A 130,171-nucleotide genomic window follows, 5' to 3' on the forward strand; every position below is an offset into this window, starting at 1 on the left:
ACTTGGACTTTCACTTTTGGAACTTTATATGGCTACTTCTTTCCCTGTTTCTTTGTTCCTGTACTGGATATAATGTACTCCCTCTAGAGGTCTAAAAAAGAGACTGCTGTACTGAGGCAGAAATAGTGGGATTTTCCACTTGTAACTGTTCCTGTGGGAACGACCTTGAGATATGAGCGGTCCACTGGATGAAATATCAACAAGATCCAAAGCAAAGCAGGCTCAAAAGAAAAGAGGCTCCTTGTCAGGAGCATCAGCTGCACAGGAAAGAACAACAACAGTATCAATGGATTCCATGACACAGGCTTTACTCAGGATAAATGAATCTTTAGAAGCACTTACCAAGCAGTCTACAGAGAACTCTAAGAAACTGACAGAATTGACAACAAGACTGGATTTGAACACAACGACAATATCGTCTAATACAGATTCTATAAATCGTTTAATTCAGGAAAGTACAGAAACAAGGAGAATAGCCGAGAGCGCTAGGAGCACGGCCGAGGAAACTAAAGGGAAATTTGTTCCTATTGCAAAGAAAGTATATGAACATGATGCAGCCTTGGCCCTTATGGAACTGGAGAGGAAAGGCAAGAATTTGAAATTGAGACTGGTACCTGAAGAGGAAGAGGACAAGCTTGGGGAATTTCTTACAGATAAGTTCCAAGAATTTTGGAGTGATGAGTTAGAGGGAGAGGAAGAGGATTTTGCAATAACTACAGCCTTCCGGATTGGCAGAAAGCAAGGCAAGAAACCAAGGGACTGCTTAATTACCCTCAGATCCAAGGAAGAAAGAGACAAAATACTGAATTTACACTTCCAGAAGGCATTGGTTATTAAAAACTCCCAAATACAGATTTTTAAAGATATTCCCAGATACTTTTTGGAGGTGAGAACACAATTTAAAGACTTAGTTGACCTACTGAAACAAAACAACATTCAATTCAGGTGGGAATTCCCACAAGGGCTGTCTTTCAACTTCAAAGGGAAGAAAATCAAAATAAAAACAATTCAAGACAAAGAATACTTTTTGGAGAGAAACTTTGAGGACTTTCAGAAAGGAACCGTGAGAGAGAGGGAAATACCGGACATTGCAAACCTATCGTTTGGATTGAACCCAGCACCGACTGACGAGGAACAAGAACTTGGAGCAGTGGGTGGGAAAAATACCCAATAATAAAAATGTCCCTGCAACTTCTGAGTTGGAACTGCAATGGTCTAAACCATCCCCGAAAAAGAGATCAAGTCTTTCATATATTAAAGAAAGAACAGTTAGACATAATCTGTTTGCAAGAAACCCATATTGCCAGGATACACAGGAAACTTCTGATAAATAAGAGATTAGGACTGGAATTTGTTTCCTCAGACAAAGTTAAGAAAAGAGGGGTGGTGATTTATGCCAAGGAAAAATGGGAACCAAAAATGATTTTCAAAGATGATGAAGGAAGATACCTGGCAATAGAAATTCAAATTCAAGGAGAAAAGATTTTAATTGTTGGAGTTTATGCACCTAATGAGGGGAAGGCAGAGTTCTTCAAGAAGTTGCATGAGACTTTAATGGACTTTATGGACTTTAAAATTATATTGATGGGCGACTTGAACGGAGTTGTCTCCACAAATATGGACAAAGCTCAAAGACAAGTAATATCCAAGGATGGGAGACTACCAAAGACTTTCTTTGAACTCACTGACACCATGGACTTGATTGATATTTGGAGAACAAGGAACCCTCTGGAAAGAGAGGGAACCTTCTTCTCTGAAGCAAAAATGACCTGGACTAGAATTGATCAAATTTGGATTTCTAGCAATCTGGCACCAAGAGTGAAAAAAACAGAAATCTGCACAAAAACCTGTTCCGACCATAATGCAGTTAAGATGGAAATGAAATTAACAACGGCTGGAACCTTTAGATGGAGAATGAATGACACCCTATTTAGAGATGAAGAAACTTATCAAAAGGCCCAAAAAATAGTGAAGGACTATTTTGAGATAAATTTGAGAACGGAGGTGGAAAAAAGAATAGTATGGGACGCAAGTAAGGCCGTGATGCGTGGTTTCCTAATCCAGCAGAATTCTATAAAGAGGAAAAAACAAAAGATTTTGAAACAGATAAAAGAAGGAGAGAAGAAATTGAGATCTAAACCAAAGTCTCAGGAGATTTTAAGAGAAATAAAATATTACCAGACGCAATACATGGAATTGATGAATCAAGAAATAGAATGGAAGATAAAGCAAATGAGGCAAAAGACATTTGAATCAGCAGATAAATGTGGAAAACTGCTGTCATGGCAACTGAAAAAGAGACAAAAGTTAAATACTGTGACATCCTTGGAAATAGATGGGAAACTTGTTAACAAACCGAATGAGATAAGTAATTGTTTTCAAAGTTTCTTTAAAAAACTGTATGCACAAGGGCCTGTAAATGAACAAGAAATGGAGGAATTTGTTAAAGAGTACGGACTATCAAAAATTACAGAACAAAATAAAAGGATTTTGAATGGAAAAATTACAGAACAGGAAATAGAGGGTGCCATTCAGAACATGAAATTGGGGAAATCACCAGGACCAGACGGCTTGACTGCGAAATATTATAAAGCCCTTAAGGAATGGTTAATACAACCATTGAAGGAAGTATGCAACCAGATACTAGAGGGGAAAAAGGCTCCCGAATCGTGGAAAGAAGCATTCATCTCACTTATACCGAAGACAGAAACTGAGAAACATCAAGTTAAGAACTACCGCCCTATATCACTCTTGAACGTGGATTATAAAATTTTTGCAGACGTTCTAGCGAAAAGATTTAAGAGAGTACTGGCAGAGGAGATTCATAAGAATCAAACAGGCTTCCTCCCAGGGAGACACATGTCAGATAATGTGAGGAATATTATAGACATTTTGGAGTTGTTAGAGGTGGACATCAACAGAAAGGTAGTTTTGATTTTTGTGGACGCGGAGAAAGCCTTTGACAACATTTCTTGGAAATTCATGAAGAAGAATCTCCACGGGATGGGGGTAGGCCAGGGGTTTGAAAACGGTATAGGTGCAATATACTCTGAACAAAGAGCTAAGCTAATTGTGAACAATGTGGTAATGGACGAAATACCAATAGAGAAAGGCACACGACAGGGATGTCCTATATCCCCTTTACTTTTTATATCGGTCCTGGAGGTTTTACTAAATATGATTAGAAAGGACCAGCTGGTAAAAGGAATACAGTTCGGAACCAAACAATATAAGTTAAGGGCATTTGCAGATGATTTAGTGCTAACTTTGCAACAGCCAGAAGCTAGCACCAAAAGAGTTTTAGAATTAATGGAGATATTCGGCCAGGTCGCAGGATTTAAACTAAACAAACAGAAAACAAAGGTGCTGGAAAAAAATCTAACAAATGAGGAGAAAGATAGGTTTCAGAGTGAAACTGGGTTGGAAATAGCAAAAAAGGTTAAGTACCTGGGGGTAAATTTAACATCTAAAAATGTGAATTTATTTAAAGATAACTACGAAAAATGCTGGTCAGAAGTAAAAAAAGATCTAGATATATGGTCTAGGCTGAAACTTTCCTTGTTAGGCCGAATTGCTGTTATCAAGATGAATGTATTGCCAAGAATGTTGTTTTTATTTCAGACGTTGCAGATTCTAGACAAAATGGACTGCTTCAAGAAGTGGCAGAAAGATATATCTAAATTTGTCTGGCAGGGCAAAAAGCCCAGAATAAAATTTAAGATTTTAACTGATGTAAAAGATAGAGGGGGCTTCGCCCTGCCAGACTTAAGACTTTATTATGAATCAGCAGCATTTTGCTGGTTGAAGCAATGGCTACTTCTGGAAGATACAGACATTCTCGATCTGGAAGGATATGACAATAGTTTTGGTTGGCATGCATATCTGTGGTATGACAAGGTAAAGGTCTATAAAAGCTTTAAAAACCATATTGTCAGGAAAGCATTGTATAATGTTTGGAATAGATATAAGGATCTACTGGAAAGTAAAACCCCTAGGTGGTTGTCACCAATGGAAGCGAAAGCAGTGAAAAAACTTAACATGGACTCCAATTGGCCTAAATATTGTGAAATTTTAGAATACGATGGTGAAAAACTGAAGCTTCAAAGTTTTGAGAAGCTAAAGCACAAAGTTCGAGATTGGCTACATTATCGTCAGATAAATGAGACATTTAAGCAGGACAGGAAACTTGGTTTTCAGAAGGAGAGGTCAAAGTTAGAAACAGAATTGTTAGAATCCAATACTAAGAATTTATCTAAAATGTATAATTTGCTGCTGAAATGGAACACACAGGATGAAATGGTGAAATCAGCTATGATTAAATGGGCACAGGACATCGGTCATGATATTATGTTTGTTGACTGGGAACAGTTATGGACCACCGGTATCAAATTTACGGCATGTAGTGCCTTGAAAGAGAACATAATGAAAATGATCTATAGGTGGTACATGACCCCAGTCAAACTTGCAAAGATCTACCATTTGCCCAATAACAAATGTTGGAAATGTAATGAGGCTGAAGGTACTTTTTATCATCTTTGGTGGACCTGCCCAAAGATTAAGGCCTACTGGGAAATGATCTATAATGAAATTAAGAAAGTCCTTAAGTGGACATTTGTAAAGAAACCGGAGGCTTTTCTCTTGGGCATGGTCGGCCAATTGGTACCAAAGAAGGATAAGACATTTTTTATGTACGCAACCACAGCAGCAAGAATTCTGTTGGCAAAGTATTGGAAGATGCAAGAATTACCTACTCTGGAAGAATGGCAGACGAAGGTGACGGAATATATGGGACTGGCAGAGATGACCGGCAGAATCCGTGACCAGAGGAAAGAGACAGTGGAAGAGGACTGGAGGAAATTTAAAATATATCTTAAAAATTATTGTAAAATTGCGGACTGATAAGATGTCAAGGGGTAAGAAACAAAGAATTACAGCTGTAAATCCTAAACTTTAAGTAAATTTAAAAGGGACTTGATTAAAAACTGACTGATGAGTTGCTTGAAAAAATGGCAAAATAAGGATGTGGCGAAGGGAAGGTATGGGGAAGTCAAATTTTTGTTGTATGTTTTTGATGTTTGTGTTTTGTTTTGTATTGTCTTTAATATGTGTAAAAACCAATAAAAATATTATAAAAAAAAAATGAGGCTGTATTTTAAACTGTATTTTAACCCGTATTTTAAATTGTGTTCTTTTCCCTTCCCCTCCCCTTTTATGTTTTTAGTGTGATTTTCCTGGTGTTAGCCGCCCTGAGCCCGGCTCTGGTCAGGGAGGGCGGGGTATAAATAAATTATTATTATTATTATTATTATTATTATTATTATTATTATTATTATTATTATTATTATTATTTATTGCCACAATGGAGTGCCCCCAAATTCCATAATACAATGAGGGACAGGACGGCACGTTTCTCCTCCCTGATAGAGCTGGGAGCTGGGCTGTCCCTTTGTAATGGTCAGAGGATCAAATTAGGATCTGAGAGACCACAGTTCGAATCCCTGACTGGCCATGAAGCTCACAGGGTGAGACTTTGGTAGAGTCACTCTCTGTCTCCCCCCCCCCCCCTCAGCCTAGCCTAAATCCTTAAATGGGGGGGGGGAATGGGGCATACAGTTGTACCTTGCTTCTCGAACAGAATCCGTTCCGGAAGTCCGTTTGACTTCCAAAAACGTTCAAAAACCTGCGCTCAATTGGAAGCCGTGTCAGAATTTTGGGTTCCAAAGAGCATTCGCAAACCGAATGTTCACTTCTGGGTTTGCGGCATTTGGGAGCCAAAAAGGATGAGTACCAAGATATGACTAAATGCAACCAATCAATCAATTTTCTTTTTCTGTATGGTGTGTTAATGTGAACGGTAACAATAAAATTTAATAAAAGAAGAAAAAGAAAGTAAGTGACTATAAAGAGAGAAAGAAGAGAAGGATTACAAATGTAATTTATTTCTGAGAACCTGGCGTATAGAATATTCAAATTGCTGTTTGTATCCTTTGAACAATTTTGTGTACTTGACTCTTTTTCATTTTTTCCCCTTTCCCTCCTTTTTATTTCCTTTTTATATTTTTCCTTTTTTGCGTTTTTCTCTTCTTTTCAAATATTTGGATGCAATGTTTAATTCATGCTTTCTCTGCAATTTTTAAAAATGCAACAACAACAACACAACAGAAGCATCGCTGTCTCTGACTCTCCTATGATTCTATGACGGTTTAGGTCCAGTCTCCAGGGCTGGATCCCGAATATCCCCACAGGAGGACTCACCTTGCGAGATGAAGCTGGCGATCAGGAGCCCCAGGAGGAAGAGATGGAGGCTGGAGGCTGGACCCATCTGGGAGAAAGAGATAAAACAGGGAAGGGCAGGAACAGCATGGGGGGGGGGGGCGAGGTGATTTTGCTGAAGGTCCCTCGAAAACAACTTGCAATATGCGCCCAAATGTCAAATCCAGAAACATTTGCTTTTCCTTCTCCAAATGAGTTCATCCATCGCCCCCTTTTCAACTGCTGTGTCACCGACAGCGACTGAGCGCCTCTTAAGTCATGGGCAGAATGAAACCACGATACTCACTTCTTTGCCCGTGTCTGTTTGAAATGACGGCAACTTCCCTTCCTTAGAGAACTCAATCTTTCGGGCAGGGGTTCGAGGCGAAGGTGGGTGCTGTTTCTTTGCTCTGGTGCAAATGCTGGAAGTGACATCTGTGTTTCAACGCTACATCAAACTCAGATAATGTGCATTTTCATGCTCTCATGGTTGAGCAGTGATCTAGGTACCAGGAAGGACAGAGAAATGGGACTTGGCAGCTGGAATCGATCAATGGCTTTATGTTTTCAAGACAGCAAGTTATTTCAGTCCCCTGCAACTGGGGGAGGGGAGAGACTCAGCTCAGTTGGTGGTGGGCTGTTGTGGAGCAATCACTGATCCTGAATGGGGTAACTGTGCCCCTGAAGGACCAGTTGCGCAGCCTGGGAGTCATTTTGGACTCACCGCTGTCCATGGAGACACAGGTCAATTCTGTGTCCAGGGCAGCTGCCTACCAGCTCCATCTGGTACGCAGGATGAGACCCTACCTGCCCGAGGACTGTCTGGCCAGAGTGGTGCATGCTCTGGTTATCTCCTGCTTGAACTCCTGCAATGCGCTCTATGTGGGGCTACCTTTGAAGGTGACTCGGAAACTGCAATTAATCCAGAATGCAGCAACCAGGCTGGTGACTGGGAGTGGCCACCGAGACCATATAACACAGGTCTTGAAGGACCTACATTGGCTCCCAGTAGGTTTCCGAGCACAATTCAAAGTGTTGGTGCTGCTCCCCCCCCCCCCACAGAAAGACTCAAAGTAAGGAGAGGAGCACTAAGGCGGAAAAGACTTTGGTGTTTAAATAAATAGCTCTCATGAATTGGATTACAAAGTTATTGTGCTGGAGTGGAAAAGAGTAGAATCTCGGAAAATTTTCTTTTTCTTGGCAATCCCCCCCCCCCTGGACCCGGGAGTGCCCTGCATGTGAGCCCGAGGAAAAAGAATCAAGAGTTTGACAGCTGTCAAAAGAGCTGTCAAACGAGCGGCAAAGCGGAACTGTGTTGTCAGTATTTCTTTGGATTAAAAGAGCTACATTAAAATTGAACTTTTAGAAACAAAGTGATTGGGAATAACAAAGTGGCTGGAAACAACAGTAACGAATTGTTGGAATAGGACTATGATGGAAATCCCCCTGGAGGGAATTAAAGATATTGCAATGGCTGCAGAAGAGAAACTATGGGCAGAGATTGAAAGGATGTTTTTTCTCGTGGGAACTTTACAAAAGCAAAGTACCACAATGAGTAAACAATTGGAGACTTTCGGTTTGGAACTGAGCAACTCTGCTAATGATACAAAGTTGATGGAAAAAAACTCTGCAGCTGCAGAGGATGAGATAACTTTGAAATTGGGGGAAAAGGAAGAAGAAGAAGGAGAGGAATCTCTGATGGAAAAAACCAATCAAAAGCCGACAACCTTTGGGAATAAAGGAAACAAAGAAAATGACAAGTGGACCACAAATCTGCAAAAGGAGGGAAAGAGAAAAGAAGAAGTCCCTGGAATAACTGGAATATTGGACTATATAAGAGTAAACAAATATGATAGGGACTTCTTCATTTGGCTGGAGCATGGGAGAATGAGTGGTCCCGAACAGAAACTGATATTGATTGACTCAGAAGGAGAAAAACATGAGGGGCTGATGACAAAACCTCCCCAAGAAGAGAGGGCCAACAAAATGGACTATCAACAAAACTGGTGGAGAAAGACTAACTGGGGCTTAAGAGCCTCTGACGTAAGAAACCCGGGCTAAAGCAGCCAATCTATTGGGACATCGGTTTGGGAAGGGACAGAAACCGGGGCAGGGGGGGAGGGGAGAGTAGAATAGTTAATATCTGAGATTTTAGAATTGTTATAATATGATTTTTGGTGTAATATGGGAAGGGAGGAATTCATGGGAGAAAACCTAGGCCGTCCTTAGGGAAATGATTTATTGTGTAAAATTGGTCAGGTTAAACTGGGTTAAGTAAAGGAGACAAATATTAAGAAAAGATAAGAAATATTTAAGGGATGAGAGGAAATAACTTGCTGAGATAATTTATGAAATTGGAATGTGGGAGGGAGGGTGCGGGGAAGTCAATGAAAGAAGGTAATGAAAATAAGGTTATGAAATCATGCATGTTTTGTTTTGTCTTTATATGTTTGTCTGTCTGTTAAAAAAGTTAAAAACCCAATAAAAATTTTATTAAAAAAAAACAAAGTGTTGGTGCTGACCTTTAAAGCCCTAAATGGCCTCGGCCCAGTAGACCTGAAGGAGCGTCTCCACTCCAATTGTTCTGCCCGGACACTGAGGTCCAGCTCTGAGTGCTTTCTGGCGGTTCCCTCCCTGCAAGAAGCGAATCTACAGGGAAGCAGGCAGAGGGCCTTCTCAGTGGTGGCGCCCTTCCCGTGGAACGCCCTTCCAAGCAACTCTGATCCAGTGCAAGCAACTCTGATCCTTACAGAGAGATGCCAATCTGTGTTCACAGCATGATACTGTCATAAAAAGACTGTAAATCTACCAGATGCTGCTCATTAATTCTTGAGCTACCATGAGGGAGAGGGCGGACTCCCATACTTGACAAGTAGGCAGAGTGGGCTGAATCCACTTCTCAGTGCAAACCAACCTACTTTCCATTTCCTGAATGGATACCAGGGCCGTCTTAAGCATAGGCACCAGGGGTGCAGGGCACCAGGGCGCTAGGCTCTCAGGAGCACCAGGCCAAGAGTCCAGGGCCCGAGAGTTGGAGTCCAGGAAAGAGCCCGCCTGCCATTGTTTATCTTATATTTTGGAAATATACATCCAGTTTCCCCCCTCCTTTAAATTTTTTTTTGGGCCCCCCCAAGAGAGTGGGGTCTTAAGCTATAGCTTGTTCAGCTTATACATAAATCCGGCACTGGCTGGACTCCTTCATTGGTGGTTTTGAAACAGATGGTCACCTCTCAGGGGTTCTTTAGCTGTGATTCCTGCATTGCAGGGGGTTGGACTAGATGAGCGCTGGGGGTCCCTTTCAACTCTACAGCTCCATGATTCTATGAGTCCGCGAGGAGAGCTTCCGTGCAGAGCAGATAAAGGGTTGCTCAAGGGAAAGGAAATGCCCGTGGAGGTCAAAAACATATAGAACCACAACAAAGAGAAAAAAGAAAAAACACATACACAAAGATAAAGTTACAAAATACAAAAAATACAAACATTTAACTTATAGAAAAAGTAGAAAAAAGCAGAAAAAAGAAAAAAAAACACACTAAAAGAAAACACAAAAATCCCTCTTTTTGGTTTCTCCTCTTTGATTCACTTATTTTCCTGACTTCCTCACATCTCCCTTTTTTGTATCCCTTTTAAAAATTATTTCAGCAAATTCATATCCAATTAATTTATCTATTATCAATCCAATCCTATTTTTAACCTTGTTGCTAGAACCCCTTCAGTTCATTTCAATGTCATCAACATTCAAAAATTTTACAATGTTTCTGTAGATAGATTTTAAATTTCCTCCAGTCTTCTTCCACCAACTCTTCTCCCTGGTCTCGGATTCTGCCAGTCATTTCCGCCATTTCCATGTAGTCCATTACTTGCATCTGCCATTCTTCCAGAGTGGGTAGGGGAAAAAAAACACATATAGAACCAGCTCCAACATCTGCTGGAAATGCAAAGAGACTGAGGGCACCATGTATCATATGTGGTGGAATTGCAAAAAGATAAAGGGATTTGGGGAAATTATTTACGATGAATTAAAGAAAAAGAAAAAGTTTAAATTTAGCTTTTGTCAAAAGACCTGAAGCCTTTCTCTTAGGTATACAGTGGTACCTCGGATTAAGTACTTAATTCGTTCTGGAGGTCTGTTCTTAACCTGAAACTGTTCTTAATCTGAAGCACCACTTTAGCTAATGGGGCCTCCCGCTGCTGCCATGCCACCGCTGCGCGAATTTTCTTAACCCGAGGTACTATTTCTGGGTTAGCAGAGTGTGTAACCTGAAACGTGTGTAACCTGAAGCGTATGTAACCCAAGGTACCACTGTAATGAGTATACTGAGAGATCTGAGAAGGGTTTTCATGTATGCAGACACCACTGTGAGAACACTAATAGCCAAAGGATGGAAGAGAGAGAATATACCCACGAAACTGGAATGGTAGGTGACATTATTGGATTATGTAGAATTGGCAAAAATGACATGGAGAATCAGGAACCGATCCGATCAGAGGTTCAGAAGAGATAAATGCAGATTATATTTAAAAGAACATTGTAATCATATCTTTGGCAGACTTGGAATGACTCCTGCAACGTTATACAAATTGTGGATATTGTGGATAAACATAAGGTAGATATCAAATAATATGCAGTTGATAAAGAAAACTTGGAACCTGTGATGAGGAGAGTGGAAGTCAATATAGGTGGAATGAATTTTTTTTATGTCTAGAAATGTTTTTTTAATCTATGTTAATTGCTTTGTTATGCTGTTGACTGGTGATATTAAAATCAATAATTTATTATTATTATTATTTAAAGGAAATGCCCGTGGAGGAGATTTCTAAGCAATTTGAGGATGTCTTACCAGCAGTAGAGCATATGCCCACACTGCCCAGGGTGGGCGCGCTCCTAGGGGGCACAGGGCACGGAGGGTGCCCTCCCAGGCCCGGGATATCCGCTCGGGTGCACGGAGCTGTGTGCGTGTTCTGCAGCTGGGGGCGGAGTGAGCCGCTGATGGCGGATGTTCAGCGCACCACCCACCTGTGACTCCCAAGCCTCCCCCAGCTGTCAAAATGAAGGGGGGGGGATGCCGCTGGCAAAACAGCGCAGCTCCCCCCTTCCCCTGGGGCACGCTTGGGAGTCATGGGCAGGTGGCGCGCCAAATTGTTGGGATATTCCGTTCCACCTTAAGTACAGGCATGACTGCTGTGTGTCACATGCTGTTTACACTCCAGCACAGCTTGCTGGGAACTTCCATTTTGTGTGTAGCTATTGCTTAAGCTGCTTGCTTGGATATGAAGGGGAGAAGACATGTTTTTCCTTTTGTCCTGATCTATGCTGAATAAACTGCTTGTAAATATGCTCATCACAGCCTCTTCCTACCACTTCTGTTGCGTAGTGTTTACTCTACTGAATAGAGCATGCTCCATCTTCTGAAACTGGGGTCGCTGAAGCTGCTCCAAGGACTGGAGATTGCCCAGCACATTGGCCAATGGGCTTGGGAGTCATGGGCAGGTGTGTTGTGGACAGTTAAGGGTTAACACTCCAGGAAGCATTCTGATTCGCTGGGTGCACTGCCCACATGACCCGGGCATTTTCCTTTGATCTGTGCTCTGTGGGGGCTGAGCTCTCTCTGGGAGCAGTCTGTCTGAGAATGTGAGCAAGGTAGTGTCGTTTTGTTAGACACAGAAAGCTGCGAACATGCAGCTAGATTCTGTAGGTCTTTCTTTTCTGTTTTTGTAAGCTTCTAAATGTATGGAAGTATGATGTATGGAAGTGAGAGCTGGACCATAAAGAAGGCTGATCGCTGAAGAATTGATGCTTTTGAATTATGGTGCTGGAGGAGACTCTTGAGAGTCCCATGGACTGCAAGAAGACCAAACCTCTCCATTCTGAAGGAAACCAGCCCTGAGTGCTCACTGGAAGGACAGATCCTGAAGCTGAGGTTCCAAGACTTTGGCCACCTCATGAGAAGAGAAGACTCCCTGGAAAAGACCCTGATGTTGGGAAAGATGGAGGGCACAAGGAGAAGGGGACGACAGAGTATGAGATGGTGGGACAGTGTTCTTGAAGCTACAAACATGAGTCTGACCAAACTGCGGGAGGCAGTGGAAGACAGGAATGCCTGGCGTGCTCTGGTTCAGGGGGTCACGAAGAGTCGGACACCACTAAACGACTAAACAACAACAACAAACTTCTAAATAAAGAGTGATAGATTAGAAGCACTGGTGTCAAGCTGAGTTATTAAAGATGCCACGTTGACACAGACAAAGCCATTCTACGCTGCGTGTGCTCCGACAACTGAGAAGAGTGGCAGTATGTGACATTTGTTGGAGTGGCAATAAATCAAATTTATTGCAGTGCCGTTGCAGCAGTCTCCATGGGTCAAAGGATTTACGACCAACAAACTGTAACAAGGTGGCACGTTGAATGCCACTCCTCTCAGCGAAGACACCCCGGGGTGGTCCGTCCCCACCGCAACACCCTTCCCCTGTGTCTCCCCAGCTCCAGTTTGTCTGCAGGACAGAAAGGACTCAGCAGTTGAATGACCAAAACATGGTTTATTGGGTTCAGCAGGAGCCAGTTTGCCTCACCATAACCCCCATGATGATAGGAGAGGGGCCTGGTGTGCTGGAGTTGGGAAGAGGCCATTCTTTGCCAGTTTTCTTGTCCAAGGATTCTCCAAATGTTGCTTTTCTGCTGCCAGGGGTCCTTTGCAGACACAGTCAGACAGCTGCTTTCACCTGAACGTCATCTTGCACATGTACCTCATCTTTTCTGAGCATGGTGCAATGTGAAATTTTGCAAAATCTGGAAGATATGAGCAAAGGTACATTTATGCACATGTGGTGGGAGTGTAAAGAATAAGAGGATTTTGGGATGCCATATATAATGAACTTAAGAAGATTCTTAAATTTTCATTCCCCCCCAAAAACTTCCTGTTAGGGATAATGCCCACTGAAATAAAGTAAAATCTGATACCCCTTTTCATGTACGTAACCACAGCGACTAGGATTCTAATAGCTAAGAACCGGAAAAGTGACAACATCCCCGCCGAAACGGACTGGCGAGGGAAAATGATTGGATGTTTACAACTCGCAAAGATGACAGGGAGAATAAGAAGAAACTCAATATAAAAAGTTAATAAAGATTGGATAATTTTAAAAAGAATACATTAGAAATTACTGTGATAATGCTAACCTCCTGGCAGACATAGAATGAACCATAAAATATAAAGAAAGTATGTAATAAAATCAGTTGGAAGAAATGGAAACTAAAATAATGATAATGAAATGTGTATAGATTAACAAAACGTAAAATAGCACAATGAAAGGAATCGGAAGTTAGTGTCAATGGTGTGTGTGGCGTGTTTATGTTGTAATATGTGTAGTGTATTGTTTGTACTGTCTAGGTTGAATGTTATTACTAATATGTAAACTTAAACCACAGAGCCTAGGGCTTGCTGATCGGAAGGTCAGCGGTTCGAATCCCCGCAACGGGGTGAGCTCCTGTTGCTCGGTCCCTGCTCCTGCCAACCTAGCAGTTCGAAAGCACGTCCAAGTGCAAGTAGATAAATAGGTACCACTCCGGTGGGAAGGTAAACGCCGTTTCCGTGCGCTGCTCTGGTTTGCCAGAAGCGGCTTAGTCATGCTGGCCACATGACCCAGAAGCTGCACACCGGCTCCCTCGGCCAGTAAAACGAGTTGAGTGCCACAACCCCAGAGTCGTCTGCAACTGGACCTAATGGTCAGGGGTCCCTTTACCTTTACCTAAACTGATTTTAATTGATGTATAATAAAGTTCATTTTTTAAAAAGAAGAAGATATGAGCAAAGTAAGGCAGACACTGTCTCTACCTACACTGCCCTTGACAGTGAATGCATATTTCGGTTGAGATTCCTGCATTGCAGGGGCTTGGACTAGATGAAACTTGGGGTCCCACCCAATTCTACGATTCTACGATTCACCCAGAGGACAATAATAATAATAATAATTTATTATTTATATCCCGCAAATCTGGCTGGGTTTCCCCAGCCACTCTGGGCGACTTCCAACAGAACACTAAAATACAATAACCTATTAAACATTAAAAACTTCCCTAAACAGGGCTGCCTTCAGATGTCTTCTAAAATCTGGTAGTTGTTTTCCTCTTTGACATCTGGTGGGAGGGCGTTCCACAGGGCGGGTGCCACCACTGAGAAGGCCCTGTGCCTGGTTCCCTGTAACTTGGCTTCTCACAGCGAACGAACCGCCAGAAGGCCCTCGGAGCTGGACCTCAGTGTCCAGGCTGAACGATGGGGTGGAGATGCTCCTTCAGGTATACAGGACTGAGGCCATTTAGGGCTTTCAAGGTCAGCACCAACACTTTGAATTGTGATCGGAAACGTAGAGGAGAAGTTCCCCTCCTTCCAAGCACTGATGTGCCCTGAGGAACAGAGTTTTGCCGGTGCTTATAGACAGGGATGAGGGAGAAATTCGATCCAGCTCACGTTTAAAAGCGAAACCATCACTTTCCAACGCTATACGAGAACCAAAACACAGCTATCCTTCGGAAATCACATTCAATCTGAAGCTGGCAATCCGGAAATTTCACAAAAATGCACAAGTGCGCATAAAAGCCAACGCATTGGTGCAAAGGATAAGTGCATTATATTAGGGGAGGTTGCTTGTGTGTGGGGGGGGAATATTGCCTTAGTCAAAACTTGCAGCCCAAGATGTGTTTATTGGGGGAAGTGTGCAGTGAAACACTAGCAGATTTTAACGAGGATTTTTTTTTTTTAAAAAGGTCATTGCAAATTGCTGTAGAAATGTGGGGACGGAGGTGAATTTGGGGGAATCCAGACAATGGACTAGATAGTCCCACTTTGGCCTGATTCACACACAGAGCCACGGGGGTCGTAGTTTAGTTCCCCCCTTTGCCAGCAGAAAATGATGAGACTGGCCAGAGTTGGTACACTTGACTTTTGATTAAGAAAGGAGTGAAGGGGGCTTGTGGGACACCTGCTCCCCACTTGTCCCTGGGGTGAGATCCTTGACTCCCAGTTGCCTGAGGACCTCCTCACCTGTTCTGGCAGACAGGTAGACGCAGCCTCCTTTTGTCGGAGTACCAGGTTCAGGCAAAACCACCTCTTTACTCCAAGGTGAATAGTTCAGTATCGAAAGATCTGCCCATTTCCAATATCCCTTCTGCAAAGATGATGACGGATATTATTGTTGTTGTTGTTGTTGTTGTTATTATTATTATTGTTGTTATTACTGGTATTTAATACGTATGCCACCATTCCTCCAAGAAGCTGAGGGATGCTTATATAATTCTCATCCCCCTTTAATCCTCACAGCAAGGATCTGGGGGTCTTGGTGGACCACAAGCTTAACATGAGCCCACAGCGTAATGCAGCAGCAAAAAAAGCTAATGCTATTCTAGGCTGCAACTGCAGAAGTCTGGTGTCCAGAGCAGAACAAGGGAAGTCATAGTCCTGCTCTATTCTGCCTTGGTCAGACCACACCTGGAATACTGTGTCCACCACAATTTAAGAAGGATACTGACAAGCTGGAAGGTGTGAGGAGGAGGGTGAAAAAGTTGATCAAGGGCTTGGAAACTAAGCCTGATGAGGAACGGTTGAAGGAGCTGGGTATGTTTTGCCTGGAAAAGAGGCAGAGGGCCTTCTCGGTGGTGGCATCCACCCCGTGGAACTCCCTCCTGTCAGATGTCAAGGAAATAAACAACTATGTAGAAGACATCTGAAGGCAGCCCTGTTTAGGGAAGTTTTTAATGTTTAACAGACCACTGTATTTTAATACTTTGTTGGAAGCCGCCCAGAGGGGCTGGGGAAACCTAGCCAGATGGGCGGGGTATAAATAATAAATGATGAGGGTGATGATGATGATGATGATTATCCCTGGTGCCCCTCTTTGGCTCTCTCACACCTCCCTGCTCCTGCCTTCTCTGACCCACGCCTTCTACCCTGTGGGGCTTTGGCAGAGAGGGGTCTGCAGGTATGGGATTGGACGTTCACCTTGTTGGGGTCGTGCATTCCAATCCAGATACCGCTCGGAAAATCCTCTTCGTCCTCCAGGGTCTGGAGGTGGCTGCTGATCATCGCACCCTGGGACGAGGAGAGGATGGAGGCCAGGTGTCCTCGCTTGCTGTAAGCCATGCAGTCCTCCTGAATTGGTCCGAGAAAAAGCAGGGCTCATTATTATTGGATTTGTAGCTCACTGTTGCATGCTTGACGAAGCCACGAATGGCACACGCTGCTCTTTTTTTTAAGTAGGTCTGGCATATGTCTCAGATTTCCCAGACATATTCAGGATCCGTCTGCCGGAAATAGCGCCGGGGAAGAATTTCCGAACATCATTTAAAAGGTCGGGGGAAACCAGGGCCTAGGGCAACCAGTGTAGATTTTTTTGGTGATTTTCCTTAAAAAAAACTTTGCCAAAACAAAAGCTCAACAGGCTAAATATACCCAACCTACTTATCTCTTTGGCTCGGGTGTGTGTGTGTGTCACATAACTCCATACCCTCCAACATTTCTCCGGCGAAAATAAGGATGTCCTAAGGAAAAGGGGACGTGGGTGGCACTGTGGGTTAAACCACAGAGCCTAGGACTTGCCGATCAGAAGGTTGGCGGTTCAAATCCCGGTGACGGGGTGAGCTCCCATTGCTCGGTCCCTGCTCCTGCCAGCCTAGCAGTTCGAAAGCACGTCAAAGTGCAAGTAGATAAATAGGTACCGCTCCAGCAGGAAGGTAAACAGCGCTTCTGTGCGCTGCTCTGGTTTGCCAGAAGCGGCTCAGTCATGCTGGCCACATGACTCGGAAGCTGTACACCGGCTCCCTTGGCCAGTAAAGCGAGATGAGCACCGTAACACCAGAGTCAGCCACGACCGGACCTAATGGTCAGGGGTCCCTTTACCTTTTAGGACAGGGGTCAGCAAACTTTCCCAGCAGAAGGCCGCTCCACTGTCGCTCAGACCCTGTGGGGGCCTGAACTATATTTGGGGCGGGGGAAATGATGCGAGAGCACCATGAGCCCCAGTGGCTGCTTACCTGTGTCTTGTGAGTGGCAGGGGCTGGCGGAGGTGGCGGAGGGACGTTGAGCAGCGCACAAAAGGGCTCCGGAGAGGGGCTGCTTAAAATGGCGGCTGCCTGAGGGCTGCTGCTGGCAGCAGCAAAGCCCAGCCCCCTTCCTCCTCTAGGCAGGGCGGGGAGAAGCCGGGGGGGGGGAGGAGGAGGCGCCGCCGCCATCATGGGAGAGGGAGGGAGAGGGAATGAACGCATGCGCTGGTGATCCACGTGGCAATTCCCAGACCGTCCACAGGCCAGATTCAGAAGGCAATTGTTCCTGATCCGGCGCATGGCCCTTAGTTTACCAACCCATGTTCTAGGAGGAAGGGACGGAGCTTCGGTGTTTAATGGGAAGCTGCCAAGTGGATTTCACCTGGTCATCTGCTAGTCTCAACCCTGCCCTGCCCTAACTTAACCTGAAACTGTTCTTAACTTGAGGTACCACTTTAGCTAATGGGGCCTCCTGCTGCCGCCGCACGATTTCTGTTCTCATCCTGAAGCAAAGTTCTTAACCCGACGTAATATTTCTGGGTTAGCAGAGTCTGTAACCTGAATCATCTGTAACTCGAGGTACCACTGTAGTTGTTTATTTTTTTGACATCTGATACGAGGGCATTCCACAGGGTGGGCGCCACCACCGAGAAGGCCCTCTGCCTGGTTCCCTGTAATCTCACAGTGAGGGAACCGCCAGAAGGCCCTCGGAGCTGGACCTCAGTGTCTGGGCAAAGATCCCTCCGGTGCCTCTCCTCCATTTCCCAGAGTTGTCGACCTTTTCCCAAGCCTCTGCCAAAATCGCTCTCCTCCCACGGAGACTTGGGAAGGAAGTTGCATGCCTGCCAGCCATATGTTTGACAGAGAGCTGCTGGCGGGTGTTCAGGGAAAGGGGAGGCCACCGGCAAAGCCACGCAGCTCCCCTACTCGCTGGGGCACTCTTGAGAGGCCATCGCCCTGGTGCAACGAACCACTAAGCTGTATGGGAAAGACGGCACTGGTTGTGAGGACGAAATAGGGCAGGGAGGACTGTGGACTCTGCCTTGGAGCAAACCATTGACCATATGGCCATCATAAGGCCGCTGTGTTTCTAACAAAGGCCTTTGCTTGACGCAGCTCCTCCTGCCTGACCCTTTTCTGCTCGCAAGCATCTCTCGAGACGAGTTTCGGTGCCTTCCAAGCAACAATAACATCCCTCTTACATCAGCCTCTTTCCAGGATAATTTAGTGCCGAAGACTCCATAGCAGTAGGCTCCATGCAGCAGCCAGCCGTTGGGACACTCAACCGCCTGGGTGCCTGTATGTGGGGCACAGAAACATAGTCAGGGACACAATACTGGAACGAGAGGGGTGGAAATAGTTTCCTCGAACTGAAGAATGGCAGACGAAAACAATGGACTATGCAGAATTGGACAAAAGGACAGGAAGGATTCGAAACCTGTGGGACCAGAAGATTGGAAGAAGTAGATGAACTATTTGAAAAGCAATTGTAGCCAACAAATTACAGTAGTAGGACCACAAGAAGTTTTGTAAGGAGGAATATATGAAGTGCTGCAAAGCAGATAAAGAATAGAGATATTGGTTATGAGTTTTAAACGCATAAGAAATGTATACTAAGAGATTAGATTGGAAAGTTTTCAGACAGGACTGATGGAAGTCAAAAATATTGAGTAAGATGTAAAAATATGTTTAATTACTGTTGAAAATGGTATGTTTAAATAAACCTATACACACACACACACACGAGTCAAGAATGACAGAATCGTGGCCTTGGAAGGGACCCCCCAAAGGTCACCTAGCCCAACCCCGGGCAGTGCAGGGATCTCAGGAGAAGCCGTGCTAGTCCTGGACCAGTAAATGGAACTTGAATCCTGGGGTGACTGATGGTTCCCATGTCTGGATAGCCTTCTCTCAGAGATTATTTAGCTGCGGTTCCTGTATTTCAGGGGGGTTGGGCTAGATGACCGCTGGGGGTTCCCTCTGAGCTCTTCAAATTTGTGATTTGTTTGCTTTGTGTAGATTCTGAGGGCTTTAGAAAGGGGGACTCACCTCGCGGGAAGAAGCCGGTGGCCAGGAGACCCAGGAGGACACAGTGGAAACAGGAGATCGGAGACATCAGGATCGGGACCTTGGGTGGTGGAGAGAGGAAGGAAGGAACAAGAGGAACAAAAGCTGAGATGAGCGCCTTCTGCAGAACGTCTATCCAAACCAGCTTGTCCTTCCAGCAACCTTTGTTTCCCTTTTCCCCGTGGGGAGCACCTGTTCTTTCAAAGTGCTTCCCCTGAGGATGCAAAAAGGGTGCGAAGGGGTTTCACTTGCCTGTTGCACGTCTCTCTCCATTGCAAAATGCCGTCCTTTTTAGGGAAAATGAAGCCACACAGGTGAATGAGCAAATGTTCCCCGGGTTGCAGACGTCAGGCACAACCGCTGTGGCTCAACCCCCAGCCAAGCTCAGGTAGTTTTTTTTATTTCAGGGCTTGCATGGTTGAGCAGTGCCCCCGGAGCGGAGGAAGGAAATGGGCACAGTGAGAACGCAGGAAATTGGATCCCTTCGTCCTTGCAGGTTAGACGACCAAACTAAGCGTGCCCAAGCTTAAGAAGTTCTTATAGCTTCTCCGATAACCTTTAGAAATCCAGGACATCTGACGAAGCTGAATGTTGGCAGACAGAGGACAGAAAGTCCTTCTTCACATGGCACAGAGTTAACCTGCAGAACTCCCTCCATCAGGAGGCAGGTTTGCCCGCCACTTGGATAGCTTTGAAAGAGGATTGGACCAATTTCCAGAGAAGGAGAGTGTGCTGGGTCTGTGGGTAACTCGAGTAACGCAGTCCAGGTCTGGCCCCGAATCTAAGGGTTCCACATGGAGTCAGTCCGACAGGGTCAAGGCAGGAAACCAGACAAGGTCAGGCACAGAATCACAGGCAGGTTCTGGCAAACAGCAACGTTGCTCCCACAACCTGGGGCAGGGTCCAGCAGCATTTTATCTCTGTCGGGGTAACGGCCGGTCATGGTCCCCCGGCGACTCACCTCCCTGTCTTGCCCAAAGGTGAGCACTCCTCCTGTGAGTACTCAGGTCTCTCCTTCTCTCAGACCTCAGTCTCTGCAGCTTGGGAGACATTGGTGGGTTACTAGACCCAGAGGCCGCCTCAGCCTCTCCTGACCCAACTGGTAGTGGAGCAGCTGTAAGTGATGGCCCAGCTGGAGGTAACAAGGTCATCCCCACATCTGGAGCCAGCTGGTGTTTGTTGCCGGGTGACCTGTGCAGACTGGGACTCTTCAGGATCAGGCCCCAGATTTGGTTCAGCTGCCGCCTGAGGCACAGGATCCGGTGCAGACTGAGACTCCTCTGGTTCCGAGTCTGAGCCCGAGTCCCAGGCCATCACAGAGAGGGCTCTCGGTGGCTCCTAGCCAGGATGCCTCCATGATCAGAAGTAGCAATGATTGCGAGTATCAGTTTCTGGAAACCGCAAGAGGGGAGAGTTGATCGCTTCTGCCTACGCAACTGATGGCAGTAGTTGGCACCGGGTTGTTGGCACCGGGTTGGCGAAGGCTGAGTTAATATGAGCTTGATGGTTTGCTCCATGACACACAGCAGCGGTGGAGAGCCTCTGCTGTCGCTGGAATACAACTCCTATCATCCCCAGTGCCGGATTTACGTATAAGTTAAACAAGCTATAGCTTAGGGCCCCTCTCTCTTGGGGGGCCCCCAAAAAAATCTAAAGGGAAAAAACCCCTGGATGTACATTTCCAAAATATAAGGTAAAAAACAAATAAAATAAAACCTACCTACAGCAACCGTGTTTTGTGTTGTGTAGGCTCCTATGATGTAAGTCAGGAATAGGCAACCTTTGGCCCTCCAGAAGCTTTGGCCTACAACTCCCATGATCCCTAGCTAACAGGACCAATGGTCAGGGATGATGGGAATTGTAGTCCAAAACATCCGGAGGACCGAAGGTTGTCTATGCCTGATGTAAGTCATGGGCCCCGCCTGCTAGCCTGCTCCCTAAAATATCAGTGGTTTCCTCCTTTCTATATATAGGGTGCCTGCATTCTGCATGGACTGGTTGCATGACAACATGTGCAAATGGCTTTAGATACCTATTAGGTTCATAAATTACCATATAGTATATATTCAACACAAAAAAACGACCGTTTGTTGTTGACAAAGGACAGCTGGACATATAAAGGGCCCCATTACCTTCAGGAGCTTAAAGGTAAAGGGGCCCCTGACCATTAGGTCCAGTCATGGCTGACTCTGGGGTTGCGGCACTCATCCTGCTCCAGTCTTGCTACCTGCAGCGACGAGACTCGTTTCGGTGACCCCTGTTTTTGCTTCTATGACGCTAGGAACCTAAATCCAGCCCTGATCATCCCCGACCATTCACTGTGTGAGTTGCCAGGGCTAATGGGAGTTTTCAGGTCCAACCCCACTTGGAAGATACTAGCTTCCCCCATACTTGCCCTAGATGGCAAAACTCACTGAATGTCCCCTAATGTCAGGCCCCCCTCCTTCTCCTGAACCTTCCCAAGAACAGGAGAACAGTATAGATTTAAAACAGTGGTTTGCAGATGGGCACAGTTCAGAAGCTGCACAGGGGAGAACCTGAGAAATATTGGAAGATGAACAGCAGGAAGAAGCAGCAGGGGGGAGACAGCTGACAGACTCAGTGTCTCTAGAAAGCATTCCTGATCCCCTCTCTCCCAGGACCAGGCATGCATTGAGAGTAGGAGAACAGAAAGCTCCGAGGCAGAAAGCTCTGATTTGCGGGCGCAGGGGTGACGTAGAATAAGGATGACGTAGAGGGGTTGGCCTTGGAGCAACACCATCATGGCTTAGAGACTACATTCCTTTGTCTCTCTGTGTGAACACTGAATAAATTACGTGGTAAGGCCTCTTCGTGTTATCTGCTTTTTCGGCTGCCACCGGGGGAGGGAGCCTTGACACTGTGGAGTTTGGAGTTTATAGGGTTAAAACTCCTTGGTGTCCTGTATCTGGGGAGGGAGGGGCCTGACGCAGGGCCACACGTCAGACGCTTTGTCCATCTGTGTCTGTGAAAAGCTACTTTCACTTTAGACACAGACCTTCATCTGACCTTGCTGACCTTCTCAGCATGAACTCTGGAACTGTGCCTGATTCACTTGAGCCAGCCACACCATCCCCTATGACCTCCTCCCCCTCTGACCTGCTACGCCTTTTAGGCCTCACAGCTGGTTCTGCAGGCGAGGATGGCTCACTCCTGGGCTCAGACTTGACAGAGATCAGGGACTGGATCACAGTGGCAGAGCTGCGTTTCTCCGCCAGGGTGGTGAGATTGAAGGAAACCACCCTTGCGGAGAAACGCAGCTCTACCGCTGTGATCCAATCCCTGATCAGTGCAGCCACCTCCCACTTGTGTTTAAGTGTAAAGACACCACCCCTACCAAAAATATGTCGGAACTGTTGGGATACTGCCAGGGAGACATAGGCCACCACTGCCTCCACGTCGTCTCCGGACGTCCATCGACCTCCCGTAGATACAGTATCAGCAATTAGCGACATGAGCTCCAGAAAATAGCCTTCCACATTCCAGAACTGATGCACGCTCTATCAGCAGATAATGCACAGCGAAAGTTGCACTCAGGAGAGCATTATTTACAAAGTTTATTCAGCGTTGGTCAGAACAAAGAAAAAAACATGACTGCCTGCTTTCGTGTTCTGGCGCAGAGAGAAACGAAAGCAATAGGAAACATAAACATCCTGTGAACAGGAAATACGCAGACTCTGTGACTCACAAAGCCTGCTCCCTTTTAAGGTGGAACGGAAATATCCTAACAGGAACCTCCATACGACCGAGCTGTAATTGCTACTCCTCCACGTATCTTCGGAACCCATCCAGGCTCTCCTCTGACGGTGATTAATGACCTAAGCCTTTGAATGAGGCTTCAGGCACACTCTCCATTGCGCAGAGTACTCAGACAGCAGCAGGAGGAGCCGGAAATATGTGCTACATTGCTACTTTATTTCTAGCTACGTAGGACAGAAAAGAATATGCACCTGCTCTCTGTGAGAGACAGAAAACATCAGGAAAAGAAACAGGAAACCAGTATCATCAACATGCGTCTCCCATCTCCCGTGAGACTTCCAACTGTCTGGAATGTCAACAGAGTTCTGTGACTTCAAGAACTGCACAGTGGCACAACAGAAACCTAACAAAATAATTGCAAAACAACCCAGGACAGCAATGCAACTGTGTGTGAGGAGGAGAGATTCCCCCTGCCCAACCAAACCCAATTGACTAAATTTTGCAGGAAGGGGAGTCTGGGAACCGAGGCAGTGAACGGTGATGAGAGGTAATTGCACCTTGCAAAGTTCTCCTTGCTTTGGTTTTTAATGGCTTGAGGAAGTTAGTGGCCAGATTGCAAGCTGGTCTGGGGACTTTAGGTCCCCTGGTGCATGGCGTGACTTCCTGATGGCATCATGTTTCTGAACCATGAGCAGCCGATTGGAGATAGCCATCAGTAGACGGCTCCCTCTCATCGCACAATGCTATCAGTACACGCCGCAGCTGGGGTAATCTTTGTGCTGCAGTTCTGTGAGATCCTCTGCAAGATCTGGGATGTTTGAAAAGGGTTCCCAAAGTGGGAAACGTGAAGCGGGAGAGAGCCAGGATGGTGTGGGAATCCAATGATATCAGTGGGAATCCAATGATAACTGCACTTCCTTTGTAGACCAGCAAATTCTGGAACCATTTTGCAGTTTCTCGTCTGAGTTCTTTAAGAGGCAACTAGATCCTGCAATTAGTTAGCTATAAATTTACCTCCTAGATCCTCTAGCCCTACAAAGGCCCACTCGGCTGCATCCATCAGTGCAACTGGTACAGTTAACCAGTGCCACATAATCACCCGTTCCACTTGGGCAAGAGCCTTCACCAAACCCCTTTCTGTGCCTGCTAATAATAGTACACCTAAAAAAGCATATACCTGAAGGATTCCTGAAGGCCCAGCATACCTGAAGGAGCATCTACACCCCATCATTCAGCCCACACACTGAGGTCCAGCTCCGAGGGCCTTCTGGCAGTTCCCTCCCTGTGAGAAGCAAACTTACAGGGAACTAGGCAGAGGGCCTTCTTGGTAGTGGCACCTGCCCTGTGGAACGCCCTCCCATCAGATGTCAAGGACATAAACAACTACCTGACTTTTAGAAGACATCTGAAGGCTGCCCTGTTTAGGGAAGTTTTTAATGACTGATGTTTTAATGTATTTTAAATCTTTTGTTGGAAACCCAGCCAGATGGGCAGGGTAGAAATAATAAATTATTATTATTATTATTATTATTATTATTATTATTATTATTATTATTATACACGGGTGGTTCTGTGGGTTAAACCACAGAGCCTAGGGCTTGCTGATCAGAAGGTCGGCGGTTTGAATCCCCGCAACAGGATGAGCTCCCGTTGCTTGGTCCCTGCTCCTGCCAACCTAGCAGTTGAAAAGCACGTCAAAGTGCAAGTAGATAAATAGGTTCCAGTCCAGCGGGAAGGTAAACGGCGTTTCCGTGCACTGCTCTGGTTCGCCAGAAGTGGCTTAGTTATGCTGGCCACATGACCCAGAAGCTATACGCCGGCTCCCTTGGCCAATAAAGCGAGATGAGCGCCGCAACCCCAGAGTCTTCCGCGACTGGACCTAATGGTCAGGGGTCCCTTTACCTTTTATTATTATTATTATTATTGAGAAGCCCACCCAGTTGTTCGGGAAGCTGGTGCAAGTTTTAACCTTGCTTTTAGCCTGTTGCCATTTTAACTTTCCAAAGTCTTAAATTATTGGCGTTCGTTCCAATTACGGATAATTTTATAACTTTACTAAAAAATAAAAATAATAAAAGCATTAGGCAAACTCATGGAGGAGAGGGCTAGGGATGGACACGATGGCTCGGCTCTGACCTCTGCAGTTGGAGGCAGCCATGCTTCTGAATCACAGTTTCTTGAAACAGCAGGAGGGGAGAATGGTCTTGTGTTCAGATGCCGCTTGCTGGTTTCCTATTGGGCATCTCTGGCTGTTAGAATTCCTGCTCCATGATTGCAGTCATGGGATTGTTGTCTATCACATGACGGTGTAGGTTTTGACTCCACAGAGTGGGAAGTGACGGAGACAGGATGTTTGTGTTACTGTGTTCCGTGAAGTGGGACAATGTCCTTTGTTCTCTCTCTTTGCTGTCTGATGCTAGAGAGAGAGGGAGGGAGCCATGTTGCAGTGCTCCGTGTGTGTTTATATGTAAACAAAGCAGATTAGCCAAAATGCTGAGTTGCTGAGGTCTGTTACGCAAGCTGCGAAGACGCTGCAGATCCCTAAGCGTGCCGATGTCTGTTGGCATCGGTCGCTGTGATGTTTGGAAGTGAAGAAACCTTTTTTTTTAAAAAAATCTTTTTATTAAGTTTCAGTTACAACATCAAAGAAAGAAAAAAAGAAAACCAGAAAAGAACACAAAAGACAAAACAACAATTTCAAAAAGAAAAAGGGAGAACAAGAAGAAAAAATATCCACACCTAACACCAGAGAACATCAATCTCTGTTACAATTCTATATCTTATTCTTTAAAACTGTATATATTTAGGTATTTAGATCTTTCTTCTACACCCCTGTTGACCTCCTTCCCTCCCGATTTCGGGCTTCTTGATGAAAGGAAATTTTCCATTTTCTGCAGCTAGTAATTATGGAAGTGAAGAAAGCTTTTGAAGCTCCCGAACGATCGACCAGGAGGGAGAGAACATGCCGGTCGGGCATGTGTCTCTGTCAGGGTCCTACTCGAGTGTAGGACGAGCTCCCGACACTGGCCACTCACAGTGAGAACATGACACTGGACCAGAGGGGGCGGTGGGCCTGATCCAGCAGGCCATTCCCATGTTCTCATGGATTCGCTTCCCTTCCAGATATGCTCAAAGAAATTGATGTGGGCTGTGTCTGCCTCTGCAGCTGACAGACCCCTCTGGCATCCCTGGCAGGCAGCACTACGAACAGAGACAAGGAGACAGAGGCAGGCATGGAGGAGACTTTCTTTATTGATTTCCTATGAATGTAGGAGCTGCTACAGAATTGGGGTGGGATGTTGCAGTTGGGACAGAAGGTCTTGGGCCTCCATGGAAGGGCCTTAATCCCTGTTCTCCAAGGCACTCATTTTACCGAACGCTTGTCCGAAGACCCCGACACCGGGATTTTACAGATGTAATAGTTCTCTGCCTCGCAACTATCGTCCTCCCAGAACATGTATTCTAGAAAAACAGGGAAGGAGAAGCATTAGAAGACACTGCCCTTCGTCACCTCCTCCTGACTCATCCTTCTAAACTGGGAAACCAAAATGGATCAGTTGAAAGAGGGGCTGTCCCGGGATCAGGGAAAGTAGAATCAGAAGGGATCCCTAGGGACCCCAAGTCCAACCCTTGCAAAGTTAGTTTTGACGTGCTTTGCTTTCTTCTTAGCAAGTAAGTAAATGGGGGCTTCTTGATCGTGAACTTTTAAAAATCAGTTTGACGTTATAGTCCATGCCCACTTAATTTTGCGTATTGATATAATCTGATCTAAACTGAATTTGTAACTGATCATTTTTTTGTGATATTATAAATATTATCTATTAAATTTGTATAGCCACAGATATATTAGGTATATAGGTTAACCTGCCCACTTAACTGGGAGGGTTAAGATTTGAATGGATCTTCTTTAAAAATTGGGCATCTTTTAAAGAAAAAACAATGCACACACGTCTCATAAGCCTCTGAGTTGAGAGTAATAGGGAGCAGGGTTCAAACTGGTATACAAATTATGATACCACGGCTCTTTGCCGGTCACCCTGAATACCTTTTGCAGTACAGTGGTGCCCCGCAAGACGAATGCCTCGCAAGACGGAAAACTCGCTAGACGAAAGAGTTTTCCGTTTTGGAGGTGCTTCGCAAAACGAATTTCCTATGGGCTTGCTTCGCAAGACGAAAATGTCTTGCGAGTTCCTGCGGGTTTTTTTCCTCCCCCCTTTTTTCTAAGCCGCTAAGCTGCTTATCCGCTTAGCCGCTAAAAGCCGCTAATAGTGCTAATCCGCTAATCCGTCAATGGGCTTGCTTCGCAAGACGGAAAAACCGCTAGACGAAGAGACTCGCAGAACGGATTCTTTTTGTCTTGCGAGGCACCACTGTACTCTGTTCCTGGCTGTGTCCTACACAGCTATGAATGTGAAAAGAAAATGCTCCGAGCTGTATATAAACTGAAATTTTGCATTTGAGTAGATTTGGGGATTGTGGAGTTAACTCATTAAACTTGGCCTATTCAGGGTTTGCGACCATGTAGACACTGCTTTTGGCTAATAATTGCCACACTCTAACTCAGGGGTCCTCAAACTACGCTCCGCAGGCCGGATGCGGCCCGCCAGGCTCATAAATCTGGCCCGCAGGCCGCCCGCTCAGTCAGTTTCCGTGCGATGAGGTAAACCCGGCGCGGTGTTTCCCACAATGCACCGTGAAAGCAGGCTCAGTTCGGCCATGCCCCCTTCCCCTTCCCACTATCCCGTAATCCATTGCAGGGAGATGGGAGCTGTAGTGTCGGCGATGTTGTGCTCAAGGGTTAGATATCAACGAGGATAGGTTTGATCAAACGAAGTGTCAGTGATGTTACGCACAAGAGTTAGAAACAGGTGACAAACGCTGGCACCCTGTCTAACTCTTGTGCGTAACATTGCCGACACTTCGTTTGATCAAACTTACCGTTGTTGATATCTGCAGGAGCCTGGCTAAAGGAACTTTAAAGACTGAATCTTCCTTTTGGACACAATTGGAATGAGTTCTCTCTTTGTGGCTTCTGTAGTAGACCTTGTACCTGGCTCTCTCAATTTTTGGATTATCAATATAAGATTTGGAATTAGAATGGTTTGGTAGTGTTTTATGTGCTGCTTACTTTATACTGGCCAGGTAAGGCCAGCAGCCCCGTGGAGAGGCGTCCGCGTTCCTCTCGCTTCTGACTGTTGGGGGTCCTTCATCGAAGACCTCTCTCCCGCCAAGTGCTCTTCACTGGCTGCAAGGCAGGAGGCAGCGAAGAGGACCCTCGGAGCCTCTTATCTTTGTTTATGTAACTGTGCAAACCAAAGGCTGTGTCTAGTTGCAGTGGGACAGCTCGATCTCTCCAGCGAGAGTCTGCTTTGCCTTCAGCACTGAAGTTGGCGTTCACTGTAGGCCGAACTGTGGTAGTTTTCTCCTTCCTGCATCCCTCCCCCCTCCCCCCCCTCTCTCTCTCTCTCTGTCTCGTATTCAGTAGTGCTGTGTAGTTCTTGGAGAATGCTTTTAAGTGCATACTTGCCCATTTCAGCAGTGACCTTGAAAATCAGCGTACACTGGTACCTCGGGTTAAGAACTTAATTCGTTCTGGAGGTCCGTTCTTAACCTAAAACTGTTCTTAACCTGAAGCACCACTTTAGCTAATGGGGCTTCCTGCTGCCTCTGCGCCGCCGGAGCACCATTTCTGTTCTCATCCTGAAGCAAGGTTCTTAACCCGAGGTACTATTTCTGGGTTAGCGGAGTCTGTATCCTGAAGCGTATGTAACCCGAGGTACCACTGTATAAAAGTTCAAATTGGTCGTACTTGGCACAGATCCTCTCTGATGAACACTTGCTACAACTAGCAGTGACAAATATGGAACCGGATATTGACCATCTCCTTAGCCAAAAGCAGGCCCATACTTCCTATTGAAATACTCATAAGTTTATGTTTATTAAAATTGTTCTCCATTTTAAATTTTGTGTTGTTTTTCCTGTTTTTGTGAGCACTAGAAATAAAATAAGTGCACTGTGCATAGGAATTCGTTCATCCACCCCCAAAATAAATATAGTCCGGCCCCTAACAGTGTCTGGGGGACAGTGAACCGGCCCCCTGTTTAAAAAGTTTGAGGACCCCTGCTCTAACTTGTGAGTCGCAAGTCATGCGGCCACAGACAGTATCTGGTCAGTGATGTGACCCAGTGGATCCCTTCCAACTCTACAATTCTATGACTTGCTGCTTCTATGCTAGCAACGCAGAACTTTTCATTTTTCTTTTAGGAAACTTTTATCTTCATTTCATACAAACCTCATGGTCCCCCTTACTACTCTGAGTTGTTCTGGAGGAATTCTAAGGCTGTTTTGGAGAAAGACAGCCCAGGTCTGGTGGGGGGCATAAATAAATTTCACCCAGTGACAGGAGAAAGGTTGAAGATTCCCCACCCCCTCAGAGGACAATATACAGTACTGCTGTTTTGTGGTGAGGGCTCCAGGAGTCAGAAGGAAGCAGAGTAGGAGCAACTATGATATCTGGGGAGAACCAGAAATCTGCAGACCAGATTTGGCCTACTAGGTTTCCCATTTAGCCTACAAGGTCATGTTGGCCAAACCAGGTCCACCTCTCCTATCCCTGTTATCATGTACCATGTCAGGTGAGGAGCATGTAAAGATGTCTAACCCTGTCAAAAGTTGGCCCATAGAAGTGAGGGGGTGAGGTGACCATCCCGTCCCCATGTCTGATCCAGTTGCCCACCTATGACCCAGTCTAGCTAGTCTTCCTCCTAACCAGCCTGGTCAATCTGCCACAAAATGTCCCGTGAGGTGGACACAGTTCTTGGATTCACATTGTTGACTCTGTTTTCTTTCTTTCTTAGCAGGCAAAACATGAATAACTTGTTATCAGAAGCATGGAAACAAGGTTCAAGGAAGCTCTCCCAGAATCCCCATAGAACTTAAGATCCTGGAACCCTCTTCCTCACCTGCGCCGTACAACGCGATGCAGAATTCTTGTTTGTGAGAGGAGGAAGGCTGTCCAGGCCCCCAGGGCATATAGTCGACCACAGCATTATCGGTCCATTTCCACACTATAATCTGTGGAGACAGCCAAAAGAGACAGGGTCTCAGCTGAGGAAGAAGGAGGGCCCTTTGATGTCCTCCCTAATTCTCAAGCAGAAATAAAACATTCAGACGCTCAGGACCCCAAACCTATTTCAAGGAGGAGGAGGAGGAGGAGGAGGAGGAGGAGGAGGAGGAGGAGAAGAGTTTGGATTTGATCACTTTATCACTACCTGAAGGAGTATCAAAGCGGCTCACAATCCCTTCCTCCCCCACAACAAACACTCTGTGAGGTGAGTGGGGCTGAGAGACTTCAAAGAAGTGTGACTGGCCCAAGGTCACCCAGCAGCTGCATGTGGAGGAGCGGAGACGCGAACCCAGTTCACCAGATTACGAGTCTACCACCCTTAGCCACTACACCACACATACAAGTGGATAGCTCTGAGGATAAGAGACCACCAAGACTTCTGTGGCCCACACATGGGGCCATGTCAGCCTCGGGCAGCAGAATCTACAGGAGCAGCAGAGCGAGCCTCCAAGGAACAGCAAGGACTCTTGGGATGGGAGGCAGGAGAGAGCCCGTCCCTCCATGTCCCTGTTTCCTTATTTGATCCCGCACCATTGATCTTGGAATGTCCCGCTTTTCCTTAGGACATGGGTAGGCAACCTAAATAAGGGACGCGGGTGGCGCTGTGGGTTAAACCACAGGGCCTAGGACTTGCCGATCAGAAGGTCGGTGGTTCGAATCCCTGTGATGGGGTGAGCTCCTGTTGCTCGGTCCCTGCTCCTGCCAACCTAGCAGGGGTCAGCAAACTTTTTCAGCAGGGGGCCGGTCCACTGTCCCTCAGACTTTGTGGGGGGCCGGACTATAATGGGGGGGGGGATAAGTGAATTCCTATGCCCCACAAATAAACCAGAGATGCATTTTAAATAAAAGTACATATTTTATGGGCTAATAGCCGTAAATAAATATAAGATAAGGTTAAAAGCACACATTCTACTCATGTAAAAACATGCTGATTCCAGGCGCGTCCGCAGGCCGGATTGAGAAGGCGATTGGGCCAGATCCGGCCCACAGGCCTTAGGTTGCCTAGGTAAAGTTAAAGGGCCCCCTGACTATTAGGTCCAGTCGTGGCCGACTCTGGGGTTGTGACATTCATCTCCTTTACTGGCCGAGGGAGCTGGCATACAGCTTCTGGGTCATGTGGCCAGCATGACTAAGCCGCTTCTGATGAACCAGAGCAGTGCATGGAAACGCTCTTTACCTTCCTGCCAGAGTGGTACCTATTTATCTACTTGCACTTTGACGTGCTTTCGAACTGCTAGGTTGGCAGGAGCAGGGACCGAGCAACGGGAGCTCACCCCATCGCGGGGATTTGAACCACCGACCTTCTGATCAGCAAGTCCTAGGCTCTGTGGTTTAACCCACAGTGCCACCTGCGTCCCAACAATAATGGGATAGGATGTCCCTAATATCACAGGAGACATGTTGGAAGGCATATGCCAGTTAGCGAGTGCATGACAACCTTAAGTCCAGTGTGTATTAGCTGAACAAGCCTTAGGAACTTTTTTGTTTTAAAGGTTGATGCAGCAGCCATGAAATTCAGAGCTCTCGTCTTCTGGACTGCTCCTCTGTGTGCTTGCAGGCTGATGTTTCCAGCCAGAGGCAAATGAAAAGCAGAGGCTGCCCCCTTTACTTACCTTTCCACCGCGTTTGACTCTGAACAACCCAATCCAGATGTGGAATCCAGGGCCTTTGCCTTGTATTATAACACTGGCTATATACCTGTGCTCTTCCCAGTTAAGGATGGAGGCCAGGTGGCTGTCAGTCCCAAACCTTTGGCAGTCTGCCTGGGAGAGAAAAGAATAAGGGGTTTTACCCTGCAGGTGAGGGAAAGCTGCCTGGTTGCATCGAGCGGCTCCTGTAAGATTTCCCAAGCAGGATTGTGCAAGGACCACAGCACAACGATAATATTTTTGTGTAGATCACTGTGACCTCATAACCATGGATGGATCTGCAGTACCAGGTGCCAGGGATATACAAAGCAGTGTGATCAAGACAGTTATTGGTTCTGCTTCTCTCAAAGATGGCATCTGAGGCCAGAAAGAGAGATCCGAGGTGGGGAATAAATGGAGGGCAGGTGTACTTAGAATCCTTTCCCTGGTTCAACAGGTGCTCTTTGTCTGCTTACTAGGTGGAGGTGAAACTCTCCCTTTTGATTCCCCCCAATTTCTCATTTTTCCAACATTAAGTTTAGCGCCACCAGATTTCCACATCCCTTTGATTGGTTTATTAAAGAAGAAGACCCCGTGGAAATTGTTTGATTTCTCCTTTTTTATTCCTCCTTTCTCTATTTTGGTTCCCCCAGTTTCTCCTTTTTGCAACCCCACATTTCTACATCAGTTTGGGGGGGGGTGGTGTGTTTTTTTTTAATCCTCATGAAAATTCACCAGCACTTTATTGCAAGTTTCCTCTAAGAAACCCCCCTTTTTTTTGCAAGTGTTTTCCCCTAATATATTGTATTTTTGTACATCACCAAGCAGGTCTTATGCACTAGTGATCACTAGAGATCACTAGTGAAGTTCTGCATGGGTGTGCCTGTCTGTCTCTCTGACACCAAACATGGTTTCTTGAGGAATTTGCAACACGGGGCTTCCGAGAATCTCTCATTACCTCTGCATCATTCCAGTTCCGCTTCACTTTTCTTAATAAATAACAATGTCCCTGAAACCTGAACCAATTCTGAGGGCAGCCTGATGCTTCTGTGCCTGCCAGAAAAGAGGGAAAACATTATAAAGGTCGGTTTGGGGAGGAGATCTCTACGAGATGAATCCACAATCCAGATCATTAGCAGGAGGGGGATGTTCACCCAGGACTGAGGCTTGAAACTGGAAATTCCGGCTGACAAAGAGCCTTGGTTGGCAAAATATTGCTCAAAAAAAGATGTGCTAATATGCCTAAATTAAAATGTGAAGTTACAGATAGGTAGCCGTGTTGGTCTGCCATAGTCAAAACAAAAAAAATTCCTTCCAGTAGCACCTTAAAGACCAACTAAGTTAGTTCTTGGTATGAGCTTTCGTGTGCATGCACACTTCTTCAGATACACGAGATGGACTTCCATTTCATGCGGCTCAATGTGGTGCCTTCCATAGTTCCAGTTACAGATAGGTAGCCGTGTTGGTCTGCCATAGTCAAAACAAAAAAAATTCCTTCCAGTAGCACCTTAAAGACCAACTAAGTCAGTTCTTGGTATGAGCTTTCGTGTGCATGCACACTTCTTCAGTTACACTGAAACGTTTCAGTGTAACTGAAGAAGTGTGCATGCACACGAAAGCTCATACCAAGAACTGACTTAGTTGGTCTTTAAGGTGCTACTGGAAGGAATTTTTTTTGTTTTAAAATGTGAAGTACTGGATGGAAGAAAAATCAGTAAGGAAAGATAATAAGAATATATAGATGACTTGAGAAGGCTGTAGAATGCACAGATTATTGTAAATTGTATAACGTGAAGGAAATCGAGTGGGGGCGGAGGGAAGTGGGAGGAAGGAGAAAAGAATAATATGATGGATTGAGGAAATATAAACGTAAATGTATGGGGAGATGGGGAGGAAATGGTTTGGCTTTGGTACATTTGTATTGTAATGTAATAGGTGAAAACCAATCAAGAAGGAAGGAAGGAAGGAAGGGAGGGAGGGAGCCTTGGTGCCCCTGTTTCGTCCTCTGCTTCATGTTTCAAATCTATATTACTAGGATTTGTAATGCCTTTTCTCCTAAGGTTGGCTTTCTGCTTGGCTTCTCCCAGTCCAGGTTTGTGGAGCCCAGTTGGGATGTACCTTGTAGAAAGGAGCAGGCAATCAGGAAGCCCCAAATGGAGAGGTGGAAGAAAGTGATGCGTCCCATCGGCACCTTAGGAGAGAGAAGAAAAGAAGAAGAGACTCCTGAGATTTGTGAAATGGGATTGTGCATTTTGTTGTATCCTCTAGATCTGTCATCTATTGTTAGGAAGGTTGCTCAGTCCCTGCTCCTGCCAACCTAGCAGTTCAAAAGCATGCAGTGCAAGTAGATAAATAGGTACCACTCCGGCGAGAAGGTAAATGGCGTTTCCATGCACTGGTCTGGTTCGCCAGAAGCAGCTTAGTCATGCTGGCCACATAACCTGGAATCTGTATGCCGGCTCCCTTGGCCAGTAAAGTGAGATGAGCGCCGCAACCTCAGAGTCGGCCACGACTGGACCTAATAGTCAGGGGTCCCTTTACTAGATCTGTCATCTGTTGATAGAAAGGTTATGGGTGGCAGGCCAAAAGAAGAAGTCACCTAATGGAGTTAATGGACAACAAGTCTGCAGCAGACAAAAGGCAGTCCTTGTTCGCACAACTCGTGATGAAAACCCCCTACTTCAACGTAAGGAAGGCTACTAACTGAGGAGCAGCTTCCCAGCTGTGAGAGATGGGATGGCAGCTGTTGGGAAGACCAACTGCTTATTATTAAGGCATGGAGAAAGTGGAGAGGGATATGTCTTTCTCATCACACTGGAACTCGTGGGGATTAAACGGATCCGAATGTTGGAAGATTCAGGACAGATTCAAGCAGTTCATCACTAAACTATGGAACTTGTTCCCCCAATAGGATTAGACAAATTCACAGAGGCCAAGGTTTTTGATGGCTATTTATTCTGATGTTCTACCTCGCCTGTCCAATGCCACAATATGGCACTGAATACCAGTTGCCGCAGGAGGGGATGTGCTGAATAAATTTGGTTTAGAATTTATTGGACTCCACTACTCTTGCTTAGAAAGAAGAAGAAGAAGAAGAAGAAGAAGAAGAAGAAGAAGAAGAAGAAGAAGAAGAAGAAGAAGAAGAAGAAGATGATTTTGGATTTGATATCCCGCTTTATCACTACCTGAAGGAGTCTCAAGGCGGCTAACATTCTCCTTTCCCTTCCTCCCCCACAACAAACACTCTGTGAGGTGAGTGGGGCTGAGAGACTTCAAAGAAGTGTGAGGAGCCCAAGATCACCCAGCAGCTGCATGTGGAGGAGCGGAGATGCGAACCCGGTTCCCCAGATTACGAGTCCACCGCTCTTAACCACTACACCACACTGGCTCTCAAGGGACTGTCTACACCAGGGGCGCCCAAACTATTTTTCAAAGAGGGCCAGATTTGATGAAGTGAACATGTGTGAGGGCCGACCAAAGTTGTTGAGCTTTTTTACATTTTTTAAAGGGTTTTACCATAGGACATATACTGCCACGGGGGCCAGATTAAGCCTCTGAAATGGGCTTTGGACATGACTGGTCTGCAACAACACGCTGCTGGAGGATGTGAGAAGGATCTTACATTCAGGGCCGTCTTAACCATAAGTGTCAGGGGTGCGGGACACCTGGGCGCTGGTCTCTCAGGGGCGCCAGGCCAAGAGTCTGGGGCCCAAGAGTTGAGTCTGGGGAAGAGCCCACCCGTCGGTCGGAGCGCTGTGGGAGGATCGTCTGCTGCTCTGCACCATGAATTTGGGGGCGACCGAGCCAGAGAGATGCTGAGGCGGCCAGCCACCTCCGTCCTCCTGAACGCCTGGGACTGGGCAACCTGGGGGCGGCGGTGCCAGGCAGATCTTTGCACCCCAGCGCATATGCTTAAGACAGCCCTGATTACATTATAGCATGTGTTATATGCACGTAACTGATATCAAGGCTTCTTATAAATGTCACACAGCCCATCATTCTCTCAGCACAAAACCCACGTTAATTTTCAGCACTACATTGTGCAAAACGAGGAGCCAGTTTGAAGAATTGTGAAATTGCAATAAAAACACAACAAGATAAATTTCCCTAGCACAAGCGACGCTTGGGTAAGGGGCTACTTATATTTCCGCAAGTGACGTCACCTTCAGCGTCTTACTCCTGTGAAAATGGATGGAAATATCTATTGCAAAAATATATGGCAATTACAAATTTATTTATTTATTAATATATATATATTTAAAAGTAAGCATGAGATCACATTATGAAGAATTGTTTCCCCCCCCCTAATTTCCGTTAGTCACAGCAAATCAAAAGGGTTTCTTTTTCAGAGAGAACCAGACGCCACAGACAGACAACAAGAACACAAGGAAATCACCTTCATCATCTGCTGAGGGGCTTTCTAAAGGTATCTGTGTGGGTGCTGGCCCTTCCTATGCAAGTTACTCACCTGGTGGCCCATTAGGCTGTATTGTCCAGAGAGAGGGGAAGGCTTGTCTAAAGGATATGATATAGTCCTGAATCTTTCATAAATGAGCAGGCAGGGAGCCGTGAGTGCATGTGGCCCCGTCATCAGGAAGAACTACTGAACCCAAAAGCACATCTCGGCCATTTGGGAGTTCCATGGCTGAGCAGTGATCCATACGGAAACTCGGGAGAAGAATGACCAGAAAATATCCAGCTTCGAGGAAGGATCTGATAAACCATGTGCTCAAAATACACCCTTGCCACTTCTGCAAACATCTTAACATACCCTCCAACATTTCTCCGATAATAATAGGGACATTCTCTAGGGACACCAGGAAGTTTCTTCGGCGTTTGATCTCGCTGAACACCTAGGCACCAGGCACACGCCTACATTGATCGCCTTGAGCCAATTGCAACCTCTCTGCCAAAACTCCCTTGCCAAATTGTTGTAAAGAATTTTTTTTTGCCTTCCACAGATAAATGGAAAGAAAGAAAAGTTTGGCTGTAATCTGCCTGGAGCCCCTGTCAGGGAAAAAGGCAGAAAAGAAGAGGAAGAAGAGGAAGAGGAAGAGGAAGAGGAAGAGGAAGAGGAAGAGGAAGAAGAAGAAGAAGAAGAAGAAGAAGAAGAAGAAGAAGAAGAAGAAGAAGAAGAAGAAGAAGGATGATGGTGGTGATGATGATGATGTTTAGGAACATATTAAAGAGTAAATCCTGTTGAACTCAGTGGGACTTGAGTAAGAATGCTCAGGACTGCAGTGTAAGGCTGGACAGTCTTTACCCAGTTACCTGGGAGTAAGCTCCATTGAACATAGTGGGACTTACTTCTGAGTAGATAGTGTAAGACTCCCTGTACAATTGAACAGTCCCTGCATTTTTGCTAAGAAATGTCTGGCTGTGGAAGCATTGCAATATAAGAAATCAAAATGGATTGCTTACATTCCCTTCAGAATCACAGGAAGGGCTTTTTATGACAGCTTCAGTACGTCCTTCATTTGGTGGAGGTATTTTCTTCTCAGTAGAAATGGGACTCGGTTTTTGCACCCACACACCACTTTGTTTCTGTTGATCTTTTTCCAGCTCTGATTTTATGTTCTCCACATTTCCACGTCAGTCTGCATTATTTTTAAGTCCTCGTGAAAATTTGTTGATATTTTGGTGCGAATTTCTCCCAAAGCACACTTTCTTTCCCTGTGCAATTTTGCCTAATATACTCCCCCCTGCAAACCAATTTTACCTGATAGAAAGCATAATATATATACTTTTTTTTGCATATTTTACCCCAGTGTTTGCATTTCTGCCCACATCGTGTGGCTGGAGTATCGCATTCCAAAACTCAGACAACTCTGGATTTTGAAGGACGGTTGTGTTTTGGTTCGTGGGTTGTTTAGGAAAGTGTAGATGAGTGTGATATAGTAGTCAGAATGCCTGGCCAGGACTTGAGAGAGACCCGAGTTCAAATCCCACACTCGCCCATGAAGCTCACTGCCTCTCAACCTAACCTAGCTCTCAGGGTTGTTGCAGGGATCAAATGAGAACTCTGCACACCACCTTTAGCTTGGTGGAGAAAAAGGTGGGATATAAATGTGGTAAACAAACAAACAAACCAGGTAGGTTCATCTTTAATTTCAAACTGAGCAGAGTCTCTCTGCTCCCCTAGCTGCAGGGGACTGAAACAGCTTGCTGTCTTGAAAACATAAAGACATCGATTGATTCCACCTGCTAAGTCCCATTTCTCTGTCCTTCCTGGTACCTAGCTCACTGCTCAACCATGACAGCATGGAAATGGACATTATCTGACTTTGATTTGATGTTGAAACACAGCGGTCGCTTCCAGCATTGGCACCAGAGGCAAACAAGAGCACCCACCTTCACCTTGAACCCCTGCAAGAAAGTCTGAGTTCTCTAAGAAAGGAAAGTTGTCATCATTTCTAACAGACACAGGGATGTTGAGTACACTGCAAAATGGGGGGGGGGGAGAATGGGGATATTTTCCAAAGCTATCCCATTGATGATGACTCAGATGTAGAATCTGACGTTGACAGTGACATGGAGAACACTGAGGTGAGTTCCACTGATACAGTGGAGGGCATGCGCCTGATGCGCAGATCAGAAGGAGCTACGAAGGGTGAGAGACTCAGCAGGTATGCGCGCAAGTTTGCTAACACAGTTGTTGCAGATTTAGCTGCGGCTAGTAGCTTGATGCAGGTCTTGGAACCCAAAGTCTTGAAAGAGGTACAAGGTTTGTCCTCAAAGGACGGGAAACCACGCCCAAAGGTTGTAAGGGTAGACACTGCTTCCTCAGAGAGGAAGAGAGCTAGAGCTCTAGTCCCATGGAAGGAGGGTAACCAGAAGTGCAAGGTGGTAAGGCCCAAGGCTAGTCCTGTTGCAGGTAGTTCCAAGGGTGGAACGGGGATACAGGGGTATGTGGAAGATATCGATCTTGCCTAATCGATAGGGCCGCGACGTCAGACAGCTTTACGATCCGCATCAATCACCTACAGCGGTCCGGCAGGCTTCCTCCCAAGCTGCGCAATAACTCCTGCTGTCTCTTCTCAGTCACGGCTTTTTAGCAGAGTAGAAGCACAGCGTGTAAAGCAGCCTAGTTTCCAGGCAAGCACACATAGACAGGTGTGTCTATTTACAGCTCTTTATTAAAACATTACAGCATCAAAGACCAGGGCTTCTTTCAGCCATATCCAAAGGCACGTCTTTCTCCCCTCAGGATCACAGGGGAACTGAACAATACAGGGATTGTCCCGCCCAGCTTCCAAAGCTTCTATCTCCGCCCAGCTGTAAGCTGACGTTAGCAGGTGACACACACCAGGGGAATTTAACCAGATAAATTCTGAACCATAACACCCCCCCTTGTGTCTCTGCGTGATACCTGTGCAACATCTTCAGTAACACTTTGTGAGATCGATCCCTTCCCCAATGCCTTGTGCCCTCCTTTGGCAAACCTGTTTGGCATTTGTGGAACCACCTCACAACTCTCAGAATCGCACTGTGCGAAACTTACCCACGCACCTGTGGCCTGGTACCTTTCTGGTGGGATACCTTTAGTTGTGCGACTGGACCTCCTAGGCACAAACTCAGGTGTTTCCTCTGACTCACTTTGATCAGCAGGTGAGTCCTCTGCATCATGGAATTCACCCTCTGACTTAAAGCGTCTTCGAATCCTCTCCATCACACTCACAGGAGAACTAGGCTGACTTTTGGGCACTCTCTTAACAACTTGTGGAGATGCCACATCCTGCTCTTGACCCTGGTCAGTGACCTGGTCGTCATCAGCAGCCTCAGCCTCTTCTTCCGCCTCATCAGAACTGTCTTCTGGGTCAGAGAGACAATCTGAGAGAACATCACGCCTGACAGGAGTCTTTGACTTTACACCCTCCTCTAAGAACTCAGCGTGTTTACTGATCAGCACCTTACTCTGATCACCTGACGGGTAAGCAAACCGCCACGCACGGGCTTCTGGCTCATACCCACAGAAGATCATTTTCTGGACTTTGGCTCCATCTGGCCCTTGCAAAGCTTTAGGCACAGAGACAAGCGCAGGAGTCCCAAACGTCCGCAGAAAGTGAACCTGGGGTTTGCGGCCATTTAACAAAGAGAACGGTGTGTCGCCTACCAGTGAGTTGTAGACACGATTCCAGGTGAATGACACAGCCCTAGTAGCCTCCAGCCAAAACTCAGGAGGTAACCTGGCTTCTTTCAGCATCACCTGTGCAGCCTTAACCAGAGCTCCACTCCTCAGCTCTGCCACCCCCCCTTGCTGGGGTGAATTAACTGTGTGGCGTATCCCTCTCTTCTGCAAGAACTTCTGCAACGCAGAACCAGTGTACTCAGCATTTCTGTCACTGATGATCGCTTGAACCCTGGTGGAGAACCTCTGTTCCACCCCCTCAATCCAGCTCTTGATCAGCTGTGCTCTGCATCCTCCCTGGATTTGAGACCGTGAGCCCAGGAACTCTGCGAGAAATCATCCAGAAAAGTTAGCAGAAATCTGGCCCCCCCTAGACTTGGTTCCTTGACAGGACCGGCCAAATCTATGTGCACCAACTCAAAAGGTTTAGTGGCCACACGTTCCACCTTTGGGTAACTGCACCCTATCACCTTTGCTTGCTTGCAAGTGTCACAATTAATGGCACTTCCACAATTTTGAATCCTACACCCCGTGGCAACCTCGGGCAGAGTCTGCAAGTCCTCTACCGACCCATGAATTGTTCTCTGATGCCATACGCATGCACATGTAACATTATGAGCGGGAATTGTAGCACGCTGGTTGGGAACTGTAGCACGCAACGTTTGTGCTTTCTCAACCTTCCCCTCACCTCCAAGAGACGTTTTAAGAATGAAAAGATCATTCTGTCCCTTCCGCACTTTGGCCAATAACCTCCCCCCTTTGGAGATTGTGCAGACATCATTTTCAAAACAAACTTTGAACCCCTTATTTAACAAATAAGGCACAGATAACAAACAGTGATGAATTTCTGGAACAATACAAAAATCCACCGTCTCCTGTAAAACAGAAAGATAGGCATTAGTACATTTGTGAACTCTAGTTTTATGTCCATTCGCGAACTTAATAGTTTGTCCCTTCGGAACTGCTGTGCAATTCCACCTCTCGACTGCAGGGGTCTCTGGAACCATGTTGCGGTTAGCTGCAGAGTCTATTACAAGGCTGAGCCCGAAATTTTCCACTCGGCCGTCTTCAAACACTGCCATACTCGCAGAAACTTGATAAGACTCTTCCTGTTGTTTACCCCGACCACCTGGCTCAGCTCCACGCCTGCCTGTCTTCCCAGGCCTGTTGCCATGGAAACCTGCCTGAGTCCCATGGGAAAAGTCCTTGAAAACATCCTGCATCGGCTCTCTGCTCCGGTGGGGGCAACTGCCACGTCGATGTTGAACTCCAGTGGAAAAACACTGCCCGGGGCTCCTCCCAGCTGGCCTGGCCTTCCTCCTTCTGGAACGGCTTCTCCCACCAGCTTGGCCCCCCCTGAAGCTCCTCTCTGCTTCAGCACAAAGCGAAAGCTCTTTAAACTTGCCTTTGGAACTCTTCACCCCCCCGATCTGCTCTCTAGCGCTCCTAGAGGCCAAGACATCGGGAACAGGGCCTGCCAGTCCAGCCTCTCCAGGACTCAGTCCATCACACAGACGTGTAGAAGCATTACAACAGCTCCCCAACACTGTCCCAGCCCCCATTGGGCTTTCTGGGCATCCTTCAGCCCCCCCAGGGCTTCCTCCAGGGCTCTGGCCTTTCGCTGACGCCTCACACAAGCCCTTCAGCAAATTCCAGGCAGCCCACGCTGTCGTTACGCCCTCCAAATGAGGCCTCAGTGATGCATCAACGCATGCTTTGAGCACTTCTAGCTCTTGATGCAGCCTCTGACTGTCTTCAGCCAATACAGCCCCACAGCTTGCTTCACCTGCTCCAGCTGCTGGCCGGCTAAGGGGTGATTTTGGCTCCCATTGGTCTGCTTTCCAAAAGCCTTCAACCAAGAACAACCCCCTTATTTGTCTGGACCACGTTGCCCAACTCTTTAGAGTGAGCTTTTCCAGCGGTATATCCTGGCCTTTGGCCATCTTCTCCCGTTCTCCCAAGGGGGCCCAAGCTTACTTGCGATCAGTTTCAGCTTCCTCCGGCCTTCCCTTCCGTGGAGAAACGATATTTCAGCTGCGTCTCAGCTCCCAGCTTTTAGCTGCTTTTTAGCTTCTTCTTTCTGTGTATCAGAAGCTCTCACTGTCTCACGGAAGCAGGCAATTCATCATCCTCGCTCTCCGTCACCCACGCTGACTTCAAAGCGTTCCTGGAGCTCACACCGACTGCTTTACGAGCGTTGTCTGACACTCCATAACCTGTGGAAGATATCGATCTTGCCTAATCGATAGGGCCGCGACGTCAGACAGCTTTACGATCCGCATCAATCACCTACAGCGGTCCGGCAGGCTTCCTCCCAAGCTGCGCAATAACTCCTGCTGTCTCTTCTCAGTCACGGCTTTTTAGCAGAGTAGAAGCACAGCGTGTAAAGCAGCCTAGTTTCCAGGCAAGCACACATAGACAGGTGTGTCTATTTACAGCTCTTTATTAAAACATTACAGCATCAAAGACCAGGGCTTCTTTCAGCCATGTCCAAAGGCACGTCTTTCTCCCCTCAGGATCACAGGGGAACTGAACAATACAGGGATTGTCCCGCCCAGCTTCCAAAGCTTCTATCTCCGCCCAGCTGTAAGCTGACGTTAGCAGGTGACACACACCAGGGGAATTTAACCAGATAAATTCTGAACCATAACATACTATGTGTATGACACCTGTGGGAGGGGAATCAGAGCTTACAGGGTTAACACCTCAGAGTCCAGTGTCCTGCCTTTTCTAGGGAGGAGCTTTCTCCACTTCCAGAGAAGCGTTTCTTTGTTCTGTCTGACTTTCGTTTTCTGCCGAGGCAAGCAAGTCGCAATGTCTGCCGCTTTGGATGGACTGTTTATTTTTGCTGCTCTGCTGTACGTACAATAAAGCTTTTTTAGTTTAGAACAACACCGTGTGGACTCTGTCTTCTGCAAGCTTACACACCAAGCGGCACGCGCTGTGCACACTCTGATACAAGTCCGGGTGAAGCTGTGTGCAGGGAAGTGTACTGGACCTCCACAGGTTTTGTTGTTATGCAGCCATGTTTGTGCCATGTGTGTGAAGAGCTGCAGAGCTGCAGTCCAGCTTTGAGATCCTACCTGCTGCTGTGTGCTTAGAGCAAGGTAGTGAACTCTCTGGTGAAGGAAGGAGCCTGCTGAAGGAAGCATCTTCGAAGGAACCAGCTGGCAGAAAGCATGAGTAAGCTTAGCCCCGGGGGAGAAGATGGCAGAGGATCAGGCTCAAGAAACATTCACTCTCCCTTTTGAGAAACTTAATGGGCACAACTGGGGGGACTGGCCCCAAAGAGTGAAATATTGGCTTATAGCCAAAGCATTTTGGGACTGTATGCAGAATGAGCCCATTCCGGCAGCTGCTGGGGCAGCTGCTGTGTGATGGCCTGGGATTCCGATTCAGAGGCTGAACCAGAGGAATCCCAGCCTGCACAGGAGTCCCCGCCTCCAGGGCCGGCTGAACTGGGGCAAGGCCTAGATTCTGAGGAGCCTGCACCTGTGTCAGATCCTCAGGAGCAGGCACCAGGTGAAACCATTCTGGCCCCAGAGGTGCTTGAGGACTCAGTGTCTACAGATGAGCCTCCTCCGGGGCCCAGTAACCCTTCCGCCTCTCCTGAACTGCAGAGGCTTAGGGCAGAGAGGCGAAGGGAACTGGTTGCTCCCAGGAGGAGTGCTCGCCTTAAGGCCAGGGGAGGCGGGGCTCCTGGTGGCCGGGACCGCCCCTGGCCTTAGAAGAAGATAAAGGTCAGTCAGCCCGGTCCCAGGTTGCGGAAGCAACATCGTTGTTGGCTTCAGACCTTCCAGCATTCCTGTTCCCTGCCCGGCCTCCTGCTTCTGACCTTCCAGCATTCCTGTTCCCTGCCCGGCCTCCTGCTTCTGACCTTCCAGCATTCCTGTTCCCGCCCGGCTCCCAGCTTCAGACCTTCCAGTGTTCCTGTTCCCTGCCCGGCCTCCTGCACCTGACCTTCCAGCGTTCCTGTTCCCTGCCCGGCCTCCTGCTTCTGACCTTCCAGCGTTCCTGTTCCCCGCCCGGCTCCCTGTTTTGGACCTCGCCTCTTGTCTTGTGAACTCGGACTACGGTAACGGTACATTCCCCCCGGGACCAGAACATGCTGCTGCAATTTCCAGAGCTGCTGCTGCAGTAAGTAGGGACCAGAGGACAATGGCTCATATAGTGCTTGCCCTAGACTCTTCCCAATTGCCTCATGTTGATGGACTAACAATGTCCAAAGCTGTGTGGGACACCCTGGAATGCGTGCACCTATGCACAACAGCAGGAGCCAAAATCCACATGACACAGTCTTTTTGAGATGAAACTGGCTCTGGGGGGGCTGTCTGTGAGAGACCACATCACACAGATGCTGGCTACTTTTAATAGGCTCTGGCAGCTGAATGTACCTTTCTCTGAAGAGCTTAAGGTCTACATTCTGCTGAGCTCATTGGACAGGAGCTATGAGAATTTAGTTCTGACCCTGAAAGCTATGCCGACTGCGCAGCAGGATCTGGACTTTATTGCAGGGAGGCTTTGCGATGAAGAGCAACACAGGCAGAAAGCTGGAGGGTGAGCTGGCCCAGGCTGTGCTGCACCCAAGAGTGGGGGTGCAGGGAGAAGTGCAGAAACAGTGAAAGCCTTTTCCTCCAGGCGTTGTTTCAGATGTGGGTCTCTTTCGCACCTTGTGAAAGACTGTCCAGTGGAGGCCCCGGAAGGCTTCAAGGCCATCTCCAGTAGCAATCAGATAACGGAAGCTGTGAAGCATGGGAAGCCTCGCAAAAGTTCCAAAGGAGCTGGCAGAGACACGTCTTCACAGCATCATCTGGCGGCTTCCATGGCAACAGAGACCAGAGCAGCGTGCTGAGCTGGGTGATTGACAGTGGAGCTTCACATCACCTGGTGCCATCTGGTGGTTTGCTGCAGAACTGCAAGGCTGTGAAAACTGGACACACTGTTTCTCTTGCAGATGGATCCAAACGTGAACTAATCATGTCTGACTCACTGTATTGTTCTTTCTTACAGGAGGAGATTCAAGCTTACGTCGTTCCAGAGATGACTTGGTGTCTGTTATCTTTTTCTGCTCTTGTTGCTGACGGTTTCAGAGTGTGTTTTGAAAATAACATATGTTCAATTTCCAGGGGTGGGCTTCAACTGGTCATTGTTGAATACAAAGACAGGTTGTTTGTGCTAAAAACATCTGCTGCAGGTAAAAGTCCCAATGAGTCAGCACAAGCACAGAGTGCCAACGTCCCCATCCATGGTGGGTGTCAGCATCTTTGGCACAGAAGATTAGCACACGTGAACTGGGGTTACGTGAAGAAGATCCCTGGGTGCACTGAGGGGTGCAAAATGAAGGCATGTGACAAAAACCTAGATTGCAGGGCCTGTAAAAAAGCCAAGGTAAAAATGTGCTCTTATCCTAGGTCTGATAGGGTAACCAGCAAACCTTTTGAGCTAGTCCATGCAGACCTGTGTGGCCCTATGCTAGTAGCCAGTCTGGGCAGAGCCAAGTTCGTTCTTTCACTAGTGGATGGTTTTTTCTGAAATGCCTGGGTTTTCATACCGAAGCACCGAAGAAACTTCAGCTCGGGTGAAAGACTGGGTAACTGCAGTTAAGTTACAGCTCTCACTGCGTGTTAAGATCTTTCAATCAGATCACGGTGGAGAGTTCACCACGTCTTACACCAGAAAGAGATACGTCACAGGTTGACTGCTCCAAATTCTCCCCTGGAGAACGGAATTGCAGAACGCCGGAACAGAACGCTGCAGGAGGCAGTTGAGGCACAGCTTTTTGGTGCAGGTTTGCCTCAGCGGTTTTGGGGGGAAGAGTGGAAATCTGTGTCATTCACTCTTAACTGCTCTTATTGTTCTGTTGTAGGGGACACACGCTATTTTCTGCTGCACGGCAAGAAGCCCAAGGTGCATTTCTTCCATGTATTTGGCTGTGAGACTTGGGTCCTTGTGCCAAAGGCCAAGCACAGAAAAGGTGAACCTAGGTCCCGAAGGATGATCTTCTGTGGGTATGAGCCAGGAACCAACGGGTGGAGATTTGCCTATCCAGAAGGCAATCAGTCCAGGGTTCTAGTCAGCAGGAGTGCTGAGTTCTGTGAGCAGAGTGGGTGGAAACGCATACATGGGAATCCTGATGTTCTTTCAGAGAGGCTGCTTGCCTCTGCTGATGAGGGAGAGCTGGAAATTGATCTTGCTGCTGAGGCACAGAGTCCAGACCCAGAGCAGGAACAGCCAAGTGCATCTTCTAAAGTTGTCAAGTTAGAGCAAAAGAGTGCCCCTTCCTCACCCACATGTCCAGTTGAGAAGTCCAGGAGGCACAGAAAGTCAGAAGGGGAGTTCTCTGAAGCCAAGGACACTCTAGCTGTCCCTAGTGGGTTAGAGGGGGTTCAACTCGCGCCACTATGGGTAAACCATCCAACAGGTTTGAGGTGACTAGTGTGTAGGTTGGTGTAGCTCAGTGTGAACCTGAGAGTTTTGAGGAAGTTCAGAAATTCCCTGAAGCAGAAGCCAGGAAATGGCAAGAGGCAATGCAGAAGGAGATGAACTCAATGGAGTCTCTAGGTGTGTTCTCCATCACGACGCTGCCAGCAGGTAAGCAGTCCGTGAGCAGCCATTGGGTTTACCATCTTAAACCCACAGCAACTGGAGAACCACAGTATAAGGCTAGGTTGGTAGCCAGAGGGTTCACACAGCGGAAGGGGCTGCATTACACTGAGGTGTATGCTCCTACTTCCCGGAGTGAAACTCTGTGCATGCTCTTAGCCATTGCTGCACAGAGAGGTAATCAAGTGCATCACTTTGATGTGGATGTAACCCACTTGAACTCAGACCTAAAAGAGCATCTGTACATGCTTCCTCCTCCAGGGTTTGACGGCAATAGGCCAGATGCAGTGTGAAAGCTGAAGCAATTGGCCAGGAACTGCAACTTGTGTCTGAATGAAGCCTTAGAGATTTTAGGTTTGAAGAGGAGTCTTGCTGACAGCTGCCTGTACCTGAAAGGGTCAGGAGAGTCACAAGAACTGGTCTTGATCTTTGTGGACGATATATTTTATGTGGCAAGGACAGAGAAGCAGGTTCAAGGCTTTGCCACAAGGCTTGGAAAAAGGTTCCAACTCAAGAACCTAGGTTCAGTCAAAGTTTACCTAGGAATCCAGATGGAGAGGTCTGAAGACGGAAGCATCTTGCTCAGTCAAAAAGGTAAGATTGAGCAGTTCCTTGAGAAGTTCAGAATGTCTGAATGTGCACGGGTCAGAACACTCATGGAGACAAGCTACGTGAAAGACAGTCAGCAAGTAGAACGCGCTGAGTTTGAAAATGCTGAAATCTTTCAGTCAGCTCTGGGTAATCTGTTGTATCTGTCCCAGCAGACATACATAGCATAACATAAAAAATACCGGACAGGGGCTACCCAATCTCCCCTGTAGCTGGGATTCAGAAACATTAATGCCCCTGGCTGTTGAGTCTGAGCACAGCCATTTTGCCTGCTAACCCTCTCCTCCATGAATCTGTCCAATCCCCTTTTAAAGCCAACTAAGTTGGTGACCTTCACGGCCTCCGATGTTATACTTGTTAACGAAGAAATCCGAGCGCTCCCTTGAACAAAAAAACAAGGACACCAGCCAGGAATACCAGAGCAAAACAGCAGCCAGTAGGCTTGGTCTTTATTGAAGACTGTCATGACAGGACTCCCACCTGCCACCAGGAGGAACAAGATGGAAGCCCAGAACAAAAGAAGACCCCAACTTTTATTAGTTACTAATCCCCCAAGCTACACCCCTAGACCTACATCACAACTACATCATGATTACATCATTGACACATCACAAAAAGGAGGGGTTGCGGGAGGGGTTGTGGTGGTAACCTGAGTATCTTGTCACCTGGGTGGTTCCTCCTTTCCCCCTCCCCATGAGTCATTTCCAGAGGATAAAGGGGAGTTGGCAGTTTCCTGCCCCCCCCGGTGGGAAGAGCTGATCATTGTCCTTTGTTCCAGTCCATGCTGAATTCACTCCCATATGCAAGTTCTTTGTGACCTTCATGGCCTTCTGTCTAGGACCATCAGGGTTGGCATAGCAACTGGGCAGGGCTCCTGTGGATGTGCTGGTATGCTCAAGAGATTATGGCTGCCCTGTATCAAATCTTCCCAATTTTGTAGTCCTTCCTTCATGGAATAAAATAAGAGTGGAACGGTGCGGATCCGATGTATGGTTGATTTTCTATGAATTTATAACAGAAGTGTAGAGTATGTTGTGTGTGTGTGTGTATGTGTCAGAGTTTGTAGAAACTGAATGATGGGGAGGGAGGTTTCCTGCAACATACTGTTGGGGGAGTGGTGCAGGAAAAACAACTTACTCCTTAACTTAAAGAAAACAAAAGATATTATTGTGGTCTTTAGGAAATATAAATTGAATATTCAGCCACTGATTATTGAGGGGAAGTGTGTGGAACAGGTCTCAGTGTTTCAATTTCTGGGAATGAAGTTGAGAGATGACCTAACCTGGGCAGAAAACAGCAAAGACCTGATGAAGAGAGCGCAGCAGAGGTTATATTTTCTGAGAATCCTCCAGGAAAACAATCTCTCAAAGGACCTGTTGATGGCATTTTACCATTGCACTGTTGAGAGTGTATTAACTTATGGTCTATGTGTGTGGTTTGGGAGCTGCACGGTCAGGGGAAAAACAATACTGTTCAGCATTGTAAAGACTGCGGAGAGAATAATTGGGTACACTCTTCCCATTTTGGATCAAATCTACGCTTCCAGGTGCCATAAGAAAGCTGAAGAGATAGCGTAGGATAGTGCGCACCCCGGAAATGATCTCTTTCAGCTTCTGCCTTCTGGAAGAAGGTCCAGGGTTATAAAGGCCTGGACTAGCCGCCTGAGAAACAGTTTCTATCCAAATGCAATTTTGGTTTTAAACGCAGGGTAAGGAGTCTCTATGGGAGTATATTGTATTTAAAAATGAGGCATCAGAGTTTTTAGGGGGCTAACCAGGTTGGGATAGCTGGGATAGCAGGCTTGTTGGTTTTTGAAAGTCTTAAGTAGATTATTTCAGTTTTGTTGTTCTGTATGAGACAATGACAATAAAGATTATCGTATCGCATTGTATCATATTGTATCGTATCGTAATATAAGCCTCACCCCCCCCCCAATTCTGAATGTGAAAAGTTAAAGTGTGGCTTATATTTGTGACCTTATGCTATGCAGCCACGAGCGCTGGGCAAACAGCGCCAGGAGCATGGCAAAATGGCGCCCGCCCCGTGCGTACTCCCCCGTCCGGAAAGGGAGAGAGCGAGGAAAGGGAAAGGCTGGTGGCAACCCAGCCCGGCTCACCCCCCCCCCCCCGCGCACCCAGTATGCAGCCAGGAACAGCGAGGAAAGGAGCAGCTAATATTCAGGTATTTTTTCTTTTTTTTCTCCCCACCCCCTCCAATTTTCAAGGTGCGGCTTATATTCAGGTGCGGCTTATATTCGGGTCAATACGGTTTGTTTTGTTTGTGGTGATGTAATTTCTCTCCACCCCAAAAACATTACGAGTCCTCTAGTATCCCCACGGACATTTTGAAGGAGACAGAGGCCGACGTGTAGGAGAATCGCTTTATTAATTTCTTGACACAGAGGAGAGCAAATCTGGCTCACGAGCCATCTCAAAATCTGTGACGGCTGGGCAGGCAGGTGGACTTGGGCAACTGTGGAAGACAAGGACCCACAACTTGGTCCCGTTCTCCAAAGCGCTGAAATTGCCGGAGCCCATTCCTACAGCGGGGTTTTGCAGATGTAGTAATTCTCAGTATTGCAGTTATTTTCATACCAGTCCATCAAGTCTAGAAAGACGAGGAAGAAGAAACATCAGTTGGAGGAAGCAGTGTTTCTGAATAACAGCTGCTGGAAGCCAGAGGAAGAGAGAGGACTCAGAGTCCTACTTGTGGGTTTGCAATTGCTCTAGGAAGCATTTTTTTAAAGGGAGCCTAGTATCACTCATGCTATCCAGTTTCATCCAGTATAGGGCTGGAGCTACATGCACACTGGTTTGTAAGGAGAAGGGCCTTCTCGGTGGTGGCGCCTGCCCTGTGGAACGTCCTCCCATCAGATGTCAAGGAAATAAACAACTATCTGACATTTAGAAGACATCTGAAGGCAGCCCTGTTTAGGGAAGTTTTTAATGACTGATGTTTTAATGCAGGCTTCCTCAACCTCGCCCCTCCAGATGTTTTGGACTACAATTCCCAACATCCCTCACCACTGGTCCTGCTAGCTAGGGATCATGGGAGTTGTAGGTCAAAAACAACTGGAGGGCTGAGGTTGAGGGAGACTGTTTTAATGTATTTTTAATCTTTTGTTGGCAGCCGCCCAGAGTGGCTGGGAAAACCCAGCCAGATGAGCAGGATATAAATAATAAATTATGATTATGATTATTAGCCCTGTTTCAGCTCTTAAAAAGGGGGCGGGTGTAGCTTTGGAGACAAACAACAGTGCTTTCAGGAAGGAGTTCTGACGGGAGGAGATTCCTATATCCCCAGATTTCTGCACCGTACAATAATTGTGGCAATATCTTCTTTTGAAATACCTCAACTGTGGGGGCTACTAAGCTCTCCCCGTCCTGAACTCTGGAAAACCGTAATAAACAGTGGATAGAGTATGAGGATTTCAGTTTAACTGCAAGTAAGTGTGACTTCCAGGACAGTTTTGAATTAAAACCCAAGCTCAGGTACTTATAATAGCATTGTTGTTCAATAGGTTTACAGTGGCACCTCCGGTTCGGAACTTAATTCGTTCTGGAGGTCCATTCTTATCCTGAAACTGTTCTTAACTTGAGGTGCCATTAGCGAAAGCGCACCTCCCGCTGCGTGAAGGCCTCCAGTGCGCGGTTTCCGCTTGCACTCTGTGGCAAAGTTTGCATCCGGGAGCAACTTCTTCCGGGTTAGCGCAGCTCGTAATCCGACGCGTGCGCAACCAGAAGCGTTCATATCTAGAGGTATCTGTGAGGTTTTCTCCTCTTCCCCAAAATCACCACTTTAGGTTTAGAATGATTGACTGTCAACTGCTCTTCAACTTCCCCAAAAGTCTCCACATCCCAATTAAGGTAGCAGAAATCAAAACAGTACCATCGGCATACAAAAGAACTGTGAGTTTGACATCCTCAACAGAAACAGGAAAATATTCTAGACCTCTTAGGTCTTGAACAATATCATTTATATCAAAATTGGGTGGAAAGGGCGCTAGGAGACATCGCTGTCGGACTCCCCTGTCCTTGTGGATTTGACTAAATAGGCCATTGGAATGACCCAACCGCATCTTCTTATGTTCACATGTACTGAACTTTTCCTCCATAGGGTCGCTGCTTCTATGCTAGTAACTAAGAACCTTTCACTTATCTTTAAGGAAACTTTAATCTTTGTTTCATACAAACCTCCTGGTGTCCCTTCCAGTGGTGTCCAAACTTTTTTCAAAGAGGGCCAGATTTGATGAAGTGAAGGGCCGTGAGGGCCGACCAAAGGGCCAACCAAAGTTACTGACTTTTTTTTCAGGATTTTACCCCAAAGTTTTTTTAAGGATTGATGTTGTTGAGTTTTCTTAGGGTTGAAATTCTTGAGCATTTTTTAGGATGGAAGTTGCTGATTATTTTAAGATTTTACACCAGGAAACAAACCACCACAGCGGCCGGATTAAACTGAGCAGTGGGCTGAATTAGGCCCCCAAAGCGGACTTTGGACATGCCTGTGAGTTGTTCTAGAGGAGAGAGAAAACATCTGGGAAACCCTGGTTGCCATATATCTGGGAAACCCAGGACATGTCCTCTTTCTGGGGGGACACATGCCCATCCGGGCAAATGTTTCCATTTTTTTTTTTAAAAAATATTTATTACTTTTAAAACTTACAAGAGAAAAAGAAAAGAAAAAAGACGAGAAGAAAAAACAAAAGAAAGAAAAAAGACAATACAATACAATATATAAAAAATACAAAACACAACCTTAACACACAAAACAAAACAAAACAAAACAACTTCTGGAATGGATTAAGTTCATAAACCGAGGTACCACTGTAATATATTTATATGCCACTCATCTGACTGGGTTGCTCCCGCCATTCTGGGTGGCTTCCAACAAATTAAACCCATTAAGCACAATCTCTACAACTTGTGAAACCCCCCTCCTCACCTGGACCACGCATCTCGACACAGTGTTCGTCATTTCTGCGGATGGGTTGTCCAGGTCCCCAAGACAAGTAGCCGACCGCGGCATTATCAGTCCATCTCCACCGTACAATCTGTAAAGGTAAAGGGACCCCTGACCATTAGGTTCAGTCATGGCTGACTCTGGGGTTGCGGCGCTCATCTCACTTTACTGGCCAAGGGAGCCGGCGTACGGCTTCTGGATCATGTGGCCAGCATGACTAAGCCGCTTGTGGTGAACCAGAGCAGCACACAGAAATGCCGTTTACCTTCCCGCCAGAGCGGTACCTATTGATCTACTTGCACTTTGACATGCTTTTGAACTGCTAGGTTGGCAGGAGCAGGGACCGAGCAACGGGAGCTCAGCCCGTCACGGGGATTCGAACCGCTGACCTTCTGATTGGCAAGTCCTAGGCTCTGTGGTTTAACCCACAGCACCACAGCAAAAAGAGTTGGGGTCTTGACTGAGGAAGGGATGTCCCAACGTGAGGTCAGTCTCCCTTCTGCAGTAAGCGGCTCATGAAAATATAGTGTCTGGTTTTCAGCTGGAGGGATGGGAACAAATCCCAAGGAAGATGAGGCAGCTGGACCTCTCAGACTTGTAGTGGATGGGGGAGATCTAGGAAGGATCAGCTGTTCCCCATCACCCTTCCTACGCCCCTGCCCAAACCCTTCAGCTCTTCTCCCCAGTGTGATTTTACAGCAAGGCTGTCAATGAATTGATTTTCATCTGGTGGGATCAAATCCCAAGGAAGATGAGGCGGTTGGACCTCTCAGATTTGTACTGCTTGGGGGAGATCTAGCCGGGATCAACTGTTCTCCATCACCTAGCACAAGAAATGCACCCCGATCCTCGCTTACAGAGATGGGAATATCTGCCCTTCCCTTCCCTGCAGGGAGCTCTCATCTTCTGGACTGCTCCTCTGTGCCCTTGCTGGCTGCTGTTCCTACTGAGAGGCCAATGAAAAAGAGAGTTTGCCCCCTTTACTTACCCTCCCACGGCTTTTCCTTCTGTACAGTCCAATCCAAATGGGCCGATCGACCTCATATGCCCCTGTTATCGCAGAAGCTATACTTCTGTGCTCTTCCTCGCTAAGGATGGAGGCCAGGTGGGTTTTTCGCCCATATGTTTGGCAATCCGCCTGGGAGAGAAAAAGAATAAGGGATTTTACCCTGGAGGTGAGGGAAAGCTGCCTGGTTGCATCGAGCACCTCCTGTAAGATTTCCCATGCAGGATTGTGCAAGGACCACAGCACAGCTATAAGCTTTTTGTGTAGATCACCGTGACCTCATAACCATGGATGGATCTGCAGTACCAGGTGCCAGGGATATACAAAGCAGTGTGATCAATACAGTGATTGGTTCTGCTTCTCTCAAAGATGGCACCCCAATTTCTCATTTTTCCAACGTTAAGTTTAGCCCCACCAGATTTCCACATCACTTTGCGATTGATTGGTTTATTAAAAACGAATTCCTCATGGAAATTCATTGATGAGACTTCCCACTTAGATGCACATTTTTGCAAGCAATTTCCCCTAACATGATTCAAGTTTGCACATTTTGTCTCGCTAATATCTTCTCTGTGTACTGTGCAGCCACCTATGTGGACGTCATTTGGATGAAGAACTTCATGCATTGGCAACTTCAAGGCTGGATTGCTGCAATGTGCTCTATGTGGGGCTACCCTTGCGCTTGGTCCAGAGGAATATCTATGGAGGAAGCATATAATCCTGTCCACACACATGTCTATCCTCATTCAGGCAGGAGTTGAAGAAATAAAGATGGATTTGATGTGCTTGCCTTTCTGCAGCATCCATGGCACACAGTAGGATCCATTCAGTGGGCTTCTGATTTTGCTGCACTCGTTAAAGCACACTTAAGACAGTCATGGCTGCCTGCAGAGAACCCTGGGAAATGTAGTTTGTTAAGAGTGCTGATGTCACGGAGCTCCAATTCCCAACATCCTTATCAAACCACAGTTCCCAGGATTATCTAGAATTGTCAATATGATAAAGGAGTGTTTTAAATGTGGTGCGGATGTGAGCCTAATCTTCCAATTCAGAAGGAAAATAATCAACTGGTTTCTACTCTTCATTGAGAAACCAGTTTTATATATTCCTTTTGTTATGTACTGAGTTGAATAGGATTCAGAATGCAGCAGTCTGATTGGTTCTAGAACAATAGGATTCAGAATGCAGCAGTCTGATTGGTCCTAGAACAACAGGATCCCGATTGCTGCAGTCTGATTGGTCCTAGAACAATAGGATCCAGAATGCAGCAGTCTGACTGGTTCTAGAACAATAGGATTCAGAATGCAGCAGTCTGACTGGTTCTAGAACAATAGGATCCAGAATGCAGCAGTCTGATTGGTCCTAGAACAATAGGATCCAGAATGCAGCAGTCTGATTGGTCCTAGAACAATAGGATTCAGAATGCAGCAGTCTGATTGGTCCTAGAACAATAGGATCCAGGATGCAGCAGTCTGATTGATCCACAGGAGCCACCCAATCCAGCTCCAGGTGGAAGTGAATCCGCAACCTGATTGCCCTACAGGAGAATCTCAGAATTAGCCAATCATGTGGGGCCCATTGTGTAAATAATGTACCTAAAGCAGACATTTCGGGGGAACTCCCATTCCTCACTACTATGAGCCAAATAAAGAGCATGAAATCCACACTCAACTCTGAGTATCTTTCACCTTTATAGCAGCAGCAGCATCTTCCTTTCATTATTTTTTTAACCTGCCATGTGACATATGCAGGGATAACTTTGTAGTCCAAGACTATGCTTCATTTGCTGTGAGTTGCTTGAAAGTGAGGAGAGGAAGGGTGTGTGTGTGTTTGACATTTGACCAGAAACAGGGTGTCTGGAGGAATTTGCTACACAGGGCTTCCAAGAATCTCTCCTTACCTCTGCATCATGCCAATTCCGTGCAGTTTGCCTATATATATAGCAATCCCTCTGAAAGTTGATCCAGTCCTGGGGGCAGCTAAGTGCTTCCGTGCCTATCAGAGGAGAGGGAACACAATGTCAAGGTTGTGGAGGACGTGGCTGGGTCAGAATCCGGACTATTCACAGGAAGTGGAGAGGGGCCTCACCCAGGACCTAGGGGTGAGACCTGAATGGCTGTGTGGCCAGCAGAATCTCAAGGATACTGAGGACCTGTGGGAAGGGGGATCTAATATCTGCTGTGATTGAGAAGCCAGGATTTGAGCAAAATGGCACTTAGGGAAGAAGATGCAGGAGCGAGGTTGATACAGCACCCACGGGAGGTAAGCTGGGTGAGGGGGAAGATAAAAGCGCTTTCCCCATATTGTCCAGAAATGAAAATAAAGAGGGCATATAATTTCTCTCTATTCCTACCCCCTCTGAAATTCAGTTAAGGATCTCTCCAAACAAATAGACAATAGGTTAAAGACAAGTTTGGTTCCTCCTTTGATGAACTAGGAAGAAATTTTACAACTTAAGTCCTATGAGCTTAGGACAATAAAGCTTACATCAGTATGTTACATTGGTCACAAAAACATATAATGCCCCCGTTTCATCCTCCGATTGATGTTTCAAATCTGTATTACTAGGATTTGCCTTTTCTCCTAAGGATTGCTATCTGCTTGGCTTCTCCCAGTCCAGGTTTGAGGAGCCCAGTTGGGATGTACCTTGCAGAAAGGAGCAGGCAATCAGGAAGCCCCAAATGGAGAGGTGGAAGAAAGTGATGCGTCCCATTGGCACCTGAGGAGAGAGAAGAAAAGAAGAAGAGACTCCTGAGATCTGTGAAATGGGATCGTGCATTTTATAGAATCCTCTAGATCTGTCATCTGTTGATAGAAAGGTTACGGGTGGCAGGCCAAAAGAAGAAGACACCTAATGGAGTTAATGGACAACAGGTCTTTAGCAGACAAAAGGCAGTCCTTGTTTGCACAACTCGTCATGAAAACCCTCTACTTCAAGATATAAGGAAGGCTACTGGCACTGTGGGTTAAGCCACAGAGCCTAGGACTTGCTGATCAGAAGGTTGGCGGTTCAAATCCCCGCGACGTGGTGAGCTCCCGTTGCTCGGTCCCTGCTCACGCCAACCTAGCAGTTCAAAAGCAAGTCACTGTGCAAGTAGATAAATAGGTGGGAAGGAAACTGCATTTCAGTGCGCAGCTCTGGTTCGCCAGAAGCGGTTAGTCATGCTGGCCACATGACCCGGAAACTGTACGCTGGCTCCCTCGGCCAATAAAGCGAGATGAGCGCCGCAACCCCTGAGTTGGCCACGACAGGACCTAATGGTCAGCGGTCACTTTACCTTTACTTACTAACTGAGGAGCAGATCCCCAGCTGTGAGAGATGGGATGGCAGCTGTTGGGAAGACCACCTGCTTATTATTAAGGCATGGAGAAAGTGGACAGGGACAGGTTTTTTCTCATCACACTGGAAGTTGTGGGCATTAAATGGATCTGAATGTTGGAAGAGTCAGGACAGGGAAAAGAAAGAACTTTCTCATGCAGTTCATCATTAAACTATGGAATTCGCTCCTCCAATAGGATTAGACAAATTCACAGAGGCCAAGGCTTTTGAGGGCTATTTACTCTGATGTTCTACCTCCCCTGTCTAACGCCACAGTATGGCATTGAATACCGGTTGCCAGAAACAGCAGGAGGGAATGTGCTGAATAAATTCAGTTTAGGATTTTATTTTATTTTCAATTTTTTTTATTAATTTTCCAAAAATTTAAATTCAATAAACAAACACACACACATCCTATTTATAATTAAACCAATCTTTGTAACATTATTAAGTGGCTTCCTCAGATCCCCTTGGCTGAATTTCATTATATATCATTATAACAGATTTCCAAAATCAATTTTCTCAAAAAATTAACTTGATCACTTAACATCTTCCACTCTTTCTAATTTAGCTTTAAACATCTTGAATCCTATCCTTATATATTTAAATCCTAAGCCCATCTAATATTTGCAAGCTTTTCCAATTAAGTTATCTTAACATATTTAGCTAAACAGTTTTTAAATTTCATCCATTCTCTGTTGGAATGAAGCTATGTGGTTTTAGCAGAAAAGTTATAAAGGTTTAGGAAAAAACAGACTGTTAATTGGTGAAAGGAGGGAAAGTTAAGTTATATTATATTAAGATAAATTACAGGACAAAAATTGGAAAAGATGGAAAGGATTTGCTGAAATAGCTAACCGAACTAGAATACAAAAAAGGGAGGTGTGAGGAGGTCAAGGAAACAAGCAAATGAAAGATAGGTTATGGGAAGGCTTGATGTGTTTTTTACTTGTTTCTATTTTTCTGCTTTTTTCTGTTTCTTTTCCCCCTTTTTTCTTATTGTGATGTGTTTTTGTTCAATACGGTGTTTTTCTTTTTTCTTTTTGTAACTTTTAAAACTTTAATAAATATTATTTTCAAAAATAATAATAATAAACCATCCATTCTCAGTTTAGAATTTATTGCACTCCACTACGCTTGCTTAGAAAGGGACTGTCTACAACAACCCACTGTTGGAGTATGTATTAAGGAAAATGCTTCTTTGAAACATGTGTTTACATCATGGCAACACTCACACATTTTTGGAGAAAAACACTAAGAGGTATAAATACTACTTGGGGTGAGGGAAATAACATTATCAGATGATGATATTATTTTAAACTATATGCCAACTATATGGGGTTTGACAAAGGGTCACCACAAATGGATTCTCCATGCTCTTATTTCTGCTAAAGGCTGATTTTAATTCCTTGAAAAGATAATACCATGCCCCCCTTTGATCAATGGATAGAAGATATGACAGTTCTAGCAACATATGAATGGATTGTTTTTAGCTGCGGATTTTGTATGGATAAATACAACCATATGTGAAATCCATTAATAAAGCATATAATGTCTTGATAATAATTTTACATTTATTGGATTAATTGTATTCCTTATATACATATATACTCTATTGTATTGTTTATGGTTATTTTATCTCCTCCCCCCTTTCACATTATTCACGTTTCCTTTCTTTTCTATTATTTTTCCACTGAACGCTTATAATAGAATATAAATATTAAAAATTGTATACATTTATTCTCATTATCATATCACATTCTCCCCTGCTCTGAGATTGAAAATATTCAGTTAATAGAAGGTTAGAAAGGAATAAAAAAGGAAAAAATGATGATGATATAAAGTAAATTATGAAGAATTACAGACAAACAACAAGCCAAGGCATCACATTCATACCCTGCTGAGGGGCTTTCCAAAGGCAACTAGGGGGCTGTTTCTGGCTATTTCTATGAGCGTTACTCACCTTGTGGCCTATTAGACTTTCTTTGTTTGGCAAGTCTGGAGAGATGTGAAGCTGGTCTCTTCTGCAACTGCTATTATACAGTCCTGAAGCTTCCTTAGGCGAACTGGTGGGAGTGGTGTGTGCATGTGGCCCCGTCATCAGGAAGAACACCTTATTGATTCAAAATTACAGCCGGTTATTTGTTTATTGAGTATGTCACTGAACTGCAGAAGGGGCAATAAAATTCTTATGATTGCTTCTGTTGGTCCTATGCCCTGATGAAGGAGCTGCCAAATTGTTTGCCATTTACTCTATTTGCTTTTGTGTATTTTTTTTTCAATTGTGTGCACTGTTAGAAAAAGGTAGCTCCTTTCCTCATCGTTTTATTTTGCTGCTTCTTGCTCTGGGACTGAATGTATTCAGTGAAAACACACGCAAACACACACACAAACACATGTATGGATGTATACTGCCCTTCGTTCACAGATCTCAGGTGGTAACAACAACAAATGATGATATAAAAAGCACAAAATACATAGTAAAAATAAGAACCAAAACAAACCATTAAACGCCCCCCTCTCCGCCAGAATACATTTAAAAGGCCCAGGAGCGCAGATTAGACTGCTACTTGGCCCATGAAGATTTGGCAATCCATACTTCTGGGTGGTTAGTGAAGTTCCACAGCTGAGGCACCACAACCGAAAAGGCCCTGCCCTGGGTCACCACATAGTGAGCTAGGTTTGCTGGTGGGACAATAACACCCCTACTGGGCAGGCTGATATGGCAGGAGATGCAATTAGCTGCCATAGCCATTACATTCAGGGCCGTCTTAACCATAGATACCAGGGGTGCAGGGCACCCGGGCGCCGGGCTTTCAGGGGTGCCAGGCCAAGAGTCTGGGGCCCGAGAATTGAGTCTGGGGAAGGGCCCAAGTGTCGGTCGGAGCGTCGCGCAGGCTCTTTTGCTGCTCTGTACGAATTTGGGGGCGACCGAGCCAGAGAGACTCTGAGGCCGCTGGCCAGCTATGTCCTCCTGCATACCTGGGCTGGGCAACTTGGGGGTTGGACCATTGCACCTCGGTGCTGCATATGCTTAAGACAGCCCTGATTACATTATGGCCTGCATTCTATGTACGTAACTGATATCAAGGCTTCTTATAAATGACACACGGCCCATCTGTCTCTCAGCACAAAACCCACGTTAATTTTCAGCACTGCGTTGCGCAAAACGAGGAGCCAGTTTGAAGAATTGCGAAATTGCAAAATAAAAACACAACAAGATACATTTCTCTAGCACAAGTGAGGGGCTACTTATATTTCCGCAAGTGATGTCACCTTCAGCGTCTCACTCCTACGAGAATGGATGGAAATATCTATTGCATAAATATGTGGCAATTACAAATTTATTTATTTCTAAATATATATATAAAAGTAGGCATCACATTATGAAGAATTGTCCCCCCCCCCTCTAATTTCCGTCTACAGACAACAAGGACATAGGGACATCACCTTCATCATCTGCTGAGGGGCTTTCTAAAGGTATCTGTGTGGGTGCTGGCCCTTCCTATGCAAGTTATTCACCTGGTGGCCCATTAGGCTGTATTGTCCAGAGAGAGGGGAAGGCTTGTCTAAAGGATATGATATCGTCCTGAATCTTTCAAAAATGAGCAGGCAGGGAGCCATGAGTGCATGTGGCCCCGTCATCAGGAAGAACTACTGAACCCAAAAGCACATCTCGGCCATTTGGGAGTTCCATGGCTGAGCAGTGATCCATAAGGAATCACAGCGGTAGAACGATCAGGAAACTCTCTCCTTCAGTACAACAGCAGGAGATTATTGAGTCGAGTAGCACATCACAGCAAACGTGGCGCCACTGCTCCAATCATCCTTGACCATTGGTCTTGCTGGTTGGGACTGATGGGAGTTTGTAGCCCACCAACATGCAGAGGGCACCACCTTGGCTTGGTGTGATGAAAAGTGGTCTTCCCAGGAGAGGGGCTCTGCTGTTCTGCTAGGGAATTCAGAACCCTGGACAGCTCTGTGAAAGGATTTCCAGAATATTAGCCTTGTTTCGCCATCCTATGCTTCTTCAATAGTACAGGCCCATATGTGATATTGCAGGATAGTGGATCTTAGAGCAACCACTACATCTATGGACCTTATGCATGAACTGACTAGAGAATGAACTCACCCACTGGATCTTCTGCTTTTTTGTTGAACTTTATGAAACTTCTGTTGAACTCTACAATTTGATACAGTGAATAGTACACCTTATTTATTCAAAATTACAGCCGGTTATTTGTTTATTGTGTATGCCACTGAACTGCAGAAGGGGCAATAAATTTCTTATGATTGTCCTGAAGCTTCCTTAGGCGAACTGGTGGGAGTGGTGTGTGCATGTGGCCCCGTCATCAGGAAGAACACCTTATTGATTCAAAATTACAGCCGGTTATTTGTTTATTGAGTATGTCACTGAACTGCAGAAGGGGCAATAAAATTCTTATGATTGCTTCTGTTGGTCCTATGCCCTGATGAAGGAGATGCCAAACTGTTTGCCATTTACTGTATTTGCTTTTGTGAATTTTTTTCCAATTGTGTGCACTGTTAGAAAAAGGTAGCTCCTTTCCTCATCGTTTTATTTTGCTGCTTCTTGCTCTGGGACTGAATGTATTCAGTGAAAACACACGCAAACACACACACAAACACACACACACACACACACATGTATGGATGTATACTGCCCTTCGTTCACAGATCTCAGGTGGTAACAACAACAAATGATGATATAAAAAGCACAAAATACATAGTAAAAATAAGAACAAAAACGATAATGGACAATGAATAAAAACTAATTAAGAAACCAAACAGTTCGAAAATAAAAGAAAATATTAAAGCCCTAAAAGCTCAGTTCGTAACCATAATAAAGAGAGAAGTGGAATGGAATATCAAAAAACTGAGACAAAGAAATTTCGAATTTTTGAACAAATCAGGAAAATGGCTTGCATGGCAAATTAAAAAAAGAAAGGAACAGAGTACAATAACCAACCCAAAAGATATTGGAAAGGGGTTCTTGGACTATATAAAATGCATGTGGCCTCGTCATCAGGAAGAACTACTGAACCCAAAAGCACATCTTGGACATTTGGGAGTTCCATGGCTGAGCAGTGATCCATACGGAAACTCGGGAGAAGAATGACCAGGAAACCCAGATGAAAATATCCAGCTTCAAGGAAGGATCTGATAATCTGTGTGCTCAAAATACACCCTTGCCACTTCTGCAAACATCTTAACATACCCTCCAACATTTCTCCGATAATAATAGGGATATTCTCTCCCCCCTTTTAAAAAAAGTAATATTTATTAACAGTTTAAAGATTACAAAAAGAAAAAAAAGAATTAAACAAGACGATACGATACATTACAAAAACAAAAACACTACATAAAACATTGAATTAACAAAACAAAACAATTAAAAACACATCCAATAATTTCAACATCTTATCTTTCATTCACTTGTTTCAACGACCTCCTCACACCTTCCTTTTTGTATTCCACTTCAGTTAGCTGTTTCAGCAATTCCTTTCCATCTTCCTCTGTTTTCTGTTTTATAATTATCTTAACATATTCTAAACTTATTTTTCCCTTTAATGTATTAACAATCTATTTGTACTTAATTCCTTATAACATTTCTGCTAAAGCCATATAACTTCATTCCAACATTTTTCTAACATTCATTAATTTTACAGTATTTCTGTAAGTAATCTCTAAATTTTTTCCAGTCTTCTTCCACCAACTCTTCTCCCTCGTCTCGGATTCTGCCAGTCATTTCCGCCAATTCCATATAGTCCATCAACTTCATCTGCCATTCTTCCCGGGTGGGTAAATCTTGTGTTTTCCAATACTTCAAAATGAGTATTCTCATTGTGGAACAGGGATACAGGGGTATACTATGTGCATGACATCTGTGTGAGGAGAATCAGAGCTTACAGGGATAACAGCTCAGAGTCCAGTGGCAACAGAGACCATGGCAACAGAGACCAGCTGTGACCAGAGCAATGTGCTGAACTGGGTGATTGACAGCGGAGCTTCACATCACCTGGTGCCATCTGGTGGTTTGCTGCAGAACTGCAAGGCTTTGAAAACTGGACACACTGTTTCTTTTGCAGATGGATCCAAACATGAACTAACCATGTCTGGCTCTCTGTATTGTTCTTTCTTACAGGAGGAGATTCAAGCTTATGTCATTCCAGAGATGACTTGTTGTCTGTTTTCTGTTCCTGCTCTGGTTGCTGACGGTCTCAGAGTGTGTTTTGAAAATAACATGTGTTCAATTTCCAGGTGTGGGCGTCAACTGGTCAGTGTTGAATGCAAAGACAGGGGGGGGCACTCGGTGGCGCATCGGAAGATGGCTGACAATAACATCTCTCCGACCCACTCGAGGTAATTTGGAGGCTATGATGGGGGTAATTAGCCTCCTTAAACCCCCCCCAGGATTGTGGGGGGGGGCGGCCCTTGCCTGCTGTGCGCTATACCACCCCCGAATTTGTGGGGGTGGGGGCACTAGGCACAAAGCCCTCCTGTGGGATTCCGGCACTCCTTGATACTGTCTCTGACCCACGCCTCTAGTTGCAAGAATCTTCAAAAGAAACAATTTGGATGAGATAAATTGCACATACTTCAAGGAAAAAGGGGGAGTAAAGACTGCTGACAGAAGAGATCTCTGATAACAAGACAAGAATAAAATATGAGAAGATACGTCAAGATACGGTAAGGCAAATGACTGAAGGGGGAGGGGGGGGAAACCTTCCTTTCCTTTTTTATGTGATTAAACAAGAATCCCCTCCCCTAATGAGTCAGAAATGCCGCTTTAAGGACTTAAGCTGTGGATTTAAGGCTGTGTGGAGATAAACTTTCAAACCAAAACAATGTTTCAAGACGAAGCTGGAAAGTTAAGAGTTTTGGAATGACGCAGTTAAAAATGCCGTCGCCATTTTGGGAGGCATTGTGGGAGCTCTTAAGTCTGGGAGGAGAAAGAGAGAAATAGAGCTGTTTACATACTGTGGATTAACTCCTCAGTGGGACTTAAGTGTGACAAATGCCTAATTTATGATGGAAAGAGCAATGTTATCTACGAAGGAGATATATGGAAACCATCTGGAATTAGATTGAAAGAACGGGAAATTCACACAGGATTATTATATTTGCTTATCGGCTTAAGGAGACTAACAGAAGAGATCGTAAAAGAAAAAGAGAAATTATATGAACAAGATATGATGTGGAAACACCAAGATAAGACTGGATAGAATTATGAACTTTGACTGGACTGATTGGGACTGATTTGGACATTAACGCAGTAATAAGAAGATGATTTGAAACCCCCTTTGGATCTTGAAGTATGGGTTCCCCCAACAAAATTTAAAAATTTGGCTTTGTAATTTGGAATTTATCTGATGTGATTTAATTTGATGTGATTGGCCAGTTAATAAAAAATATTTTTTTTAAAAAAATGAATGCAAAGACAGGCTGCTTGTGCTAGAAACGTCTGCTGCAGGTAAAAGTCCCACTGAGTCAGCACAAGCACAGTGTGCCAATGTCCCCATCCATGATGGGTGTCAGCAACTTTGGCACAGAAGATCAGCACATGTGTACTGGGGTTACGTGAAGAAGATCCCTGGGTGCACTGAGGGGTGCAAAATGAAGGCATGTGACAAATACCTTGATTGCAGGGCCTGTAAAAAAGCCAAGGTAAAAATGTGCTCTTATCCTAGGTCTGACAGGGTAACCACCAAACCTTTTGAGTTAGTCCATGCAGACCTGTGCGGCCCTATGGCGGTAGCCAGTCTGGGCGGGGCCAAGTTCATTCTTTTGCTAGTGGATGATTTTTCACGAAGTGGCTGGGTTTCCATAGTAAAGCACAAGGGAGAAGCTGCAGCTCTGGTGAAAGACTGGATAACTGCGGTTGAGTTACAGTTCTTACTGCGTGTTAAGATCTTTCAATCAGATCACGGTGGAGAGTTCACCGGGTCTGCGCTGCAGAGCTTCTTTCACCAGAAAGGGATACGTCACAGGTTGACTGTTCCAAATTCTCCCCAGGAGAATGGAATTGCGGAATGCCGGAACAGAATGCTGCAGGAGGCAGTTGAGGTGCAGCTTTTTGTTGCAGGTTTCCCTCAGCGGTTTTGGGGAGAAGCATGGAAATCCACAACATTAACTCTTAACCGCTCTTATTGTTCTGTTGTAGGGGACACACCCTATTTTCTGCTGCACAGCAAGAAGCCCAAGGTGCATTTCTTCCGTGTATTTGGCTGTGAGCCTGTTGCGAATTCCTCGCGGCGCTTTTTAGTGAAACGCTCAGAGTCCCAGGTTTCTTTTCAGTGCAGTCTTTTTAATGTGAGCTATATACAAGTATTTACAAAAACAGTCCATACAGAGTACCTGCTCCTTAAGGCAAACGAATACTCTCCACCACAGCATCACCACACACTGCACAACCACCACAACCACTGTTGAGCAGGCTTTCCTTTTTAAAACAGGTGATAGCCAATCACATCCCCGCTGAGTCACTCTGACCCAGCACTTCACAGAGTATTGCATCAGCCTGTTGAAGCCTGCAGACTTACTCAGTATCCTGCGAATCCCAGCACTCCTCCTTAAGTCAAAGGCTTGAGACCTAATAATTCTCTTAAGTCTCGAAATTTAGGAGCATCCAAACATTTTGTATACAAATCTGCCACATTACATTTTGTGTTACAGTGCTGTACCTTTAACACATTTCTTTCCAAAGCATTTTTCACATTTCCGTATCTTATAGCAATATGTTTACTCTTGCTCTTAAAGTTCTGTTGGTTAGCAAGCTGTTGTGCAGCCATGTTGTCACTTAGCACAGTGATTGGCATTTCAGAAGGTATTCCAAGCTCTTTTGTTAGGCAAGCAAACCACTCTATTTGTGACACACATTCGCTTATGGCCGAGTACTCTGCTTCACAAGTACTTGTGGCAACAAATGTTTGTTTCTGGGATTTCCACTGAACCAGGGCATTTCCAATATATACGGCATAGCCAGTGGTAGACTTTCCATTTTCTCTGTCCCCCCAGCTGGCATCAGCATATGCATACACTTGCTGATCATATCCTGTATCCAGCACCAGTTTGTAATCTTTTGTGCCTTTCAGATACCTTAGGATTCTTTTAAGTGCTACCCAATCTCTCTGAGCCAGGTCTGCACTTCTTTGGTTTAACATGTGCACTGCCAATGTTATGTCGGGTCTTGTCCAACAACTTAAATATAACAGAGAACCCAACAGAGAATGAAACGCTGTTGCATTCTCACATTTTTGCCCTTCTGGTTCATTTTTGTACTGGGTAGTTATGGGAGTGTCAACCTCATTTGCCCTCGCCATTCCATATGTCTTCAGTAACTTTTCGATTTTTTCCTTCTGACTCAGAGAGTAGATGCCCTCTTCATTTCTCTCAACCTCTACTCCTAAGTAATTCTGAATCTCTCCCAATTACTTCAGTTTGTATTTGTTACCTAGGCTGTTTATAAACCAAGACACTTGCTTTTGTGCAGTTAGACTGGGACTTTTGCGGCAGCTAGACTGGTGACTGGGAGCAGCCGCCGAGACCATATTACACCGGTCTTGAAAGACCTACATTGGCTCCCAGTACGTTTCCGAGCACAATTCAAAGTGTTGGTGCTAACCTTTAAAGCCCTAAACGGCCTCGGTCCAGTATATCTGAAGGAGCGTCTCCTCCCCCATCGTTCTGCCCGGACACTGAGGTCCAGCTCTGAGGGCCTTCTGGCGGTTCCCTCACTGTGAGAGGCCAAGTTACAGGGAACCAGGCAGAGGGCCTTCTCGGTAGTGGCGCCCGCCCTGTGGAACACACTCCCATCAGATGTCAAAGCGATAAACATCTACCTGACATTCAGAAGACATCTGAAGGCAGCCCTGTTCAGGGAAGTTTTTAATATGTGACATTTCAGTGTATCTTTTATCTTTGTTGGAAGCTGCCCAGAGTGGCTGGGGAAACCCAACCAGATGGGCGGGGTACAAATAATAAATTATTATTATTATTATTATTATTATTATTATTATTATTATTAAACAGATATCATCAACATACAAAAGTAATTAACAAACACTTCCTTGCACCATTGCTGAATATAAACAGGAATCAGACAGGCTTTGTTTGAATCCCATCTTTTTCAAAGTTGTGTCTATGCATTCATGCCATAGACGTGCACTTTGGTGTAAACTGTATAGTGCCCTTTGTTGTTGTTGTTTTTTCCATATGTATAGTGCCCTTTGCAGCTTTAACACCATGCTGTCTTTTTCCAGCTCATAACCTGGTATTTGCTGTAAATACACCTTGGCGTCAATAGGAGCATTTAAATATGCTGAGGCAACATCAAAATGATTAACTTTTAACCCCCTCAGACTTGCCATTGCTAAAACTGATTTTACTGTTTCAGCCTTTGCTGTTGGGGCAAACACTTCATCATAATGTATCATTTTTCTTTGTGTAAAGCCCCTTGCAACCAACCTGGCTTTCCTCTCACAACTACCATCAGCCAGCTTTTTCACTTTAAAAACCCACTTGCAGCTTATGGGCTTTTTACCTTCAGGCAATTCTGTAGGTACAAACACATTGTTGTTGTTTAGCAGGGAGTTATACTCTGCCTGCATTGCCTTTAACCACGCCTCTTTCTCTAGAGTAGGTAACTCTTGCACTTCTTCAAAGTTTTCTGGCTCAGTTACACAAACCTGGTTTATGGTGGCTGGGAACCCATAACGATCTGGAGGTTGACCTTTATTACTTCTTGTAGACCTCCTTGGTCCATTAATCTCACCCCCTGGGCTACCTTCAGGACTGCTTTTGGGGTGGATTGACTCTGTAGATCTACCTCCTCCTGTCCCTGTTGCACTTTCTTCTCTCCCCTGCTCCATGCTAACAGCTGGAGAAAAATGCTCAAACTTTACCTCCTCCCTTTCAGTTTCTCTGGGAGAGCTGCCAATTCTTAGCTTTGTTTCAACTGCTTTATCAGGTACGCTCGGCAGCAAAACTTTTTCTGGCAGCAGGTTTGCATGTATCTTGGGCCAATTTCTCTGCTCGTTAAAGCTGGCTGATCGACTATAACTCAAAAGATTTTTATCATCTTCAAACCTGTAGGCTTTCGTACCACTTTCATACCCAAGAAATAGCAACTGCTGTGCCCTTTTCCCACCTTTTCTTCGGTTCTTTACAGGTATGTCAACCCATGCCTTTGTCCCAAAGATTCTCAAATGTTGCAAACTGGGACTTTTGTTATAGAGAATTTTATAGGGTATGTCATCTAGTACCCTTGACCACGAGCAATTCCCAATATAATTCGCGGTCTTAATACTCTCAGCCCAGTACTCAATTGGAAGATTTGCATCTGCTAACAATGCTTTCATTTGTGTCTGCAAGACACCTCCCCTACGCTCTGCTACTCCGTTCTGAGGCATTGCCACATTGGTAAGTCTATGTTTAATCCCTTGGGAACGCAACCAGTTTCTTAGGGAGCTTGCCATAACTCTCCTCCCCTGTCTGTCTGAATAGGGCACACCTTTTCGCCAAGTTGCCTTTCTACCCTTCTTACCCAGAACTTCAAAGTTTGGGCAACGTCAGACTTTTGCTTTAATGGATAGACCCAGCCAAATCTAGAATAGTCATCCACTAGGATCAAACAGTACTTGTTATGGGAGACACTTGGTGGAAAAGGACCAGTTACATCAGCATGAATCAACTCCAGTGGTTTTCCGGTTTCTCTCTGGCTTGCTCTTGCTACTGGGCAAGCCCTGCTTTTAACCTCCTTGCAGATATTGCAATCTAAGTAATTATCACAACTTTTTATGTTTTTCATCCCCCCACACAACTCCAATGTTTTGTTTAGCACCTTATAGCTAGCATGAGCCAGACGCCTGTGCAGAAGATGAATACACATATCATGGGTTGGGACATTTTGCACATTCGCAACCTTAGACTCACACTGCAGTACATACATATTAGTTCTAAGGTTAGCATTTGCCAACACTGCCCCATTTTGCTTTATCTGGCACTGATCTCCCACAAAGTTTACTTCAAAGCCTGCTTTTGCCAAGTCAGGAATGCTCAGGAGATTGTTTGCAAACTAGGCACACACAACACATTCCTGAATGTGTGTCCCAGCTGTGGGAACACAACCTCCCCCTCACAAACCTCATTAGCTTTCTGGCCCGTAGCAAGACTTACATGTTTTTTGTTTGAAGCCCTAGCATCAGTTAGCAGTCCTTTTCTTTTACAAAAGGTTTGAGAAGCTCCACTGTCCAGAACCCACAGCTCTTCTTTTTCTTGACCATCTGCAGACACCCAAGCGGTAGACTCTCTCTACTGCCTCCTGTGCTTCTGCTGTTTTTGTTGTTTTCTCGGGCAGTCCCGCAGCAGATGTCCACTGGACTTGCAGCAAAAACAACTTTTTACTTTGTTGACCACCGGCTGGTCTGCAGCAGCTCCTCCTGGCTGTTTCTCTGGCTCCCGACACCTCTGCTCTTCCCGGCTGTTGTTCCCTCTGGGATGCTCCAACAGCTGGGATGAGGTCATCTTTCGCTCTGCACGCCTGTCCTCCTCTGCATACAACCGTCCAGTAATGTATTCCAGAGTCAGCTTATCAGTCTCTACCGACTCGAGGGAGTTGACCAGCATATCATAGCTGTCATCAAGGGAACTCAGGACTATAAAGACTTTGTCCTCTTCCCCCACAGGCCTCCCTCTTAAGGCTAGCTCCTGAAAACAGCCTGTTAGGAATTTTAGGTGGTTTACCAGGGAGTCCCCCGGTTTCTTCCAACACCGGTACAGTCTCCTGGTCAGTGTTATCAGTGAGCCAGCTGTCTCTCACACATGGACAGCCTTGAGTGCATTCCATGCCTCACTTGGCGTCACCTTATCAGCTACATAGACTAGCTGGCTGTTGTCCACTCCAAGGATGATCGTAGCCAAAGCTTTCTCATCCTTTTCAACCTCCTCAGGGGGCTGCGGTGGCTCTTCCACCACTTTCCACAGGCCCTCACGCTTGAGGAAGTGTTGCATGCGGACCGACCAGATGCTGTAGTTCGTGGCCGTCAGCTTCTCCAGCAACACGCCAGTTCTGGACTGCTCCATCCCTGCAGCTCACCTCCAGCACCCACGGCTAGATAACTGCCACCTGTACTCTTGCGCAGTGGAAGCATGCTGGGCCCATAACCCTGACGTGAATTCCTCACGGCGCTTTTTAGCGAAACGCTCAGAGTCCCAGGTTTCTTTTCAGTGCAGTCCTTTTAATGTGAGCTATATACAAGTATTTACAAAAACAGTCCATACAGAGTACCTGCTCCTTAAGGCAAACGAATACTCTCCACCACAGCATCACCACACACAGCACAACCACCACAACCACTGTTGAGCAGGCTTTCCTTTTTAAAACAGGTGATAGCCAATCACATCCCCGCTGAGTCACTCTGACCCAGCACTTCACAGAGTATTGCATCAGCCTGCTGAAGCCTGCAGATTTACTCAGTATCCTGCGAATCCCAACAGAGCCTTGGGTCCTTGTGCCAAAGGCCAAGCACAGAAAAGGTGGACCTAGGTCCCGGAGGATGATCTTCAATGGGTATAAGGCAGGAACCAAGGGGGGGAGGTTTGCCTATCCAGAAGGCAATCAGTCCAGGGTTCTAGTCAGCAGGAGTGCTGAGTTCTGTGAGCAGAGTGGGTGGAAATGCATACATGGGAATCCTGATGTTCTTTCAGAGAGGCTGCTTGCCTCTGCTGATGAGGGAGAGCTAGAAACTGATCCTGCTGCTGAGGCGCAGAGTCCAGACCCAGAGCAGGAACAGCCAAGGGCATCTCCTAAAGTTGTCAAGTTAGAGGAAAAGAGTGCGCCTTCCTCACCCACATGTCCAGTTGAGAAGTTCAGGAGACACAGAAAGTCAGAGGGGGAGTTCTCTGAAGCCAAGAACACTCTAGCCGGCCCTAGTGGGTTAGAGGGGGTACCTGAAGTTGTGCTGAGGCGTTCAACTCACGCCACTAAGGGTAAACCACCCTACAGGTTTGAGGTCACTAGTGTGTAGGTTGGTGTAGCTCACTGTGAACCTGAGAGTTATGAGGAAGTTCAGAAATTGCCTGAAGCAGAACCCAGGAAATGGCAAGAGGCAATGCAGAAGGAGATGAACTCAATGGAGTCTCTAGGTGTGTTCTCCATCACGACGCTGCCAGCAGGTAAACAGGCTGTGAGCAGCTGTTGGATTTACCATCTTAAACCCACAGCAACTGGAGAACCACAGTACAAGGCTAGGCTGGTAGCCAGAGGCTGCATTACATCAAGGTGTATGCTCCTACTTCCCGGAGTGAAACTCTGTGCATGCTCTTAGCCATTGCTGCACAGAGAGGTCATCAAGTGCATCACTTTGATGTGGATGTTGTGAGGAGAACCTGAGCTTACAGGGTTAAACAGCTCAGAGTGTACGCCCTGCCTCCTATTTGGGAGGGGGGAGATTCTGCGTCATATCCGAGAGTCTCCAGCCTTTGTTCTCTCTTTCTACTTTCACTCTTGAGGAGAGTGGATGTGTTTTCACGATGCTGTTCGACAATGGATAGTCTGCTGTAAATAAAAACTGCTTCTAGCTGCTAATATCCTGAGTGGACTTTATTTAAGCACACTGAAGAAAGCACTGAAGTTTGCAGCTTTCTCCTACCGCTGCTTAACTCTGCGTTTGCTCAGAGCATCGGAATGTGGCCCTTTGAAGTGTGGAGACCTGGCTGGTAGCTGCGCAGCTGAAGCAGGCTGGACGCCAGGACTTATCTGAGCAATAAATCTTCTTCAGGTTATGGACGACAGTAACTGCAATTAGGGAAAGCCTGCTTTGAAGTGCTGTGTGCTTAAAAAGGCTGTGAAAGCTGAGAAGCTGCTGTTTTTTGCTGCCGGAAGAAAGATCTGCTTTGAGGCTTTGCCTGGGAGAAAAGCAGGGAGCCTGGCTGTGAGCTGTGTGCTGCAAAGAGTCACTGGAGGCCTCTCCTTTGAAGCTGGCTGGTACGCGTGAGTACTTCAAAGCCCCAATGGGAGTACTGGGAGAGGAGATGGCTGAGCTCCAGGACTTTTATGATGTCCCGTTTGAAAAGCTCACAAGCCAGACTTGGGAAACCTGGTCTAGAAGAGTGAAGGGGTGGTTTGTGGCCACAGGGTTCTGGAGTATAGCCCAGAAGGAGCCGGCCCCACCCATGCCAGTTGCTGCTGAAGATGGCGCAGCAGACCTGGAGGCTGCTTTGCTGGAAGATAGAGAGCAGGGAATGCAAAGAGAGCTCTGCATGTTGAGAGCAAGCGTGGACGCTTTGCTGTTGCCCCACCTGGAGGGCATTGAGTCGGCTCAGGCCGCCTGGCAGGTGCTGAGGAGTCTGTGTGAAAGCTCAGCAGGAGCCCAGGGCCGGGAGGAAGCCGGGTGCAGGGAGGAAGCCGAGAGCCCAGTGGGGGCTTGTAGGGATATCACGGAGTGGGGAGTGGGGTCTGGAGGGAGCACACTTCCCCACCAGCAGGCAGTGACAATCTGCCTGCACGTGTGACCCTGGGGTGCAGGGAAAATTCCCCCTCAGACAAGTCATGGCTGCCTAGAACATCGTCCCCTATGTCTGACCTTTTGCGGTCTCAGAGTCAGCAGAGTCTGTAAGTTTTTCCCTGAGACCTTTTGTCTCCTACGTCATACACTGTGCAAGGGGAAAAGGACGCTGTGGAACAGGTGCCAAAATAGCTTTGTACCACTCCACGATTTCGGGACGGAAGATGTGTAAAGGTCACAGCCCAAAAACGTATTTGCCTACCTTGCATATTTGTCTCAATAAAAAGAGGCTTCACAGGAATGGTGGTAGCTCGCTCACTCGCTTCAGACCACCTGTGCGCAGCTCACATGATGATCAACACCTGTCTCGTGCCTTCACTTCATCTGGCGCCCAACGTCTCTGGGGCTAGACTACTCACTTTGCTCGGCTTGAGCTACAGACGCGTCCACGCATCCTCTATAAAGGATCCCGGTGAGTATACGAAGGAAGGGAGATGGGGGGTTCCGAGTCTGTCCAGCGACTGAAGCATCGTAAAGATCTTCAGTATTTGCTCTCAAAAGCAAGGCATCTCTGTTCCTGCAAAGCACTTGCTGCTCTTTTGCAAGAAATTGATGCCCGGTGTTCCTGGTATCTGGAAAGCGGGTCTCTCTGGCTCAGGGACTGGGAGCAAATAGGGCAGACCCTGCACTCGGCGCCGCGATCACCAGTGCAACTGCTTCAAACGTGGCACTTCTGCAGAGAAACGTGGCACTTCTGCACTTCAGCGGTTCAGCCCTGCAGAAGTTCAGCCTGTTCTTTCTCTTATAACCCTCCTGTTGCTCCCACCCTGACGAGGGTGGTGGTTGCAGTTCCGCTGAGCCTGGCTTGTATGCAGCCAGTGCCTGAGAAACCAACAGCTGCAGCTGTGGTTTTCCAGGATTCTCAGCAATCCTCTCTTGTATCTCAACCCAAAAACCTTTCTTCTGATACTTCATTTCAGCCCTCAGGTCTGCCTGGCTTGGCAGATCCAGCGGTGCTTTTTGAGTTGGTAAAGGCTCAGAAGCCAAATCTCGCCGCTGAAGAGCAAATGGTTAAGGAGGGAAAAGCATCTTCTCGCCTAACTGTGGAAGAGCTTGCTGACCTAACTATGCTGAGTCTGGCCGCAAGGGCACCAGACGCTCAGGACCAACAAGTTAGCTGTTGGGACCCTCTGCCTTATTCTGTAATCAGAAAGGTGGAAAAAGCCGATAATGAATTGGCTTTGACCAGTACCCATTCATGTGGACTGGAAGAGGATAAGTCCTCAATCCTTGCATTGACTCCTGATGATTGGAAATCTGTAATGAAAATGCTCTTGAATCCTGGCCAGTTTGTCAGTTGGCTTAGTACATTTTGCCAAGCTGCAGAGCATCAAGCCTGTACGCATGCTGTCCAAAGCCTTCTCCTTGAACATCTGGCAGGAGGAGCACAGTCTAGTACTTTGGACAGGCAAAGTCAACTGCCTCAAAAGTTTTTCCCCTTAATTGATGCAAACACTTTGCAGGCTTTTAAAAAAGCCGTTGTGAACCTGCAAACTCAATTGCTCCAGAAAATGTTCCCTGTGATTTCTGCATGCACCCTACATGCCTTTAAAGCTCATAAAGCTAGTCTGCTTGTAGGTGCTTTGTTTTACCCAGGGAACAGCCAGTAATCGGGTCACCCTCTGACCCAGGACCAAAAAAGGGGGAATGTTTTCCTGCTCAAATAGCCCCACAGCCAGTAACATCTCTGAAAAGCCTGCCACCAACGGCAGTGCGGGGCTGAATTTACTTATGAATTTACTGAGTTTAATTATGCAGGAAGACATCATTTTTTCATTTACACGGGGAGGTTCATCTCATTCCCATTTAGGTCAGGGGGCTCTCTTTCCCCTGGAACTGTGAGTTTGATCCTCCACTAGTCCCACGCAGTCTCTGTTGCACCTACTTTTTTTCCTTTCTGTGCTGGCAACTGCAGACAGCTCACTGAGAAGGGGGGTTTCTACCCTTCCGGCTTCTTCTATAGTTGTGCTTTACAGAAGCCAAATTCAAACCTTGAAATCATGTCTGATTTTTTCTCAGCGTTGCCCTTAAAGTGGCTGACGCAAGAGGCTATTTGGATGGACCAATGACCAATCTCAGGGCAAAAATTAAATGCTTTATATGCCCTGGTAGCAGAGCAACTTGAAGTTCGGACTAGGTCCTGAAATCTGCTTCTGCTTGCCCAATTAGAATTTCCCAAACCCACTGTACAATTTCAGCCTCTGCTGAGTTGCAAAGAGAAGCAAAAGCCGCTTCAGAGGGTATTTCCATAACTGCTAGGCAACACCAACAGGGAGAAGTTTGCTTTTTCACCATCCCTGTGTTAAACAATAAATGTCCAGCAAAAAGATACCAGTGGAAAGGGTATGCTAACAGTCCGACCTCGTGCCAGTACTTTGTAGATCAAGCACTGCAACTTTTCCGAGACAAATACCCTTAACTGCTAGCCATTGCACATGTTCTGCTGAACTAAAATGCCTCACTGGCACAGCGCTTATAGATGGATCAGACTCTGTTAGATGCTTGCACTTAGCGATCTTATTAACCACACACACAATCCCAGCAGACGTGCTTTACGTCCCACGAACACAAAAAGCAGTCTACATTATAGGAATAGCTGTACCTTGCCACCATTCATCCCAAAATGCCCCCACATTGAAGCTGTGGCAGAGCTCAGTAGGAAGGGGCGAGCTCGATTGCACTGCCCTTTTCACCAAGCCAATGTGGTCATCTTAATGCAACATCCTGTAACTTTGGCAAATTGCTCTCGCAGTTTGTAAGAAAATTAAATTAATATTTCAACTTATTAGTGTTTTCAGAACTCAGAGGGTTAAAGAGTTCTGTGTGACGTCTGTCCATTCTGACGTGTGATTTGGAAGGTGGGAGGAGTTTTTTCCTCACTGTCTCTTTGTTCTTCGAGAGAGACGGCAGCCATAGTCATGAGTGCAAGAAGCCCGGGAGTGTCTGTCTGAGAGATGTTGATTTGCAAATATACTACTGAAATAAAGGACTGATAAATGAGCACACAAGACTGGTGTGTTTGCATAGATCTAAGGAAGCAACAAGCAGCAGTTTTTTTCCGCTGTGTTTTTACTCTGCAAGGTGTGACGGAGAGCATAAGATCGGCGCAGCTTTGAGAGAAACGTGCCGGACTGCTGTAAGCTGCACCTAATTGGGGTCGTAAACCAATTAGTTACGCGTAATTATTCAACAGGTTATGGGACTAATTACCGTTATAAAACTGTTGCTGAGTCTGCCGGCGTGCTTTGAAGTCAGCTGGGTCAGCTGGGAAGACGCTACCGAAGCGGAGGTCTGCGTTCTGAGGCAAAGCAGCTGGCTGAAAGACGCTGATTTCTGCCTGATGCTGAGAGGCAGAGGAGTTTGCTGAAGGAATCGCTTCTTCAGAGACAGGTGCCGGAGAGCTGTTGATACGTGAGTACAGCTTGGGGCCCTGGGGAGAACATGGCGGACGGCCACGATTCATACGTAGTCCCATTTGAAAAATTGGACGGCAAAAGTTGGGCAACCTGGTCCAGAAGAATGAGGGGTTGATTTTTGGTCACAGGGCTCTGGAATGTAAGCCAGAAAGAGCCACTACCCCTCAGTCCAGATGCGGATGGGACAGACGCTGCAGGCTTTCAGGCTGCGTTGCCAGAAGATAGCCAGCAGAGAATGCAAAAGGAGCTTTGCATGCTGAAAGCAAGTGTTCATGCATCGCTGAAGCCTCATTTAGAGGGCGTAGAATCAGCAAGGGCTGCCTGGGAGGTGCTGAGGGCTTTGTGTGAAAGCTCAGCAGGAGGCCAGAGCCCTGGAGAAGTAATGAAAAGCCCAGAGATGGCTGGAGCCCCAGTCCCTGATGATTTAGCCTCAAGGAGCGCTGATGAGCAAGTCGGGGGGGTGAGGAATTCCAAAGGCAAGTTTGAAAAGTTTTCCACTGTGAGTGCTGAAGTGGAAGGCCGTTTCAGAGGGGGCGAGTCTGGCAAAGAGTGCTCTTCCGGAAGAAGGGGGGCCAAGCCGGCTGAAAGAAGCCCTGGCCAGTGTTTTTCCACTGGTGATCGTCGTTGTTGTTTCATTTGCAATTCAACTGAACATCTGCGTCGCTTTTGCCCCCACCGGAGCAGGGAGACGAGGCAGGATGTTGTCAAGGTCGCTTCTCATGGGAACCAGCCAGGTTTCCATGGCAACCAGCCCGGCAAGGGAGCCGGGCATGGGAATGCGCAGAGCGGACGTGCTAAAGACAATGAGGATGCTTATCAGCTGACAGCGAGTCTTGCAATGTTTGAGAACAGCTCTGAGAGAGACACTAAGCTATGCTTTGTAATCGACTCAGGAGCGAACAGAAACCTGGTTCCAGAGACCCCTGCTGTCGAGATGTGGAATTGCAAGGCAATTCCAGCTGGAAAAACTGTTCAATTTGCAAATGGGGAAAAGAAAAATGTAACTAATGTTGCCAATATTTTTCTTTCTGTTTTGCAGGAGCAGGTGGAGGTTTGCACTGTACCTGGGATGCATCACTGTCTTTTATCTGTCCCTTATTTGTTGAAAAAGGGGTTTAAGGTTTACTTTGAACATGATGTTTGTACAATCTCCAAGGGGGGGAAGCAGCTGGTCAAGGTTGAAAAGGGGCAGAATGATCTCTTCATTCTTAAAACGCCTCTGGAGGGTGAGGGGAAGGTTGAGAGAGCACAAGCCCTGCGTGCTACAGTTCCCACTCATGTTTCATGTGCATGTGCTTGGCACAAGAAGACAGCTCATAGTTCTCTTGAAGAAATCCAGGTGTTATCAGAGTACACAAAAGGCTGTAAAATCAGGGAATGTGGAAGGACCCTACGTTGTAAGGTTTGCGAAAAGGCAAAGGTAAAAGGGTGCAGTTATCCCAGGGTGGAGAGGGTAACCACAAAACCTTTTGAGCTTGTTCACATAGATCTGTTGGGTCCCATGGAGGAACCAAGTCTGGGAGGAGCCAGATTTCTGCTAACGATTGCAGATGATTTTTCGCAGAACTCCTGGACACATGCTCTCAAATCCAAGGAGGATGCAGCACAACTGATTAAAAGTTGGGTTGAGGAGGTGGAACTAAGGTTCTCCACCAAGGTGCAAGCAGTCACTAGTGACAGAGGTGCAAAATTTACTGGGTCTGCTTTGCAGAAGTTTTTTCACCAGAAAGGGATACGTCACAACGTGACTTCTCCTCAAAAGAGGGGGGTGGCAGAGCTTAGAAGTGAAGCTCTGGTTAAGGCCACACAGGTGTTGCTGTCAGACTCTGGGGTACCTCCAAGCTTTTGGATGGAGGCAATCAAGAATGTAAGCTTCACCTGGAATTGGACCTACAATTCAGTGGTAGGTGATACACCTTTTGTCATGTTACACGGCAGGAAACCCCAGATTCATTTTCTGCGTCCTTTTGGGTCAACCGCATCTGTGCCAGTGCCTAAGGCTTTGCGAGGGCCAGGTGGACCCAAGTTCCAGAAAATGATCTTCTGTGGGTATGAGCCGGGTTCTAAAGCATGGAGGTTTGCGTACCCAACAGGTGATCAGAGTAAGCTGCTGATCAGTAAACACGCTGAGTTCTATGAGCAGGATGAAAGGTCAAAGACCCCTGCAAAGCGTGATGTACTCTCAGAATGTCTTTCTGATTCAGAGCAAGAAGATTCTGATGAGGAGGAAGGAGAGCCAGGTGCTGAACCTGCTGATGAAGACCAGATCACTGACCAGGGTCAAGAACAGGATGGGGCATCTCCACAAGTTGTTAAAAGAGAGCCCAAGAGTGAGCCTAGTTCTCCTGTTAGCGTAATGCAGAGAATTCGAAGACGCTTTAAGTCAGAGGGGGAATCCCGTGATGCAGAGGACACACCTACTGGCCGCAGTGAGTCAGAGGAAATACCTGAGTTTGTGCCCAGGCGGTCTAGTCGCACAACGAAGGGCATTCCACCTGAGAGATATCAGGCCACAGGGGTGTGGGTTGGTTTCGCACAGTGCGAACCTGAGAGTTGTGACGATGTTCCACAGGTGCCTGACAGAAACGCCAGGAAAAGGCGCAAGGCATTGGGGAAGGGATTGAATTCAAAGAGGTCTGTAAAGGTAAACACCCAAGTCACCTCAGGAATGGACAGAAGAGGGGGTATTAGTGTTTTCAGAACTCAGAGGGTTAAAGAGTTCTGTGTGACATCTGTCCATTCTGACGTGTGATTTGGAAGGTGGGAGGAGTTTTTTCCTCACTGTCTCTTTGTTCTTCGAGAGAGACGGCAGCCATAGTCATGAGTGCAAGAAGCCCGGGAGTGTCTGTCTGAGAGATGTTGATTTGTAAATATACTACTGAAATAAAGGACTGATAAATGAGCACACAAGACTGGTGTGTTTGCATGGATCTAAGGAAGCAACAAGCAACAGTTTTTTTCGCTGTGTTTTTACTCTGCAAGGCGTGACGGAGAGCATAAGATCGGCGCAGCTTTGAGAGAAACGTGCCGGACTGCTGTAAGCTGCACCTAATTGGGGTCGTAAACCAATTAGTTACGCGTAATTATTCAACACAACTTACCCAAGGATGTTTTGCCTGCTTGTCACCAACGCATTCCCCTCAGACAACTCACTTGCTCTGCGGCTCAGTACCCATCCCCCAAGCTATCTACTGACAGGGCACGGGGGACGGGGGGCTGGGTTAACCAACTTCCTGGAACTGTAGAGTTCGGTTTCTTAAAAGTTGTTCCACCTCAACCTGTTTCCCTCACCTCATTGAGCGGAATTTGCTGTTTTGATTTTTAGTTTTCTAAACTTTTCAGCCACACCCTTCAAATTGGTGCTGGACTCACAATGTGCTTATCAATTGATTCATCGATTGCCAATAGCGCAAATCATGCATTTAATAGCTGAAAATTAATTGAGTTCTTTTTTTCCCCCTTTACTGTGTCTAATCAGCTAGCATGCTGTAAGTATTTGTGGTTACCCACATCCGTGCGCAGCCTGCAAGGGCCTTGCTCAGTGCAGGAAATGAGAAGGCGGATGCACCTCTGCGTAACTTGGTAACCAAAGGCTTTGTTTTCGGACCTGGTAGAAGTTTTGATGTTTTTTTCAGCTATTAGGAAAAACCGTTAGCTGAACAATTTCGTTTACTGCCAGCCAGAGCCCGGCTAGCTCAGTTGGTAGAGCATGAGACCTTTTAATCTCAAAGCTTGCTCACATTGCTCCATGTAATCTCAAGCATTTCCACATGCTGTGACTTCCTAGCGACGCAGAAGCACTGCACTTGTGGCCAAGGAACTGTGTATTTTTAAGCCATATTCCACAGTCCACACTTGAAACCCTTTCAGGGTTCATAACAACTCAAAAGGTTATTCAGCATGATTGCTTGTATTGCTGTTAATGGGCCAAGCCCAAACGCTTAAACATTCCTGCTTATTGTTTTCTGTTTATTGCTCACATCTTTTCCAGCAATCCTGCCTCCAATGGGGTTCTTCTCTTACCCACAGTATTCCCCGTAATTCCACAGGTTAAACAAGTGTGGAATGGGCCAATTACTCCCCAAAGACACTTTTGGAAAACATCAGGAAAGGGGGAGAAGTGTAGGCCCTAGGCAACATCCAGCATAAATTAAACACCTTGCGGTTTTCGTTTAACCATCTTGCTTTGGATTCAGACAGGTTTGCACTAGCAGATGGACATCTCCACAAGTCCAAAGACCTTGAGCTAACAACCTTTTATATCAACAGCTACCAGATCCACAGTGGACCTGAAGTGGCGTGGCCTTGTGGCCCATGACCACCTGGGGGTAGGGCTATGCTTTATTTCTACCCCTACAGGTCTCCTGTGAGTTCCAGTTCGGTGTGTGCGATTCGCTCTCCAGCATGGTCTGGCATCATGGCCTGACCAGTCCAGCTCCAGTCCAACTCCAAGCTTCCAGCTTCCTATGGGAGATGCCAGTAAAGTACCACCAAGTGCAGACCGGGAAGAAGTCGCTTCAGTCACTTGGGTGACATCAAGCCCTTGTTCATGTTGGACAATATCAGTTCTTTCGAGCCTGAACAACCAGAGACATTTCCTTACATCAAGTCCTTGTTCCTGCTGGACAATATCAGTTCTCTTGAGCCTGAACAACCAGAGACATTTCCTCACAGACTTGCTGCCATAGAATTGCTCAACTTGCTGATGACTCCATGCTGCTTCTTTTCATGCCATGCCTACCTTTGCCAATGAAGGATCTGACAATCTGTGGACTGCCTCACTAGCTGACCTCCTGATCTTCTATGACTCAAACACATCGTCACCTATGCTGTAATGTTTCCAACCTGCCTTATTTGCAATAATAATAATAATAATAATAATAATAATAATAATAATAATACAATTTTTCCCACTATTTTAAACCTCTGCAAAGTTCGCTCTGGTCCCGGCGTCATGGCACTCTCTGCTCCTGATTCAATTTCGGCTTAACACATTACTCCCAGCATTATAAACTCCTCCAATTTGGAGTATGCCCGGCTTCACACACACAGGGCGCGGGTGGACTCGGGATCTGCTCTTTGATAGACAGAAAAGGGGAGATGTAGGGATATCGCGGAGTGGGGAGTGGGGTCCAGAGGGAGCACACTTCCCCACCAGCAGGCAGCCACAATCTGCCTGCACGTGTGACCCTGGGGTGCAGGGAAAACTCCCCCTCAGACAAGTCATGGCTGTCTAGAACATCGTCCCCTATGTCTGACCTTTTCCGGTCTCAGAGTCAGCAGTGTCTTGTCTGTAAGTTTTTCCCTGAGACCTTTTGTCTCCTACGTCATACACTGTGCAAGGGGAAAAGGACGCTGTGGAACAGGTGCCAAAATAGCTTTGTACCACCCCACGATTTCGGGACGGAAGATGTGCAAAGGTCACAGCCCAAAAATGTATTTGCCTAGCTTGCATATTTGTCTCAATAAAAAGAGGCTCCACAGGAATGGTGGTAGCTTGCTCACTCGCTTCAGACCATCTGTGCGCAGCTCACATGATGATCGACACCTGTCTCGTGCCTTCACTTCAGGGGCTCCTGGCCATGTCCCTGAAGTTGGGAGTAGCTGCTTTGTCTCCGAGGGGCCGTGTGATGTAGAGGCCCGCAACCAGAGTGCTGGGGAGCGTGCAGGCCCAGGCTGTGCACCCAAAGGTGGGGGTGCTGGGAACAAAGGAATGGCTGAAGAGGGAGCTGTGAGAGCTTTTGCTTCCCGTCACTGTTATTGCTGTGGCTCCCCCTCCCATCTGGTGAGAGAATGTCCAATGGAGGCACAGGAACAGCCGAAGGCCATCTCCCGTAGCAACCAGATAAAGGGCTCTTATTCGAAGCGTGGGAAAGGCAAGCCGAAGGCAGCTGGCAGAGACACTGAACATAAACATTTAGCAGCCTCTATGGCTGCAGTCAAGAGTTGTCAACAGGATGCTGTGCTGGCATTTGTAATAGACAGTGGCGCCTTCCATCATCTCGTGCCATCTAGTGGATTCCTGGAGAACTGCACCTCTGTAACTTCTGGGAAGACTGTTTAGCAGATGGGACTCGACACCCACTCACGCAGACTGGCTCACTGTTTTGTTCTTTCTTACAGGATTCAATCCAGGCTTTTGTTGTTCCAGGACTGTCATGCGTGTTGCTGTCTGTCAGCGCTTTTCTTGCTGAGAACTACAGAGTGTGTTTTGAGAACAATAAGTGTTCTATTTCTAAGAATGGACAGCAACTAGTCAGTGTTGAATGTAAAGACAGGTTATTTGTGATAGATGCTTCTTTTGCAGGTATAGGTGACACGGAGATGGCTCAAGCACAGTGTGCCAATGTTCCAGTTCATGATGCGTGTGCTCACTTATGGCACCGACACATGGCTCACGTGTCCTGGGGGTCAGTGAAGAAGATCCCAGAGTGTACGCAAGGGTGCAAAATGAAATCATGTGCTAAGTTTCTAGATTGCAGAGCGTGCAAGTCTGCAAAGGTAAAAACGTGCACAAACCCTAGGTCTGAGAGGGTGACCACTAGGGCTTTTCAGTTAATTCATGCAGATTTGTGTGGTCCGATGTCTGTGACCAGTATGGGCGGAGCCAAATATGTGCTGGTTCTGATTGATGACCATAGTGCAACTCCTGGATCTTCACGATCCAACACAAAAATGAAGCTGCGCCGCTAATCAAAGAGTGGATTGCGGCTGTGGAACTGCAGTTTTCCACACGGGTGCAAAACTTTCAGAGCGATCGCGGTGGGGAGTTCACCGGGTCTGCACTGCAAAGTTTCTTCCGCAAAAAGGGGATTCAACACAGGTTGTCCTCTCCACACAGTCCCCAACAGAATGGGATTGTGGAAAGACAGAACAAGACTCTAGGGGAGATGTCCGCAGCTCTTTTATTTGATGCCGGGCTCCCACAGCATTTTTGGGGGGAGGCTTGGCGAACGGCCAACTTTATTCTGAACAGGTCGTTCAATTCAGTGGTAGGTGACACACCGTACTTCTTGCTGCACGAAAAGAAGCCGAAAATGCACTACTTCTGCGTTTTTGGCTGTGAGGCTTGGGTCCTCATACCAAAGGCCAAACGCAAGAAAGGTGAACCCAAGTCCCAAAATATGATTTTCTGTGGGTATGAGCCAGGGATCAAGGGGTGGAGGTTTGCTTATCTGTCAGGGAATCAGTCCAGGATTCTGCTCAGCAACAGTGCTGAATTCTGTGAGCAGAGTGGCTGGACAAGGATACATGGGAACCCTGTCAGAGAGTCTGCTTGACTCTGCCGATGAAGGAGAGGAAGACATTGAACCTGCTACTGTGGCTCAGAGTTCAGACCCAGTGCTGGCAGAGGGGAGAACTTCTCCCAAGGCTGTGAAGATTGAGCAACGCAGTGCTCCATCTTCCCCCACAGGTTTGGCTGAGAAGTCCAGAAGGCGCAGTAAGTCAGAGGGGGAGCTCTCTGATGCCAAGGACGTTCTGGCTGGCCCCAGTGGGTCAGAGGGGGTTCCTGAAGTAGTGTTGTGCCGTTCAGCTTGGACGACCAAGGGGAAACCTCCTGAAAGGTTTGCTGTCACTAGCATGTGGGTCGGAATGGCACAGTGTGAACCCGAGAGTTTTGAAGATGTTCAGAAACTGCCTCAGGAAGAAGCCAGGAAATGGCATGAGGCGATGCAGAAGGAAATGAACTCAATGGAGTCTCTAGGCGTGTTCTCCCTCACGATGTTGCCGGTGGACAAACAGGCCGTGGGTAGACACTGGGTTTACCGTCTTAAGCCCACAGCGACAGGAGAACCGCAGTATAAGGCCAGATTAGTGGCAAGAGGATTCACGCAGCGCAAGGGGTTGCATTATACGGAAGTTTATGCTCCCACCTGTAGGAGTGAATCTTTACGCTTGGTCTTGGCCGTTGCTGCACAAAGAGGGTTGCTGGTGCATCGCTTTGATGTGGATGTTGCTTACTTGAACTCAGACCTCCAGGAGGATCTGTACATGCTTCCTCCTCCAGGGTTTGAGGGCAATGAGCAAGGTACTGTGTGGAAACTTCACAAGTCAATTTACGGCCTGAAGCAGTCGGCCAGGAATTGGAACTTGTGCCTGAATGAAGCTTTGGAGAAGCTAGGTTTCAGGAAGAGTCTTGCTGACAGTTGCCTGTTCCTTAGAGGATCAGGAGACTCACAGGAACTGGTGTTATTTTACATTGATGACATCATCCATATTGGAAAGGCAGACAAACAGGTGCAGAAGTTTGCCAAAGAGCTTGGGAAACGGTTTCAGCTCAAGAACCTGGGTGCAGTAAGGATCTACCTGGGCGTGCAGATAGCGAGAACATAGGATGGTAGCTCCTTGCTCAGTCAGAAAGGCAAGATTGAGCAGTTGCTTGAGAAGTTCAGAATGTCAGATTGTGCAGGAGTTCGGACACCTATGAAGATGAACTTCGTGAAAGATAGCCAGCAAGCAGAAAGTGCTGAGTTTGAGAATGCTGAGCTCTTTCAGTCAGCTCTAGGTAGTCTGTTGTATCTGTCCCAATGGAGCAGACCAGACATTGCCTTTGCTACCAACCTGCTAAGTAGGGAAGCGTCAAAGCCCAGTGTGAGTGCTTGGCATGGTATCAAGTGGGTACTGCGCTACCTGCAGTATACCAAAGACTTCTGTCTTAAGCTGCCAGCTGAAGGTGATGCGAAGCTCACATGCTATGCGGACAGTGACTGGGCGAATTCGCAGGACCGCAAGTCTGTGTCTGGGTTGGTGGTAAAGTTTGGGAAGTCACTAGTTGGGTGGAAGTCCCGGAAGCAAATTCTCATTGCGCTGTCTTCTACTGAGGCTGAATTCAGCGCACTGTCAGATTTGTGCCAGGAACTAGAGTTCTATAGATGCTGGTGCAAGAGATCTATGGGGATTGTAGCTTGCCCATAATGGTTTGGGAGGACAATCAACCTTGTTTGAAATTGGCTGAATCTGCGCAATTTAAGGCCAGAACCAAGCATCTGGACATACGTTTCCAAAATGTGTGTCAGAGTGTTCAGTCAGGTTTGATTTGGCTGAAGTATTGTGCCAGTCACATTAACTTGGCCGATGAATTTACCAAACCTTTAAGCTTCCAGCGCCATGGGGAGTTTTGTGGTGGTTTGGAGTTGAGGGTAAGTTCTGTACATACTTTCCCCAAAGTAGCGCAGGGCGAGAGGGTGTGTGTGGAGAACCTGAGCTTACAGGGTTAAACAGCTCAGAGTGTACGCCCTGCCTACTATTTGGGAGGGGGCAGATTCTGTGTCATACCCGAGAGTCTCCAGCCTTTGTTCTTTCTTTCTACTTTCGCTTTTGAGGAGAGTGGACGTGTTTTCACGATGCTGTTCGACAATGGATAGTCTGCTGTAAATAAAAACTGCTTCTAGCTGCTAATATCCTGAGTGGACTTTATTTAAGCACACTGAAGAAAGCACTGAAGTTTGCAGCTTTCTCTTACCGCTGCTTAACTCTGCGTTTGCTCAGAACATCGGAATGTGGCCCTTTGAAGTGCGGAGGCCTGGCCGGTAGCTGGGTAGCCGAAGCGGGCTGGACACCAGGACTTATCTGAGCAATAAATCTTCAGATGTAGCCTGCTTGAACTCAGATCTCCAAGAAGATCTGTACATGCTTCCTCCTCCAGGGTTTGAGGGAAATAGGCCAGATGCAATGTGGAAACTTCACAAGTCCATTTACGGACTGAAACAGGTGGCCAGGAACTGCAACTTGTATCTGAATGAAGTCTTAGAGAGTTTAGGTTTCAAGAGGAGTCTTGCTGACAGCTGCCTGTACCTGAAAGGGTCAGGAGAGTCACAAGAACTGGTCTTGATCTTTGTGGATGATATAGATATGTGGCAAGGACAGAGAAGCACGTTCAAGGCTTTGCCACAAGGCTTGGAAAAGGGTTGCAACTCAAGAACCTAGGTTCAGTCAAAGTTATGCGGATATCGATCTTTGGACGTGATCGATTAGCCGTGTAGCTGATCACTTTACGATCGCCAATCAGCCTTTACAGCGTCCAGCACACTTCTTCTGCACGCAATAAATCCTGCTGTCTCTTCAGTCACGGCTTTTAGCAGAGTAGAACACAGCGGTGTAAAACTGACGCTTAGTCTCATGTAACACAACAAACACTTGTGTCCATAAACAGTTATTTATTAGAGCATTTCAGCAAAACAATCCATCACTGCTTGCAGCCATAGCAAGGCACGTCTTTTCTCTCTCAGAGACAAAGAGAAAAGTGTTGGCTCCTCCTACCTTTGAAACCTGATGTCAGCGGGTGACGCACTTCTCAGAACACTTAACCATTTAAGTTCTGGGATCTCACACCCCCCCTTGCGTCCCCGCCTGACACCTGGGGAACATCTTCAGTAACACCTTGTGAGATCAATCCCTTCCCCAATGCCTTGGCCCTCCCTTGGCGTACCTGTTAGGCATCTGTGGAATCACCTCACAACTCTCAGAATCACACTGTGCGAAACTTACCCACGCACCTGTGGCCTGGTACCTCTCAGGTGGAATACCCTTGGTTGTGTGACTGGACCGCCTAGGCACAAACTCAAGAGTTTCCTCTGACTCACTTTGGTCAGCAGGTGTGTCCTCTGCATCACGGGATTCCCCCTCTGACTTGAAGCGTCTTCGAATCCTTTCCATTACACTCACAGGGGAACTAGGCTCACTCTTAGGCACTCTCTTAGCAACTTGTGGTGATGCCCCATCCTGCTCTTGACCCTGGTCAGTGACCTGGTCGTCATCAGCAGCCTCAGCCCCTCCTTCCTCCTCATCAGAACTGTCCTCTGGATCAGAGAGACATTCTGAGAGAAGATCACGCTGGACAAACATCTTTGGACTCTCATCCTGCTCAAATAATTCAGCGTGTTTACTAATCAGCACCTTACTCTGATCACCTGACGGGTAAGCAAACCGCCATGCACGAGCTTCTGGCTCATACCCACAGAAGATCATTTGCTGGAACTTGGCTCCATCTGGCCCTTGCAAAGCCTCAGGCACCGGCACTTTTGCAGGTGATCCAAACTTGCGCAGAAAATGAACCTGGGGTTTTCTGCCATGTAACAAAGAAAATGGTGTGTCACCTATCAGTGAATTGTAGGTCCTATTCCAGGTGAAGCATACGTACCTAGTTGCCTCCAGCCAAAACTTTGGAGGTAACCTAGCTTCTGTCAGCATCACCTGTGCAGCCTTAACCAGAGCTTCACTTCTAAGCTCTGCTACCCCCCCCCCCCCGCTGGGGAGAAGTAACTGTGTGACGTATCCCTTTCTTGCAAAGCAGAACCAGTGTACTTAGCATTTCTGTCACTAGTGACCGCTCTCACCCTGGTGGAGAACCTCTGTTCCACCTCCTCAATCCAGCTCCTGATCAGCTGTGCTGCATCCTCCTTGGATTGGAGACCATGACTCCAGGAATTCTGTGAGAAATCATCCAGTATCGTTAGCAGAAACCTGGCCCCCCCTAGACTCTGTTCCTTGACTGGATTGAACAGATCTATGTGTACCAGCTCAAAAGGTTTAGTGGTTACCCTTTCCACCTTTGGGTAACTGCACCCTCTTACCTTTGCCTGTCTGCAAGTGTCACAATCAATGGCACTTTCACAATTTTTTAATCTTGCACCCTTTGGCAACCTCGGGCAGAGTCTGCAAGTCTTCTAACGACCCATGAATTGTTCTCTGATGCCATACGCATGCACATGTGATATGAGCGGGAATTATAGTACGCTGATTGGGAACTGTAGCACGCAACGCTTGTGCTTTCTCAACCTTCCCCTCACCCCCAAGAGACATTTTAAGAATGAAAAGATCATTCTGCCCCTTCTTAACCTTGGCAAGTATCCTCTCCCCTTTGGAGATTGTGCAGACAGCATTTTCAAAACAAACTTTGAACCCCTTATTTAACAAATAAGGCACAGACAAAAGACAGTGAGGCATCTCTGGGATGGTGCACACTTCGATCTGCTCCTGCAAAACAGAAAGGAACAATGTACCACAGTTAGTGACATTTTTTCTCTGTCCATCTGCAAATAAAACAGTTTGTCCCGTGGAAACTGCTTTGCAATTCCACAACTTGACTGCAGGTGTCTCAGGAACCATGTTGCGGTTAGCTGCTGAGTCAATAACAAAGCTCAGCTCAGTGTTTCTCACACAGCTGTTCTCAAACAAAGCCATGCTTGCAGAAAGCTGATAAGTCTCTTCCTGTTGTTTACCACGTCCACTGGACTCAGTCCCACACCTGCCCGTCTTGCTAGGCTGGTTGCCATGGAAACCCACCTGGTTCCCATGGGAAGTGTCCTTGCCAACATCCTGCCGCGCCTGTGTATTCCGGTGGGGGCAACTGCCTCGCAGATGTTGAACTCCAGTGGAAAAACACTGCCCGGGGCTCCTCCCAGCTGGCCTGGCCTTCCTCCTTCTGGAACGGCGCCTCCCACCAGCCTGGCCCCCCCTGAAGCTGCTCTTCGCTTCAGCACTAGTGGAAAGTTTTTTAAACTTGCCTTTGGAACTCTTCGCCCCCCCGATCTGCTCACCAGCGCTCCTTGAGGCTGATTCCGGAACAGGGGCTACTTGTCCAGCGTCTGCAGGGCTCTGGCCTCCCGCTGAAGCTTCACACAAACCCTTCAGCACATCCCAGGCAGCCCATGCTGTCTTTACACCCTCCAAGTGGGGTCTCAGCGATGCATGTACGCATGCCTTGAGCATATCCAGCTCTCTTTGCATTCTCAGCTGGCTATCTTCAGGCAACGCAGCCTCACAGCCTGCAACGTCTCCAGCCGCTTCACAGCTAAGGGGTGGTGCTAGTGGCTCCCTCTGGCTTGCTTCCCAAAGCCCATGGACCAGGAACCAACCCCTTATTCTTTGGCTCCAGGTTGCCCAACTTTTTAAAGTTAGGGTTTCCAGCGGTATATCCTGGCTCTCTGCCATCTTCTCCCGTTCTCCCAAGGGCGCCCAAGCTTACTTACGATCAGCTTCAGCTTCTCCGGCTCTCCCTTCTCCGTGGAGAAACGATTTTCCAGCTGCTTCCAGCTCCCAGCTGCTCTCAGCTCAGCTCACAGCTCCCAGCAGCTATCTCAGCTCCGGCCAGCTTCTCGAACGCAGACTTCAAAGCGTTCCGATAGCTTCCAGCGACAGTTTTACAAGCGATTTATGACCGCCATAACCTATGCGGATATCGATCTTTGGACGTGATCGATTAGCCGTGTAGCTGATCACTTTACGATCGCCAATCAGCCTTTACAGCGTCCAGCACACTTCTTCTGCGCGCAATAAATCCTGCTGTCTCTTCAGTCACGGCTTTTAGCAGAGTAGAACACAGCGGTGTAAAACTGACGCTTAGTCTCATGTAACACAACAAACACTTGTGTCCATAAACAGTTATTTATTAGAGCATTTCAGCAAAACAATCCATCACTGCTTGCAGCCATAGCAAGGCACGTCTTTCTCTCTCAGAGACAAAGAGAAAAGTGTTGGCTCCTCCTACCTTCGAAACCTGATGTCAGCGGGTGACGCACTTCTCAGAACACTTAACCATTTAAGTTCTGGGATCTCACAAAAGTTTACCTAGGAGTCCAGATAGAGAGGTCTGAAGACAGAAGCTTCCTGCTCAGTCAAAAAGGCAAGACTGAGCAGTTGCTTGAGAAGTTCAGAATGTCTGAATGTGCAGGGGTCAGAACACCCATGGAGACAAGCTACGTGGAAAACAGTCAGCAAGTATAATGCGCTGAGTTCAAAAATGCTGAGATCTTTCAGTCAGCTCTGGGTAGTCTGTTGTATCTGTCCCAGTGGAGCAGACCTGACATAGCTTTTGCTACGAATCTGCTCAGCATGGAAGCTCAAAACCCAAGTGTGCAGGCCTGCAATGGTATCAAGAGGGTGCTGCATTACCTACAGGATACCAAAGATTTCTGTCTCAAGCTGTCTGCTAAGGGTGACGCCAAGCTGATGTGCTGAACAGATAGCGATTGGGCAAATCTGGGTGACAGGAAGTCCGTGACTGGGATGGTAATAAAGTTTGGGGACTCTTTAGTTGGGTGGAAGTCCTGGAACCAAAGTCTCATTGTGCTTTCCTCTACTGAAGCTGTATTCAGCACGCTGTCTGAGCTTTGCCAGGAAGTGGAATTCTATGTCTGTTTGCTTCAATAACTCTGTGGGGATTGTTGTTTGCCAGTCACTGTGTGAGAGGACAATCAACCCTGCTTGAAGTTGGCAGAGTCTGGGCAGTTTAAGGCCAGAACCATACACATAGACATCCGTTTTATCTAGTTAGGCTTGGTGCAGCTGCAGTACTGTCCAAGCCAGAAGAATCTGGTAGTTGAGTTTACTAAACCTTTGAATTTCCAGAGGCACAGTGAATTCATAGTCCCACTCTATTCTGCCTTGGTCAGATAACACCTGGAATACTGTGTACAGTTCTGGGCACCATATGCTGCCAAATGCAGCAGTTCTTTCCAAGGATATCAGGACAAAAGGAAGGAGGAGGTAGAAGGGGAACCAAAACAGTTTTATTAACAAATAAACAGCAGGCATACAAAGCATAAGATAAAACATACCGGACAGGGGCTACCCAATCTCCCCTTCAGCTGCCCGGAGCCCCAGGTAGAGCAGCAGGAGAAAGACCCCGACCGTCAGTCTCCCAGCATCAGGTCCTTTGATCTGGGCAGAAGCTCACCGGGCCCCTCCCACCTGTGGCTTTTATAGCCTGCCTTGATGTAATCAAGTGCACTTGACATTACTCATGATTAATGCAGAGCGGCTGAGAGTCTCCCACTACCTGCAGCTGGCATCCAGCCAGCACTTGCAACACAGAAGAACCCAAGAAACTCCCGACAGGTGTGTGAAACCCAAGAATCCAGCAGACCTCAAACTGGGGATGTTAAAGGGAAAGGGACATATCACCTTACTCCTCGAAATACAATTGTCTTCCGCATTTCCACTACATACCACAATTTAAGAAGGATGTTGACAAGCTGGAACGTGTCCACCGGAGAATGACCAGGATGATCAGGGGACTGGAAATGGTTATGAAGAACAGTTAAGGCATTGATGGCCAAACTCAGCCCTCCAGATGTTTTGGGACTACAACTCCCATCGCCCCTAGCTAACAGGACCAGTGGTCAGGGATGATGGGAATTGTAGCCCCAAAACAGCTGGAGGGCCAACTCTACAATTTTATGATTCTATGTTTCTATACTTGGTGGGTAGGTCTGCTTGTTTCTATGCATCTTCTCCATGATTACTTAGGGTTTCCCATTTCTTCTCCATGATTACTTAGGGTTTCCCATTTCTGTGCATCCACTACTAGTAGCAGGACTGTTTATAGTCAAATTAAAAACATAAGAAGAGTATGCTGGATCAGGCCAATGGCCCATCTAGTCCAAGGTTACCAGACGTCCCCGTTTCCCAGAGACAGTCCCTGGATTTACAAATCAGTCCCCATACAAAATCCATTGAAGTCCCCAGATTCATTGAAAAAATCTGGTAACCTTAATCTATCCCAGCATCCTGTTCTCAGAAGGGGCCAACCAGATGTCCCAGTGGGAAGCCTGTGAGCAGGATCCGAGCACAAGAGTCCTCTCCCCTCCTGTCGTTTCTACCAGCTGGGATTCAGAAACATTAATGCCCCTGGCTGTTGAGTCTAAGCACAGCCATCCTGGCTGCTAACACTCTCCTCCGCGAATCGGTCTCATCCCCCTTTAAAGCCAACTAAGTTGGTGACCTTCATGGTCTCCGGTGTTATACCATTGGGGGAGTGGTGCAGGAAAAACAACTTACTCCTTAACCTATTGTGGACTTTAGGAAATGTAAATTGAATATTCAGCCACTCATTATTGAGGGGAAGTGTGTGGAACAGGTCTTGGTGTTTCGATTTCTGGGAATGGAGTTGAGAGATGATCTAACCTGTGGAGAAAACAGTGAAGACCTGATGAAGAGAGCACTGCAGAGGTTATATATTTTCTGAGAATCCTCCGGGAAAACAATCTCTCAAAGGACCTGTTGATGGCATTTTACCATTGTACCGTTGAGAGTGTATTAACTTATGGTCAGTGTGTGTGGTTTGGGAGCTGCACGGTCAGCCAAAAAACAATGCTGTCCAGGGTTGTGAAGACTGCGGAGAGAATAACTGGGTGCACTCTTCCCACCTTGGATCAAATCTACACTTCCAGGTGTCATAAGAAAGCTTCAGGGATAGCGCAGGAAAGTGCACACCCTGGAAATGATCTCTTTCAGCTTCTGCCTTCTGGAAGAAGGTCCAGGGTTATAAAGACTAGGACTAGCTGCCTGAGAAACAGTTTCTATCCAAATGCAATTTTGGTTTTAAACACAGTGTAAGGTAGTCTCTATGAGAGTATATTGTATTTATAAATGGGGCATCAGAGTTTTTAGGGGGCTAACCAGGTTGGGATAGTTGGGATAGCAGGCTTGTTGGTTTTTGAATGTCTTATGTAGATTTTTAAAATTTTGTTGTTCTGTAGGGGACAATGACAATAAAGATTATTGCACTGTGCTGTATCATAATATAAGCCTCACTTCCCCCAAAATTCCGAACATAAAAAGTTAAAGTGCGGCTTATATTCGCGACCTTACTGTATGAAGCCAGGAGCATGGGGTAAACAGCGCCAGGAGCGTGGCAAAACGCGCCCATACTGTGCGTAGGCCCCTGTCTGGAAAGGGAGGAAGGGGGAAAGGCCCCCAGCAACACAGCATGGCTCCCCCCCGCCCAATATGCAGCCAGGAACAGCGAGGAAGAGAGCGGCTAATATTCAAGTATTTCCCCCCCCCCCAATTGAAAAGGTGCGGCTTATATTCGTGCCAATACGCATGTGGAGTTTGGAATTTACAGGGTTAAAACTCCTTGGTGTCCTGTATCTGGGGAAGGGCCTGATGTAGGGCCGTAAGTCACAGACTTTGTCTGAGTTGTCTGTGAGAGTTGCTTTCACTTTTGACTGTAAGAAGCAGGAGAGAGACCGTGTGTGCTTTTAGCACGGAGAGATGTCGGAAAGTTCTGATGGATTTATTGCTGTGTAAATAAACGCTTTTAGAGATAGCAACGAACTGTCTCTGGACTTAATTTATCCCTCTATCTCACACGGACGGCAGGACCGCTGCAACTCTGTTTTCCTGCCCAGGTCAGCCTCAAGCCCCAGAAGCAGAGCTGCACAGGGGAAGCGCTGACTGGACGACAGGATTTAATGCCGAAAAGGTTATGGGTCTTCCGTGTTTCCTGCCAAGTGTGAGGAGGGAAGAAGGCTGCCAGCTTAGAGCTGCTTTGAGCTCCTGCCAGGAAGGGCAGTGGGAGACGCTGGTGGAGAGCGGAGCCAAGAGGAGGCTGCTTCGGAGACCAGCTAGCTGGCAACGCGTGAGTACGCTTAAGCCCCGGGGGGGAGGAAGAAGGCTGCTCAACCACAGCAAGGCCATGAGAGCTACCCCGGTGAAAGACTGCATGGGGCCAATTGGGAAGACTGGAGTAAGCGCATGTACTACTGGCTGGCAGAAAATCAGCTTTGGGAATGTACACAAGCTGCTTCAGTCCTTGCCCAGCCCAGTGCTGCAGCTACACAGGCTGAGAATTCTGCAGGCACAGTGTAAACTTGTGAAGCAGACGTGGCTGATGCTCTAGAAAGAGAGCAAAGGGTGCTAGCCATTTTAAGGGCCAGCGTTGATGCTTGGCTGTTGCCAAACCTTCAAGGGAAGAAGCCCTAGGGTCGCGTCGCAGGCACTGAAGACGGCATGTCAGGCCACAATGGGAGCCAGACCAGAGGGGGCTAGAGGATGCCCAGAGAGAGCACCAAGCCCAGAGGGGGCTGGGACTGTTCCGGGAAGCTGTTTCTATGCTTCGACACATCTGTGTGATGGTCCGGGAGAGAGGCTGAGAGCTGGGAAGAGGAAGGCAGTAGCAGTCCGTTCCTCAGGCAGCTGGGCACCCAGGAGTGGGGGTGCAGGCCAATCCAAGAGCTCTGGGAAAGCCAAAGTCTCCAAGAGTTGTTTGTGCTCTGAGGCGAAGCCCAACAGCGAGGGGCATTGTTCTGCAGAGGCTCTGGAATGCAAGGTCAGCCACCTGCTAAGGCAGATAAGCGATGGTTTTCAGACGGCGAAGCATGAGAACACCAGCAGCAGCCTTGCAACCATGACAACCACGAAGGACACTGGCACTGGCAGAGGCCCCGGTGGGGGTGCAAGCGTCACCATGGCATCCTTGGAAAACAGCCAGAGAGCCACTTTATCTCTTGTCATCGATACAGGAGCGACCCACAGCCTAGTGCCATCTGGTGGGCTCCTGAGAAATTGCAAGACAGTTAAAACTGGACGTTTTGTCTTGATGGCAGATGGTTCTAAGAGACAGTTAACTGAGACTGGTTTTTTATACTGTCCCTTTATAGATCATGAGGTACAAGCTTTTGTGATCCCTGAGCTTGCTCACTCTCTTTTAAGTGTATCAGCACTTATGGCTGATGGTTTTGATGTGGTGTTTACTAACAATATGTGTTATTTCTACAGGGATGGGAAGAAGCTCCACAGTGTTGAGGGGAAGGACAGGCTCTTTCTGGTGCAGATGCCTGTCACTGATGCTACTGTTGCAGAGTCCCCTGAAGAAGCACAAGTGCAGTGTGCAAATGTACCACCACACCATGATTGTTTACATTTGTGGCATCGCAGATTTGGGCATGCAGGGTGGTCATATGTTAAGAAAGCCGCAGAGAACACCATTGGGTGTGGGTTCAAGGTATGTGATAAATACTTAGATTGTCAAGCTTGTAAGCAATCAAAGGTCACGACATGCACATATCCCAGGTCAGAAAGGAGGACCAGCAAACCCTTTGAGCTGGTTCATGCAGATTTATCGGGTCCGATGCAGATAGCTTCTTTAAGTGGTTCGAAGCATGTTTTGGTTCTGACTGATGATTTTTCGAAACACGCCTGGTTGTTTACACTTAAACACAAGTGGGAGGCGGCTGCACTGATCAGGGATTGGATCACAGCGGTGGAGCTGCGTTTCTCCGCCAGGTTGGTTTCCTTTCAATCTGATCGGGGGGTGGAGTTCACAGGTTCTGCGCTGCAATCTTTCTTCAGGCAGAAAGGTATCAGTCATCGATTGACTGTCCCCTACTCTCCGCAACAGAATGGGGTTGCGGAGAGAAAACACCGCACCCTACAGGAAGCAGCGAATGCTATGCTGGCAGACTCGGGTCTGCCACAGCACTTTTGGGCCGCGAGTTATAAGATGGCATGCTTTGTTCAGAACAGGGTGTTCAATTCAAGTGTGGGAGACATGCCGTACTTTCTGCTGCATGGGAATAAACCGAAAGTGGATTTCTTGCGTGTGTTTGGCTGTGAGGCTTGGGTCCTCATTCCAAAGGCCATTCGCAGAAAGGGAGAACCAAGATCTAGGAAAATGATCTTTGTAGGCTATGAGCCGGGGTCAAAGGCGTGGCGTTTCTCATACCCTACTGGCAACCAGTCTAAGCTGCTTATTAGAAGCAGTGCTGAGTTTTGCGAGCAGAGTGGGTGGAAACGTCTTCATGGGAACCCGGATGTTCTGTTTGACTCAGATGAGGAAGAGGAGGATGAAGAAGCTGAACCTGTTGCTGAGGTGGACAGTCCACAGCCACAGAGTCCAGAACCGGGATCTCCAAGGCAGAGGCTCCGAACCTCTCCAAAAGGGAGTCCCAAGACCCCTCCACAGGTCTCTGTCAAGTCTGAGCCGAGGAGTGAGCTATCCTCACCAGCAGACCCAGCTGTGAGGCCTAAAAGGCGCAGCAGATCATAGGGGGAGGTTTCTGACACAGGGGATAGTTAGTGTGGCTGACCCAAGTGAATCAGGCGCAGTTCCAGAGTTCACGCTGAGGAGGTCAGCAAGGTCAACCAAGGGAAAGCCACCAGAAAGGTATGAAGCCACTAGCGTCTGGGTAGGTGTGGCTAGATGTGAACCTGAATCCTTTGAGGATGTTCAGAAGTTGCTTCAGGAAGAAGCTAGCAAATGGCGTGAGGCGATGCAGAAGGAGATGAACTCAATGGAGTCTCTTGGTGTGTTCTCACTCACACAGTTGCCGGCTGGCAATCATACTGTGAGTTGCAGGTGGGTTTACCGTCTTAAACCCACAGAAGCTGGAGAACCACAGTATAAAGCTAGATTAGTAGCCCGAGGATTCACACAGAAGAAGGGAGTCCACTTCATGGAGGTCTATTCGCCGACCTTGAGGGCCGAGACTCTGAGGACGCTTTTAGCAGTTGCTGCACAGAGAGGTTGGAAGGTGAACCATTTTGATGTGGATGTTGTCTACCTGAACTCAGACCTCCAGGAGGAGTTGTACATGCTTCCTCCTCCAGGTTTTGAAGTCAGTGTGCCAGGCATCGTGTGGCGGTTGCACAAATCCATCTATGGATTACACCAATCTGCCAGAAATTGGAACATGTGTCTGAATGAAGCCTTAGAAGAGCTAGGTTTCAGGAGAAGTATTGCGGACAGCTGTCTTTACCTTAAAGGTTCAGGTAAGATGCAGCAAGCTGCTCAGATTTTTGTTGATGATATCTTGATCATGGCACAGACAGGTAAACAAGTGGAGGAGTTTGCTAAGGAGATTGGAAAATGGTTCAAGCTCAAGCAGCTTGGAGATGTCAAGTCATATCTAGGCGTAGAGATAACGAGAGCAAGAGATGGAAGCTTTTTGCTCAGCCAGAAAGATAAGATTGAACAGTTGCTTGAGAAGTTCAGGATGTCTGAGTGTACAGGTTGCAGAACACCCATGGAAGTTGGATACGTGAAGGAATGTCAGCAAGTAGAACGTGCTGTGTTCGAAAATACTGAACTCTTTCAATCAGCTCTGGGTAGTCTGCTGTATCTGTCACAGTGGAGCAGACCAGACATAGCGTTTGCTGTCAATCTGCTCAGTAGAGAGGCTTCAAGTCCTAGTGTGCAGGCCTGGAATGGTATTAAACGAGTGCTACGTTACCTGCAAGATACCAAAGACTTTTGCCTCAAGATGTCAAGCTTAAACAAACAAAAAACAAAGGGTGTTGGAAAAAAATTTAACAAAGGAAGAAAAAGATAGGTTTCAGAGTGAAACTGGGTTGGAAATAGCAAAAAAGGTTAAGTACCTGGGGGTAAATTTAACATCTAAAAATGTGAACTTATTTAAAGATAACTACGAAAAATGTTGGTTAGAAGTAAAGAAGGATCTAGATATATGGTCTAGGCTGAAACTTTCCTTGTTAGGCCGAATTGCTGTTATCAAGATGAATGTATTGCCGAGAATGGTGTTTTTGTTTCAGACGTTGCAGATCCTAGACAAAATGGACTGTTTCAAGAAGTGGCAGAAAGATATATCTAAATTTGTCTGGCAGGGCAAAAAGCCCAGAATAAAATTTAAGATTTTAACCGATGCGAAAGATAGAGGGGGCTTCGCCCTGCCAGACTTAAGACTTTATTATGAATCAGCAGCATTTTGCTGGTTGAACCAATGGCTACTTCTGGAGGATACAGACATTTTGGATCTGGAAGGATATGACAATAGTTTTGGTTGGCATGCATATTTGTGGTATGACAAGGTAAAGGTGTACAAAAGCTTTAAAAACCATATTGTCAGGAAAGCACTGTATAATGTTTGGATTAGATACAAAGATCTAGTGGAAAGCAAAACCCCCAGGTGGTTGTCACCAATGGAAGCTAAGGCAGTGAAAAAACTCAACATGGAATCTAACTGGCCTAAATATTGTGAAATTTTAGAACAAGATGGTGAAAAGTTGAAGCTTCAAAGTTTTGAGAAGCTAAAGCATAAAGTTCGAGATTGGTTACATTATCGTCAGATAAATGAGACATTTAAGCAAGACAGGAAACTTGGTTTTCAGAAGGAGAGGTCAAAGTTAGAAACAGAATTGCTAGAACCCAATACTAAGAATCTATCTAGAATGTATAATTTGCTGCTGAAATGGAATACACAGGATGAAACGGTGAAATCAGCTATGATTAAATGGGCACAGGATATTGGTCATTGTCAGGGAACTGACATCTAAAGCGCCGCAGGTGCAAAGGCTCCCTGAGGTTGAGAGAGCAGTAGCAGCGGAAGAGGGAACCAGTAGAGGGCGAGCAAGAACTCCAAGGGAAAGTGAGTCGGAGGGATGGCTCAGAGACGCTTCAAGCGAAACCAGTGGGGAGGTCTCAGGACCTCCTATAGGGACACCCACACCTCGACGGAAACTGTCACGCCGAGAGGCCAGACGACGTGTTTCCGTTAAGGAGCTTTTATGTTGGAAACGTTTCCGAAAGCAGCCACTTTCGGATTCTACTAGTGATTGACGCAGCCATGCTGGAGGGGCTCCGTCACAGGCAGAGGTTTGAAAACCTGATCAAACTCTGAGGGACTTGCATTTTACGCACAAGCAGCTCATCGTCCCATCACAGCAATCCGAAAGTCACCGAAAGCCAGCTTGTGCAGAGAGAAGCATCATGAGCAACCCAGCCGGAACCGGGGGTGCAGGAGCAGCTGGAGGGGGTCCAAGCCTGGAAGAAAGGTACAGAGCGTTGGAGATCCAGTTGGCGCTGCAAACGGCGAGGCTTGAGGAGAGGAGGGCTCAGGATGCAGAAAAGGGAAAGGAGAAAACCACCCCGCTCGCCAGAAAGGTGCCAGGATTGGTGCAGAAATTCGGGGGGGATCCCAGGAACTATCATGCCTTTAGAACAGAGATGCAATACGCTCTAAACTTGCAGTTTGATGACTTCCCCGACGAGGAATCGCGAGTGGCGTATGTGATTGGCCATCTCGAATCCGGGGCGAAAGATTGGGTTAGACCCCTGATGGCAGCGAATAATGAGATCTTAAAGGACACGAGGAAGTTTTTTCGTGCCATGGACCTGATGTTTTCCAGCGATATTGAGCAGGGGGTGGTGCGAAGGCAGTTAATGGCTTGCCAGCAAGGAAGCAGATCTGTCCGTGAGTACTGGACTGAATTTACTATGCTGATTCATAAATTGGGGTGGGACCTATCGGCGGAGCCCATCCAAATGCTTTTCGAAGAGGGGCTTTCTTCAACCGTCAAAGATGAGCTTTCCCGGGGGCCCAGGGCGGAGTCTATGGACCAATTAACCAAATCTGCGCTGGCCATAGGAGCGCGCCAGGAGGCGAGGGCTTTGGAAAGGCGGGAAGGGAAAGGAGACCGTTGGAGGGAGTTCCGCATTCCAGACATTCCAGAGCCATCTTTCCCGCCGGCAGAGCCGATGGAAGTTGGAACAGCGCGGGCGCGCGCAGTTTCAAATCCCAGTGAAGGGCGGAAGAAGGAGGGAAAGAGCGCCAAGAGATGTTATCTCTGCCAACAGCCAGGGCACTTTGCCAGAGTCTGCCCACAAAGAAAGGAATGGCAAGGGATGGCAGGAGCTGTTGGGGGAAAGGAAGAGGAAAGCAAGGAGCAAGTAAAAGCCAACGCCTGGCTGCCACCGTCGGGGCACAGCAGCCAGGCCAAAGAGCAATGAAAGTGCCCATGCCAGAACCTCCCAGACCTGCTTTAGTGATAGAGGTGTTACTAGAACTGCCAAACGGACACCCACTAAAGGTCAAGGCGCTTTTGGATTCAGGCAGCTCCTGTAATTTCATGAGTAAGGAGTTTGCAGCTGAGCACCAGATACAGACCATCCCTTTAAGTAACCCCTTGCAGGTGACTACGATTGACGGCAGAGAGCTGTTGGGGGGAGAAGTTAGCCAACAGACTGTCCCGATGATAATGAGAGTGGCAAGGCACACCGAACAGATAGCGTTTAATGTGGCCATCCTGGGAGGAGCGCCCATCATTTTGGGGATGAGCTGGCTGGCGCTACACGATCCGCTAGTGGGCTGGCATCAGAGGGTGGTCTCCTTTGGGTCAGCGCATTGCCTAGAACACTGCAAGGAGGGGAAGGTCTCGGGAGGAGACAGAGTCACCCTAGCGGGGATGGAAGTGATGGGCAAAGGGAAGGTGCCCCCGCAATACGCAGATCTGAGCAACGTATTCAGCGAAAGGGAAGCAGACAAACTGCCACCGCATAGACCCTTTGACTGTCAAATCAACCTACTCCCAGGGGCCCAACTCCCAGTAGGCAAGCTGTACGCCATGTCAGACAGGGAGATGCAGGAGCTGAGGGAGTTCATTGACAAAAACTTGAAGCGAGGTTTCATCAGAGAGTCCCGAGCGGTGGGGGGCAGCCCAGTGTTTTTTGTGGACAAAAAGAACACAGACAAACCGAGACTGGTGTGTGACTTTAGGGCCCTCAATGCAGTGTCGGAGCCCCTGGCTTTCCCTATGCCCCGAATTGACGACATTTTGACCAGAGTAAGGAAGGGAAAGATTTTTACAAAACTGGACCTGCGGGGGGCGTACAATCTGATACGCATAAGGAAGGGAGATGAATGGAAGACCACCATGTTTACCCCTTTGGGAGCCTTTGAATACCTCGTTATGCCCTTCGGTCTACAAGGGGGCTCCGCCTGTTTTCAAGCTTTTATAAACCACGTTCTGGGACCTTTGCTCTACAAGAACTGTGTGGCCTTTTTAGACGACGTGTTGGTGTATTCGGAAGATGAGGAACAGCATGTGAGGGACGTTCGAGAAGTGTTGGGCAGGCTGCAAGCCAACCAGCTGTGGGTGAAACTGGAGAAGTGCCAGTTTCATACCAAGGAGGTGGAATTCCTGGGGTACCGCTTGTCAGACAAGGGATTGGCCATGGATCCAGGCAAGGTTCAAGCGGTACTGGAATGGAAGACACCGAAGACCAAGAAGGACGTGCAAAGATTCTTGGGGTTTGGGAACTTTTATCGGAAGTTCATCAAGAACTTTGCCCACTTGACGGCGCCCATCACCGACTGCCTCAGCAGCAAGAAGAAATTTGTTTGGACGGTGGAGGCGGATCGAGCCTTTGAAGAACTGAAAAGGGCTTTCGCCTCGGAAGAACAACTTCTGCATGTGGATTTACAAAAACCCATGAGAGTGGAAACAGATGCATCCGACCGGGCTATAGGGGCGGTCCTTCTTCAACCGGGGAGGAGTGCGTCGGAGTGGAGACCGTGTGCATTCTTCTCGCGGAAACTGAATAAGTCCGAGAGGAATTACACGGTGTATGACAGGGAACTACTTGCCATTCACGAAGCATTCCGGAGGTGGAGACATTTATTAATTGGGGCACAACACAAGGTGCAAGTGTGCACCGACCACAAAAATTTAGAGTATTGGAGAACAGCTCGAGTGCTCAACCAACGACAAGTGAGATGGGCACAGGAATTCTCCAAATTTAACTTTGAGATTTGTTATGTGCCAGGCCCAGAAAACGTCAGGGCAGATGCGCTCTCACGCAAACCAGAATATTGGGAAGGGGAGGAGGTGATCGAAGAGAGACATGTCATCCCGGAGGACCGCTGGGTGTGTGGGGCGGCGCTGGTGGGGCAACGGGAACTGGTGGAGGAAACGGAAAATGATGAATATGCCCAGGATAAGCTCAGAGGTCTCAGGGGGGAGGGCGAGAGCCCCGGAGGTTTTGAGGAAAGAAATGGGGCATTGTATTACAAAGGGGCACTGTATATACCCGAAGGTGAATTGAGGGGGAGAGTACTCAAGCAGTTGCATGATAGCCCCACGGCGGGACATTTTGGGCAACACAAAACCATGTGGTTGGTTACCAGGGAATTTTGGTGGCCTAAGGTGAGGGAAGATGTAAGGGAGTATGTAAGAGGGTGTGACCAATGTCAGCGAGCCAAAGGGGAAAGAAGGGCGCCGGCAGGGTTATTAGAACCTTTACCCACACCAGAACGGCCTTGGGAAGCGATATCAATAGATTTTATGACGGATCTGCCAAGGTCCAAGGGGAAAACAGCCATCATGGTAGTAGTAGACCTGTTAACTAAGATGTGCCATTTTGTAGCATGCTCACATGCAGTCACAGCGGAAGAAACGGCGAAGTTGTTTGTGGAACATATATTTAGGTTGCACGGGGCTCCCTCGAGGGTGATCTCAGATCGAGGCAAACAATTTACTTCCAGGTTCTGGAGGAAGCTCATGAGCTTGCTACACGTGGAAGTTAATTTTTCAACTGCCCGGCACCCTGAAACCAACGGGCAGGCGGAAAGGGCAAATGGCATTCTTCAACAATATCTTAGGTGTTATGTCAATGACAGAGAGAACGATTGGGTCGAAAAGTTGGCGTTGGCAGAATTTGCCTACAATAATGCGGAGAATGTGTCCACAGGGATGAGTCCCTTTTTGGCTAATTACGGGTGTCACCCCAGGGCATTTCCAGGGGAAGGAGGGGAGAGATGGAGCGTTCCAGCGGCTGAACATTTTGTAGAAGAGATGGAAGCCATCCATCAGCAGCTCCAGCTCAACTTAGAAAGGGCCAAGGCACAATATAAGAAGCAGGCAGACAAGAACAGAAGGGAAGGTGAAACCATAAGGGTGGGGGATCAAGTGTGGTTGTCAACCCAAGGGTTGCCGTTCAAAGGGGGTTGTAAGAAACTGAGGCCCAGAAGATTGGGACCCTTTGAGGTGATTCAGCAGGTCAACCCGGTAGCTTTCAAACTCCGATTACCCAACCACATGAAATTGCACCCAGTGTTCCACAGGTCGTTACTGTCACCATACAGGGGGGGACGTGAAGGGGAGCACGTCAGGGGACCAGCCTTGGAAGAGAGGGAACGCCGCAACCATGTAGCGGAAATCCTCGATTCCAGGTGGAAGGGTAATCAGGTGGAGTATTTGGTGGCGTGGGAAGGGGAACCGGAGTCAGAAAACACCTGGGTAAGTGCAGAGGAAGTCAATGACGAGGTTTTAACAGAAACGTTCCACCAAAGGTTCCCGAGGAAACCTCAGCCTATAGCAAGGTTTAGGAGGGAGTATTTCGGCACCACCGATGAGGAAGAGGAAATGGAAGGGTTCGCGGAGTCGGAGTTGGAAGATGGAGTGGACTCTGATGACGAAGAGTACCTAGAGAGTAGGAACAGCAACAAGTGGAAGGAAGTGTTCGCGACGTCGGAAGATGAGGGAGGTTCTTTCAGGGGTTTTACCTCCTCACCGCCAGTAGGAGAGGAGACGGGAGGGGGTGAAGGGGGCCCTGGAGGGGAGGTGGATGTCAGGGAACTGACATCTAAAGCGCCGCAGGTGCAAAGGCTCCCTGAGGTTGAGAGAGCAGTAGCAGCGGAAGAGGGAACCAGTAGAGGGCGAGCAAGAACTCCAAGGGAAAGTGAGTCGGAGGGATGGCTCAGAGACGCTTCAAGCGAAACCAGTGGGGAGGTCTCAGGACCTCCTATAGGGACACCCACACCTCGACGGAAACTGTCACGCCGAGAGGCCAGACGACGTGTTTCCGTTAAGGAGCTTTTATGTTGGAAACGTTTCCGAAAGCAGCCACTTTCGGATTCTACTAGTGATTGACGCAGCCATGCTGGAGGGGCTCCGTCACAGGCAGAGGTTTGAAAACCTGATCAAACTCTGAGGGACTTGCATTTTACGCACAAGCAGCTCATCGTCCCATCACAGTCATGATATTATGTTTGTGGACTGGGAACAGTTATGGACCACCGGTATTAAATTTACGGCATGTAGTGCCTTGAAAGAGAACATAATGAAAATGATCTATAGGTGGTACATGACCCCAGTCAAGCTTGCAAAGATCTACCATTTGCCCAATAACAAATGTTGGAAGTGTAATGAGACTGAAGGCACTTTTTACCATCTTTGGTGGACCTGCCCAAAGATTAAGGCCTACTGGGAAATGATCTATAATGAAATTAAGAAAATCCTTAAGTGGACATTTGTAAAGAAACCGGAGGCTTTTCTCTTGGGCATGGTCGGCCAATTGGTACCAAAGAAAGATAGGACATTCTTTATGTATGCAACTACAGCAGCAAGAATCCTGTTGGCAAAGTATTGGAAGATGCAAGAACTACCTACTCTGGAAGAATGGCAGACGAAGGTGACGGAATATATGGGACTGGCAGAGATGACCGGCAGAATCCGTGACCAGAGGAAAGAGACAGTGGAGGAGGATTGGAGAAAATTTAAAATATATCTTAAAAATTATTGTAAAATCGTGGACTGATAAGATGTTAAGGGGAAAGAAACAAAGAATTACAGCTGTAAATGTTAATCTTAAGTAAATCTAAAAGAGACTTGATTAAAAAATTGACTGAAGGGTTGCTAAAAAAGAAAATGGTAAAATAAGGATGCGGTGAAAGGGAGGTATGGGGAAGTCAAATTCTGTTGTATGTTTTTGATATATGTGTTTTGTTCTGTATTGTCTTTTGTATGTTAAGAAAACTAATAAAAATTATTATAAAAAAAAAGATGTCAAGCTGAGGGTGGTGTTAAGCTGACCACCTGGGTGGATTCAGATTGGGCTATCCTTGACTACCGCAAATCAGTGTCAGGCCTAGTGGTGAAGTTTGGGAACTCAGTAGTTGGGTGGAGGTCCGGGAAGCAAAGTCTCATAGCGCTTTCATCTACTGAAGCTGAGTTCAGTGCGCTATCTGAGGTTTGCAGAGAGCTGGAGTTCTATGTGTGTTTGGTCCAGGAACTCTGTGGGGAACATTGTCTGCCCATCGTGGTGCACGAAGACAATCAAACGTGTCTCAAATTGGCCGAGACGGGGCAATTCAAGGCCAGGACCAAACATCTGGATATACGTTTTCAGAATGTGTGTAAGAGCGTTCGTGAGGGGCTAGTTGCTCTAAAATACTGTCCCTCAACCAAGAACTTCGCTGATGGTTTCACGAAGGCATTATCCTTCCAGAAGCACGAGGAGTTCTGTGAAGGTCTGTGTTTGGCGTGAGCATTGTTGCTTATTTCCCCAGATGCAGGGCAAGAGGGGGCGTGGAGTTTGGAGTTTACAGGGTTAAAACTCCTTGGTGTCCTGTATCTGGGGAGGGCCCTGATATAGGGCCGTACGTCACAGGCTTTGTCTGAGTTGTCTGTGAGAGTTGCTTTCACTTTTGACTGTAAGAAGCAGGAGAGAGACCGTGTGTGCTTTTAGCACGGAGAGATGTCGGAAAGTTCTGATGGATTTATTGCTGTGTAAATAAACGCTTTTAGAGATAGCAACGATCTGTCTCTGGACTTGATTTATCCCTCTATCTCACACGGACGGCAGGACCGCTGCAACTCTGTTTTCCTGCCCAGGTCAGCCTCAAGCCCCAGAAGCAGAGCTGCGCAGAGGAAGCACTGACTGGACGACAGGATTTAATGCCCCAAAACGTATGTGTTTTTTTTGTGGTTAGGGTTAGGGCCCCCCCCCCATGCCCAATATGCAGCCAGGAACAGCGAGGAAGAGAGCAGCCAATATTCAAGTATTTTTTTTCTCCCCACCCCCTCCAATTTTAAAGGTGCAGCTTATCAGCTTATATTCGGGTGTGGCTTATATTTGGGCCAATACGGTATGTGTTTTGTTTGTGGTGATGTAATTTCTCTCCACCCCAAAAATGTTCCGAGTCCTCTGATATCCCCATGGACGTTTTGAAGGAGACAGAGGCAGATGTGCAGGAGAAGCTCTTTATTGATGTCTGGATACAGAGAAGAGCAAGTCTGGCTCACGAGTGATCTCAAAACCTGCGACGGCAGGGCAGGCAGGTGGACACGGGCAACGCGGAAGACAAGGACCTACAACTTGGTCCCGTTCTCCAAAGCGCTGAAATTGCCGAAGCCCATTCCTTCAGCGGGAGTTTGCAGAGGTAGTAATTCTCAGTACTGCAATAATTATCATTCCAGTCCATCAAGTCTAGAAAGACGAGGAAGAAGAAACATCAGTTGGAGGAAGCAGTGTTTCTGAATAACAGCTGCTGGAAGCCAGAGGAAGAGAGAGGACTCAGAGTCCTACATGTGGGTTTGCAATTGCTCTAGGAAGCATTTTTTTAAACAACTATCTGACATTTAGAAGACATCTGAAGGCAGCCCTGTTTAGGGAAGTTTTTAATGACTGATGTTTTAATGCAGGCTTCCTCAACCTCGCCCCTCCAGATGTTTTGGACTACAATTCCCAACATCCCTCACCACTGGTCCTGCTAGCTAGGGATCATGGGAGTTGTAGGTCAAAAACAACTGGAGGGCTAAGGTTGAGGGAGACTGTTTTAATGTATTTTTAATCTTTTGTTGGCAGCCGCCCAGAGTGGCTGGGGAAACCCAGCCAGATGAGCAGGGTATAAATAATAAATTATGATTATGATTATTAGCCCTGTTTCAGCTCTTAAAAAGGGTTGCTGCTTCTATGCTTCTATGCTAGTAACTAAGAACCTTTCACTTATCTTTAAGGAAACTTTAATCTTTGTTTCATACAAACCTCATGGTGTCCCTTCCAGTGGTGTCCAAACTTTTTTCAAAGAGGGCCAGATTTGATGAAGTGAAGGGCCGTGAGGGCCGACCAAAGGGCCAACCAAAGTTATTGACTTTTTTTTAGGATTTTACCCCAAAGTTTTTTTTAAAGATTGATGTTGTTGAGTTTTCTTAGGGTTGAAATTCTTGAGCATTTTTTAGGATGGAAGTTGCTGATTTTTAAAAAGATTTTACACCAGGAAACAAGCCGCCACAGCGGCCGGATTAAACTGACCAGCGGGCTGAATTAGGTCCCCAAAGCAGACTTTGGACATGCCTGTGAGTTAGTTGTTCTAGAGGAGAGAGAAAACATCTGGGAAACCCTGGTTGCCATATATCTGGGAAACCCAGGACATGTCCTCTTTCTGGGGGGACACATGCCATTTTAACGGAAATGTTTTTTTTGTTTGTTTCTTGGGGGGCGGGTTAGAGTTTTTTTGGGGGGCCACACACATGCTTGGGAGGGCCCTGTGCACCAGAAGTAGAAGTGTCACAGCAGAGTGAGGCTTCTGCAGCAAAGATCAGGTAGGAGCTAGGGTTCTTCCTCTGCTTGGGTCACCAGCAGCTTGGCCTTGGGCTGCCCTGTATGCCGCTGCCCCTGCCAGCCCAAGCTGGCTATTTTGGTGAAAGGCAGCCTGGGGGTGGGCTTGAATACTTTTCACCCATTGACAGGAGAAAGGGTGAAAATACCCCACCACACAGAGGACAATATACTGCTGTCCTGCACTGAGGGTTCCAGGAGACAGAAGGAATCGGATGAAGACCACCTGCGGCAGATGTGGAGAAGCCTTGGACTGCAAGCCAGATTTGACCCACCATTTGGCCCACAAGGCGATGTTGGCCAAGCCATGTCCACCTCTAATAGCCCTGATGTACAACCCTGTCAAATGTTGGACCATGAAGGGGTGAGGTGAAGTGAGCATCTCATCCACAAGTCTGAGCCAATTCCCCACCTCTGACCAAAGGGCCCCATCCAATAATAATAATAGTAATAATAATAATAATAATAATACAGTGGTACCTTGGTTTAAGAACAGTCCGGTTTAAGAACGATTCTGTTTACAAACTCCACAAAACCGAAAATAGTGTCTTGGTTTGAGAACTTTACCTCGGTCTGAGAATGGAATCCGAATGGTGGAAGGGCACCGGTGGTGGGAGACCTCATTAGGGAAAACACGCCTTCGTTTAAGAACGGGTTTGGTTGAAGAATGGACTTCTGGAATGGATTATGTTCATAAACCGAGGTACCACTGTAATATATTTATATGCCACTCATCTGGCTGGTTTACCCCCGCCATTCTGGGTGGCTTCCAACAAATTAAACCCATTAAGCACAATCTTTACAACTTGTGAAACCCCCCTCCTCACCTGGACCAAGCATCTCGACACAGTGTTGGTTATTTCTGCAGTTGGAGGGTTGTCCAGATCCCCAATGCACATAGCCGACCGCGGCATTATCAGTCCATCTCCACTGTACAATCTGTAAAGGTAAAGGGACCCCTGACCATTAGGTTCCGTCATGGCTGACTCTGGGGTTGTGGCGCTCATCTCACTTTACTGGCTGAGGGAGCTGGTGTACAACTTCTGGGTCATGTGGCCAGCATGACTAAGCTGCTTCTGGCGAACCAGAGCAGCGCACGGAAACGGTACCTATTTATCTTGCCATTTGATGTGCTTTCGAACTGCTAGGTTGGCAGGAGCAGGGACCGAGCAATGGGAGCTCACCAATTTGTGGGGATTCGAACCGCTGACCTTCTGATTGGCAAGTCCTAGGCTCTGTGGTTTAACCCACAGCACCACAGCAAAAAGAGTTGGGGTCTTGACTGAGGAAGGGATGTCCCAACGTGAGGTCAGTCTCCCTTCTGCAGTAAGCGGCTCATGAAAATATAGTGTCTGGTTTTCAGCAAGAGGGATGGGAACAAATCCCAAGGAAGATGAGGCGGCTGGACCTCTCAGACTTGTAGTGGATGGGGGAGATCTAGGAAGGATCAGCTGTTCCCCATCACCCTTCCTACGCCCCTGCCCCCAACCTTCAGCTCTTCTCCCCAGTGTGATTTTACAGCAAGGCTGTCAATGAATTGATTTTCAGCTGGTGGGATCAAATCCCAAGGAAGATGAGGCGGCTGGACCTCTCAGATTTGTACTGCTTGGGGGAGATCTAGCCGGGATCAACTGTTCTCCATCACCCAGCACAAGAAATGCACCTGTTACATCCCTCTACTCTGCAGAAGTCTTAAAGGTATGTCCTCCTTTCCAACTGGATTGTCAAATACAGTGGAACCTCGGGCTACATACGCTTCAGGTTACAGACTCCGCTAACCCAGAAATAGTACCTTGGGTTAAGAACTTTGCTTCAGGTTGAGAACAGAAATCGTGCTCCGGCGGTGCGGCAGCAGCAGGAGGCACCATTAGCTAAAGTGGTGCTTCAGGTTAAGAACGGACCTCCGGGACGAATTAAGTGCTTAACCCGAGGTACCACTGTATTGCTCCAAGGCTAAGGTGCATGTCAACTTTGCTGATTTAAAACCTTATTAAAGTAACATTGTGAGAGTTCTAAATGGGACCTGTGTTGCATCCTGGGGATGCAGGCAGATGGCTACTCTTTGAATTACGAGCTTCACCAGAGCCCCAGACCCTCCCTTACAGAGATGGGAATATCTGTCCTTCCCTTCCCCGCAGGGAGCTCTCGTCTTCTGAACAGCTCCTCTGTGCCCTTGCCGGCTGCTGAGAGGCAAATGAAAAAGAGAGTTTGCCCCCTTTACTTACCTTCTTGCCCCTTTTCTTTCTGAACAGTCCAATCCAGATGGGGCGATTGATCTCATATGCCCCTGTTATCGCAGAGGCTATACTTCTGTGCTCTTCCTCGCTAAGGATGGAGGCCAGGTGGCTTTTTTGCCCATATGTTTGGCAGTCCGCCTGGGAGAGAAAAAGAATAAGGGATTTTACCCTGGAGGTGAGGGAAAGCTGCCTGGTTGCATCGAGCACCTCCTGTAAGATTCCCCATGCAGGATTGTGCAAGGACCACAGCACAGCTATAAGCTTTTTGTGTAGATCACCGTGACCTCACAACCATGGATGGATCTGCAGTACCATTGTGTAAATAATGTACATAAAGCAGACATTTCGGGGGAACTCCCATTCCTCACTACTATGAGCCGAATAAAGAGCATGAAATCCACACTCGACTCTGAGTATCTTTCACCTTTATAGCAGCAGCAGCATCTTCCTTTCATTATTTTTTTAACCTGCCATGTGACATATGCAGGGATAACTTTGTAGTCCAAGACTATGCTTCATTTGCTGTGAGTTGCTTAAAGGGAGGAGAGGAAGGGTGTGTGTGTGTTTGACATTTGACCGGAAACAGGGTGTCTGGAGGAATTTGCTACACAGGGCTTCCAAGAATCTCTCCCTACCTCTGCATCATGCCAATTCCGTGCAGTTTGGCTATATATATAGCAATCCCTCTGAAAGTTGATCCAGTCCTGGGGGCAGCTAAGTGCTTCCGTGCCTGTCAGAGGAGAGGGAACACAATGTCAAGGTTGTGGAGGACGTGGCTGGGTCAGAATCCGGACTATTCACAGGAAGTGGAGAGGGGCCTCACCCAGGACCTAGGGGTGAGACCTGAATGGCTGTCTGGCCAGCAGAATCTCAAGGATACTGAGGACCTGTGGGAAGGGGGATCTAATATCTGCTGTGATTGAGAAGCCAGGATTTGAGCAAAATGGCACTTAGGGAAGAAGATGCAGGAGCGAGGTTGATACAGCACCCACGGGAGGTAAGCTGGGTGAGGGGGAAGATAAAAGCGCTTTCCCCATATTGTCCAGAAATGAAAATAAAGAGGGCATAGAATTTCTCTCTATTCCCACCCCCTCTGAAATTCAGTTAAGGATCTCTCCAAACAAATAGACAATAGGTTAAAGACAAGTTTGGTTCCTCCTTTGATGAACTAAGAAGAAATTTTACAACTTAAGTCCTATGAGCTTAGGACAATAAAGCTTACATCAGTATGTTACATTGGTAACAAAAACATATAATGCCCCCGTTTCGTCCTCTGCTTCATGTTTCAAATCTATATTACTAGGATTTGCCTTTTCTCCTAAGGATTGCTATCTGCTTGGCTTCTCCCAGTCCAGGTTTGAGGAGCCCAGTTGGGATGTACCTTGCAGAAAGGAGCAGGCAATCAGGAAGCCCCAAATGGAGAGGTGGAAGAAAGTGATGCGTCCCATTGGCACCTGAGGAGAGAGAAGAAAAGAAGAGACTGTCCAGTCAAGGAGGAGTCGGTAAGTTTTGGAAAGAGTTTTTCTTTTAGAATTTACAAGATCAGATTCGAATCAGGAAATATCTACTGAGAACCACTTTTGTTTGTCAGAATTAAATTTTTCAAATAACTGATGGTATTGGAACCAGTCTGAAATGTGTTATCTTACTTCCTCAAATTTTTAAAATTTTATTTGGTTATCTTCATTTTTTAGAAGTATTTTATATGTTGGCCAGCTTTCCTGAGTATTTTTCCGTTTTGCTGCTATGGCTTCTACTACCACGGGACTTTAGGCCCCATCAGGTCTTTATATTTTTCCCATACAGCAAAGATTGACTTTCTTATTGTATGGTTGGTAAATTTTTTATGAAGTTTCGCTTTTCCATATATTAGGTAGGCGTGCCATCCCCAACGGTTGTCAAACCCTTCCAGGTCCAGGAGGTCCAGATCCTGCAACGTGCACCAAGCTTTTAGCCAGGTGAAACAGGCTGCCTCGTAGTAAAGTTTTAGATCGGGTAGGGAAAAGCCTCCTCTCTCTTTTATGTCTATTAAGATCAGGTATTTAATCCTAGGTTTCTTCCCTTCCCACAGAAATTTGCAAATTTCTGTTTGCCATATCTTGAGACAACCTGCTTCACCAAGTATCGGAATCATTTGAAATAAAAAGATTAATTTTGGAAGCACATTCATCTTTATAATGGAAATCCTACCCAGAAATGTTAATTTTAGTTTACTCCAGGTTACCAAGTTTTTTTCTAATCTCTAGCCAAGTTTTGGTGTAATTATCCTGAAATAAGTTTATGTTCTTGGGGGTGATCCAAATACCCAAGTATTTAGCTTTTGAAGAGATTTTCAGGCCCAATATTTTTTCTAAGTCGTCCCTTTCTTCTGTGGTTACATTTTTAACAAGCATTTTTGTTTTTGTTATATTCAGCTTAAAGCCTGCCACTTCTCCAAATTCTTTAATCAGTTCCAGCACTCTTTTCAGACTTTCTTCAGGGTTTTCAGTCATAACAAGTAGATCGTCCACGAAAGCTTTAATTTTATATGTTTTGTTTCCCAGAGTGATGCCTTTAACAAGCTGATCCCTTCTTATCTGATTGTTCAAGACTTCCATCACCAAGATAAATATCAGTGGAGACAGTGGGCAGCCCTGTCTGGTTCCCTTGTTTATTTTGCACTCCTCAGTAATTCTTCCGTTGATGATCAATTTTGCATATTGTTCCGAATAGATGGCATTTATTCCTTTACAAATATTTTCTCCCAGTCCGATTTCTTCCATTTATTTTTTCATAAACTTCCAGGACACGTTATCAAAAGCTTTTTCAGCGTCTACCAACATAATAGCTGCTGGTTTATGAATTTTAATATCCAAATATTCTAATACATTAATCACACATCTAATATTGGATTGCATAAATCGTCCGGGAAGAAATCTGGTTTAATCTTTATGAATTATCTCTTTCAGCACCATTTTTAATCTATTTGCAAGAATGTCTGCGAATATCTTGTAATCGTTATTTAGCAGTGCAATGGGTCTGTAATTTGCCATGTTTGAGGCATCTGTTCCCTGTTTATGGATAAGAGTAATAAAGCTGTCCTTCCAGGTTTTCGGAAGTTTTCCATTTGCCAGAATATTATTCATTAGGTCTTTCATGGGAAGAAATAATGCTTGTTCTAACTTTTTATAGTAATTAGCTGGAAGACCATCTGGGCCTGGTGTCTTTCCTAATTTTGATCTCTGTATAGCTTTTGCACCTCCATAGCTGTTATTGGTGAGTTCGAGATTTCAGCTTTTTCCTTAGGTATTATTGGTAGTTTATTTTTGCCCAAATAATCAATTTTTTTTCTAGAGTCTCTGGACCTTCTTTATATAGTTTTCCGAAAAAACTAGCAAAGTTTTTACTAATTTCCTTTGGTTCTTGAATCCATTTGTCTTCAATTTTAATTTTATTGATAATTCTATCTTCCTTTTTCTTCTTTAATTGCCAGGCCAGAAGTTTACCAGGTTTATTTGCAAACTCAAAATTTCTATGTCTCAACCATTTTATCTTCCATTCTATCTCTTCATTTATCATCATGGAGAATTGTGTCTGTAAAATTTTTATACTTTGCTTAATTAGTTCATCATCTGGTTTTTGGAAAAGGATCCTTTCCTTTTTTCTAATTTCCTCCCAGATCTCCATTTTCTTCTTCTCCTTTATTTTCCTTTGGAATGCGTTTTGTTGTATAAAGAAGCCTCTTATGACGCCTTAACCCGCGTCCCAAACCGTCTCTAGATCTACTCCTTGATTTAAATTAAACTTAAAATATTCTTCTAAGATTTGCTTGGCCTTCTGTACAATTTTTTCATCATTTAGCATACTCTCATTAAGTTGCCACCTTTTAACCTTTTCTTCTTTTCCTTTAAAGTTAACCCAGACTGCGCTGTGATCAGAAATTGTCCTTGGATGGATTTCTGCTTTTGTAATATTATTTAATAAATCCTTTGTTGTCCAGATCGCGTCGATTCATCCCGCCAATTTATCTGGCTCTGAGTAATGTGTAAATTCTTTCTCTGTTGGATTCTTAAATCTCCAAGCATCGAACAAATTCAGGAGTTCTATTAATTGGAAAAATGCAGTTGGGAGTTTGTTCTGCCTCTTTTCTTTCTTCTTTATTGTTCTGTCCATGTTTGGATTGACTACTCCATTAAAATCTCCTAATAATAAAATCCCCCCCCCCCTAAATATTCTATGACTTTTTCTTCCAGGAATTGTTAAATTCGGATTTTCTTTCATTTGGTGCATAAATTCCAATAACTATCACTTTTTCATTATTGATCTTAACCTCTATAATCACTGTTCGACCTTTTTCATCTTTGTAAAGCAGTTTTGGCTCCAGCTGAGGTTTTACATAAATTACCACCCCTCTCTTTTTTTCTTTACTTGATGCAATAAACTCAAGCCCCAATCTCTTATTTATTAATACTCTTTTATGTTTTTCCACTACATGAGTTTCTTGCAGACAGATTAGATCATATTTTTGCTTAACCAGAATATGTTCCACCTTGTTCCTTTTTGATTTTTCATTTAAACCATTTACGTTCCAAGTAATAAATTTATAATCCATAGTTTATTTCTTATGATACGTCAACGGGTTAAAAAATAAAATAAAATATACATTCAAGGTCTCAGTATACATTTAATAAATTCCCTTCTTAGATCTGTCTCCTAACTCTCAACTGTTTGTTCAATATCCTCTGATTCTCCCAACAATTGCCTTTTTCCTCCGAGGTCTTTCCGGTACTTTCTCCAGAACTTGTCCGCATGTAATGCCGACAAGCACTTTCTACGTTTCCCTTTAAAGAAAAAAGAGATGCCTTCTGGGTACTCCCACCTATAGTCCACTGCCTTTGCCTTTAGTGCCTCGGCCAGAGGTCTATAAGCTTCTCTCTTTTTTATCAACCGATTTGGAATGATCTTGTGGACGATAATATCATTTCCTTCCGATTGAAATTTCTTCTTGTTACTAGCTTTTAAAATTCTATTTCTGAAATCCATAGAGTTAAAAGAGAATAAACAATCAGCCGGCCAGTTGTTTGCTTTTGCTACATTGGATTTGACTCTGGATGCTTTTTCTATTTTTTGTGCTACTTCTGCTTCTTCTAGGTCTAACCAAGCTGCTAGCTCTTTTGAGATTTTTTTCTCAATTATTTCCTCTGCGTCCTCTGTTAGTCCTCTGAATCTTAGGGTATTCTCCCTTCTCTGCATTTGCAACATCGCAATAGAGTCCAAAGTTGAATCCTGCTGTGCTTTCAGATCTGCTGTTTCTTTCCTTATCGCATTCCTTTTTCAACAGATTTCCAAAATCAATTTTCTCAAAAAATTAACTTGATCACTTAACATCTTCCACTCTTTCTAAATTAGCTTTAAACATCTTGAATCCTATCCTTACATATTTACATCCCAAGCCTATCTAATATTTGCAAGATTTTCCAATTAAGTTAACTTAACATATTTAGCTAAATAGTCTTTAAATTTCATCCATTCTCAGTTTAGAATTTTTTGCACTCCACTACGCTTGCTTAGAAAGGGACTGTCTACACCAACCCACTGTTGGAGGATGTATTAAGGAAAATGCTACTTTGAAACATATGTTTACATCATGGGCAACACTCACACATTTTTGGAGAAAAAAACTAAGATGTATAAATACTACTTGGGGTGAGGGAAATAACCTTATCAGATGATGATATTATTTTAAACTATATGCCAACTATATGGGGTTTGACAAAGGGTTTGACAAAGCTTTTAGCTGCAGATTTTGTATGGATAAATACAACCATATGTGAAATCCATTAATAAAGCATATAATGTCTTGATAATAATTTTACATTTATTGGATTAATTGTATTCCTTATATACATATACATACATACTCTATTGTATTCTTTATGGTTATTTTATCTCCTCCCCCCTTTCACATTACTCACGTTTCCTTTCTTTTATATTATTTTTCCACTGAACGCTTATAATAGAATATAAATATTAAAAATTGTATGCATTTATTCTCATTATCATATCACATTCTCCCCTGCTCTGAGATTGAAAATATTCAGTTATTAAAAGGTTAGAAAGGAAGAAAAAGGAAGAAATGGTTATGATGATGATGATATAAAGTAAATTATGAAGAATTACAGACAAACAACAGGCCAAGGCATCACATTCATACCCTGCTGAGGGGCTTTCCAAAGGCATCTAAGTGGCTGTTGCTGGCTAGTTCTATGAACGTTACTCACCTTGTGGTCTATTAGACTCTCTTTGTTTGGCAAGTCTGGAGAGATGGGAAGCTGGTCTCTTCTGCAACGGATATTGTACAGTCCTGAAGCTTCCTTAGGCGAACTGGTGGGAGTGGTGTGTGCATGTGGCCCCGTCATCAGGAAGAACTACTGAACCCAAAAGCACATCTCGGCCATTTGGGAGTTTCATGGCTGAGCAGTGATCCATAAGGAATCACAGCAGTAAAACGATTAGGAAACTCTCTCCTTCAGTACAACAGTGGGAGATTATTGCTCCCACCATCCTTGACCATTGGTCTTGCTGGTTGGGACTGATGGGAGTTTGTAGCCCACCAACATGCAGAGGGCACCACCTTGGCTTGGTGTGATGAAAAGTGGTCTTCCGAGGAGAGCGGCTCTGCTGTTCTGCTAGGGAATTCAGAACCCTGGACAGCTCCCAGTGGACTCTTCCAGCACAGCTCAGTTTGGGGCAAAATGCAGCAAAATGCTAACAGTCTTTTAAAACAGGCTGGCAGGCCTTGGCCTTCTGCTGGTCTCCCTCTTCTGGGAGAGCTGTTCACAGTGTTTGAAGTTCTGGTTGTCTGTTTGGCAATCTTCCTCTCCAAGATGGTGTACCTGATTCTCCCCCCCCCATTTAACCCCCACAACAACCCTGTGAGGTAGGCTCTGCTGAGAGATTATTATTACCCGTATTTTTCTGTCTACAAGATGCCCCCATTTATAAGACGCCCCCTATTCTGGGGGACTCCAAATTAAGAAAACACCCCTCAGCACTACCAGTGTATAATACGAGCCCCAATTTTAAACCTTTTTTTTGTTGTTATAAAAATACCCTAGTCTTATACATGGAAAAATATGGTATTTATTACATTTGTAGGCTGTTCTATACCCGCAGGTCTCAGGGTGTTTACAACATAAAATCACAATATAAAAACACAAAACACAAAACAAAAACAACCCAATACCCCCCCCTTCAACAGTGACCAAGGTGACCTGCTAGGCCTCACTGCCGAATGGGGATTCAAACCCTGGTCTCTCCCAGGTGCTCATTCGACACTCTAACCACTATACTGCACTGCCTCCCTGTCTTCACCATGGGTGTTTGGCTCCCAACAGCTCCATGTTTGCCCCCCTCCCTCACCTTCCACATTTCTTCTTCTCTGGCGATCCCTCATAGCCAAGTAAGATTGTCTTACATGAATATGGGCTTAACAGTGAGTTTGTAAGTGACTGTGGGGGCCAATTCTGGATCCACACGTCCTTCCACAGTGGGGACATTGGTTTCCAGGTGGGAGTTGATCATGGTGAGGATTTGTCAAGCGTGTCTTCCTCTTAGCACGTTTCTCCCTTGAATCCTGAGTTTGAGCGTCTTCAAAGCCCACGACACCTTTGATAAAGGCTGTTCTCCAGCCGGAGCGCTCGCAGGCCAGTTTTTCCCAGTTCTCGGTGTTTATACTACTTTTTGGGGACGCCAGTGGCGCTGTGGGTTAAACCACAGAGCCTAGGACTTGCCGATCAGAAGGTCGGTGGTTTGAATCCCCGCGGGAATGTGAACGGCATTTCCGTGTGCTGCTCTGGTTCACCACAAGCGGCTTAGTCATGCTGGCCACATGACCCGGAAGCTGTACGCCAGCTCCCTCGGCCAATAAAGCGAGATGAGCGCCGCAACCCCAGAGTCAGTCACGACTGGATCTAACAGCCAGGGGTCCCTTTACCTTTATACTACTTTTTAATATATAGATTTGCCTTGAAAGAGTCTTTGAAGCTCTTTTTGTTGACCTCCAACATTACGCTTACCATTTTAAAGTTTAGAATAGAGTAGTTCCTTTGGAAGACGATAATCAGGCACCCGCACAACGAAGTTGATGTTGAAGAATCATTGCTTCGACACTAGTGATTGCTTCTTCCAGTACACTGGTATGAATGAATGAATCAACTTTATTATGGTCTCAGACCAGGATTAAGTACACTGGTATTAGTTCGCCTGTCTTCCCGAGTGATGTGTAAATTTTTTCGGAGGCACATTCTACCCATGGCCTAAGCCCAGGGAGATGTGGCGAACATGCCTAAAAAGCATTGCTCTTCATAATACTCATGCTAACAGTAGAATCATAGAACTGTAGACTAGGGCCATCTAGTACAACTACCCACAATGCAGGAATTGTTTGCCCAACGTGGGGCTCGAATTCCCAACCCTGGGATTAAGAGTTTTACCCACAGAGCTATGTGGAATGCTCCTAGGTGGTGGAAGACCAGCTTGCTTGGGCCTTGGCAGTGTAGAAAGGGCTGCCAAGGGCACCTCCTTAAGTGGGGTGATTGTGGCTTCATTCGCATCAGAGTCCTTGGTCCAACAGTGAAACTCAGGGGCATGAGCCATCATGGGTATTTTGATTTCTCCTTCCCTTTGGCATATTTATAAGACCTCATGTAGTTTAGGGCTGGGTACCTCATGGTGCTGTCTCTGCTTTTTTTAAAAAAGCAGAGACATCACCTTGCCAACAAAGGTCCGTATAGTTAAAGTTATGGTTTTCCCAGTAGTGATGTATGGAAGTGAGAGCTGGACCATAAAGAAGGCTGATCGCTGAAAAATTGATGCTTTTGAATTCTGGTGCTGGAGGAGACTCTTGAGAGTCCCATGTACTGCAAGAAGATCAAACCTCTCCATTCTGAAGGAAATCAGCCCTGAGTGCTCACTGGAAGGACAGATCCTGAAGCTGAGGCTCCAAGACTTTGGCCACCTCATGAGAAGAGAAGACTCCCTGGAAAAGACCCTGATGTTGGGAAAGATGGAGGGCACAAGGAGGACGAGAGGGGATGGCAGAGGACGAGATGGTGGGACAGTGTTCTCGAAGCTACCAGTATGAGTTTCACCAAACTGCAGGGGGCAATGAAAGACAGGAGTGCCTGGCATGCTCTGGTCCATGGGCAGGACTAAACAACTAAACAACAACAATCCAGGAAAAGAAATTCCTGCTGACCTTTTGTCAAAGGTTGCTAACGAGGAGCAACTAAATGTGTTTGACCATATGTTGCAAATGTGTTAGATGCCACTGCAATAGTTGCAAAGGAAAAGGGGGGGGGGATGTTAGTATTTTCCACTGCCACAATTGCAGGGGGTCACGTGATCGGGTGATTTCATTTCTTATCACTGTGTGTGTGAGCGGAAGTGAAGCTGACAACTTCTGCTCTTCTGTTCTCTGTTCAGCTAAGGGCTAGAGAGGATGTGTGAGAAGCCGCTCACACAGCCTGCCATGTTTCTTTCGTTTTCTTTGCTGCAAATAATAAAATGCTTGATGCCACAATTCCTACACAAATTTGCTTTCGCTGACTCTGCTAGTGTGCTGTATATCGTGCACATGTCTTTCGGATGTGTGTCGATGCTTTCTACGGGACTCCGTCATGTGATCCTCCTGTTAGTCCCACCCCCTGCGATTCAGGAATCACAGCAAGAAGATTGAAGTTGACAAACTCAAAAGCTCCACGTGTACTCAGAAGAGAGAGTTTATTGGTATCAACCCAGCCCAGAACAGACGACATTTAACCTCAGGCACCCTGGGGGGCCAGGACACTGGGTGACTTGTGCCATTGGGAAAGAAGGACCTCTCCTCTGGGACATTTCCATTTCTCCATGATTCTGGACATGTTGAAATCCTGATTTAACTTTTCTTCTCCAAAGGAGCTCTGCACAGGAAGGGATGCTTCCCTGTACCTGGTGCAGCTTTCCATGTTAAATAATCTGGAAGAAAAGAGGTTTTTTATTTACATGAAACTTTTCTATTGCCCCTTCTCAGTTCATCATTTACAGAGTAGTCTGCAGATATATGAATGGTCTGTCTGTTGATCTTTCAGCAGGAAACCCAGCCAGACGGGCGGAGGATGATCATGATGATGAAACTCATATTATTATTTTTGCAGTTTTATTTATTTATTAAAGTTCTTAGGTTGCATCGGTAAACATTATCATATTACATCACAGGGCTTATTAAACTATAATTTTCAGCATGTATTCAAAGTTTATATACTTAAAGAAGAAAGAAAAAAAATCATTAATACATTGGTTTTCCATTCCATACATTAATACATTATCATTAATACATTGCTTTTCCAGTGTCCTAATTTCTTCCACTAACTTTTTCATTTCTTCTTTTTGTCCCCACCCCCACCCCCTCAATTTACTGGATTCCCTAATACTAATTCCCCTCATCACTGCTTTCATTGTATCCCATATTATTGCTCGAGTACTTTGCCCTTCCTCATTAATTTGCCTTATGTCTAATAATTTCACCTTTATTGTCAGGACTCCAGACGGCTCCCCCCCCCGCCAAGAACGCGGTAAGCTGACGGTTTAATTGTGCTTAGATTTACTAGTAGTTATACAGTAGTTACATTCCAAGCTCCCCAGCTCTAGTTCTCTGGTGAAGACGTTGAGCCAACTGAAGAACAGGCTTTTCACCAACAGGACATACTCCATCGGCCGACTTACCTCCTGTTGGCCTGATGCTAAGCCTGGACTCTGCCCCTTCTGCTAGCCCATGGGGACTTGGGAACAGCATGTCCCTACTTTCCTGAATTAGTCTCTACCCTCCTCTGAGTTTGGAGCCTGCAGAGCCCGGCGGATAGCTTCCTGCAGCCTGGAGAGCGAGAGGGGTCGGTGCGCACTGACCCCCCTCACTCTCCAGGCTTCAGCGAAAGCCTGCATTCGCTCCATAGGATGCACACACATTTCCCCTTCATTTTTGGAGGGGGAAAAGTGCATCCTATAGAGCGAAAAATACGGTAATCTCTACCCTCCTCCGAGTGATGTCTAAAAGCTTCAGTTCCTCTGAAGGCTGGCCTGTCTCCATCTGACCTACGCTATCTTGGGAATTTCCAGCTGCATTCCTGGACAGGAGGAGCTTCAAGCAAGCCTCTATTTCCCCTGGCCTGCCACCCCTCCTCCTCAGAGTCCTCGCTGTGGCTCTGGGAGGGGACCTTCCTGAGACGTATCTTATTTACTGTTTGGCTATTATTGAAGATCCTCGCATCTAACCTCCATGGAGTGATGTGTCCATCTTTAGTTGTAAGTGTGTGGTAGGTGTTATAAGGAAGAAAACCTGCTCCTTTTCCCCTTATGGGGTATCCAAGTGCCCACGTAAAGTCCCTATGTAGGTTCTCTATCGATGCTTTTGAATTCTGGTGCTGGAGGAGACTCTTGAGAGTCCCATGGACTGCAAGAAGATCAAACCTCTCCATTCTGAAGGAAATCAGCCCTGATTGCTCACTGGAAGGACAGATCGTGAAGCTGAGGCTCCAAGACTTTGGCCACCTCATGAGAAGAGAAGACTCCCTGGAAAAGACCCTGATGTTGGGAAAGATGGAGGGCACAAGGAGAAGGGGACGACAGAGGATGAGATGGTTGGACAGTGTTCTCATGATACCAGCATGACTTTGACCAAACTGCGGGAGGCAGTTGAAGACAGGAGTGCCTGACGTGCTCTGGTCCAGGGGGTCACGAAGCGTCGGACACAACTAAATGACTAAACAACATTTCCTCTTTTAGGGTGATCTGTAAGTTACCACTCTGCCCAAGAGTCACCTTCAGAAGGACTTCTGTGGATGATACCATCACATTCTGAACCTTGGAGATGATGTGCTTGGGCTATGTACCTTAAAATAATGTTGCCTGGTTGTACCATAGCATCGTTCTGATGCCTCCAACGTACATGTCATTGACTACCAAATGCCCTAAAATGTCAACAACCACTGACCCAACTTATGCTTATTGTTCAGAAATGTTAATACGAAAGGAAATTTCTTCATGACCCAAAGAGCATGAACAATAATTAGATTGTTTTGATTAGGTATTATCTTCCTGGACAAGTTCACCAGGCATTTGGTTTCAATTACTTCAGGGCTAAGGACATGACATACCTTTCCATTTTATTTCTCAAAGGATCATTTGTGGGGGATGTCCTCAGTTAGATCCACTCTTTCCTCCCCCCCCCCCATGGTTAACTGATCTTGTGAAATCGCTCCACAAGGTATGGGCATGTTACCCTTCTTTTTTCATGGTGTGAAAACAGAGTGGGCTTAATTCGGGGCACCTTCCCCCAAAATAATGGTCCTTTGAGTAGCAGAATAGGAAGGCTCATCAACTTCTTTTTTTTTAATAAAGTTTTTTATTGATACAAGAAGAAAAAAAACACAAATACCAAATTACACACAAGAATAACCATAGACACATAATTTTCTTAGCAAACAATAAAACATCTATTGGTCTTATCACTAAAGACCCAACCTCCCATCTATTCCATATTTCAAATTCATTTTACTTATTGCCAATATACCATTTTATCATAATTAAACTTATTCTTATTAAATCTAATTTCTTATATCTACCTTACAACTATTACTGAAGTTCCTCGAATGCTGCAACAGAATTTAAACTACTATATTTATTTTTCAGATATTCTTTGAAAACCTCCCATTTTGAAACAAATTCCTTTTTTTCCCAAGTGAATTTTTATTGTTTTCCTTACATATTCTTTTCCAACAAATTGTAATAACACCATACATTCCCTTTGACTCTGCCAAGTCGCAACCCCCCTCCCTCCCCACAACTGGTATATTTACCCTCTTTCCATCACGCACATCATTCTCATATTAGTACTATTATACATTGGAGGTATTATGTCAATCCTGCTAGTGTCTTTTTTTTTTATAAAAAAAAATATTTATTAAGGTTTTAAAGGTTACAAAAGAAAAAAGTAAAAACACCATATTAAACAAAACCAAAACAACACATCACAATAAAGAGAAAAAGAAAAAAGAAAGAAAAATAAAATCCATTAAAAAACAACAACACATCGGATCTTCCCATAACTTATCTTTCATTTGCTTGTTTCATTGACCTCCTCACACCTCCCTTTTTTGTATTCTAGTTCAGTCAACTATTTCAGCAAATCCTTTCCATCTTTTCCAATTTCTGTCCTGCAATTTATCTTAATATAATGTAACTTTAATTTCCCTCCTTTCACCAATTAACAGTCTGTTTTTTCCTAAACCTTTAAAACATTTCTGCTAAAACCACATAACTTCATTCCAACAACCTTCTAGCATTCATTAATTTTACAATGTTTCTGTAGATCGTCTTTAAATTTCTTCCAGTCTTCCTCCACCGACTCTTCTCCCTGGTCTCGGATTCTGCCAGTCATTTCCGCCAGTTCCATGTAGTCCATCACCTTCATCTGCCACTCTTCCCGGGTGGGTAGATCTTGTGTCTTCCTATCCTGCTAGTGTCTTGACCTCTTTACAATTCTTCTTTAAATATTCAATAAATTTACTCCAGTTATTTTGGTATCTTTGATCTCCCTGGTCCCGGATCCTCCCTGACAGTTTGGCAAGTTCTGCATATTCTGTCAACTTCGCCTGCCACTCCTGAATAGTTGGTATATCTTGTACTTTCCATCTTTGGGCCAGAAGGGTTCTCGCGGCAGCTGTAGCATACATGAACAAATTTTGATCTTCCATTTTAATTTCTGTTCCTATTAAGCCTAATAGACACGCTTCCGGTCTTTTGGGGAAAGTATATCTAAATATGGTAATTTTTTGAGTTCATTATAAATTGATTCCCAATTTTTTTTTTACCTTATCGCAGGTCCACCACATATGGAAATAGTCCCCATCTGCCTTTTTGCATTTCCAACATTTTCTTTCTTTTTTCCTATACATTTTAGCTAATTTTACTGGCGTCAAATGCCATCTATACATCATTTTTAGCAAGTTTTCCTTTAGAGCCACGCATCCTGTAAATCTCAAACCCTCCTCCCATAATCTTTTCCACGCATCCAATTCAATGTTATGCCCAATATCAATTGCCCATTTTATCATTGATTCCTTTACTTCTTCGTCTTTTATATACCATTCTAGCAATAAACTATACATTCTTGATAAAATTTTATCTTTACAGTCTATTAACTGGATTTGGAATTTTGATTTTTTATCTTCGAACCCATTTCTCTTTTTATCTTCCTTTAATAAGTCACTGATCTGGTGGTATTGCAGCCACCCTGTTAACATCTTTTCAATTTGGTCATATGGTTTGAGCTTTATCCCTTGGTCTGTTTTCCTAGTAATATCCTTGTATGTTACTCTTTCCCCTTCCATGTTTACTTTTTGGTGATATCCACCACGGTATCTTTCTTTCCAGGAGGTTTTTATTCCGATCCCATATTTCATTTGTTTCCATTTTGAAACAAATTCCTGTTTTGATTTATTCTTTATTTTTTCTGATAAACCATCTAATTCGGCATATTCTGTCAGCTTTTGGATCTAATCTTGTATAGAGGGGATTTCATTACTCTTCCATTTTGCTGCGATCAAAACTCTTGATGCTGCAGTCGCATATAAAAAGATACCCTTCCTCTTTTGTGGAATATCTGAATCTGTTATTCCCAGGCGGTAGGCCTCTGGTTTTTTATTGAAAGAGATCTTTAGCATTTTTTTGCAGTTCTGCATGGATACTCTCCCAGAATACCTGCATTTTCCTACATGTCCACCACATTTGGAAGAATGTTCCTGAGTCTCCGCATCTCCAACAATTACTTGACACATTTTTATACATTTTTGAAAGTTTCCATGGTGTTAGATACCATGGTTCGATATTGCATTTTTTGAAAGTTCTCTCTAATCGTGTAACAATTTGTAAATTTCCAATTGATCTTCCATAAATTTTCCCATTGGGCCATGCTTATTGAATAGTCAAAATCCTGGGACCACCTCACCATTGCCACTGTTACCTCCTCCTCCTTGACTGTCCAGTCAAGGAGGAGTCGATAAGTTTTGGAAAGAGTTTTTCTTTTAGAATTTACAAGATCAGATTCGAATCAGGAAATTTCTGTTGAGAACCCCTTCAGATTTAAATTTTTCAAATAACTGATGGTATTGGAACCAGTCTGAGATGTGTTCTCTTATTTCCACAAAGGTTTTTAATTTTAATTGGTTATCTTAATTTTTTAGAAGTATTTTATATGTTGGCCAGCTTTCCTGAGTACTTTTCCATTTTACTGCTATTTTTCTATTGGAGAAGTCCACCACGGGACTTTAGGCTCCATCAGATCTTTATATTTTTCCCATACAGCAAAAAGTGACTTTCTTATTATATGGTTAGTAAATTTTTTATGAATTTTCGCTTTTCCATATATCAGGTAGGCGTGCCATCCTCAATGGTTGTCAAAACCTTCCAGGTCCAGGAGATCCGGATCCTGCAACGTGCACTAATCTTTTAGCCAGGTGAAACAGGCTGCCTCATAATAAAGTTTTAGGTCGGGTAGAGAAAAGCCTCCTCTCTCTTTTATGTCTATTAAGCTCAGGTGTTTAATCCTAGGTTTCTTCCCTTCCCACAGGAATTTGGAAATTTCTCTTTCCCATATCTTGAGACAATCTGCTTTGCCCAGTATTGGAATCATTTGAAATAAAAAGATTAATTTTGGAAGCACATTCATCTTTATAATGGAAATCCTACCCAGAAATGTTAATTTTAATTTACTCCAGGTTACCAAGTTTTTTCTAATCTCATCAACTTCTTAATGCTGAAGTCTTAGAATCATAGAATCATCTAGTCCAGTGGTTCTCAACCTGTGGGTCCCCAGATGTTGTTGGACTACAACTCCCATCATCCCTGAGCTCTGGCCTTGCTAGCTAGGGGTGATGGGAGTTGTAGTTCAACCACATCTGGGGACCCACAGGTTGAGAAAGGCTGGTTCTAGTCCAACCCCCTGCAGTGCAGGGATATGGCGTTGTCCCATGCAAGGACTGAACTTGCAACCATCACATTATCAGCACCAGGCAAGTTGTTGCAACCAAAGTTGATGTATGCCTGGTGAGTTTCTTCAGGAAGCTTAATGCTAATCAAAACAATCTAAATCTTGCTTATGCCCCTTGGATCATGAAGAAATTTCCTTTCAAATTAACATTTCTGAGATATGAGCATAACTTGGGTCAATAATCCTTTACGTTTTGGGGCATTTGGTAGTCAGTGAACTGCACAGAGAACATCTCCATGATGCTGTGCTACAGCAAGGCAACATAATTTGAAGGCACAGAGCCCAAGTAGATCTTTTTGACATTTCAGAATGTGACAGCAATTATTAGCATTGATACCGTTAGTAGGCAGTTTTTGTATAATTTAGGTTTTGATAATAGGCCTTTGGAACTTCCATTCAGATATGCCTTTTCTTTTAATAGCAGCTGCTTGTTTTTGATATAATTTTATAATATGTTACTACAATTATTTTAAGGGGCACAGGTGGCACTGTGGGTTAAACCACAGAGCCTAGGACTTGCCGATCAGAAGGTCGGCGGTTCGAATCACTGCGACTGGGTGAGCTCCTGTTCCTCAGTCCCTGCTCCTGCCAACCTAGCAGTTCAAAAGTACACCAGTGCAAGTAGATAAATAGGTACCGCTCCAGCGGGAAGGGAAACGGCGTTTCCGTGCGCTGCTCTGGTTTGCCAGAAGCGGCTTAGTCATGCTGGCCACATGACCCAGAAGCTGTACGCTGTCTCCCTCGGCCAATAAAGTGAGATGAGTGCCGCAATCCTATAGTCGGTCACGACTGGACCTAATGGTCAGGGGTCCCTTTACCTTTACAATTATTTTACTTTAATGATAGTAGAACTAAGTTTAATCAAAATTGTTTCAGACGTTTCAAGGAATGTGCTTGGGGCATATGATTTATCAAATCCCTTTATAAAGTAGGATATTTAGTGGAATGCAGTCTTGTTTTTCTTTGACATTTATTTATCACGTTTTGCTCACTGCCCAATTCACAGAATCATAGAATTGTAGTTGGAAGAAATCCATCAATTAAATTCCATTTTTGAGAAAGACAATGGAATGAAGGGTTTTGACAATAAAATATCAAATTTGGAGGACATTCTATATAATAACCAAAAGACTCTTTCAAAAATTTATAAACTGGAAGTTGAGGAATGAGGAAATTAAAGAGGTTATGAGAAAATGGGACCAAGACCTAGGTTGTATGATTGAATTGGACAAATGGAAAGAGCTCTGGATAAATACTTAAATTTATAGCCTGCTACTTAATAAGGGAATATTTCATGAAAATGAAATACAGGTGGTATCTAACGCCTGTTAAGTTGGTTAAAATAAATAAATCTCACAACAACAATTGTTGGAGGTGTAAAAACCAAATAGGAACTTTTTTATCACATGTGGTGGTTGTGCCCAGAGATAAAAAAAATTCTGGGACATGACTTACGAGGAAATAAAAAAGTTACTGAAAATCACATTCTGCAAAAAAATGGAAGCATTCCTTTTGGGAATCATGACAATTAATACCCCTAAAGATAAAATAAGATTATTCCTTTATGTGACATCGGCAGTGAGGGTCTTGGCTAAATACTGGAAAGAAAATCATACACCCACCAAAGAAGGATGGCTATGCAAGCTGACTGAGTACTTGGAACTCACAAAGCTAACAGATGTATTAAGACACAAATCTCATACAATAGTTAAGAAAGAATGGGGTCATTTAAACAACTACCTGATGAATCAAGGTTCAGCACCTAAGATCTGGTTGTGCCTAGAACAGGGGTCACCAACCTAAGGCCCATGGGCCAGAACCAGCCCAGGGAGGTCATTTGACTGGCCCAGTAGCTGCCCTCGAACTAAGTTGCCTGCTTGCATGCTGCACTAAACTGGCAAAGTGCAGGGACTCGCTTCTGTGGTACTGGGAATCGTGTCTGCGGACACACAGATACCAGAAATCGCGGGCGTGGGTGCTCACATGCGTATGCAATCCGACCCCCGGAGGGATCTCCACCAGACCGATCAGGCCCAGGCAAGATAAACCTTGCTGACCCCTGGCCTCGAATAACACTGCAAAAGCAATACAGTGGTACCTCGGGTTAAGTACTTAATTCGTTCCAGAGTTCCGTACAGTGGTGCCCCGCAAGACGAATGCCTCGCAAGACGGAAAACCCGCTAGACGAAAGGGTTTTCCGTTTTGGAGGTGCTTCGCAAAATGAATTTCCTATGGGCTCGCTTCGCAAGACGAAAATGTCTTGCGAGTTCCTGCGGGTTTTTCCCCTTTCCCCCCCTTTTTCCCAAGCCGCTAAGCCGCTTATCAGCTGATCCGCTAAGCTGCTAAACCGCTCAACAGCTGATCCGCTAAGCCCGCTAAGCCGCTAATAGCGCTAATCCGCTAATGGGCTTGCTTTGCAAGATGAAAAAACCGCAAGACGAAGAGACTCGCGGAACGGATTCTTTTCGTCTTGCGAGGCACCACTGTACTTAACCTGAAACTGTTCTTAACCTGAAGCACTACCTTAGCTAATGGGGCCTCCTGCTGCTGCCGTGCCGCCGGAGCATGATTTCTGTCCTCATCCTGAAGCAAAGTTCTTAACCTGAAGCACTATTTCTGGGTTAGCGGAGTCTGTAACCTGAAGCGTATGTAACCTGAAGCGTACGTAACCTGAGGTACCACTGTAGTGTCCTGATAACAAGATGAGGAACCAATTGAAATACAGGGAAGTATCTTTACTAAGAATAATGAATTGTTGTGGTATTGGCGGAAGTCTTTATTTGCTGTTTTGTAGGTAGCTTTGTGGGACACAGGTGGCGCTGTGGGTTAAAGCCTCAGCGCCTAGGACTTGTTGATCGGAAGGTCGGCGGTTCGAGTCCCTGCTGCGGGGTGCGCTCCCGCTGCTCGGTCCCAGCGCCTGCCAACCTAGCAGTTCGAAAGCACCTCCGGGTGCAAGTAGATAAATAGGGACCGCTTACCAGCGGGAAGGTAAACGGCGTTTCCGTGTGCAGCTCTGGCTCGCCAGAGCAGCGATGTCACACTGGCCATGTGACCCGGAAGTGTCTCCGGACAGCGCTGGCCCCTGGCCTCTTAAGTGAGATGGGCACACAACCCCAGAGTCTGTCAAGACTGGCCCGTACGGGCAGGGGTACCTTTACCTTTACCTTACCTTTAGGTAGCTTTGTGTGTAGGTCTCTGTGTTTTAATTTAAGAATCTGTTTGTAAAATTTTAGTCTAACAGTGAATGATTTCCTGTTATCCTATATGTACTGTATATATAGATATGTTCACACACAGACACATTCCTTTTCCTTTTTCCTTTTTTCTTTTTTCTCCTTTTCTTCTCTTTCATACTTCTCCTTTCATTTTTCATCTTCTATATTATAATTTTACTTTTCCTATTTAATTTTTGATTCTTTTTTTATTTACTTCATCTGTTTGACGATTGTAAGTTTTGTTCTAACTGTTTCTGTATGCAACATAATTCAATAAAAGAAAAAGAAAACAAGAATTGTAGCTGGAAGAGGGACCCCGGACAACATCTAGTCCGGCCCCTTTGCTGATTCGGGTAATTTAGGATCACTCAGCTCTGCCTTAATAATCCATATTTCAGCTTGGTAATGTTAGTATTTATACCATTAACCTCAGGTGTGTCCTTACACAGGGTGTGTGTGTGTGGGGGGGGGGTTCAATCCCCCAATAAGGCAGTTATTACAGGGAAAACTAAGGAGAAGAACTTAACTGTGAGGCTTACTGGCTGTTACATAGAAAGCAGACTTCTTTTTGTCCTCTTAACAGAGCAAAACAGTCAAAGGGAGCAAACGTCCAATGGCTTAGACATGGAGTAAAATTACTACTGGGAGATTTGCACCATGAGGTTGTTGTTGTTTAGTCGTTTAGTCGTGCCCGACTCTTCGTGACCCCATGGACGAGAGCACACCAGGCTCATGAGGTGGCCAAAGTATTGGAGCCTCAGCTTCAGGATCTGTCCTTCCAGTGAGCACTCTGGAAAGAGGAAATACACCACCCCCAAAAATGAAAATGAAGACACAGGTATATGTAAGATTTGTCTTTGCTAATTTAAATGCAAATCTAGAAATGGTTAATATAATCTAACTAGAGATTAGGGATGCTGTAGAAGAAAAAGAAGAGTTTGGATTTGATATCCCTCCTTTCACTCCCCTTTAGGAGTCTCAAAGTGGCTAACATTCTCCTTTCCCTTCCTCCCCCACAACAAACACTCTGTGAGGTGAGTGGGGCTGAGAGACTTCAAAGAAGTGTGACTGGCCCAAGGTCACCCAGCAGCTGCAGGTGGAGGAGTGGAGACGTGAACCCAGATTACGAGTCTGCCGCTCTTAACCTGTACAGCACACTGGAGAATTCCACAGGAAATGGAAATGCTCCCCATAGGAGCAAGCCACTGCCAAATGTTAAACAATGTGAACAGCTTTCCCAGAAGAATGAGAGCACAGGAAGGTCAAGGCTTGCCAGCCTGTTTTTAAGGCTTCACGTGACTGTTAGCGTTTTGCTGCAACATCATCTCCCCAAGCCCAGCTATGCTGGAAGAGTCCACTGCGAGCTGTCCAGGGTTTTGATTTCCTTAGCCTAACACACCCAGCTCTGCTGGGAAGACATTATTATTATTATTATTATTATTATTATTATTATTATTATTACAACCACCACCACCCCAATTTATTATTTATACCCCGCCCATCCAGCTGGCTTTCCCCAGCTACTCTGGGTGACACCCAATAGAATATTAAAAACTTTTTAAATAAAATATCAAACAATTAAAAACTTCCCTAATGTGGGGTGCCTTCAGATGTCTTCTAAAAGTCAGATAGTGATTTATTTCCTTGACATCTGATGGGAGGGTACCGCCAGAAGGCCCTCGGAGCTAGACCTTGGTGTCTGGGCTGAACAATGTGGGTGGAGATGCTCCTTCAGGTATACTGGGCTGAGGCCGTTTAGGGCTTTCAAGGTCAGCACCAACACTTTGAATTGTGCTCAGAAATGTACTGGGAGCCAATGTAGGTCTTTCAGGACCTGTGTTATGTGGTCTTGGCGATCGCTGCCACATTCTGGATTAGTTGTACTTTCCAGGTCACCTTCAAAGGTAGCCCCACATAGAGCGCATTGCAGTAGTCCAAGCAGGAGACAACCAGAGCATTACATTCCACCAAAACAGGGATAACTAACATGGCAACCTCTGGGTGCTGGGGGAATACAAACTCCCATTGGTTCCAACCGACAAAGCCAACAGTCAATGAAGAATGACTAGTGGCACCATGTTTTCTGTGAGATTTTGTCTAGATGAGCTACTCAACCAGCCACAGGACTCCATAGTCTCCTGTTGCTGTACCGAAGGAGAGAGTTTCCTGATCGTTCTACTGCTGTGATTCCTTATGGATCACTGCTCAGCCATGGAATTCCCAAATGGCCTAAATGTCTTTTTGGGTTCAGTAATTCTTCCTGATGACGGGGCCACATGCACACATCACTCCCCATCAATTGCTCTATAAAACTGCAGGAGTATCTCACATCCTTCACAGAAGACCTAGGC

General features: G+C 46.0%; 3 protein-coding genes across 4 annotated transcripts in view; all 3 read right to left on the bottom strand.

The window, feature by feature from the left end:
- LOC309378813 (C-type lectin-like) overlaps positions 1-6,747 on the bottom strand; it is a 12,927-nt gene extending 6,180 nt beyond the window's left edge. The window contains exons 1-2 of the mRNA XM_081927512.1: positions 6,560-6,747; positions 6,256-6,322 (exon numbers count right to left, since the gene is read on the bottom strand). Of these exons, the coding sequence (XP_081783638.1) occupies positions 6,256-6,322 (67 nt within the window). The 5' untranslated portion in view covers positions 6,560-6,747. The remainder of the gene's footprint in view (positions 1-6,255; positions 6,323-6,559) is intronic.
- Positions 6,748-12,769: 6,022 nt separating this feature from the next.
- On the bottom strand, positions 12,770-19,704 carry LOC309378806 (struthiocalcin-2-like). Its single transcript, XM_081927492.1, has 6 exons — positions 19,604-19,704; positions 19,334-19,412; positions 18,487-18,581; positions 16,245-16,394; positions 15,291-15,414; positions 12,770-13,039 (listed from the first exon to the last, which is right to left on the bottom strand). Exons 1-6 carry the CDS (start codon positions 19,622-19,624, stop codon positions 12,969-12,971), a joined length of 540 nt encoding a protein of 179 aa, XP_081783618.1. The 5' UTR covers positions 19,625-19,704; the 3' UTR covers positions 12,770-12,968.
- A 6,593-nt stretch (positions 19,705-26,297) lies between these two features.
- Positions 26,298-55,843, bottom strand: LOC309378808 (C-type lectin BPL-like). Of its 2 annotated transcripts, none has more exons than XM_081927494.1 (5): positions 55,774-55,843; positions 32,781-32,875; positions 31,808-31,957; positions 30,031-30,142; positions 26,298-26,530 (listed from the first exon to the last, which is right to left on the bottom strand). In XM_081927494.1, exons 1-5 carry the CDS (start codon positions 55,838-55,840, stop codon positions 26,433-26,435), a joined length of 522 nt encoding a protein of 173 aa, XP_081783620.1. In that variant the 5' UTR covers positions 55,841-55,843; the 3' UTR covers positions 26,298-26,432. The 2 variants fall into 2 exon arrangements, with proteins under 2 accessions (XP_081783620.1, XP_081783621.1); XM_081927495.1 differs by lacking the exon at positions 55,774-55,843 and adding an exon at positions 33,941-34,044.
- Between the last annotated feature and the right edge of the window lie 74,328 nt (positions 55,844-130,171).

This window comes from Podarcis melisellensis (assembly GCF_964234715.1).
Source record: "Podarcis melisellensis genome assembly, chromosome: 10".
NCBI classification, from domain to species: domain Eukaryota; kingdom Metazoa; phylum Chordata; class Lepidosauria; order Squamata; family Lacertidae; genus Podarcis; species Podarcis melisellensis.

What these genes read in the sequence shown, in the direction of transcription:
- LOC309378806 (XM_081927492.1), bottom strand. Translation starts at nt 19,624, where the DNA reads ATGGAGAGAGACGTGCAACAG. An exon ending in TGGAGAGAGACGTGCAACAG is followed by an intron (nt 19,413 to 19,603) that starts GCAAGTGAAACC and finishes CCACCACCCAAG; the next exon opens with GTCCCGATCCTGATGTCTCC. An exon ending in CTACCTGTCTGCCAGAACAG is followed by an intron (nt 13,040 to 15,290) that starts GTGAGGAGGTCC and finishes CATATCTTCCAG; the next exon opens with ATTTTGCAAAATTTCACATT.
- LOC309378808 (XM_081927494.1), bottom strand. Translation starts at nt 55,840, where the DNA reads ATGGGACGCATCACTTTCTTCCACCTCTCCATTTGGGGCTTCCTGATT. An exon ending in GGAACTGGAATGATGCAGAG is followed by an intron (nt 31,958 to 32,780) that starts GTAATGAGAGAT and finishes TTTCTCTCCCAG; the next exon opens with GCAGACTGCCAAAGGTTTGG. An exon ending in CATCGCGTTGTACGGCGCAG is followed by an intron (nt 26,531 to 30,030) that starts GTGAGGAAGAGG and finishes CTGTTTTTCTAG; the next exon opens with AATACATGTTCTGGGAGGAC.